Source organism: Balaenoptera ricei, chromosome X (assembly GCF_028023285.1).
Source record: "Balaenoptera ricei isolate mBalRic1 chromosome X, mBalRic1.hap2, whole genome shotgun sequence".
Classification (NCBI taxonomy): Eukaryota; Metazoa; Chordata; class Mammalia; order Artiodactyla; family Balaenopteridae; genus Balaenoptera; species Balaenoptera ricei.
Window position 1 is genome coordinate 92,745,020 of NC_082660.1, and position 144,179 is coordinate 92,889,198.

The 144,179-nt window shown below is 39.5% G+C and overlaps 6 protein-coding genes across 7 annotated transcripts; 5 read left to right on the forward strand and 1 right to left on the reverse strand.

The window, feature by feature from the left end:
* The first annotated feature begins 37,595 nt into the window (after positions 1-37,595).
* On the forward strand, positions 37,596-40,496 carry LOC132357137 (uncharacterized). Its single transcript, XM_059910431.1, has 6 exons — positions 37,596-37,681; positions 38,016-38,436; positions 39,598-39,665; positions 39,771-39,830; positions 40,011-40,087; positions 40,408-40,496. The coding sequence occupies exons 1-5, from the start codon at positions 37,596-37,598 to the stop codon at positions 40,036-40,038; spliced, it is 663 nt and encodes a 220-aa protein (XP_059766414.1). The 3' UTR covers positions 40,039-40,087; positions 40,408-40,496.
* GPRASP2 (G protein-coupled receptor associated sorting protein 2) lies at positions 40,417-43,637 on the forward strand. Its single transcript, XM_059911954.1, has one exon. The coding sequence runs from the start codon at positions 40,734-40,736 to the stop codon at positions 43,302-43,304; it is 2,571 nt and encodes an 856-aa protein (XP_059767937.1). The 5' UTR covers positions 40,417-40,733; the 3' UTR covers positions 43,305-43,637.
* A 574-nt stretch (positions 43,638-44,211) lies between these two features.
* LOC132358006 (2-iminobutanoate/2-iminopropanoate deaminase-like) lies at positions 44,212-44,936 on the forward strand. Its single transcript, XM_059911956.1, has one exon. It carries the CDS (start codon positions 44,273-44,275, stop codon positions 44,684-44,686), a length of 414 nt encoding a protein of 137 aa, XP_059767939.1. The 5' UTR covers positions 44,212-44,272; the 3' UTR covers positions 44,687-44,936.
* Positions 44,937-49,940: 5,004 nt separating this feature from the next.
* Positions 49,941-56,721, reverse strand: LOC132357138 (basic salivary proline-rich protein 1-like). Its single transcript, XM_059910432.1, has 2 exons — positions 55,817-56,721; positions 49,941-50,052 (listed from the first exon to the last, which is right to left on the reverse strand). The coding sequence occupies exons 1-2, from the start codon at positions 56,719-56,721 to the stop codon at positions 49,941-49,943; spliced, it is 1,017 nt and encodes a 338-aa protein (XP_059766415.1).
* Positions 56,722-57,801: 1,080 nt separating this feature from the next.
* GPRASP3 (G protein-coupled receptor associated sorting protein family member 3) lies at positions 57,802-90,100 on the forward strand. 2 transcript variants are annotated; one of them, XR_009500145.1, is made up of 4 exons: positions 57,802-57,894; positions 58,242-58,317; positions 88,440-88,592; positions 89,882-90,100. XR_009500145.1 is itself a non-coding variant. In XM_059910146.1 (3 exons), exon 3 carries the CDS (start codon positions 58,798-58,800, stop codon positions 60,493-60,495), a length of 1,698 nt encoding a protein of 565 aa, XP_059766129.1. In that variant the 5' UTR covers positions 57,802-57,894; positions 58,242-58,317; positions 58,648-58,797; the 3' UTR covers positions 60,496-62,315. The 2 variants fall into 2 exon arrangements, 1 of the variants encoding a protein (XP_059766129.1); XM_059910146.1 differs by lacking the exons at positions 88,440-88,592; positions 89,882-90,100 and adding an exon at positions 58,648-62,315.
* Positions 90,101-100,509: 10,409 nt separating this feature from the next.
* On the forward strand, positions 100,510-103,757 carry LOC132357139 (late histone H2B.L4-like). Its single transcript, XM_059910433.1, has 3 exons — positions 100,510-100,625; positions 103,309-103,431; positions 103,508-103,757. The coding sequence occupies exons 1-3, from the start codon at positions 100,510-100,512 to the stop codon at positions 103,755-103,757; spliced, it is 489 nt and encodes a 162-aa protein (XP_059766416.1).
* Positions 103,758-144,179: the final 40,422 nt, after the last annotated feature.

A 144,179-nucleotide genomic window follows, 5' to 3' on the forward strand; every position in this document is an offset into this window, starting at 1 on the left:
ATTTATGTTTGTTGGGAATTTTTTTTTTAATTACTGATTCAATTTCATTACTGGTAATCAGTCTGTTCATATTTTCTATTTCTTCCTGGTTCAGTCTTGGAAGATTATATGTTTCTAGGAATTTGTCTATTTCTCTTATGTTGTCCATTTTATCGGCATATAGTTGTTCATAGTAGTCTCTGTAACTTATTGCAGAGCTGTCTATTTCTACCTTCAATTTGGTCAATTTTTGCTTCATATATTCTGGAGTTCTGTTGTTAGGTGTATTTGTGTTTATTTTTTTTTAAATCTTTTGATGGATTAAAACTTTTACCAATATATAATGTCTTCATTGTCTCTGGTAACAATTTTTGTCTTAAAGCCTATATTGTCTGATATTAGCATAGCCACCTCAGGTCTCTTTTAATAACTTTGTATGAAATAACTTTTTTCTGTTCTCTCACTTTCAACCTATTTATGTCTTTGGATCTAAGAAAGTCTCTTGTAGACAACATATAGTTGGATCATGTTTCCTTTTTTTAAAATCCATTTTGCCACGTCTGCCTTTTGATTGGAGAGTTTAATCTATTTGTATTGAATGCAATTACAAATGAAGGACTTAACTTCTACTACTTTGCTATTTGTTTTCAGTATGTCATATGTTTCTTGTTCTTCACTTCCACCATTACTGCCTTCTTTATATTTGAACTTTTCCTTGTCTACCATTTTGATTCCTCTCTTATTTACTTTTCTATATATATTTTAGTTATTGTCTTATTGGTTAACTTGGGGATTACAATTAATGTCCTAAATTTATAACAGTCTAGTTTGAATTAATGCTCAGTTTCGATAATATACAAAGTTTCTATTCCTATACAGCTGCAACCCCCCTTATGTTGTCATTGTTACAAATTATATCTGTATACCTCATGAGTCCATTAACATATTTTTATGATTATTTATTTTCTGTATTTTAAATCAAAATAGGATTTACAAACCAAAAATATTGTAATACTGCCTTTCATGTTTACCTGTATACTTACTTCCTAGTGTTATTTCATTTCAGCATGAAGTGTTCTCTTTAGCATTTCCTGTAGGGCAGATCTACTAACAACAAAAGCTTTTAGTTTTTGTTTATCTGGAAATATCTTAATATCTCCTTCTCTTTGAAGTATAGTTTGACACCTTTATAACTTTTGACAGTATTTTCTTTCAGCACTTTAAATATGACTGCCTTCTGGCCTCCATATTTCTTATGAGAAATTGAGTGTTTTTCTCATTGAGAATCCCTTCTACTTTGCTGCTACATTTAAGATTTTCTTTGTCTTTGCCTTTTGGCAGTTTAATTATAATATGTTTAGGTGAGGATATCTTTAGTTTTTCTACTTGGAGTTCATTGAGCTTCTTAAATGTGTAGATTGGTGTCAAGTGTCAAAATGTGGGAAATTTTCAGCCATTTTTTTCAAATATTATTTCTGTTCCTTTTTCTCTCTTGTTACCTGTGACTCCCATTCTGTGTATGTTGGTGTGCTTCATGGTCTCCTACAGGCATCTTAGGTTGTGTTCATTTTTTAAAATTCTGTTTACTTTCTCCTCAGACTGAATAATCTCAGTTGAACTATCTTCAAGTTTGCTGATTTTTTTCTTCTGCCTGCTCAAATTTGCTCTTAAAACCTTCTTATGAACGTTTAATTCTGAGTATTGTTCTTTATTTTCCAGAATTTTTATGTTTCCTTCTTATAATTTCTATCTCTTTCTTGATATTCTCTATTTGTTGAGACATTGTTCTCTCGATTTCCTTTAGTTCTTTTCTCATAGTTTCCTTTAGCTCTTTGAGCATATTTAAAATAGTTGCTTTAAAGTTTTTGTTTAGTGTGCTGAATTGGGTGATTGGGATTGACATGTATACACTGATGTGTATAAAATTGATGACTGATAAGAACCTGCAGTATAAAAAAACAAACAAAAAACAACTAATACTAAACTTTCTTTGGGTTATTTGTATGGAAATATCTTAATATAAATGTTTCAGACATTAAAAAAAAAAGTCTTTGTTTAGTAAGTCCAATGTCTTGGCTTACTCAGAGACTGTTTATATTATATTATTTCTTTGCATTCCTAATTTTCTGTTGAAAACTAGATATTTGGTATATCATTATGTGGTAACTCTATACATCAGGTTCTTTCCCCTCTCCAGAGTTTGTCGGTGCACTTTGTTGTGTGTTGTAAGTTTTGTTTGTTTAGTGACTCTTCAAAACTATTTTTAGAGACTGTAGTTTTTAAAAATTTTTGGTCACTAACATCTCTGTTCTGTAATCTTAGTGGCCAACTAGTGATTTTCCAGATACTTTCTTAAATATCTGGGGCCAAAACAAATTTAAAAGACACTCATCAAGTCCTTGTAGATTGGCTGTATTGGGGCACTCTTTCAGTGCTTAGGTCTGCAATTTACATTTTTGCTTCATCCTTCATTTCCTGCTTGCCTGAACCAAAAGATCAGCTGGAGATGAAATCTTAGAATCTTCTCAGTATTTCCTGAGCAAGCATCTCTCCCTGAACATGTGTGTGGCTTTATAGATTCTCTATTATATGTGGGTGCTTTTAAAAGTACTTATTCTCCCATGTTTCTCCTTCCCAGGCTTTTTGGTCTGTCTGTTGCTTACCCCTTTCTGTTATCTGTGTCCCAGGAGACTGCAGCAGTAGGTCTACCTATAAATGATTTCAACAAGTGTTGCCTGATAGGCCACTTCTTCCTTGAGAAAGTTCCACATCAGGCAAAAAAAGGCAACTCCTTAGACAGCCCCTCTGGAAACCTCCAGATGGGTCAAATCACAAAAATACATTTCTTTGAAAATAAGTTCTGTATTGCCCTCTGGCTCCAGAAAGTTTCACCAGAAACACAGGCAGCCATCCATATGGCATCCATAGTGTAGGATGGTAGGTGGTAAGTTAAAATGCCACAACAGGCCTCCCATGGAGACCCGGACTGAGGAGCAGGGGCGGGAGCTTCGAGACTAGGGCAGTGCGAAAAAGAAGATGGCAGAAGAGTAAGATGTGGAGATCACCTTCCTCCCCACAGATACATCAGAAATACATCTACACGTGGAACTGCTCCTATAGAACACCCACTGAACGCTGGCAGAAGACCTCAGACTTCCCAAAAGCCTCTTTCTTTCTTTCTTTCTATTTTTTCTCCCTCTTATTCTAAGCCGTGTGGATAAAAGGCTCTTGGTGCTCCAGCCACGCATGAGGGCTGTGCCTCTGAGGTGGGAGAGCCAACTTCAGGACACAGGTCCACAAGAGACCTCCCAGCTCCACGTAATATCAAACGGCGAAAATCTCCCAGAGATCTCCATCTCAACACCAAGACCCAGCTTCACTCAATGACCAGCAAGCTACAGTGCTGGAGCAAGCTACACTGCTGGACACCCTATGCCAAACAACTAGCAAGACAGGAACACAGCCCCATCCATTAGCAGAGAGGCTGCCTAAAATCATAATAAGGCCACAGACACCCCAAAACACACCACCAGACGTGGACATGCCCACCAGAAAGACAAGATCCAGCCTCATCCACCAGAACACAGGCACTAGTCCCCTCCACCAGGAAGCTTACACAACCCACTGAACCAACCTTAGCCACTGGAGACAGACACCAAAAACAGAAAATACGAACCTGCAGCCTGCAAAAAGGAGACCCCAAACACAGTAAGATAAGCAAAATGAGAAGACAGAAAAACACACAGCAGATGAAGGAGCAAGGTAAAAACACACCAGACCTAACAAATGAAGAGGAAATAGGCAGTCTACCTGAAAAAGAATTCAGAATAATGATAGTAAAGATGATCCAAAATCTTGGAAATAGAATAGAGAAAATGCAAGAAACATTTAACAAGGACCTAGAAGAACTAAAGAGGAAACAAACAATGATGAACAACACAATAAATGAAATTAACAATACTCTAGATGGGATCAATAGCAGAATAACTGAGGCAGAAGAACGGATAAGTGACCTGGAAGATAAAATAGTGGAAATAACTACTGCAGAGCAGAATAAAGAAAAAAGAATGAAAAGAACTGAGGACAGTCTCAGAGACCTCTGGGACAACATGAAACGCACCAACACTCGAATTAAAGGGGTCCCAGAAGAAGAAGAGAAAAAGAAAGGGACTGAGAAAATATTTGAAGAGATTATAGTTGAAAACTTCCCTAATATGGGAAAGGAAATAGTTAATCAAGTCCAGGAAGCACAGAGAGTGCAATACAGGATAAATCCAAGGAGAAACACGCCAAGACACATATTAATCAAACTATCAAAAATTAAATATAAAGAAAACATACTAGGCTTCCCTGGTGGCGCAGTGGTTGAGAATGTGTCTGCCAATGCAGGGGACACGGGTTCGAGCCCTGGTCTGGGAAGATCCCACATGCCGCGGAGTGACTAGGCCTGTGAGCCACAACTACTGAGCCTGCGCGTCTGGAGCCTGTGCTCCACAACAAGAGAGGCCGCGACACTGAGAGGCCGGAGCACCGCAATGAAGAGTGGTCCCCGCTCACCACAACTAGACAGGGCCCTCGCACAGAAACGAAGACCCAACACAGCCAAAAATAAATTAATTAATTAATTAATTTTTTAAAAAACATACTAACAGCAGCAAGGGAAAAACAACAAATAACACACAAGGGAATCCCCATAAGGTTAACAGCTGATCTTTCAGCAGAAACTCTGCAAGCCAGAAGGGAGTGGCAGGACATATTTAAAGTGATGAAGGAGAAAAACCTACAACCAAGATTACACTACCCAGCAAGGATCTCATTCAGATTTGATGAAGAAATTAAAACCTTTACAGACAAGCAAAAGCTGAGAGGGTTCAGCACCACCAAACCAGCTTTACAACAAATGCTAAAGGAACTTCTCTAGGCAAGAAACACAAGAGAAGGAAAACACCTACAAAAACAAACCCAAAACATTTAAGAAAATGGGAATAGGAACATACATATCGATAATTACCTTAAATGTAAATGGATTAAATGCTCCAACCAAAAGACACAGACTGGCTTAATGGATACAAAAACAGGACCCATATACATGCTGTCTACAAGAGACCCACTTCAGACCTAGGGACACATACAGACTGAAAGTGAGGGGATGGAAAAAGATATTCCATGCAAATGGAAATCAAAAGAAAGCTGCAGTAACAATTCCCATATCAGACAAAATAGACTTTAACATAAAGACTATTACAAGAGACAAAGAAGGACACTACATAATGATCAAGGGAACGATCCAAGAAGAAGATATAACAATTGTAAATATTTATGCACCCAACATAGGAGCACCTCAATACATAAGGCAAATACTAACAGCCATAAAAGGGGAAATCGACAGTAACACAATCATAGTAGGGGACTTTAACACCCCACTTTCACCAATGGACAGATCATCCAAAATGAAAATAAATAAGGAAAAACAAGCTTTAAATGATACATTAAACAAGATGGACTTAATTGATTTTTATAGGACATTCCACCCAAAAACAACAGAATACACATTTTTCTCAAGTGCTCATGGAACACTCTCCAGGATAGATCATATCTTGGGTCACAAATCAAGCCTTGGTAAATTTAAGAAAATGGAAATCATATCAAGTATCTTTTCCAACCACAACGCTATGAGACTAGATATCAATTACAGGAAAAGATCTGTAAAAAAATACAAACACATGGAGGCTACACAATACACTACTTAACGAAGTGATCACTGAAGAAATCAAAGGGGAAGTCAAAAAATACCTAGAAACAAATGACAATGGAGAGACAACGACCCAAAACATATGGGATGCAGCAAAAGCAGTTGTAAGAGGGAAGTTTATAGCAATACAATCCTACCTTAAGAAACAGGAAACATCTCAAATAAACAACCTAACCTTGCACCTAAAGCAATTAGAGAAAGAAGAACAAAAACCCCCAAAGTTAGCAAAAGGAAAGAAATCATAAAGATCAGATCAGAAATAAATGAAAAGAAAGGAAGGAAATGATAGCAAAGATCAGTAAAACTAAAAGCTGGTTCTTTGAGAAGATAAACAAAATTGATAAACCATTAGCCAGACTCATCAAGAAAAAAAGGGAGAAGACTCAAATCAGTAGAATTAGAAATGAAAAAGGAGAAGTAACAACTGACACTGCAGAAATACAAACGATCATGAGAGATTACTACAAGCAACTCTATGCCAATAAAATGAACAACCTGGAAGAAATGGACAAATTCTTAGAAATGCGCAACCTGCCGAGACTGAACGAGGAAGAAATAGAAAATATGAACAGACCAATCACAAGCACTGAAATTGAAACTGTGATTAAAAATCTTCCAACAAACAAAAGCCCAGGACCAGATGGCTTCACAGGTGAATTCTAGCAAACATTTAGAGAAGAGCTAACACCTATCCTTCTCAAACTCTTCCAAAATATTGCAGAGGGAGGAACACTCCCCAACTCATTCTACGAGGCCACCATCACCCTGATACCAAAACCAGACAAAGATGTCACAAAGAAAGAAAACTACAGGCCAATATCACTAATGAACAGAGATGCAAAAATCCTCAACAAAATACTAGCAAACAGAATCCAACAGCATATTAAAAGGATCATACACCATGATTAAGTGGGGTTTATCCCAGCAATGCAAGGATTCTTCAATATACGCAAATCAATCAACGTGATACACCATATTAACAAATTGAAGGAGAAAAACCATATGATCATCTCAATAGATGCAGAGAAAGCTTTCGACAAAATTCAACACCCATTTATGATAAAAGCCCTGCAGAAAGTAGGCATAGAGGGAACTTTCCTCAACATAATAAAGGCCATATATGACAAACCCACAGCCAACATCGTCCTCAATGGTGAAAAACTGAAAACATTTCCACTAAGATCAGGAACAAGACAAGGTTGCCCACTCTCACCACTATTATTCAACATAGTTTTGGAAGTTTAGCCACAGCAATCAGAGAAGAAAAAGAAATAAAAGGAATCCAAATCGGAAAAGAAGAAGTAAAGCTGTCATTATTTGCAGATGACATGATACTATACATAGAGAATCCTAAAGATGCTACCAGAAAACTACTAGAGCTAATCAATGAATTTGGTAAAGTAGCAGGATACAAAATGAATGCACAGAAATCTCTTGCATTCCTATACACTAATGATGAAAAATCTGAAAGTGAAATTAAGAAAACACTCCCATTTACCATTGCAACAAAAAGAATAAAATATCTAGGTATAAACCTACCTAAGGAGACAAAAGACCTGTATGCAGAAAATTATAAGACACTGATGAAAGAAATTAAAGACGATACAAATAGATGGAGCGATAGACCATGTTCTTCGATTGGAAGAATCAACATTGTGAAAATGAGTCTACTACCCAAAGCAATCTACAGATTCAATGCAATCCCTATCAAATTACCAATGGCATTTTTTACAGAACTAGAACAAAAAATTTCACAATTTGTATGGAAACACAAAAGACTCTGAATAGCGAAAGCAATCTTGGGAAAGAAAAATGGAGCTGGAGGAATCAGGCTCCCTGACTTCAGACTATACTATAAAGCTACAGTAATCAAGACAGTATGGTACTGGCACAAAAACAGAAATATAGATCAATGGAACAGGATAGAAAGCCCAGAGATAAACCCACACACATATGGTCACCTTATCTTTGATAAAGGAGGCAAGCATATACAGTGGAGAAAAGACAGGGTCTTCAATAAGTGGTGCTGCAAAAACTGGACAGGTACATGTAAAAGTATGAAATTAGGACACTGCCTAACACCATACACAAAAATAAACTCAAAATGGATTAAAGACATAAATATAAGGCCAGACACTATCAAACTCTTAGAGGAAAACATAGGCAGAACACTCTATGACATAAATCACAGCAAGATCCTTTTTGACCCAGCTCCTAGAGAAATGGAAATAAAAACAAAAATAAACAAGTGGGACCTAATGAAACTTCAAAGCTTTTGCACAGCAAAGGAAACCATAAACAAGACAAAAAGACAACCCTCAGAATGGGAGAAAATATTTGCAAATAAAGCAACTGACAAAGGATTAATCTCCAAAATTTACAAGCAGCTCATGAAGCTCAATATCAAAAAAACAAACAGCCCAATCCAAAAATGTGCAGAAGACCTAAATAGACATTTCTCCAAAGAAGATATACAGATTGCCAACAAACACATGAAAGAATGCTCAACATCATTAATCATTAGAGAAATGCAAATCAAAACTACAATGAGATATCATCTCACACCGGTCAGAATGGCCAACATCAAAAAATCTAGAAACAATAAATGCTGGAGAGGGTGTGAAGAAAAGGGAACCCTCTTGCACTGTTGGTGGGAATGTAAATTGATACAGCCACTATGGAGAACAGTATGAAGGTTCCTTAAAAAACTAAAAATAGAACTACCATACGACCCAGCAATCCCACTACTGGGCATATACCCTGAGAAAACCATAATTCAATAAGTGTCATGTACCAAAATGTTCATTGCAGCTTTATTTACAATAGCCAGGACATGGAAGCAACCTAAGTGTCCATCATCGGATGAATGGATAAAGAAGATGTGGCACATATATACAGTGGAATATTACTCAGCCATAAAAAGAAATGAAATGGCTGTATTTGTAATGAGGTGGATGGAGTTAGAGTCTGTCATACAGAGTGAAGTAAGTCAGAAAGAGAAAAACAAATACAGTATGCTAACACATATATATGGAATCTAAGGGAAAAAAAAATTCATGAAGAACCTAGTGGCAAGACAGGAATAAAGACACAGACCTACTAGAGAATGGACTTGAGGATATGGGGAGGGGTAAGGGTAAGCTGGGACAAAGTTAGAGAGTGGCATGGACATATATACACTACCAAACGTAAAATAGATAGCTAGTGGGAAGCAACCGCATAGCACAGGGATATCAGCTTGGTGCTTTGTGACCACCTAGAGGGGTGGGATAGGAAGGGTAGGAGGGAGGGAGATGCAAGAGGGAGGAGATATGGGAACATATGTATATGTATAACTGATTCACTTTGTTATAAAGCAGAAACTAACACACCATTGTAAAGCCATTATACTCCAATAAAGATGTTAAACTAAATAAATAAATAAATAAATAAATAAAATGTGAAAAAAAATTTAAAAAATAAAAAGTAATATGCCATAACAATTTCTTCCTGAAAGCAACTTTTTTCCTCATTAAATGTTCCCTTGGTTATTGTAAGTTTTTTTTATTAGAATACAGTGTTCTAAAACATTTGATTCTGACAATTTTTGCCATCTTAATTCTTCCTTTGATGGAGGGATAAAGTTTTGAAGTTTCCTGCTCCACCATTTTCAGTGACATCACTACCATGAGAATTTTTACTCTTAAGCCAACTCACACAGCGATTTGAAGTTCTATGTCACAGTATTTGGGTGGTCTAATAAATATCATGTATACAATTCTGAGGTCCCCAAAACAGAGTGAACCCAGGTACATTGCTCAAACAAGTCCCTGGGGAAACCTACATTTTCCTTAGGTCTTAAAGTATTTCCACAGATGAAGCTTCAAAGAAAATATGAACCTCACAGTGAGAAATCATCAAACACACATGAGGAAATTATGTTCAAGGACCAAGTGTTCTAACTTGTCAAAACTCCCATGAACTTCAGATTTTGGAATTTTAGGATTGTTTTGACAATCAATATGGATACATTTCAAAAACAGAATATATATATAAATTAAAAGTAATGCTATATATTTATAAATACATATGTATGTAGTAATGTATAAACATGCAAATGAGTAATATACACACACTCGGTATAGTGTTTACCTCTGAGGAAGGAGGAAGTAAGAAAGGGGGAAGGATGGGGGTGAGTTTCTGATTGTATCCATAAATGTTATTACCTTAAAAAAAGAGATATGAAAGAATTATTACATATGTGGCATAGCAAATATATGGTACACATGGTATTTGGTATATAATTTTATAACTTTTCTCTACTTTTTTGTAAATTTAACTTTTTCACAATTTATTTTAAGATAATCTTCAGGTGAATTTTCTGATTGATCTTGTTTTAATATCACTATTTTAAAATTTTAAAATAAATGTATACCCCTTTTCCCCATTTTTCCCACTCCCCACCCTCAGCCTTTGGCAACCACCAAACTGATCTGCATATCAGTGAGCTTGGGGTTTTTTTTTCCCTTTTAGATTCCACATATAAGAGAGATCATACAGTATTTGTCTTTATCTTTCTGACTTATTTCACTTAGCATAATGCCCGAGGTCCATCCATTTTATTGTAAACGGCAATATTTCATCATTTTTATGGCTGAATAATAGTCCATTGTGTATATATATTTACCATAATTTTTATTCATTCATCTACTAATGGACACAGGTTGTTTCCATATCTTGTCTATTATAAATAATGCTTCACTGAACATGGGTGGGCATATATCTTTTTGAGTTAGCGTTTTCATTTTCTTCAGATAAATACCCAGATGTGGAATTGCTAGATCATATGGTAGTGCTATTTGTAGTAATTTGAGGAATATCCATACTATTTTCCATACTGGCTGCACCAACTTACAATTCTACCAACAGTGCACAAGTCTTCCTTTTTCTCCACATCCTCGGCAACATTTCTTATCTCTTGTCTTTTTGAGAAAAGCCATTCTAACAGGTGTGAGTTGATGTCTATTGTGGTTTTCATTTACATTTCCCTGATGATTAACGATGTTGAGCATCTTTTCATGTACCTTTTGGCCATCTGTATGTTTGCTTTGGAAAAATGTCTACTCAGATCTTTAAATCAGATTGTTTCTTTTTTTGGTATTGAATTGTATGTGTTCTTTATGTATCTTGTGTATTAACTCCTTTGGATATATGATTTGCAAATATTTTCTCTCATTCTGTAGGCTGCCTTTTAATTTTGTTGATGGTTTAATTTGCTGTCTAGAAGCTTTTTAGTTTGATGCAGTCCTATTTGCTTATTTTTGCTTTTGTCTCCCTTACCTGAGGAGACATATCCAGAAAAATATTGCTAGGATTGATGTCAAAGACCATACTGCCTATGGCTTTTTCTAGGAGTTTTATGGTTTCAGGTCTTCAATTTGTCTTTAATCCATTTTGAGTTCCTTTTTGTGTATGGTGTAAAATAGTGGTTGTGTTTTATTCTTTTGCATGTGACTGTCCAGTTTTCCCAACACCTTTAACCATTGCATAGTCTTGGCTTGTTTGTCATAAATTAATTGACCATATATGCATGGGTTTATTTTGGGGCTCTCTATTCTGTTCCATTGATCTATGTGTCTTGTTTTTATGCCAATACCATACTGTTTAAACTACTATAGCTTTGTAATATAGTTTGAAGTCAGGGAGTGTGATGCCTCCAGCTTTGCCCTTCTTTCTCAAGATTCCTTTGGCTATTTGGTTTTTGAGGTTCCATACAAATTTTAGGATTATTTGTTTTATTTCTCTGAAAAATGCCATGGGAATTTTGACAGAGCTTTGATTGAATTTGTAGGTTGCTTTGGGTAGTATAGACATTTTAACAATATTCATTCTTCCAATTCATGAGTATGGAATGTCTTTCCATTTGTTTGTATCTTCTTCAGTTTCTTTCATTAATGTCTTGTAGTTTCCAATATACAGGTCTTTCATCTACTGGATTAAATTTCATCCTAGGTACTTTGTTCTTTTTGATGCAGTTGTAACTGGGATTGTTTTTTTTTTTTTAATTTCTCTTCCTGATAGTTCATTATTAGTGTGTAGAAATGCAATAGATTTTTGTGTGTTGATTTTTTATCCTGCCACTTTACTGAATTTATTAGTTCTAACAGTTTTTTGATTGAGTCTTTAGGGTTTTCTATATATAATATTATGTTAAATTCAAATAGTGATAACTTTACTTCTTCCTTTCCAATTTGGATGCCTTTTATTTCTTTTTCTTGCCTAATTGCTCTGGCTAGGACTTCCAATACTGTGTTGAATAGAAGTGGTGAGAGTGGGCATCCTTGTCTTGTTCTTGATCTTAGAGGAAAGGTTTTCAGCTTTTTACCATTATGATGTTAGCTGTGGGCTTGTCATATATGGTGTTTATTACGTTGCTGTACATTCCCTCTATACTGACTTTGTTGAGAGTTTTTACAATAAACGGATGTTGAATTTTGTCAAGTGCTCTCTCTGTGTCTATTAAGGTGATGATATAATTTTTATCCTTCACTTTGTTAATGTGGTGTATCACAGTGACTGATTTGCAAATGTTGAACCACTCTGTCATTCCTGGAATAAATCCCTCTTGATCATGGTGTATGATCCTTTTAATGTATTGTTGAATCTGGTTTGCTAATATTTTGGTGAGGATTTTTGCATCTATGGTCATCAGGGATATTGGCCTCTAATTTTCTTTTCTTGCGGTGCCCCATCAGGTTTTGTTATCAGGAGAATACTGGCCTCAGAACATGAGCTTGGAAGAGTCCCTCCTCTTGTATTTTTTGGAAATGTTTGAGAAGGACTAGTATTAATTCTTCTTTGAATGTTTGGTAGAATTCACCAGTGAAGCTGTCTGGTCCTAGACTTTTATTTGTTGGGAGGTTTTTGAATAAATTTTTCTACAGTTAGCATTAAGAGACAGAACATGCCATATAGAAGGGAAAGAAGGAATGAAACAGAAGCAAAATTTGAAGAGACAGTGACTCAGAATTTTTCAGAATTGATGAAAAATAGAAACCACATCTTCAGAAACCCCAGTAAATTTAAAGCAACTTAAGAGAAAGATATACATACTAAACACATTATAGTAAAGTTGTATACGTTAAACTCATACAGAAAATATTAATAGGAGCTACATAAAAATAAATTGCCTTCAAAGAAATACCAATTATACACGCAGCTAATTCTCAATAGCAATAATGAAAGAAACAAAGCTGTCAATCTAGAGTGCTACCCCTAGAGAATTAGAGGAAAAAGTTACATGACGTTAGGCATTGGAGCTAACTCATAGGTAACAGGAAATATAGGGCATAGAAAACAAGTGAAACAATGTCATAAATATTCAGTGAGACAAATTCTGAATGTAGGACATTATTTAAAACAATCAGCCCAGTCTCTTCAAAAGGTCAGTGTCATGAAAAAAGTTCGACAGGACAAACTGTTGTAGATAAATGAGATTTAAGAAATGTAACAGCAACTAATAGAGTATGTGATCCTTGATTGGAACCTAGTTTGTAAAACTGCTGTATATCACATTTTGGAACAACTGGGAAAATTTAAATATGGAGGGAATCAGATATGGGGAACTATAGTTAATCTTATTATAGCAATGATGGTATTTTGATTATGTAGGAAAATGTTCTTATACTATGAAGATGCATGGTAAATTATTTAGGCTGACATGGTATAATTTACTTTGAAAGGTTTAGACAAAACTATGTAAAAGAAGATATTTATTTATTGAACCCAGGTCTGTATATAGGTGTTTATTTTCTTATTCTATCTTTATGTATGTTCTAAATGTTCATTAAAAAATTAATGAAAAGAATGAGGTTGAAATAAAGGCATTTCAGATAAATAGTAATAGAGATATTTTCCAAAAGTAAGTTCACAAAAAGAAATTTTAAAATTGTATTTTGGGCAGAAAGGATGATGTTTTGAGATGATGCAGTAAGAATGAAAAGCAGCAGAAGTGGTAAATATGTGTAAATCTAAAGAAACATTGGCTTAAAAAGAATATCTTGCAAGATGAGAACATAGTAAAGAATTAAGTAAATGACAATACAAGATTGTGAGTTGGGAGGAGGTGATTAGAGTTTAAAATGTTTTGAGTTTGGGAGGAACATTAAGAGTTCTTCATTTTATTTTATTTTTTTATAAAAATGTGTAGGGTAACCACTAACATAATAGAAATAGAGTAGGTAACTTCGGAAGTAGCAGATTCTTAAAACATGGAATGAGGAAAAATACTCAAGTCAATTCATAAGACAGAGAGTAGAGAAAAGTAGATGAGGTTAGAAAGGTAGAAAGCACAAAATAAAATGGAAGATACATTTAAATAGGTCATTTGTTACAAAAATGTAACAAGATTAACACTCAAAGGACAAAGATTTTCAGACTGGATACAAAAAGAATTAATCATATCCTGTTTGCAAGAAACATATCTAAAACTAGGATACAGAATGATTGAAACTAAGAGTATAAAAAATTACATGTCGTGCTAGCTAAACAAAAATTTCTGGTGTAGCTTTATTAAACTCTGAAAAATAGAAATTGATCAAAATGGTAACTTCATAATGATAAAATATCTAATTCATCAGTAATGCATAACAATTACATTCTGTAATCACTTAATAACAATTTCAAAATATATAAATAAATATTCAGTGAATTACATGGAGAAATAGATACGTCCATCACCATGATGGAAGATTTAAAGATTATAAGTGTTAGATTATGGAACAAAAAAAAAAAGTGACACAGAAGTTTCAACAATACAATAAGCTTAATTTAAAGCATGCATATAAAACACTGCACCTAACAATTGCCAGAATATACATTATTTAGAACAAAACTAGAACATTTACTGAAACTGACCACACAAAAGTTTATAAATCAAATCTCAACAAATTTCAAAGAGTTGTTCTATAGATTATATTCTTTGACCATAATACAAAAAAGTTAGAAATCAATAGCAAAATGACAACTAGAAACAACAACAAAAAGTGTTTTGAAATTTAGGCACACTTCAAAATAATCTATGGATTAAAGAAGTCAATGTGGAGGTTATAAAATATTTACAACCGAACAGTAATAAACATATTTTACCACAACTTCATTAACATCTTGGGATCAAATTTGCATTGGGTTGACCCTAACAAACACATTATGTCATTACATCTTCAGGAAAATGTTATGAGATTTTCCATTTTGTAGACAAGGAAACTGTCTTCAGGAGGGTGAGAACTAGCCTTGTCAATATACATCACAATATTATCCATATTTTCAGGTTTTTAACTCAATCACTTCTTTCTGGCTACAAAAGTGTTAAACATTTGTTGTAAATTAATTCCAGCAACACAGATGCATACATCCCCTGTGTCTTCTCTCCTTCTACCTCCCTATACAAAATATCTTGGGCTGATTTTTGGATTAGCAATACATCTAGTCTATCTTTACATGCTTTTTCACTTAATATATCATGCCGGTCTATTGCAGTTACAAATCTAATCTCTTCTTTTTAAAGATTGCCTAGTTTTCCATTTGTTCCTGGGTGAGGGACATTGTGCTTCTTTCCCATTTTTACAAACTAGCTACAGTAATCAACCTTCCCCATACAATTTGCACTTGAGGAGGGAATATATCTACATGATGTCCTAGACCTAAAACTTTTACCAAAAAGCCTGAACATTGTATATTTTATTATTTATTTCAAATAAATCTTCCAAACATTGTAAATATATTCCTGCCAAAAATGTATTAGTGTCTAGTTCCCCACACCTTTGCAAGCATGGGCTGTTCTTTGTATTTTTAATTTTTGTGTAGTTTGATAGAAAAAATTTTCAGTTAGCAATATAACATTTTATATTTTACATTTTAATAATATAACTAATTTTAATGCTCACGTAGCATTCTATCCTATGACTGTGACATGATTGAACCAATTCATATTGTTGACCATCTAGGATGGTTATCATTTTCCCTATAACAACATATACAACAATGAACATTGTGGTAGGCTAAAAGTTGCCCCCTGAAAGTTATCCATGTCTTAATTCCTGGAACCTGTGAATGTTATCTTATATGGCAAAAAAAAAAAAAGGTTATTTTGGGATTTGAATATGGAAATTGAGATGGGGAGATTATCCTGGATTAGTAGAGATGGCTCTAAATGCAATCAGAATGTCTTTTTAAGAGAGATGCAGAGGGATATTTCACACAAAAGAGGAGAAGACAGGCACAGAAGAGAAGGCAATGTGACTACAGAGGCAGAGATTGGGGCATGCCAAGGAATGCTGGCAGCCACCAGATGCTGGAAGAGGCAAGAAAGGGATTGTTCCTGAGAGCTTCTGGCACAGTTCTGCCAACACCTTGATTTTAGCTTGGTTATACTGATTTTGGATTTCTGCCCTCCAGAATTGTGAGAGAATAAATATCTGTTGTTCTCAGCCACCCAGTCTGTGGCAATTTGTTACATGAGCAATAGAAAACTAATACTAACATCCTTTTAGTTATTTTTATTTCTTAAAGTATATTTTTCATATATATCATTTGACTCAACTTACCAAAGAATGAACGAATTTGCCATCTTTCTTCTGTCCCCAAATTTATGATTTTAACAACAGAACCTATAGAACTGTGTATATATGTGTGTATGCATGATTGTGTGTGTGTGTGTGTGCGTGCATGCGCATGCGTGCACACATTGCATATCTGGTGACGTCTAAAGAATTTCTCTTTCCCCTTGCAACTTTATTGCTGCCCTACCCCTGCCATTTCTAAATTCTGGGCTATTACAGATGAATTAAGCTGGTGATTTTCAAAGATGACAATTTTAATTAATTTTGAACATCCTTTACTCTTTCATTAGGATACATTTTTATAACTGGAAATGCTGACTTAAATAGAATGCCCCAATTTAATTCAATTTCATAAGTGGCACCAAGAAAACTGTACCAATTTACAGGACATAAATTGCAATTGAATAATAAGGCACGGGGGAGGGAGGAATGTAGCCATCCTGACATTATTTCACAAAGGATGGGCACTAGTTTCTGTCAAGGACCATCTTTCAGGCTTCAGCCACAGTTAGTTGACTTACTAGTGATTAGTAATTGACAAGAGCTTATGCACAAGTGCCTCCTGAAGCAGCTTTGCAGTAACTCATGAGAAGACCACAATGCTTGGATTTAACCAACCTAGGTATCCATCTCAGCACCAGGAGGGGGAAGCACAAATCTTAAGGAACGTATGAGGATATTTAAAGCAAAATTGAGGCAAGAGGTAGATGGGTCCCCCCAGGGTAAGCAACTGGACATTCATTCCCTGTGGGCCGATACTCCAAGATGAGAATAGCAGGACAATCGAGAGAGGAGGCTGGGCCCTGCCCAGATAGAAGATAAGAGACCACATATTTCTCATTCTCGAAGTCAATGAGACCTTCCTGACTAGAAAGCTCCTCGGAGGTCAAAAGGCAAGTGATGCTAAGCTACCCATAGGCCTCTTTGGTGGAATCCATCTTGGCTGAGAGATGCATGCACACACATGGGAGCATCCTGAGATATACCAAATACGTACTCTGAACCAGGCAAATCAAAATGATTGACCAAAGAAAACCTGGAAGAAATGCCCCATATAAGTGATTTAAACTACCACGAGGGCATGAGTCTCTCTCTGCGTCTGCCCATGTGTCTATCCACGCATACTGTATGATTTTTCCTCCTAATAAATGCTTTACTTATGTCACTACTTTCCGTCTTTGTGGGAATTCTTTTCTGCAAAGCCGAAGGGCCAGGGCCTTGTAACTGACCAGTGGTCTAGTGGTTAGGGTTTGGCACTTCCACCGCTGCGGCCTGGCTTCGATTCCCGGTGTGGGAACCAAAACCCTGCTTCAAGCCACTGAAGGCCGAGGCCACCCGAGATCATATTTGGTGCCGAAACCCGGGACTTCAAGGTAAACTGCAGGCTTCGCCCAGCTGCGGCTTGAGTCCTCTGACTTTTGCTCTTGCTTTCTTTCTTTCACTCTCCGCTTTGCTTTCTTTTCAAGACCCACAGGGCATAACCACTAGTCGGTTGTTCCCTAAGAGGGCATAATTTCCCTGATCCTGGGTGATAGGAAGCTCCACTGCCAGTTACCCCAGAGGGACTAGTCTCTCTTTCTTTGGGTTACAGAGAGTATGGAGGGATATAGGGAGGTGGATTTGGGGATCAGTCAGAGGGACCGAGAGAAGTAGGTGGCTCCGGAGAAGTAGGGAAACTGTCAGGCTTAGGAGGAGCTAGGTTTCCCCCCGAGAGATGGGAGAGCTTAGAAGGGGATCGTCTAAAATGTCTGGAGAGTTTTCTGGTTCCCCAGGTTTTGAATTACAAGAGCTGTATAGGGCGGGATTTTGGTAAAGGACCGTGAAAGCCTGAATATAGGGAACCTCAGTCCACTTTCCCATCCTGTGGCAATAATGACCTAATTGTAGAACAGTATTATAATTTAGAGGCCCATTTTCAGGCCATTTTTCTCCATTCCCCAACTTATACAAAGGCCAGGCACTGTTACAGTAGAACTTAAGTTTTTCCTTTCTTAGCCCTCTATTTTAAAAAATTTCCAATTCTAGGACTTCCCTGGTGGTGCAGTAGTTAGGAGTCTGCCTGCCAATGCAGGGGACACAGGTTCAATACCTGGTCCAGGAAGATCCCACATGCCATGGAGCAACTAAGCCCGTGCGCCACAACTATTGAGCCTGAGCTCTAGAGCCCATGAGCCACAACTAATGAGCCTGCATGCCACAACTACTGAAGCCTGCATGCCCTAGAACCCATGCACAGCAACTACTGAGCCCACGTGCCACAACTACCGAAGCCTGCGCGTTCTAGGGCCCGTGTGCTGCAACTACTGAGCTGACATGCTACAACTGCTGAAGCCCGCGCACCTAGAGCCCATGCTCCACAAGGGAAGCCACTGAATGAGAAGCCCACACACCACAACAAAGAGTAGCCCACGCACAGCAACAAAGACCCAATGCAGCCCCCCCCAAAAAAATTCCAATTCTTAAGGATACACTCCAGAGGTGTTTCTTCTGGCTTGGAGGGGGATCCTGCCCTGTTGAGTAACCTGCAACTGAGAACAAGAGAGCGCTCCTAGAAATGGAATCTGGCGTCCCAGAAACATTTACCAGGAGACTTTAACCTGAAGGGGTTCAGGGCATCCCCCAAATTCCCTTTGAAACTGATGGGGTTTCAAGCATCCTCTACTCCCTCATCGATTTCTGACTAGACGTCTCTGGTCTTCCGTGGTACCTTGCCCAAGGTGTCTCCCCACATAACCAGGGGAGGACATTTGAACTAGTGCAGACTGGTTGCCAGGACTTTCCTTAGGAGGGATCCCATGGCTATAGAGCTTATGTCCTATGATGTCTTCCTATGCTGGGGTGTATTCCTCATGACTGAGCATCTACAAAATTTATAATTCGGGCTTCTGGGTAGCGGCCAGCCCAATAGGCTGTCCGTAGCAGTGTGTATGCTGCCAAGGCCTGGACTAAAGGGGGTCTGATAGATGCGAAGAAGAACCCTTGGAGAAATTGGAGTTGAGCGCTATGGAAGGTGGCATGGGGTTCAAGGCTCGAAGGGCAGGAGATGGAGAAATTCTCATAGTAAATTTCCGGGTGTTGAGTGAGGTGAGAGACTAGACAGCAGAAGAACCCAAAATCCTTTGTCCTGTCTGGCAGCTAAGATAGAATTGGGAATTGTCTTGACAATTTTGTCTGACAACAAGCAGCACTGGGTTTGGCAGTGGTAGGGCCCAGGAATCATTTAAGAATGATATCCAGGAAATCCTTCCCTAAAAGGGCACGGAGATATGAAGTGAGAAAGAGACCTTCTTGTGTGAGTAAGGTGGGAAGGAAAAGCGTAGTGGAGTGTTCCATACGGGGCAGTGAGAGAGGGAGAGCGAGAGAAAGAGAGAGAGACCCCTGAGGCTCCTGCACGGTCGGAAATCACATTTCCACCAGGTCCCAAAGGACAGCGTCAGCTGTCACCCAAGCGTTATTTTAATCTGCACGGCCTGGGGAATCCCACTGCCACCCCCAATGTTGGAGGGAGCCATAACACTGTAGGTGGACAGAGGTTATGCCCTGCAGGTCTTGAAAAGAATGCAAAGCGGAGAGTGAAAGAAAGAAAGCAAGAGCAAAAGTCAGAGGACTCAAGCCGCAGCTGGGCGAAGCTCGCGGTTTACCTTGAAGTCCCGGGTTTCGGCACCAAATATGATCTCGGGTGGCCTCGGCCTTCAGTGGCTTGAAGCAGGGTTTTGGTTCCCACACCGGGAATCGAAGCCAGGCCGCAGCGGTGGAAGTGCCAAACCCTAACCACTAGACCACTGGTCAGTTACAAGGCCCTGGCCCTTCGGCTTTGCAGAAAAGAATTCCCACAAAGACGGAAAGTAGTGACATAAGTAAAGCATTTATTAGGAGGAAAAAGCATACAGTATGCGTGGATAGACACATGGGCAGACGCAGAGAGAGACTCATGCCCTCGTGGTAGTTTAAATCACTTATATGGGGCATTTCTTCCAGGTTTCCTTTGGCCAATCATTTTGATTTGCCTGGTTCAGAGTACGTATTTGGTATATCTCAGGATCCTCCCATATGTGTGCATGCATCTCTCAGCCAAGATGGATTCCACCAAAGAGGCCTATGGGTAGCTTAGCATCACTTGCCTTTTGACCTCCAAGGAGCTTTCTAGTCGGGAAGGTCTCCTTGACTTCAAGGATGAGAAATATGTGGTCTCTTATCTTCTAGCCTCCTCTCTCGATTGTCCTGCTATACTCATCTTGGAGTATCGGTCCACAGGGAACGAATCTCCAATTCCTTACCCTGGGGGGACCCATCTACCTCCTGTCTCAAAATGAGTAAAGACCATGAAGAGATTTGTCACAAAACAAGAAATAAAGATTGCCAACTAAAGTATTAAAAGTATCTTTAAATTCACATGTAATGAAAGAAACATACTGATTTTCATCTATTGGTGAGGTTCACAGTGGTGAGGTTTTTCATTTAAATTATTGAGTACATAAAATTAGAGGAATTTTAATTTTACAGGCATGCCAATACCTTGCTGTAAGGACTGTAATATGGTATTAATTTTAAGCAGGAGTAATTTGTGGTAAGTATCAATGAACAGAGGAGGCCCAAACTTTTGGCTTCAGCACTTTCACTTTTAGAAATACCTCATTAGGAAATTAGGTAGACAAGTGTGACAAGATAAAATATGTCTATGGGGATGGTTATCACAGCTTAATACATTAGCCTCTGTTTATTATTTCATATTAATATTTTAAAAGTGAGTGACAGTTTAGCTTTCTGGTAGCACTAATAAGTGCTATAGGCAGCATCTAAACCACCAATAATGGGGAGCTCTGGGAGCTTTTAAAGGGAAATGCAGATGCTGATGAGAAGGGAGTGTGTCCACCTAATAAGGCTCATATCCAAATGTTAAATATCAATTGCTTTCCTCCTTTCTGGATAATTTTATAAATGTCACAAGAATTGCCTCACATTCTCTAAACCTAGACTGCATCATACCAAGAAGGCAAAGGGTTAGGTTCTCCTATCAGCTGCTGTCATTAGACTCTGAAAGGGAAGGCAAAAACTGTTAACAAGAAAGTGTACTCAGAGTGTGTACCCTTCTAGCCAACTGAGGACATTACTTCCATGCATGAAGAACTGCTATCTGAGAGATTCTACCCAGGAATTCTCATCTTCTATCAAGTAGTGACACTGTGACTAGCACCATGCAAGGCACTAGGTTAAAGTGACAAAATGCACAGACATAATTTGGTAGTGATCATGAAAACTAGAGTGTACCATGAATTTCACTAGTATCTTTTATTATTTCATTCCTCTTCTAGTGTAACACTACCTTAAACAGACCTTAAATTCAAAATGTGAAATTGAATTTAAAATAGGTAAGTGTTTATCATGAAACTGCAATAATTAGATGATTTCGTGATAAGTTAAAAATAGAACTATAAAGCAAACCACATGATCATATCAATCGATGCAGAAAAAGAATTTTAAAATATTCAACTCCTTTTCATGACAAAAACACTCGATAAGCTAAAAATAGAAGGAAACTTCCTCAACATAATAAAGGTCATATGTGAAAAGCCTACAACTATCATTGCACTCAGTGGTGAAAGCCTGACAGCTTTTCCTCTAAAATCAGCAACAAGGCAAGGATGCCCACTCTCACCACTTCTATTCAACATAGTATTGGAAGTCCTAGCCAGAGGAATTAGGCAAGAAAAAGAAATAAAAGGCATTCAATTTGGAAAGCAAGAAGTAAAATTCTCTCTGTAGATTGCTTGATCTTATATGTAGAAAATGCTAAAAATTACATACACACAAACACTGATAGAACCAATGAACGAATTCAGCACTATTCACTATAACCAAGAGGTGGAAGCAACCAAAATGTCCACTGAAGGATGAGTGGATAAACAAAATATGTATATGCATACAATGGAATTTTATTCAGCACTAAAAAGGAAGGAAATCCTGTCACATGCTTCAATATGGAAATAGCCTTAATGACATTATGCTAAGTGAAATTAGCCAGTCACATAAAGACAAATACTATATGATTCCACTTATATGAGGTCTCTAAAGTAGTCAAATCATAGCTGCAGAAAATAGAATAATGGTTTCCATGGGCCAGGGGAAGGGGAAAAGAGGAATTGTTTAATGGGTAGAGTTTCAGGTTTGAAAGATGAAAAAGTTCTGGAGATCTTTTGTACTATAATGTGAATATACTTAACCCTATTCAACTGTACACTGAAAAATTGTTAAGATGTTAAATTTTATGTTATGTGGTTTTTACCATAATAAAAAAACTCAATATACCTAAAACAAATAAAGAGATTGAATCAGTAGTCAAAAACCTCCCCCAAATAAAAGTCCTGGACCAGATACTTTCACCAGTGAATTCTATTATGTATTTAATGAAGAATTAACACCAGTCCTTCACAAATTCTTCCAAAATAACTGAAGAGAAGGGAACACTTCCTAAAACTCTTTCTGTGAGGCCAGCATTACCCTGATACCACAGCCAGATAAAGATACCACAAGAAAATAAAATTACAAACTAATATCCTTTATAACTATAATACCAATATTCTCAACAAAATATTAGCAGAGCAAATCCAACAGCATATTAAAAGGATTATTCAGCATAACCAAATGGGATTTATCCCAGGAATTCAAGGGTGTTTCAACATAAGAAAATCAACCAATGTAATACATCACACTAATATAAATGAAAGAAGACAAAATGATCATCTCAGTTGATACAGAAAAAGCATTTGACAAAATCCAATACCCTTTCATAATAAAGACACTCAGAAAACTAGGAATAGAGGGAAATTTTCTCAACATGATAACAAGTATTTATGAAAATTCCACAGCTAACATCATACTCAATGGTGAAAGTCTAAAGGATTTTCCCCTAAAATCAAGAATAAGACATGATTGCCCACTTTCATTGCTGCAAGTCAACATTGTACTAGAAATTCTAGCCAGAGCTATTAGACAAGAAAAAGAAAAGACATACAAATTGGAAAGGAAGAGGTAAAACTATCACTATTCACTGCTGATATGATCTGTTATACAGAAAATCCCAATTAATCCACAAGAAAGCTATTAGAGCTAACAATCCCAACTCAGCAAAGTTGCAGGGTACAAAACACACTCAAAAAAATCACTTGTGTTTCTATACAGAAGCAATGAACTATCCAAAAAGGAAATTAAGAAAGCAATTCCTTTTACAATAGCATATAAAATAATTAAATACTTTGTAATAATTTAACCAAGGAGCTGAAAGATTTGCTTGCTGAAAGCTACAAAACATTCCTGAAAGAATTAAAGAAGACCTAAACAAATGGATAGACATTCTGTGTTCATGATAGGAAGACATAATATTGTTAAGATGTCAATGCTTTCCAAAGTGATCTACAGATTCAATGCAATAAAAATTCAAAGAGCCTTTTTTTGCAGAAATGTGAAAGCTGATCTTCAGATTCATATGGAATTGGAAGGGGCCTTGAATAGCCATGACTGTCTTGAAAAATAAAAATAAATTGAGGACTCATACTTCCCAACTTCGAAACTTACTACAAAGCTATGGTAATTAAAACAGTATGGAAAGCCCACGTGCAGCAATGAAGACCCAATGCAGCCAAAAATAAATAAATAAATAAATAAACAAACAAACAAAACAAAAAACAGTATGGTAGTTGCATAAGGACAGACACATAGACCAATGGAATAGATACCCCAGATATAAACAGAAAATCAATAGTCAATTGGTTTTCCACAAGGGATGCCAAGACCCTTCCATTGAGAAGGGACAGTCTTTTGAATAAATGGTGCAGGGAAACTGGACATCCACATGCAGAACAATTAAGTTGGACCCTTACCTTACACCATATACAAAAAATAACTCAAAATGAATCCATGACCTAAACTTAAGAGCTAAACCTGTAAAACTCTCAGAAGAAAACATTCGAGAAAATTTCATGATACTAGGTTTGAGAACAGTTTCATGGATATGACACCAAGCAGCACAGGCAACAGCAACAACAAAATACATACATTGGACTTCATCAACATTAAGAACTTTTGTACATCAAAAGATACTATCAAGAAAGTGGATAGACAACCTACTGAATGGGAGAAAATATTTGGAAATGATATATCTTAAAAGTGATTAATATCCATAATACATAAAGAACTCCTAAAACTAAACAACAAAAAAGCAAACAACCCAATTTAAAAATGGGCAAAGGACTTAAAACATGTCCCAGAGAACATAACAAATGGCCAATAAGCATGTGAAAAAATGTTCAGCATCATTAGTCATGAGTGAAATGCAAATCAAAACCACGAGATACCAGTTTACACCTACTAGGATACCTATAATTTTTTTAAACTAAAGTAGCAAGCATTGGCAAGGATGTGGAGAAACTAGAACTCTTGTGCATTGCTGGTGGGAATGTAAAATAGCATGGCTGAAGTGGAAAACAGTTTGTCAGCTTCTCACAAGGTTAAACATAGAACTATCATATGACCCAGCAATCCCACACCTGGCTATATACCCAAAATAATTGAAAGCAGTAACTTGAAATATGTATACACCAGTGTTCTAGCATTATTATTCACAATAGCCAAAAGGTGGAAACAACCTAAGAGCCCATTGGTGGATGAATGGGTACACAAAATATGGTATATACATAAAATGGAATTTTATTTAACCATAGGAAGGAATGAAATTTTGGTATGTACTAAACCATGGATTGGCCTTGAAGACATTATACTTAGTGAAATATGGCAGACACAGAAGCACAAATATTATAGTATTCCACTTGTATAAGGTACCTAGAATAGGCATATTTATGGAGACATAAAGTAGAATAGTGTTTACCAGGAGCTTAGGGGAGGAGAAAAAGAGGAGTTATTTTTTATTGGGTATAGTGTTTCTGTTGGGAATGATGAAAATGTTTTGGTATAAATAGTAGTGATGATTATACAACATTGTGAATGTATTTAATGCCATTGAATTATACACTTACAAATGACTAAAGTAATAAATATTATGTCATGTATATTTTACCACAATTTGGAAGAGTGGCAACCTATTTGGAGATAAATAACATAAAATACATTCCACCACAATAAACTGCAATTAGTTCAAAGATTTAAATGCAAATATTGAAACATAAAAGTACCAGGAGAATTTTTTTTACTTATATTCTTGGTGAGAGAAAATGCCATGGCTGGTTAGATAGAAATCAATGGGGGCATTAAAAAAAAAGATTGATAAAGTTAACTGATAATGTTGACATGATTCATAATACCGAAACATTTGCAGGTGAATTAATCTTATATTTAGAAAATCCTAGGAAATCCACTAAGAAACTATTAAAACCAATAAGTTGAGCAAATTTGCATGATAAAATATCAATATACAAAACACAGTTGTATTTTTATACAGTAGTAATGAGCAAACCAATAAAATTTTGAAAACAACTACAATACCATTAAAAAGAATAAAAAACTTAGAAATAAATTTAACCAAAAAAGTGTAAGGTTTGTACACTGAAAACCTACAAACCATTGTTGAAAGAAATTAGAGAACTAAACAAATGGAAGGACATCCTGTGTTCATGGATTGGAAAACTTAGTATTGTTAAGGTACCAATACTGGCCAAATTGATCTATGGATTAAGTGCAATCCTTACCACATTACAGCTCCGTTTTTTTTCAGGCATTCACAAGCTGTTCCTAAAACTTATATGTAAGTGCAAGGGATCCAGAATAGCCAAAATAATCTTTAAAAAGAACAAAGTTGGAGGATTTACACTGTGAGATTTCAATACTTATTACAAAGCTACAATAATCAGGACTGTGCAGTACTGACATAGAGTATATATATATATACACACACACACACACACACACACATACATATACACACACACACATATATCAGTGGAATAGAATTGAGAGTCCAGAAATAAATCTTTATATTTATTGAGTTTTGACAAGGATGCGAGGACCATACAATGGGGTAAGAATTGTCTTTTCAACAGATGGTGCTGGCACAACTGGATAAGCACATGCAAAAGAATGAATTTGGATCCCTACCTCACACCATATTTTAAAACTCAAAATTGATCAACGTCCTAAATGTAAGACCTAAAACTATAAAATATAGGTATAAATTTATGTGACCTTGGATTAAGTAGTAGTTTCAAACATATGACATGAAAAGCACAAGCAACAGAAGGAAAAATAGACAAACTGGACATCATCAAAATTAAAAACTTTTGTGCTTCAAAAGGCACAATCAAGTAAATGAAATGCCAACCCACAAAATTGGAGAGAATTTTGCAAATCATTTGGTAAGGGACTTGGATCTAAAATGTATAAAAAACGGTTCCAACTCAATAATAAAGGTACAAATCAATAATAAAAAGATAAATAATCCAATTTTTAAATGGTCAAAGGACCTGGATAGACGTTTATCCAAAGAAGATATAAAAGTGGCCAATAAGCACATGCAAAGATGCTCAACATCATCAGCCATTAGGAAAATCAAAACCACAATTAGGTACCATTTCACACCCACTAGGATGACTATAATACTAAAGACAGATAATAAAAGCTGCTAGAAAGTATAGGGAGATATTGGAATCCTCATACCCTGCTGGTGGGAATGTAAAGTGGTGTGGTTGTTTTGGGAAACAGTAACTTCAAAAGGTGACCATATGTTCCATCAATTCTACTCCTGGGTATACATCTAAGAGAAATGAAAAGATATGTCCAAACAAAATGTTGAACACAAGTGTTCATAACAGCATTATTCATAATAGTCAATAAGTGGAAACAACCCAAATATCCATCGCTGATAAATGGATAAATAAAATGTGGCCTGTTTATATCATGGGATAATTTTCAGCAATAAAACAATGACGTACTGATACATGTTACAAGTGATAAGTGAAAGAAGCTAGTAAGGACCACATATCACATGATTCCATTTATATGAAATGTCCAGAAAAGGCCAATTTACAGAGACAGAAAGCAGATTCGTTGTTGTCTCTGGTTTAGGAATAGGGGCAAGTAGTCTGATAGCTAAGGGCTACAGGGTATATTCTTGGGCTAATGAAAATGTTCCAAAATTGATTTTGATGATGCATTCACAATTCTGAATCTATTAAATGCCATTGAATCACTGTATCTCAATAAAGCTGTTGTAAATTACCATAAACAAGTGAAAAGATAGCATATACTAGAAACACTAGTTAGAACATATATGGCAATCTAACCAAGATTTCCTTCTGTGTAATTTTCAGACACTTAGTCTTGCACTTCCCCATTCCTTTTGAACACAGCTATGGCCATATAACTTGCTTTAATTAGTGGAACATAACAGAAAAATTTTTGTCAGTTTGGGGGGTAAAATTTTAATAGCCACTGTGTGACTTGTCATGATCTGTCTTTTCCTATTCCATGGTAACCAGCAATGTTCCATATAGTGACTGTTCCATCACTTTAATCTTAGTAAGTGTAGCCCCAACCAACCTGTGTTGGGTATGTAGTATGAACAAGAAATACATTTTTGTTGCTTTAAGTTACTGAGATTTGAGGGTCATTTGTTACTGCTACTTTAATGTAGTATGCCCTGATATGCTCCTGCACAATTGTAGAAATACAAATCAAAATAATAGTATTCAATTTTTTACCCAGCATATTGACAAAAATAAAAGTTGGATAAAGCCCAATGCTGACAAGGTGTTTCTGAAACAGACACTTCCATTTATTGTTGGCATAGAATCCCATCTACCGAGCTTGCCATAATTAACAAATTTCCTATACTCATATATTTAGGTTATCTCTATTTTTTCCTATTAAAAACAATTCTGTGATGAACATTCCCGTAGTAAATTTCTGTCACTAAATGGTACATTTCACCTGTGTGTTTTTATTTATTTCAGTCAAGTTATTGTTTTTGCCCTTTTCTACCCCACATGATCACCTGGGTGAATTCCAGAATACTGAGAACAGATCTTGAAAAACAGATCTGTGGATCGTGTAGGTGTTTGTGTTTGCTGCTGTCTAGACCACTTGTCTCAGTTTTTCTGTTTCCATCTATGCCTTCAGTGCACTCCCTCTGTGATATTTTTCTTCTCTACAGTCATCCCATCGTTGAAGGGATAGCAGAGGACTGATACACTTGTAGCTAAACTGGCTTGCACATCCTTAACTATTTCCTTAGGGCATACTCCTAGAAGTAGAATTCCTGGTTCAAATAATTTCTGTTAAATAACTCTTAGTTGTAAAAAAAGAAAAATTACAATCACCTTCTGTCACTTCCTTTATGGTGGCGTAGTAACACGTATTCAGTGGTCAATTTGAGTAAGTACTTGAATAAGGAAGAGGAATGAGTTAAAGGGTAAACAGAGACTTGAGGGGAAATAGCTGTCAACACATCTTCAAACAGCATAAATTAAGTCTTCCATCCAAAATTTTGGTTTCAGTTACAATATATAAAGAGCCTGGAAGTCGTGACTCCCAAAGTCACAACAAGAAAAATCTGAAAATACCTGGCTTTTCTTGGACCCATCAGATAACTAAGATCATAGGCCAAATCACCACTACAAAATCTGGAGAAACAGACAAATTCAGAATCACAGTTGAGATCTGCTTACCTGGAGTAGAATCCACTGGAGCCAAAACTGGTAGGAACACTTGAATGGTAATTTTGATAAATTGCTGGAGGCTGAGTGTGGACCATCAAGGGAGTGAGAAATTCTGTGTGTCACAGTCTTACAGGAGCTTTTGTGGATTTGACCTCCAGGAAAACCACTCAGTTCTCATGGTGAAGAGCCAAGAAGTATTCCCTCATGGATACAGCAGAGGGATGGGAAGAGCAAACATTTTGAAATACACTCAGAGCATTCTCCATGACAACTGCCTGCTCTGAATGGGAAAAAACTACTAGAGCCTTATCCCACCAGGGGAAAGGCTTTTTTTTCAATTCCAGCCCCATCTAGCATTTCTTGCCTTGGGAGGAAAAAAAAGGTAAGAAACATTTGTGAGTTCACAGACTAGAGGAAAATACACAACTCTAGCCCCCTATAGACCTCCTGTCTCACCTAAAAAAGAAAAAAAACTGAGAAGCACTTGTGAATGTCACAAACCAGGGACAAAGGCTCACTGAAACACTGAGACCAAATAATAGAACCATAGAATGTTTCCCATTCCCCCCACACCTTCCAACCACATCAATAAGGCTCATGTATAATAAGAGCAGATTAAAGCTGAAGGAAGTGTACATCTCAGACCTTCTTTAAGAAAACGTCTCTACCCCGCATCCTAGGACCTACAGGACTAGGGCCATGGAATTCTGGAGTGAGAAAGAAATTCAGAATTACCTTCCTGGCAGCTTCAGGCAGCAAGACACATAAATCATCCTTAAATGGTTTTTTGCCTTTCCTATCATGTGTCCAGAGTTGAAGATGATATGCTCTCTTACAATAATACGTTAATATTTTTCTCTCACACCCTCACTATGCAGTCCATTTCTAACCCATCTCTCTCTTGCTGCAGTATGTCAACTTCTGACTTTATGGAGATAAGGCAGCTGTGGTATATCTAGCTTATAATAACCCTCCAACTACTTACATCTCCCCTCAGCTTTATTTTACTCCTAAAAAATCTCTTCTCTTTTAAACTCTACTCATAGGTCTTTCACATCATTTTAATCAAAATATTTCAGGGTCTTCTATAAAAACATTTCCCAGTTTCATTAGACCACGTTAAAAAATGGAATGCCCCTTAACATCCTGATGGCCTCATGTTCAATGGAATAATATTTGGGAAACATGGTTCTGTGATGTTTGCACATTCCTTTCTAAATATTAAGATAAAAGCTAGATGTGATATCCTTGTAAGGGCATCATTTGTATCACGTACAGTACCAAGATGCCTTCCCAGCCTCAGCAAGGTCACATTTCTGTTTTTAAAAGTCTCTAGGGAAACCCAAAGACAACAGGAGAAACTAAAACAAGGACAACAGAATATTTAGCCTCTGACACATAGAGCTATAGCAAACAGTGTACACAGCCTAACTCCTAGCCAGATAAACATAAAACCTCACGCTAACAGCCTATTTACCTCAGTTTCTTTAACCCATATTGTCTACCTTTTAACAAAAAATTACAAGGCATACTAAAAGCCAAAAAAACTCACAAAAACAAAACAAATGAACAAACAAAAAACCCCAGCACACCAGTATCAAGAGACAGAGCAAGCATCAGAAACAGATCCAGATATGGCAGAAATTTTGGAATTAGACCAGGAATTTAAAACAACTATGGTTAATATGCTAGGTGCTCTAATGGAAAAAGTGGACAACATGCAAAAACAGATGGTAATATAAACACAGAGCTGTAAACCCTAAGAAAGAATCAAAAAGTGAATGCTAGAAATCAAAAACAGTGTAAAGGAAATGAAGAATGTTTTTGATGGACTCCTCAATAGACTGAACATGGCTGAGAATAAATCAATGAGCTTGAAGAAATGTCAGTAGAAACTTCTGAAAGAGAATACAAACAGATAAAAAGTGAAAAAGACTGAACAAAATATCCACAAACTGTGGGACAGTTACAAAAGGTGTAACATACATGTAATAGAAATACCACAAAGACAGAAAAGAGAGAAACAGATGAAATATTTGAGTAATGATGGCTGAGAAGTTTCCAAAATTAATGACACACTTCAAACCATAGATCTAGGATGCTCAGAGAACATGAAGCAGGATAAAAACCAGAATATCTATACCTAGGCTATTATATTCAGATGGGAGAACATCAAAGACAAAGAGAAAATATTGAAAAAAGCCAGAGAAACCTACCACATTACCTATAGAGGAGCAGGAGTAAGAATTACATCAGATTTCTCTTCAGAGACCATACAAGCAGAAGAGAGTGGAGAGAAATGTTTAAAGTGTTGAAGGAAAAAAATTACCAATCTAGAATTCTGTATTCAGTAAAATTATTCTTTGAAAGTGAAGGAGAAATAAAGACATTCTCAGACAAACAAATATTGAGAGAATTTGTCCCCAGTAGACTTGTCCTGCAGGGGATGTTAAACAAAATTCTTCAGAGAGAAGGAAAATTATATAGATCAAAAATTCATATCTATTGAAAAAAGGAAGAGTGTTAGAGAAGGAATAAATGAAGGTGAAATGAAGTCTTTTTATTCTTAGTTGATTTAACAGATTACAGTTTGTTCAAAATAAGCATATCAACAGTGTATGTGGTGATTACAGCTTATAGATAAGTGAAATGAATGACAGCAATGTTATCACGGATAAGAGGGAGGAATTGGAAATACTCTGTTGTAAAGTACTTGCACTACCTGTGAAACAGTATGGTGTTATTTGAAAGTGGCCTTGAATATTGCAAACTCTAGGGCAACCACTAGAAAAGTAAAATTAGAAGTATCGTTTATATGCTAAGAGAAGAGAGAAATGATATCATATAAAATGTACAATTTAAAACAGAGAAGGCAGAAAAAGATAAGACAAAAAAAGAAAAAGGGCAACATATGGAAAACAGTAACAAATATGGTAGGTATTTATCCAGCTGTATCAATGATCATAGATGTCAGTGGTCTAACACCAATCAAAAAAGATAGACTGTCAGAGTGGATTAAATAAATAAGATCCAGCTACATGTAGTCTAAAAGAAACCTACTTTAAAGACACCAATAGATTAAAAATAAAGGGATGGAGAAAGAAATACCATCATTAAACAAATTTACATTAAACAAGTGAAAGCCAGAGTAGCTCTATTAATTTCAGATAAAGCAGGATGCAGAGCGTGGAACATTACCAGGAGAAAGGGGGAATTACATACTGATAAGTGGCCCAGTTCTCAAAGAAGACATAACAATCCTTAATGTGTACGCACCTGACAAAAAAGTACAGAAATACATAGGGCAAAAACTGACAGAATTGAAGGAAAAAAGACAAATCCACTATTATAGTGGGAGACTTCAACACCACTCTATCAGTAATTGACAGACTCAGAAGGTAGAAAAATCAGTAAAAACAAACTTGAATTGAACAGCACCATCAATCAACAGTACCTAGTTAATACTTATAAATTTTTGTGTATTCTGTTTTGTTCATCCAAAACAGCAGAATACAGATTCTTCTCAAGCTCACATGGAACATTCAGCAAGATAGACCACATCCTGGGATATAAAATATACCTTAAAATTTTTTAAAGAATAGACATCATTCAAACCGTGCTCTCAGATCACAATGAAATTAAACTAAACACTAATTACAGAAAAATAACTGGAAACCCTAAAACACTTGGAGATTAACCAACACACTTCTAAATAGCACGTGGGTCAAAGAACTCTCAAGAGAAATTTTTTAAATATTCTAAAAAAAATTGTGAAAATTTATCAAAGTTGTGGGATGTTTAGAGGGAAATTTATAGCACTGAATGAATGTATTAGAAAGGAAAAACAATCTAAAATTAATAACTGAAGTTTCCACCTTAGCCACTAGAGAAAGAAGAGCAAATTAAATCCAAAGTAAGCAGAAGAAAAGAGATTTTAAAAATTAGAGCAGAAATAAGTGCTATTAAAAACAGGAAATCAATAGAGAAATTCAATAAAACCAAAAGTTGGTTCTTCGAAAGATTAATAAAATTTATATGCCTCTAGCCAAGTTAACTAAGAAAAGGGAGAAAAGACACAAATTGCTAACACCAGAAATGTTCCCATGGACCTTAAAAGGATAATAAAGGAATATTATGAACAACTTTGTCCCAAAACATTGACAACCTAGAAGAATTACAATTTCTTGAAAGACACAATCTACCAAAATTGACACAAGGATAAATAGGTACTCTGCATATACCTATAACTATTAAAGAAATTGAATCAATGATTAACCTTACAAAAGAGAAAACACCAGACTCAGGTTCACTGGTGAATTATATCAAACACTCAATGAAGAAATTATACCAATTTTACACAATCACTTAAAGAAAATAGAAGTTGAGGGAATAATCCCCCCCCAAATTCTATGAGAACAGCATTAACCTAGGACCCAAACCAAGCACATACATTACAAAAAGGAAAAATTGCAGGCCAGTATCTTTCATGCACATAGGTATAAAAATCCTCACAAAATGTTAGCCAATAAAACCCAACAATGTATAGAAAGAATTATACACCACAACCTAGTGGAATTTATTCCAAGTATACAATACTGGTTCAACTTTTGAAAATCAATTAATGTAATCCATCACATCAAAGGCTAAAGAAGAAAAATATGATCATTTAGAGTGGAAAAAGCATTTGGCAAAATTGAACACCCATTCATGATAAAAAGTGAGAAAACTAGGAATAGAGGAAACTCCTTAAACTTAATGAAGAACATCTACAAAAAAACCTACAGCTAACATCACAAGGCTGAGCAACTAGATGCTTTTCTGCTAAGATTAGGAACAAGGAGAGGATGTCCCCACTCATCATTCCTGTTTAATATCACACAGGACATCCTAGCTATTGCAATAAGAGAAGAAAAAGAAATTAAAATATACAGATGGGGAAGGAAGAATTAAAACTGTACTTGTTCACAGATGACATGATCATATCTGTAGGAATCTCAAAGAATCAACAAAAAACCCCTGGAACTAATAAGCAATTATAGCACTGTTGCCAGATACGAGGTTAATATACAGAATTCAAATTTTCTTATATACCAGCATTGAAAAAATGGAATTTGACATTAAAAACAATACCATTTATATTAGCACCAAAAATGAAATATTTAGGCATAATCTAACAAAGTATGTACAATACTTATATGAGGAAAACTACAAAACACTGATGAAAGAAATCAAAGATCTAAATAAATGTGGAGCTATTTCATGTGCAAGGATAGGAAAACTCAATATTGTCAAGATGTCAGTTCTTCCCAACTTACAGGTTCCATGCAATCCCAATCAAGATCCCTGCAAGTTATCTTATGGATATCAGCAAACAGATTATAAAGTTTATATTGAAAGGCAAAAGGCCAAGAATAGCAAATATTGAAGGAGAAGAACATCAGAGGACTGACATTACCCAAATTCAATATTTTCCATAAAGCCACAGTAATCCAGACAGTGTGGTATTGGCAAAAGAAAAGACAAATAGATCAATGCAACAGAAGAGAGAGACCAGAAATAGACCCACACAAATATATTCAACCAGTTGTTGATAGATGAGCAAAGGTAATTCAATGCAGAAAGGATAATCATTTCAACAGATGATGCTAGAACGACTGGTCATCTACATGCAAAGAAAATCTAGACTCATACATTACATCTTTCAGTAATATTAACTTAAAATGGATCATAGACTTACATGTAAAAGGCAAAACTATAAAACTCCTAGAAGACAACATAGTAAAAGATCTAGGTAATTTTGTGTTTGGCAAGGACTTTGTAGATACAACATCAAAAGTGTGAACCATGAAAGAAAATATTGGTAAGATGGACTTCATTAAAAATAAACCTTCTCTGCAAAATACTCTATTAATAGAATGAAAAGACAAGTGGAGATTGAGAAGAAAACTTTGCAAAACATCTGATAGAAGACTGGTATCCAAAATATACAAAGAACCCTTAAAATTTAACAATAAGAAAACAGTCAATCTCATTTAAAAAAAAGGTCAATGATCTGAACAGATAATTGACCAAAAAAGATCTACAGATGGCAAATAAGCATATGAAAATATGCTCAACATCCTATGTCATTATGGAATTGCAAATTAAAACAACAGAATATAGCCAAGTTAAGCTTAATAGACAAAAACATGTCCATGGTGATTAAGAGGGAAGAGGAGTAGATCATGTGTGTTGCATAGGCAAGGAATATGCTAGTGTGAAAGTTCACGTGCATAAGTATGTAGGAGGTGGGGTGGGGTCAGGGGCAGAGCTGTAGGTATGATATAGCACAGCTGCATCTGTATCCTGGGCTTAATGCTTGGAGGTTATTTGGTTCTGAGATTTAGATTTCAGGGGTAAGTAAGGGTTACACAGGTCTGGTGGAGGCACAGGAGAGCGGAACCTTGGCCATCAGAATCTATTAGACTGGAATCCATTTTAGGATGAAGTAAATAGTGCCTACCAGTCAGACAGACATAGGTCAGCATCCTTTTAATATTTTAATCTTTTATTTTTCCCTCTGACTTTAAAGATGAAACAACTCATCCGAGCTGGTTTCCTTCCCTGTTACATGAAGGTAATAGATTATTTTGATAGTAGTCCATAATGTCAAATAGTTTTGTGAGCTAATACACATAAAGAGCTTAAAATAGGAATTTTCTCAGTTCAATAAATGTTAATGAGTCGTAGTGTCTGTTCTGTAAATGAATTAACAATAAATTGTCCAACAGGTATTTCAAAATCTCACAGTATAATCTGTCAGCTAGTGGTAGATTCACTCCTCTGTCAGAAAGTATCTTGGAATCAAGATTTCACAATATCCAGAATTATCAGATAAGATTGCTGGTATGACTTTGGATAAATCTGTAAATTTTTAGACAAGAAATTAATAAGAATGAAATTACAAATAAATGTCACCTCCAGGAGAACAGAGATTTCTTTCTTTTTTGTTTGTGCCTAGGGCAAAGCAGATACTCATATATATTTGTTGAATGAATAAAAGGCACCAGACACTTTCAGAAGGGGAAGGAACAGTTCAGAGAGGCAAAGAGATTCATGCACACGCACAGATCCCAGAAGAGCTCAGACTCCCTTCTTCCACCCTGGCATTCACCCAAGAGAGTATACTTTGGAACAAAGAAAATCCACAGTTCAGCTGAGGCCATTGAAAGAGCACAGTGAAAGACTTTCCTCTGAAAACTGACATCTGTTGTCTCTAGATATAGTATAGAATCATCTCTAGATTTTTTCTCTATCACCTACATATTGTACAGTTATAATAAATATCTAATAACAAAAGCTGATATGAAAATCCATGGTAAGAATAAGGTTCCCTTTTCATCCTGGTAAGCATCCATGATATTCAGTAAATAGGGACTTTCTCCAAGACGAACCTCAAAGATGATTGCAAAATCTCTCTTCTTTAGAAAAGAGAGAAGGCGCTTAAGAGGGTGGTTATAGTGGTGAGAGATGAGCGCCCAAATTGATCCTCCCAGGGGCTGAAGCCCAATTCAAGAAAGTGAAGGGGAATGGACTTTATCAGGATGGTGAGTGAATTCGGTTCCCACTGCTGCTGTAACAAATTACCACAATCTTGCTGGCTTAAAAAAACAAAAACAATAAAATATTATCTTACAGTCCTGAAGGTTGGAAATAGGAAAAGGGTCTCTCTGGTCTGAAATAAAGGTGATAGGAGGACTTCATTCTTCCAAGGGGTTCTAGGAAGAATCTGTCTCCTTGCCTTTTCCAACTTCTGGGTCTGCCTGCAGTCCTTGGCCTCTGGCTTCCTTCCATCTTCAAAACTAGTGATATCCCGTCCACTTGTGGCGTCTTTCTCATGCAACTTCACTGTGACACTGACTCTTCTGCCTGCCTCTTCCACATTTAAAGTAGCCTTGCCATGGCATTGGCCAAGATACAGCAGTGTAATCTTACTTTACATTCAGCTGATTGGCAATCTTAATTCCATCTGCAACCTTAATTCTCCTTTGCCATGTAACATCACATATTTACAGGTTCTGGAGAACAGGACGTGAACATCTTTGGGGGACCTTTATTCAGCTTACCACAGCGAGCGTGCCATTTAGGTGGGTTTTAAAACGGGCAACAGTGCCAGCAGGTTTGTGCTCAACCACAGGTGTGCTTAACCAGGGTTGCTGTTTGCCCCATAGAGCACAGAAAGGAGGGGCTGGAGACTACAGGAAGGATACAGGAGTGCAGGAATCAGAGGATTCAAGGGTCAGCAGGTTTCTGTCTTGGGGAAGTGGGTGCCTGGTGGGGCCTTCTCCAAAGAATGGCTGGGGAAAGTAGACTGGTGTGTATGGCAAGTGTGTGAGATCCCAGTTGGTTCTAATCCCTGCCACATTCCCACCCTGCCAAAGATGATGAGCGCTTGGAGGCAACTGCAAGAGAAGACCTGACAGAACCCGGGGAGAGAAGCCAGGACCGGCCCTACCTGGTGCCTGACACGTGGCTATGGGATGAGAGACAGGGAGGACTGTCTGAGCCGGTGCGGGTCCTGAGAGAGAAAGGCCCTCTTTCCTGGGCAACTGCGGGGGCGGCGAAATGGCAAAGTGTGCTACCGTGCTACCACTGCGACTGAGAAAATGGCAGTGTGGCAGAGAGGATGACGACACTGGCGCAGACAGGTGGTTTGTTTCCTCAGGCCAGAGGCCTATCTAGGGCTGCCTTCCCTTTAGAAGAGGGGCAGTGGCTCGGCCTCCACGGGCGCCGCCTCCCACCTTCCTCCCGCCCGCGGCCCCAGAAGGTGGAAAGCAGACCCAGAAGGTGGAAAGCAGACCCAGGGAGGGCCGTCCTCACAGCTCCTCTGCCACTGGCGCCCAGGGAGGATGGCGGGCGCGATGGGGGAAGGTAGGGGGGCGGACTCCGAGCAGTCCTGTACACACACACACACACACACACACACACACACACACACACACCCTCCCCCCGGGACGATCTGTATCCATCCGCTGCTCCCTCCAGCGCGGCCCCTCCCTACCCTCCCAACCCCGGCCCCCACCGCCCGCCGGCCCCACACGCTGCGGTGCCAGAAGTGTACGGGGCGGGGAGGGTGGTCGCCCGACGGGGGGCGGTGGAGGGCCGGCGTGGCCCCGCCCCTGAGGCCGGGACTCCTCCCGGCCCCGCCCCTTTCTGGGTCGGAACTACGGTGGGCCTGGGAGGGGGCGTCGAGCCCATTCGTGCCGTATCCCTCCGCCCCCTTCCCGACACCCTCGCCGCGAGCTGTTGGTGCCGCAGCCTTCGCGGCCCCTGCCCGGTTTGGCGCAGCCGCGCGGGGGGCGGGACGCCTCTTTGCCGTTCTGCCCGCACGGCGAGCGGTGGGAATCCGAGTGAGGAGCTGCGACAGGAGGGGGAGGCCGACCATCGGGACCCTGCGCCTGCGAAGGCAAGTGGGGGTGTCTCGGGGGCGACGACCGGCTCACACCCTGCCCCGCGGACCCTGGCAGCCTGACGAGGGGGAGGCAACCGGGTCGGAGCGGGTCCCTGAGAGAGGTGCGCAGCGCCGGGGGACCCCTGGCGCTGAGGAGGCGGCGACCGGCGCGGACCGGGTCCGGGGCGCGAGGTCTTGGCCGCAGGGCTTCCCTCGGATCCTGGGGAGGCGAACGGCGCGGCCGCTCCCCGGCGGGCTTTCTGGACTCCCGCGCCCCGCCGTCGACGGTGCCTGTGCCAGGAGAGGGCTGTGGGGGAGGCTGCTGCGGGCGAAATGGCGGAGGGGAGCCGGGGTGGGGGCGTCGGGGAGGCCGCCGGGGGTGGCGGTCGGAGCCGGGTGCCGAGCGGGCGGGCGCGGGGGGCCGCCCGCCCGGTCCCTGATCCTGGAAAGGGGTTTGTCGGACCCCGCGTGCCGGGTGCTGTCCCTTCCCACAGGCGCCTCTTTGATGCCGGGGTGTCCTGTGTGCGCGGTAGGTCTGGCGATTTCAGGCCACGGCGTGCATCTGTAGAGGAGAGGCTTGAGAAAAACTAGGGACGGGAAAACGGCCTGTATTTCTGACGTTGTGTGGGGATGGGGGGTGAGGGTGGGCAGCAGCCATTGACTGGACACCCGAATCGGGATGGGGTGACTGCGACCAGAGCAGGTCAGGCATCCAGGAATACCTCCTAAAAGTCTCCTCTCTACCTTGTTTCTCCACACTTCCTGGCCTTCCTCCCTCACCTCCATCCAAAATTGGGGGTGGAAAAGATGGACTGGGAGGTGAGGGTGGGACAAATTATAAATACAAGTACCACCGCACAACCTGTTTTCTAGAATATGCGGGCGCCCTTCCCCCAATTTATGCTGCGCAAGGCAAAGGGATGTGGTGCACCTAGTGGTGAATCCTCAGAATTGGAGAAGGGAGCAATGCGAAAAATATGACGTCAAGAGGAGATGTTTGTTATCTGGAATCCTGAAATAGAGGGCCAAGATAAAATGAGAATATTCTACTAAGAGGACTCTGAATATTGAAAGGCAGTATATGGATTCCTATCCTTGATGTTGGTCTGTCCATCACGCGGTTAGTTGCTACCATGGTCTTCTGATTGTCTTAATCTTTTTATCTTTGGTCCATAGGTCTGCTTTAAGGCTGGTTACTTTTGCAAAAAAGGAAAGAAGGAAAAGACTGCCTTAAATCTCTGGAGGTTTGTGCAAAGTGGGGCAATGCAAGGGGCAGCTACAGAGGAAGATTGACAGGTGTTTTTGATCCAGTTGGGTGTCTTTGATTCACATGTCTTACTCTCTTTCAGAGTTGCACACTGCTGCAGAACCCGTTGCTCATTTCCTGCAGGAGTATTAGGACTATTGGGGTAGGTGTGGATTGGGCTGTGAATGGGCAGAGAAGACCTGAGAGCAGGAATCAAGCGACAGGAAACATCAGACAAATTAGATACTTAAACAGAAAGAGATATTTGCATCAGGGATCAGGGTGTCTGCCTGTCAACCAAGCACTCAGACTTCATTTCTCCTGTATGTTTACTTATCCATAGGATGGCCTGCTGTTTGCTTAAGGCTTAATACCACTGGAACAAAGCAAGGAGAGGAAAATTGCACGACAACAGTGCAGGTATGAGAATGGGTACAATTTTTGGGTGGGGTAGAGAAGACCAGCACAGGTCCAAGGGTGATTAGGGTCTGGTCTGAGGGCCTCAGCCTCTCCCATTGCCGAGATACTTTCCCACCATTTTCGCACCTGTGTTGTAGCAAGCAAAGCAATGTGACAGCTCTGGGGGTAAAGGGTGTGGGGTGAAATGAGGATAACAGGAGATTTTCTGAGAGCCTAACTCTCCCACGAAGCATTCAAGGTCCAGTCTCTGTGTGTGGGTCTTTGCATGGAGTGACACAGTTGGAAGAGACTCAAAGCCGCATGTCGTTCTCGATTCCTAGATTGATCTCCAGTGGCATCTCTGGTGGTGGTGGAATTGCTGCTAACCACCACCCTCAACAGGTGTGCACCCACCCTGGAACCATCCATCCTCTCCCAGCTTGGTTGTGCTTCTTCTGCACTCTGTCTGTAATATTGGCTGAGACTGGGATTGGAAAGGAGGCTGATTGACTGCTGGACTGGTGATTGACTCTAACTTTTGTTTCCAACTGTATCACCTGAATCATCGAAAGATTAGAGTGTGAAGATAGAAAACTGTGACAGATCTGTGGTAGAGGCTGAGACTGGGATAGTGGTATTTAATCAGGACTCCTCTGTAACTTGTACTATGACTGGGGCTGAGATTGAGCCTGGTGTCCAGGCCAAGCCTGAAAAGAAGCCTGGAGAAGAGGTTGGGGGTGGGGCTGAGAGAGAGAATGAAGTCCCAATGGTGGTCAGACCCAAGGTTAGGACCCAGGCCACACCTGGGGCAAGGCCTAAAACTGAGTCCAAGGCTATGGCTGGGGCAAGGCCCAAAACCGAGTCTAAGGCAGTGGCTGGGGCAAGGCCTAAAACTGAGTCCCAGGCAATGGCTGGGGCAAGACCCAAAGCTGAGTCCCAGACAATGGCCGGGGCAAGGCCCAAAACTGAATCCCAGGCAATGGCAGGGACAAGACCCAAAACTGAAGCCAGGGCAGTAGGTGGGGCACGTCCTAAGACTGAAGCCAAGGCAATCCCTGGGGCAAGGCCCAAGGATGAAGCCCAGGCTTGGGCCCAGACTGAGTTTGGGGCTGAGGCAATGTCACAAGCAGAGGGCGTGTCTCAGACCAATGCAGTAACCTGGCCACTGGTCAATACTGAGTCTGGGTCAGCTGCTAAACCTATGGCCCTATCTGTGGATAGGGAACTGGTCAGTGTAGACACTGAGACCTTTCCTGGCTCCCAGGTTCAGACAGGAATCCAACCCTGGTTTGGATCAGGGGAGGAAACTAATATGGGGTCTTGGTGCTATCCCAGGTCCAGGGCCAGAGAGGAGGCCTCTAATGAGTCTGGATTCTGGTCAGCAGATGAGACCTCTACAATGTCCTCTTTCTGGGCTGGAGAAGAGGCCAGTATCAGATCATGGCCTAGGGAAGAGGCCAATACCAGGTCCAGGCACAGGGCCAAACATCAGCCTAATCCCAGATCCAGGCCCAGATTCAAGCAAGAACCCTATATTGATTCCTGGTCTGGGTCTGAGGAAGAGTCTGGCAACCCATTCTGCTTGTGGGCTGGAGAAAATACCAATAATTTGTTCAGGCCCAGAGTCAGGGATGAGGCAAATATGAGGTCCAAGCTCAGGACAAAGAGAGAGGACTTTTTTGAATCTGAGTCTGAAGACGAGTACTATAAAGAGTCTTGGTTTTTGCCTGGAGAAGAGGCCAATAGTAGATTCAGGCCCAGAGACAAGGAAGAGTCTAATACTGTCTTGAAGCCCAGGGCCCAGAAAGATGTTAATAACAGTGACAGGGTCAAACAAGAGCCCAGGTTTGAGGAGGAAGTCATTATTGGGTCCTGGTTCTGGGCAGAGAAAGAGGTCAGTATGGAGGCTGGGGCTTCAGCCATTTGTGAATCTGAGCCAGGGGCTGAGGAGGGGGCCATTGGTGGATCCTTGTTCTGGGCGGAGGAGAAGTCCAGTTTGGGTGCTGTGGCCAGAGAAGAGACCAGGCCAGAGTCTGAAGAAGATGCCATATTTGGGTCCTGGTTCTGGGACAGGGATGAGGCCTGCTTTGACTTAAATCCCCATCCTGTGTACAAGGCTAGCCCCAGGTTCAGAGATACAGCTGAGGAGGAAGTTAATGTATCATCCAGGCCCCAAACCTGGGAAGAGGTCACTGTTGAATTCAAACCTGGTCCTTGTCATGGGATTGGCTTCCCATCCCCAAGCCCCTTTAGAATTCCTGAAGAAGCAGCATCCGTATACTCTGAAATGTTTGAGGGAAAGCCCAAGAATGTGGAAGTTACCCCAGGAGGGGAAGAGCAGGAATCTTTGCTTCAGCCTGATCAGCCTGACCCTGAGTTCCCATTTCAATATGATCCATCCTACCGGTCAGTCAGGGAAATTCGAGAGCATCTTAGGACCAGGGAGAGTGCAGAGCCTGAGAGTTGGTCCTGCAGCTGCATACAGTGTGAGCTTAAAATTGGTCCTGAAGAGTTTGAAGAACTCCTTCTATTAATGGACAAAATTCGAGATCCTTTCATTCATGAAATATCTAAGATTGCAATGGGTATGAGGACTGCTTCTCAGTTTACCCGTGATTTCATTCGCGATTCAGGAGTTGTCTCACTTATTGAAACTTTGCTCAATTATCCCTCCTCCCGAGTTAGGACAAGTTTTTTGGAAAATATGATTCATATGGCTCCACCTTACCCAAATCTAAACATGATTGAGACATTCATATGTCAAGTGTGTGAGGAAACCCTTGCTCATAGCGTGGGTTCCCCTGAGCAGCTGCTTGGATTAAGGATGCTTAGACACCTCACTACAACTACAGACTATCACACACTGGTTGCCAATTATATGTCTGGGTTTCTCTCCTTATTAACCACAGGCAATGCAAGAACAAAGTTTCACGTTCTGAAAATGTTATTGAATTTGTCTGAAAATCCTATGGTGGCAAAAAAACTATTCAGTGCCAAGGCTCTATCGATATTTGTGGGTCTCTTTAACATAGAAGAGACAAATGATAACATTCAAATTGTTATTAAAATGTTTCAGAATATCAGTAGTATTATAAAAAATGGAACAATGTCCTTAATTGATGATGATTTCAGTCTTGAGCCGCTTATTTCTGCATTCCATGAATTTGAGAAGTTAGCTGAGGAACTGCAAGTCCAAATAGACAATCAGAATGATCCTGAGGTGGGACAGCAAAGCTAATATGATTAACCACCTGCCTCTGATCAGCCTTATGTTCCCAAAGAACCCTGAGTAGTGCTTTGGTTTTCAGTCTGGTTTTATTTTGTAACTTATATTTTAATGCTGATGTTAACTTTGTCCAATTCTTGGTTTGAGCTGGATCATTTTGTGGATGCCAAATGACTGTTAGTGCTGAAAAAAATTTGTTGATATTTGTCTTGCTGTCCGTTGCTGTATTTTTCAGTATTGAGCTTCCAATGAACTGAGCCGCCTGTGTAACCTACCCTGCTATTCATTGTTTAAACATATGGTTCTCTATTCAAGTCTGTGTTTTCAATAAAGTTCTGTGTGAAAAGTGGCAGAAGTGACCCTTCTTCAGTTTAAAATCCAGGTGTAGATACATTGTGCACAGTTACAAACATAGACAATGAGTAGTATGACATACATACCCTCATTGGAAAATCCCATTCCTGGAGCTTAAGAAGGAAGAGATTACTGTGGGCTGTGGTACTTGAGGAATGCTTCAGAGAAGAGGCACGCACTTAAATTTGGTCACTGAAAAGTAGGATAAGACAACCCATTAGGTCATTCTTGGAAGTGAGCAGTGGCGGTATAAAGAAAAGTGTGTAATTGGAAAATCTGTTCCAGTAGTATGGATATAATCTGTCTGCCTGGAATAGGTGAGACAAGTTTAGTGAGGGATGCAGTTGGAATGAGGCCACTTGGGAGAACTAAGTTGGCCAAATCTGCACATTTTGCAACACAAAGTACAGGTGTTGCTCAGTGCCACCTGAAGAGTGAAAGAGTAGAACAGCACACCAATTAAATGGAGTCAGGAATAAGCTTTCCTTTGTGATCCTAATCCAAGGAAAGTATTAAGGAAATACCACGCAGCTATTAAAAATGATCTATTGAGACCCGTGAGACGCGAGTAGGAGCCGCATACGGGGTAGTTGTCTCCGAGGGGTGGCAAGGGAAAAGGATTAGCCATGTCGTCTTTGATCAGAAAGGTGATCAGCACCGCGAAAGCCCCAGCGGCCATTGGTCCCTACAGTCAGGCTGTGTTAGTCGACAGGACCATTTACATTTCAGGACAGCTAGGCATGGATCCTGCAAGTGGACAGCTTGTGCCAGGAGGGGTGGCAGAAGAGGCTAAACAAGCTCTTACAAACATGGATGAAATTCTGAAAGCAGCGAGCTGTGACTTCACGAATGTGGTAAAAACAACTGTTTTGCTGGCTGACATAAACGACTTCAATACTGTCAATGACATCTACAAACAATATTTCCAGAGTAATTTTCCTGCAAGAGCTGCTTACCAGGTTGCTGCTTTGCCCAAAGGAGGCCGTGTTGAGATTGAAGCAGTAGCTGTCCAAGGACCTCTCGTGACAGCATCATTCTAAGTGGGCCCAGTGTTATTTAGCCTGGAATTTTAATAATGTTTTTAAATTAATGTCTTAATTTTTACAGTATTTGTTGGAAAGTGTAAGGTTGACTGAAATATCTGAAGTTATTATGGAAATACCATATAATAAGGGGAATTGAACATGAGTTGAAGATTAATGATGAATCTAGTTACTGATGTTATAAATTACACTTCTGTAGCACTCATATTACTGGATGTGGGAAAAGAGACACACATTACATAGTTACTCAGAAAAATAAAAGTAAAGGAAAATAGCATGTAGGAAAGATGAGTTACTATTCCTGAGAAATAATAAAGAGCACACCTAATTCAATTAAACTCTATTAATTTAATGATGTGAACTATTTAGCTCTCATGTCAGATACATGATTCTGCTTTTACTTGAGTAAAATTAGAGCATTTAAGTTTGAATGGTAGAGGTAAAGGAGAAGAAACTGGACCAAATTTTATATGGATAATATTTTTCTAATGGAAATAAAATAGCATGCAGATTGAAAAAAATGATCTATTTATTGGCATGAAATGACACTGATGCTTTTATATCTGGTGTAATAGAGAAGACTGTGACATCTGTGGAAAATTAGATCCCATTTTAAAAACCTGTGTGTAAATAGACACAATTTCTGTGCAATTTCAATATGACTTTCTAAGAAACTTCATATATTCCATAATCTGGAAGAAAATACACTATGCTAAAAAAGTTTTCAGTGACAGACATTGGGGAGATACAAAAATTACTTAGACAAGGATTTTTTCTTTTAATATGCTTACATCTAGTGCCTCAAGTTGTAGGTGGACATGTTGGAAAGGATACAGTTATATAAATGAATATATGTTAAAAAGAATTTTTTAGAGATAAACTCATTTAGAAAAGTTGAAAAGGAATGAGACTTCAGAAAGATTAGCTTATGAAGTGTTTTAAAGAAAAGTAAAATTACCAAGGTTGCTAAGTTTATACTAGTCTCTTGTACAAAGATGGCAGCCTTTTTACATGACTGTTGCATTTGAAAGATCATCACGTTTCCTTTTGGAGTGACAACAAAGTTCCAGAAATAGATAGTGGCAATGATTGCACAGCATTGTGCATGTACTTAATGCCACTGAATTGTACACTTTAAAATGGTTAAAATGGTAAGCTTTGTATTATGTGTGTTTTCCACAGTAATAAGTAAAAACATCGTACCATACCTTCAGACAAGAATTGCGGAAGTCAGGGATAGAGTTGGTTTGGAGAGGGAATACAGGCTTATGGGAAATATATGTTTTATTATTTTTAGACATGGTGAAATGTTATTTCTGTTTTGTCTGAGGATGCTGTTAATTTTTGAAAAGGTAAAATTATGATTTGTAAATTAGAAATGAACACATGGAAGTTTTTTTTCAACACAATTAACAACTGCTAAGATTATGAGAATGGTTGAAGGACATGTGTATATACAATATACACAATATAATAATATAAACAAAACATGTATATTAAATTTCATACACACATAGAAAATTAATAAATGTTAGTATAACATTGCTGGATCAAGTACAAAACTGATTGATATCTTAAGGGCGATAACTTGAAACCATTTATGTTATCTGTTCCACTGGACATAAATCATTTCCATAGCTATTGGACAAAATACCTACAAGTTAACATAAGTCTCTCAGGGTTGAAAACTTGCTCTATCAACAGAAAGTGAAGCCCAGCACTGCACTGAATTAGTATCCAGTAACCTATGTTGTCTTTACCCAATTTTTGTATAATTTTTCTGACAGTGCAACCTGCTTTCCCCTCCCCCCCACCCGATTCTAGGCTGCAAGGTTTATGGAAGTAGGGCAAAGTGGCAGTTTTGCCTCCATTCACAAACCACAAGTGCTAACAGAGATCGTCCTGGTGGTGGAAATTGGAGATTGGATGTTTGTTTTGGCTATCAATATTTTCCAAGACAGATCCTGTGTGTGTTTTAATATGTCGCCCGAGTTTTGCACAGAATATTAAAAGTCAGTTGGTCTCCAAACTCCTCATGGGGTGTTCCTCGCCAGCCCTGTGCTCCTACAGAGCAAGGCCCAGGCTTAGGGCTGGAAGCTTTGGCTCCGAATCCAGCCTTCCTTTCAGCTCTCTATCTTCACCCCCATCGGGAGGTTCAGATTGTTCTAGCAAGCAGCTCACCCCCAGAGGCAGAGGACTGTGCCTTGCGTGCTGCAGGGCTGCGCAGACTTCCAGAGTGCGCGGTCACGTGGGACTAACTGTGGGTCACGTGACCGCACTCTCACTTGGACCGGCGTAGAGGTTTGTCGCGCTGGAAAGGGACGGGAAAGACTTGCACCTGACGCTTGACAGACGGCCGTGAGAGGAGTGGTAGGACGTGATGGTGGGTGCGTGGGTGGGTGTCTCTCCATGCTGCACTAGCCTGAAAGCTAATCCCTCAAGCGCCCAGAATTATGGCCTTTGTTGGCGGAGGACACAATCCCTCAGCCAATCGTGAGCGTCTTAGCCGGGGTCTGTTTTTGCCCGGGAGCTCAAGAGGCAGGAAGTCATCCTGCGGGAGGCATAAGTGGAGAGAAGCATCGGCCGCTGCTAGAGGAGGTGGGCTCGAGGCCATATATTGGCATCCGTGGGAGGTGGTGGTGGAGACTAGATCCGGGCAGAGGAAGTGTCTCGGAGCCTCGCGCTCCCTCCTGCCTTCTGAAAGCCCCTACCCCACCCCCGTCTCCCCGCCCAGCGCTGCGTGACTCTGTTTCTCTGTGTGGGTGGGAGAGGTGGACACGTGGAAGCAGTTGGCTTCAGGGGAGCCCAGAGAGAGGAAACGGTGAAGTGACAATTTGTGAACACCGGTGGCCCTGGATCAGGAAACGCAGGTGTGAGGATAGGAACTGTGAGCTACACTCCCTTCCTCCCACCTAGTTGGCACTCACTCTCTACTGTTTGTCTTTTCCAGACTGTGAGACCAGCTCATAATTGGGGGAGGGGGGGAGATCCAAGGCTCCAGCTGCCTGGAGATTCAAGAGAGGAATGAACCCCAATCTGGGCAGCTCTGGGGAAGGGGAGCTAACAGACTCAGGAGGAGGGAATCTGGATGCTTTGGGCCCTTCACTTAGGATTTCTCTTTGGGATACTGCCAAGCTTCTCAACTCCCAAGATGATTCCTGGACCTGAGCTCCAGGCAGCAGCTCCCTCCCATCTAGGAACTCAAAAGCTGATACTCCATTGAGGCTCCCTCCTGCTACTGTGCTGGACCTCAGAATAGGGTTTTTCTGGGAATCACCTATGGAAACTTTTATGGATGGTCTCATGTGTCCGCTCTGCAGACACTTCGCTCTCTTCCTTGTGTTTTGCTCTCTGTCCACTTCTTAGGGCTTGTTCCTTTGGTCTTATCCTAGGTAGCAGCCTTTGGTAAGTCCTTGTCCTCTTTCTAACTGAATTATCCCCACTCCCCCTACCCACCTCTCTCCCCCGACCCTGGCATCCACTGGATACCAAGGCAGTTCAAGAAAGTGCCACTAGGAAGTAATGAATTGTCCTAAGCCCACTCATATCCTTATTTTTATACTCACTATAGAGTTGAAACTATGCAGTAATACTACTTCAGGCCCTCCTGTTTATATTTAAAATCTGGAATTGAGCAGTGGGCATGTGGGTAAAATTAGAGATTGAGGCCTTAGGACTACCTCCTCCTCTCTTACCTCCTGCCTCCTTTGTATTATCCTCCTCCCTCCACTCTTCAGAATTCTGGTAATATAAGTATCGGGACCAATGTTTAGGTTGTGGCCTTTCCCCTCAAGCTTTGTTGTCTTGTCTGTGTCGTTTTAGAGTTTGACAAACACCTCAAACATCATGTGGTATAAGAAAGAATATATCTAACCTTTGTCCCTGGTTCCTGGCATAGGGCCTGAAAAACCTTGGAATTTCTTGAGCCCTGGGGGTATCTTTGTTATGCTAATGAACGGGCTGTGGTGGGTCCCTAGTTAGCTTTGGTTGTGAGGATGTGGGCTGGTCGCTAGAAGGACCAACCACGTTATTAGAGTTGGAGCTTTAGGCCAGCAGGAACTCCAGAGAAGGAAGGAGGGCTGGATTTGGGGTTCGATCACGTGAACAGTCGTGCCTATGTAATGAAACCCCAGTGTAAACTCTTCCTGGTTGGTGAGCATACTGATATCCAGGGAGGGTGATATTGCCCTGAATCCATGTGAAGAGGACGTGGAATCTGTATGTCTCAGACCCTTCAAGATCTGTCCTATGTGTATCCTTTCTAATAAAACTATAATTCTACATATAGCACTTTTAGTGTGTTCTAGTAAATTATCAAACCTGAGGGGGTCGTGGGAACCCCTGAATTTATAACTGGTCAGTCAGAAGTATGGGTGGTCCCCCAAGTCTTGTAACTGACATCTGATCTCAAGTGGGGGCAGTATTATTGGGGACTGCACCCTTAAACCTGTGGAGTCTGATGCTAACTCCAGGTAGTTGGTGTCAAAGAACTGATGTCAGAATAATAGTGTCACACATCCTTATTTTTAGCAGCCACCCTTAGATTAATATCTGTAAACTGACCTTTGATCCTATGCATCATGCATAAGCAAGTTAAAATAAAGGAGGCAGAGCCTACCAGTGTATTATGGGTGAAAAAAGCAGCATATGTTTTTGTGTCATGCGTCTACAATTTAGATGATTTTTAAAGTTCTCTCTATATTCTTTCCTTATCAGAGCTCCCTCAGCCTGTTTTTCCTGTTGGGGGTACTGCATTTATGTTTGGGGAACTTCACACTGCGGTCTGGAGAGATACCTCTAAGTCTCACATGCATTGCAGGGCAGATACTTAACTAACTCACGCCTGTGGGTTTTTTCAGTCTCAGCCAAAGGACTGGGTAAGTGTGGGGTGTGTGTGTCCATGCATGAAGATGATTATCTCTGTTCTGATCACTCCTTGAGTAGCAGCACTTGTAAGGGCCAAGATCATCCCTCAATTTTTTCCTGGGAGTGTAGTTGAAGTAAATACCTCAACACTCATATGGCCCTTTTGTTTCTGCCCCCTTTCTGGATAAATATTATGGGCTATCTCATGTAATAAATATCAGGGCCCGTTCAGATGTCATTTGACCTACAATGTTGCTGCCTGGGGATAAAATTAGAGTGAATTTGTCTTCTGTCCAATCATGAATGAAAGAAGGGTATCTTACAGCACAGCTGACCCTCTACTCTGCCCCCAATTTCAAAAAAGCAGCCTTCAGTGGGATCTCGTCTATAAAATACTACCAGGTCCCCAATGGAAGGTTTCAAGGCCCTGTACTTTCCCATACAATTCTACCTTTCCATCTCCATTTGCAAGACATTCTTCCAAGTCAGGGCCAGGACTAGAATGAGATAAAGATACAATTTAAGGAGGCACTCACTCGTGCCTCACCCAGTCCAAGCCTTGCTCCACTTTGCCTGCACTTAAGCCACATGGGACTATCTGCTATTTCCCAACCCAACTATACTCTGTGCTTTACTACTTTTGTGCATTTCCCCAGGCTGTTCCCTCAATCTTCAATGCCCTCATGCCCTTTCTCTGCCTATAGGAAACACAGTCATCCTTTTAGGCTCAGCTCAAATGCTAGGGCCTGTTTGAAGTCTTTCTGATACTCTCACCCTTACTCTTTGCCCCTTGGTAGGAAGTAATGCCTCCATCCTATGTACTTACACAGTATTTTATTCACCCCTATTTTAGCATTTGTTTCTTTGTATCATGCACTGGGGCCTTTTTTATGAATAAGACAGAACTAGTGTTGAGGGCCAGGTAGCATAGAGGAAGAAACTTGGATTCTGAAAGTGTGAATCAGACCCCAGTCAGTCTGACCTCAATGCCTGAGCCTTTTACTACTTTTCATAGTACAGTCATCCTTCTGTATCCAGGGGGGATTGGTTCCAGGACCATCCAGAGATACAAAAATCCACAGATGCTCAAGCCCCTTATATAAAATGGCATATTATTTGCACATAACTTGTGCGCATCTCCCCATATACTTTATTTTATTATTATTATTTTTTTAAACATCTTTATTTTATTTATTTATTTTTTTGGCTGCACTGGGTCTTCCTTGCAGCACACAGGCTCTTCGTTGTGGCACATGGGCTTCTCTCTGGTTGTGACGCGTGGGCTTAGTTGCCTGGTAACATGTGGGATCTTAGTTCCCCGACCAGGGATCGAACCCGCGTCCCCTGCATTGGAAGGCGGACCCTTAACCACTGGACCACCAGGGAAGTCCCCTCCCCATATACTTTAAGTCATCTCTAGATTACTTACAATACCTAATACAATGTAAATTCTGCGTAAATGTTGTAAATACAATGCCAATGCTACATAAATAGTTGCCAGTGTGTGTCAAGTTAAAGTTTTGATTTCTGGAACTTTCTGGAGTTCTTTGATTCAAATATTTTTGATCCCTGGTTGGTTGAATCTGTGGATGCGGAACCCAGGATATGGAAGGGTGACTGTACTTATTGTTAATATCAAGATTTAATGAGTGCTTTATGAGTGCCAGACACTCTTCTAAGGGTTCTAAATATATTAACTTATTTAATCCTCAAAACAACTGTATAGAGTAGATGCTGTTATTGTCTCTGTTCTACACATGAGGAAGCTGAGGCACAGACTGGTAACTTGGCAAGCTCAGTTAGCAGAGCTTGATTTGATTAGCAGAGGAGTTGAGATTCAAACCTTTGTAGTTTGAATCTGGAGCTGGCATGTGTTGCCACTACACTACATCTATTGGGTTGGCCAAAAAGTTCGTTCAAACTTTTTGGCCAGCCCAATATATCCCTCTAGTGCTAAGTATCACTAAAAGCTGCCATCATCACCAGGACTATCTTCATCATCAGATTTTCTCCTCCTTACAGCTTGTAGCAAAGTACTTTATTCATCATAAAGAAACTTGAACCTGAGTGTTGCTAGACTCCCTGTCCCTTATCCCCTTCTACCTGTGAATCAGCATACTCCAGATTTTCCTTCCTTCCCAACTTAATGGTCCATCATGGGCCATCATTTTTACTACTCGCCTACCTCATCCTCTAGCGCCTGGCTCCACTGTCCTGGCAAAATCTCAGCTCTTGATAAATCCCAAATATCCACCTCTTTCTATACCTGTGTTGCTTAGTACAGTGCACCTGGGGAAAGTTAACCAAAACTTTCTGCCTGTTGACACTATGAATTTATCTTTCTCAACCTCAGTACAGTCCTCTGGATAGAAAGCAGATAACCTTTGATATCCTTACACTATGGATATTTCACATGGGTGCACTTCCGCACAATGACTCTCTGAATTGAAACTAGGCTTTTCTATAAGCTCATGTATTTAATGTACCTCTGAACCCCCTAGATAAGTAAGGTTTAGGTTTTCTGCCTGAAGCCTTCCTTTTCAGTCTAAAACAGAAGCCAGTCACAGTTGTCAGACCTCTAGCAATCATTAGGCAAGATGTTCAGAATCTACAGTTTTCCTTTCACATGGAAACATGAGTTCTGCCACTGGTTTTAAGAGGTAGGGCTTACTGACAGACAGAAGTCAGGAACTATTACTCACTGAAGCATTGTTTTGTGCCTGAGCATACATAACATTTAGGATTGTTCCATATAACAAGGAATTCAACTAAAACTAACTTAATAAGTAAATGTATTATCCACAGATCAGAAGTACTGAGGCAGAGAAGTCTTGGTGATTGTTTGATTCAGCTAAGGACTCAGCTTTTTTCCATCTCTTTCTTCTGCCATTCATAATATCAACTTCCATCTTAAGGCTGGAAACTTGATGGCTGCAAGGAGTCAAGCAACTTTCCAAGGAGGAAAAGGAGATACCTTTACTGATGGCCTTGTCTTATGAGTGAGGACACTTTCCTCAGAAATCCTTCTGCAATCTTCTCTTCATGTCTCATTGAGCAGAGTTACATCACCACCCATTCCTGAACTGGAGTACCAAGGGGATGGATTATCCTTAGACCAAGCAAACTCACCTCTGGAATTTGGATCAGCCTCCCTGTGGCACATCACTATAAGGAGGAGGGAGGCATACTTATGTAAAAGTGATGTTCTTTTAGTAAAGGGTTATGTTAAGCAACACAGAATATACAAAGCACCAAGGTTACAGTAAGAAAGAGCACAGTGGCGATGTCTTAGCAATCATGACCTCTAAAAGCCACCGTGGAGATCGCATCTACTCTTTTTTTTTTTTTTTTTTAACATCTTTATTGGAGTATAATTGCTTTACAATGGTGTGTGAGTTTCTGCATTATAACAAAGTGAATCAGTTATACATACACATATGTTCCCATATCTCTTCCCTCTTGTGTCTCCCTCCCTCCCACCCTCCCTGTCCCACCCCTCCAGGTGGTCACAAAGCACCGAGCTGATCTCCCTGTGCTATGTGGCTGCTTCCCACTAGCTATCTATTTTACATTTGGTAGTGTATATATGTCCATGCCACTCTCTCACTTCATCACCTCTTACCCTTCCCCCTCCCCATATCCTCACGTCCATTCTCTAGTAGGTCTGCGTCTTTATTCCCGTCTTGCCCCTAGGTTCTTCATGACCATTTCTTTTTTTAGATTCCATATATATGTGTTAGCATACGGTATTTGTTTTTCTCTTTCTGACTTACTTCATCTACTCTTACTGCTTTCCCCAGCCCACCCCATAATATGACTAGATTACAATTTTAAAAGGAACTAGAAAGACCTGATACTTGCAGGTATTTCAGAATATCAGATAGTTTCTCAGTTAGTGTGTACAAGAATCCTGTGAAGTAGTTATTACCAATCCCCTTTGAGGGATGACTTAACTGAGTTATAAAAACATTAAGTAACTTTTCCAAAGTGACACAAATAGTTAGTGGTAAAAATCTCCATTTAAACTTTGGACTGCCTGTCTCTGAAGTCTGGCTAAGTCCCAGAGTAGAGCCCAGGGGAGAGAGTCTGTACTCTACCATGCAGCCTCCTTTTAGAAAGTGCTTCCAGGGATCAGAAACTGGTAACTCTAGTCTAAGCAAGCACCTAGTAGTATAGTGCACTGCCTCTTCATGGTGGTGGTGGTGGTAACAGAGATGACTTTTCTACTGGGGTTAAGTCACAGTTGCTCAGACCTCACCACCAGGAACTTTGATTCAGGAAGTCTGAATTCTAATCTGCACTCCACGTTAAGAACTTGGGGGCTGAGATGCCAGGTTCGGGGAGTCATGTAAATTTTCTATACCTGGGAGGGAAAAGAACAGATATTTATGGAGCAGCTAGGTTTTCAAGGGCAACTTTATTCCCAGATCTGAAGTTCAGCTGAAAAGAAGAGGATGAAAGCTGTGTTCACTGGTCTTTAGTTATCCTGTTAAAATCCATAGGACACACTTCCAGTTTCAGTTCTGACATGTAAAGAGCTTGGAAGTCATTGTTCCTGTACTTACAAGAAAAAAAGCTGAACAAACTGAGAATCAATGACTTATCTTAGACCCATCAGAGAACTGAGGTCACAGGGCAAATGACCACCCCAAATTCTGGAGAAAAGACATCCAGAGAGTCACAGCCTATATCTCTTTACATAGAGCAGAAACTGCTAGAGACATAAACAGGTAAGAACACTTAAGTGGGAATTTTGACAAATTGATGGAGACTGAGGGTGGAATAGTAGGAGAGTGAGAAACCCCTAGGGACCTGCAGTCTTAGCAGTGTTGTGGGCTTTACCTCCAGGATCTCCAGCAGGTTCTCATAGTGAAGATCCCAGAAAGATCTCCTCAGGGCTCTGGCAGTGGGAGGGGAAGTGTACACTCAAGAAATACACCCCCGAGTCTTCTCCATAACAAAGGCCTACTCTCCAGCAGAAAAGACTTTCCCAGAGCCTTATCCCAGCTGAGGGAAAGGCATTCCTCCTATCCAGCCCACTCTAGCCTTCCATTCTCCTGTAAGGGGGAGAAAGATGCTAAAGAAACACTTGTGAAGGTGAAGGTCACCGTCTACAGACAGGCCCACAAAAGACTGGAATTTAACCAGAAGATTATATAACACTTCCTCTCCTCCACATGCTAACAGGCCTCCAGTGTAGTAACAGTGGAGTGCAGCTGAAAGAGTTGCAAGATGCAGACTCTCTCTGCAAGATGTAATTAGGGAAACACAAAGTTAAGAGGAGAGACAAAAATAAAGACGCTAGAGGAATTTGAAGACTGACACCTGCAGCTACAGCAAACATTACACACAGCCCAACTGCTAACCAGCTTAACATAAAGCTTCTCACTAAAGGTCTTTTTCCTCAGTTCCTATTACCCAACACATCATATCCAGCTTTCAACACAAAATTATAACACATAATAAAGGCAAGAAAAAGCATTGTTGAAGGACACAAAGCATCAGAACCAGGCTCAGATATAATGCAGATTTTGTAATTTAAAGTATGATATATTTGTTAACAGCCCTAATAGATAAACTAGACTGGTGTGTATGGCAAGTGTGTGAGATCCCAGTTGGTTCTAATCCCTGCCACATTCCCACCCTGCCAAAGATGATGAGCGCTTGGAGGCAACTGCAAGAGAAGACCTGACAGAACCCGGGGAGAGAAGCCAGGACCGGCCCTACCTGGTGCCTGACACGTGGCTATGGGATGAGAGACAGGGAGGACTGTCTGAGCCGGTGCGGGTCCTGAGAGGGAAAGGCCCTCTTTCCTGGGCAACTGCGGGGGCGGCGAAATGGCAAAGTGTGCTACCGTGCTACCACTGCGACTGAGAAAATGGCAGTGTGGCAGAGAGGATGACGACACTGGCGCAGACAGGTGGTTTGTTTCCTCAGGCCAGAGGCCTATCTAGGGCTGCCTTCCCTTAGAAGACGGGCAGTGGCTCGGCCTCCACGGGCGCCGCCTCCCACCTTCCTCCCGCCCGCGGCCCCAGAAGGTGGAAAGCAGACCCAGAAGGTGGAAAGCAGACCCAGGGAGGGCCGTCCTCACAGCTCCTCTGCCACTGGCGCCCAGGGAGGATGGCGGGCGCGATGGGGGAGGGTAGGGGGGCGGACTCCGAGCAGTCCTGTACACACACACACACACACACACACACACACACACACACACACACACCCTCCCCCCGGGACGATCTGTATCCATCCGCTGCTCCCTCCCACCGGCCCCACACGCTGCGGTGCCAGAAGTGTACGGGGCGGGGAGGGTGGTCGCCCGACGGGGGGCGGTGGAGGGCCGGCGTGGCCCCGCCCCTGAGGCCGGGACTCCTCCCGGCCCCGCCCCTTTCTGGGTCGGAACTACGGTGGGCCTGGGAGGGGGCGTCGAGCCCATTCGTGCCGTATCCCTCCGCCCCCTTCCCGACACCCTCGCCGCGAGCTGTTGGTGCCGCAGCCTTCGCGGCCCCTGCCCGGTTTGGCGCAGCCGCGCGGGGGGGCGGGACGCCTCTTTGCCGTTCTGCCCGCACGGCGAGCGGTGGGAATCCGAGTGAGGAGCTGCGACAGGAGGGGGAGGCCGACCATCGGGACCCTGCACCTGCGAAGGCAAGTGGGGGTGTCTCGGGGGCGACGACCGTCTCACACCCTGCCCCGCGGACCCTGGCAGCCTGACGAGGGGGAGGCAACCGGGTCGGAGCGGGTCCCTGAGAGGTGCGCAGCGCCGGGGGACCCCTGGCGCTGAGGAGGCGGCGACCGGCGCGGACCGGGCCCGGGGCGCGAGGTCTTGGCCGCAGGGCTTCCCTCGGATCCTGGGGAGGCGAACGGCGCGGCCGCTCCCCGGCGGGCTTTCTGGACTCCCGCGCCCCGCCGTCGACGGTGCCTGTGCCAGGAGAGGGCTGTGGGGGAGGCTGCTGCGGGCGAAATGGCGGAGGGGAGCCGGGGTGGGGGCGTCGGGGAGGCCGCCGGGGGTGGCGGTCGGAGCCGGGTGCCGAGCGGGCGGGCGCGGGGGGCCGCCCGCCCGGTCCCTGATTCTGGAAAGGGGTTTGTCGGACCCCGCGTGCCGGGTGCTGCCCCTTCCCACAGGCGCCTCTTTGATGCCGGGGTGTCCTGTGTGCGCGGTAGGTCTGGCACATTCAGTGAAAGGGGAACTGAGCGAGTAGATTATGAAGACACCAAAATGAAAAGTTTATGCGCCTCTTAATACAGCAGTTTTGTGGCCTTCCATATTTAGGTCTTGGACCCAATTAAATGCAAGCAAATGACAGGTTGAGGAGTCAATAGGCTTTCATAGGAAGGATCCGTGTAAATAAATAATGTATTAATCCATCTTTCGCATTTGGGATCTGTTTTCTCAACATCTTAGCCCACTTTAATATGTTGAGGTGTGGGAATGGTGCTGCAGAATAGAGAGGAAATTTTTCTGAAGGGTCAATTTAGAACGCGTGAAGTCAGTTTGCTTCTTCATTTTCTGGTTTTGGAAACCCAAACCCCATCTACCCTTCACAGCCCCCTCTCATTTTGGTGCAGAAGCAGTCCCACAGAAGATTTTGTGGAGTTCCTGGGAAATTCTGAGACATGAGAGACATTTATTTACTTCTTCCTTGATTCTTCAAAAGGAGGTTTTAGGACCTGAATTCTGGGGATCTGTTCATTAACCTGATACTTTTCTACCATTGTAAATATACTCTCTTGGTGTTTTGCTGAATGCCCCTTCTCTTTCCATAGGGCGTGACTCTTCTCCAGCTAGTGGACTGTTCTGTAGTGGTAAGGGTAGCATCTCCTGAGGACACCTGCTATGTGGGCTGGCTGGCATAGGTGGTGAATGAGATAGGAACTATGTTTGTGTGGGGAAGGGGAAAAGGCAGGGGCATGCAAGATGGTATTGAAATAGTAGTCCCCATTATGTTCACTGCTTGTCTTCTAAATACAGTTGCCTGTGTTCCACTACCCATTCTTGCACCTCATCTTTTTGTTCAAGGAAGGAGGTGTGGCCTCTGCTAGGAACATGACTGACTTTAGTGTTGGGAGGTGTGATTAGACAAGCTGCAGGTCTTTGGGGAGTGGATGGGGGATCATTTGGGAGGAGCAGACAGGTGGGAGATATTTAACATGGCCTTGAATGTACAGAAGCATATGTTGTAACACTTGTCATGGGTGTTGGGCCATCTCAGTCTCTTTTGTTTTCTTTCCTCTTTTTGTCTATCCATAGGTTTGTTCCCTTATAGAGTACTGTAGAAATCTGCAGGTAGCTGTTCACTTTGAATTTGATAAAGAAAGAGGACAAAAGCTATTCATTTGGATCCAAGGTGAGTGTGAGCATGAGCACCCCTATTGATTGGGAATGGGAATTGGCTGTTGGCAAGTAAGACCAGATCATATCTTGGAGCCATTGTCTTCCAACTTCCCACACACCTCTGCCCTCACATTTATGTATAGGAAATGGGGCTAGGGTGAGCTAGGATTGTGCCTATAGGGTAATTGATAGATACCTAGGAAGTGGGGAAGGAAGCCATGAGGAGGACCAAGGAGGCCAGAAACATTATATTCACAAAGCCTTAGATTTGGAAAGGCAGGTATTGGGTTTAGAAGCCAGAATCCATGTCTGTCTACCAAATACTTAAAATTCCAATCCCTCCTGTGTTTTTGTCCATAGGTCTGCCTGTGAGTCGACTATAGGGCTTATCAACACTGGAAGCAAGAAAGGAGAAAATTGCACCAGATCAGTGCAGGTTGGTGTGAGGCCTACCAGATAGACCTATAGAGTATAGTGGTATATACCAAAGGGGCTGGACACTCCTTAGCCTCTCTCACTTTCACCAGGCTTTCCCGTCGTCTCCGTTCCTATTTGATGCAGAGAAAAGAGTATGGAAGTGCCTGGGCAGGGCATTGTTGGGCATTAGTGGGACTGTGGAAGGGATAAAATGAGGTAACAGAGTTTTCTACTATTCTACTTCTCCTACTACACAATCTATCTCTACTTTCTCATGTCTTGTGTGGCTGTCTGCATAGAAAAGCACAGTTGGAAGAGACTCAAAGCCCATTTTCTTCTTCCACCTCAGGCCTATCTCCAGTGGTGGCTGTGGTGGCCTTGAAGTGACAGAAGATCATCACCTTCAACCCAGTAAAAGAATATTAAGACACTGACCTGGGACATATTGAGAACCAAAACCAAGACTGTATAGAACTATCTATATAACTGGGCTTCAACCATGGCTGGGGTTAAGAATGCAAGTAGAAAGAATAGGAGTAGAAAGAATGAGAGTAAAAAGAAGGCCAAAACTGAAAAAAGGGCTGGTGTAGAAGCTGAAGCCAAGAGGGAGGCTACTGCCGTAGTCAGATCTGTAGCCAAGACCCAGGCCAAAGCAATAGCCAAGGCAGGGACTCAGGAAGATGCAGTGGCAGAGGTGAAGGCAGCGTCTAAGAACAAGATTGTTACTGAGATGAAGGAAAGAGCTCTGGCAGATTTCAGTCCCAAAGCTGAAGATGAGGCCACTAGAGCATCTCGGTTTTGTTCAGTGGCTGAGGCTAGTGCTGAGTCCAGTGCTGAGTCCAGGTCTACATGTAAAGATAAGACTGGTATTGATACCTGGTTTTGGGCTGGGGAAGAATCCAGTGTTGGTTCCTGGTTCTGGAATGGAGAAGAGGCTGGGAATCGTTTCAGTGCTAAGGATGAAGGTAAAGCTGATATTTGTCCCCCATCCTGTGCTAAGAAGTTGGAGCCTGTGGCTGGGGCCAACTGCAAGGCTAGGCCAGGGGCTGAGGAGGAGGAGGAGGAGAACGTTATTGGGAGCTGGTTTTGGGATGGAGATGAAACTAGTTTTGACCCTAACCCTAGACCTGTGAGCAGGATAATTAAGCCCCAACCTGTGGATGAAATTAATGAAAAAGATAGGCCCAAGGACTGGTCTGAGGTAACTATCTGGCCCAAAGCTCCTGCTGTAACTCCAGCAGTGTTAGGCTTTAGATCCCAAGTCCCATTTGAGAAAAAGCCTCCTTCATATGTTGTCCTGGCCTCCGCTGAGGAAAATACCCGTTCTTTGCCTGTGGCAACAGCGGCGTGCCCTTCTAGGAGCACTCCCTCAAGCTCACAGCCTGTCTCTGAGTACCCATTTGGTTCTGACCCTTGTATCCAGACCATAGAGGAGATCAGGCGCCAAATCAGGATCAGGGAGGTGAATGGGATTAAGCCATTTGCTTGCCCTTGCAAAATGGAATGCTACATGGATTCTGAGGAGTTTGAAAAACTTGTTACCTTACTTAAATCAACTACTGATCCTCTCATTCATAAAATAGCTCAAATTGCAATGGGGATCATTAATGTTCATCCATTTGCCCAAGAGTTCATTAATGAGGTGGGTGTAGTGACACTTATTGAAAGCTTGCTTAGTTTTCCTTCCTCTGAAATGAGAAAAAAGGCTGTAATTACTCTGAATCCCCCCTCTGGGGATGAAAGACAACGCAAGGTTGAATTACATGTTAAGCATATGTGTAAGGAAACCATGTCTTTTCCCTTGAACTCACCTGGACAGCAATCCGGATTAAAGATACTAGGACAACTGACTACTGATTCTAACCATCACCACATTGTTGCCAATTACTTTTCAGAGCTTTTTCATTTGCTCTCCCTGGGAAATCGTAAAACCAGAAATCTTGTTTTGAAAGTACTTTTGAATATGTCTGAAAATCCAGCTGCAGCCAGAGACATGATCAATACAAAAGCATTAGCAGCATTAAAACTCATCTTTAACCAAAAAGAGGCAAAAGCCAATCTCGTTAGTGCTGTGGCCATATTTATTAACATAAAGGAGCATATCAGAAAGGGCTCAATTGTAGTCGTTGATCATTTGAGTTATAATACACTCATGGCTATTTTCCGTGAAGTTAAAGTGATCATCGAAACAATGTAAAATGAGCTAGAAATAAAAGAGAACCCTTTGAACAATCTCCAAACTCTTAACAGGCTGTGTGTTCCCAAAGAGCCATGCATAATGTTTTGGTTATTACAGTGTGCATGTTATAAATTACATCTTTAACACAATATTACCTGTGACAGTCTAGGTCTGAGCTAGACCATTTTGGGGTATCAATTAATATTTCATTGTGAGTTGAAAACATCTGTTGATTATTCTCTTGTGTAGATGGGGAGCTTTTTAACATTTAAGATAGCAAATTGGTGCATCATAAGTAAGCTAACTTTTCATTAGTATCTGCTTAGATCCATTTGCAGCTTCAAATGATTTAAAAAGATAATATTCTTGAATTTATAATCTAGTTGTAGAAACAAAGCATATACACACAAAAAGATATCTAACAGTACACACACACGCACGTATATGTATACACACACACTCATTGCCAAATGTGCACTCTCAATACGTAAAGAAAGCAGGGTTGCTACCAGCTGTTTAATGTAAAAGGAATTACTGTTTTTCCCCTATTCTACCTGCATCAGATAACTCATTCTACAACACACAAATGGCCCTGAATCTCAGATAAAATGTAATATTCATCTTTTATTTTGCTATGACATTTATAACTCTTAAATTGTTAGGCTATTTCATTTATGTCAAGTCATCTTGCAGAAGAGAAAGGAGGTAGATGTAGGGAGGAAACATTTCCTGAGTACCTACTCATGTCAGATACTGTGTTGGCATTATATTTTACAGGTTTCTTCTTCTCAACAATGGTTCTCTGAGCTATGTACTGGTATTTTTTTTTATGATTATAACTCGTTATTCTGGATTGCCTCCAGTGGCAGTTAAGGAGGTTGAATACTTATTCCTAGATTCCCACAGCAGGAAAGTGTGGCATAGCTGTTTTGTCTGATACCAAAACCCGCTCTTATTGCACTACCTTATAGTCCTCTTCCACTTTTTTGTGTGGCGGCCTTCAAGGCTCACAGACTGGTTTTAATGATTCAGTTTTGCTGTAGATAATGTCCCTGCCAGTCTTGAAATTCTTAACTTCCTCTAAATGCACATGTCCATTAGGCATTTGGCTAAACCTTGCTGGAGTCAGAAGAAAAGTCTGGGATGAGTGTATGGATTTGAACTGGCAGTGTCTGGGAAACAGGAGGTGCCCAAAACTGGTGAATGAATGAGATGTAGATTTGGAGTCAAACAACTGAAATTTGCTATGTGTCCTTCCTATCTTCTTCAATAAAGAACTGGAATCATTCTGTACATTGTTTCATACCTTACAGTTTAAAAGATAATTGCTTTTTTCCTCCTTGCAAAATTATACCTTAATTTGTTTACCATTTATAATTTATCCTCCTGTGTGTCATATGAAAAGATAAACGGTTCTATCTTTTACTAGTAGGCAAGCCTACTCTGCATTTGTACCAGCTAAAACTGTACAGGATAAACTTAATTGGAGAAATTTAGGCCCAGGCCCAGAACTGCAGCTTCATCAACACAAAACAGGAAAGCTAGGAGAGGAGCTGCTGCCTCAATCTACATGATAGTGGTTCCTGGAAGTCTATGGTCCAGAAAGCATTCCCAGGACTTGGGCTATAGCTGTGTTTTCTAAGACTCAGGGTAGGAATTACAACCCCTGGTCTGAGCTGAAGAGAATGTTTCAGTGTGTAAAAATATTGGGAGATTTTTAAACAGTTAAGAAATTAAAACAAGATCATACTGTAAATACTGTTTGTAACTTGCCTTTCCTCCCACTAACTGTATATTGTGACCATCTTTCCATATCAATAAATAGGCTTCTACAAATATTTTTGAATCTCTTAATGTTTTTCCTGTGTTAACATTTGGTGCATAGTGCCCTAATCTTTCATTGCATATCATCTTAATAAAGAATATACATAAATTTATTCTCTTGCAGAAATAGAACTACAGTATTCTGCAACTTGCCTTTTTGTCTTTTCAGTTATCTTTCCAATTTAGTATTATACAGATCTACCACATGCTTTTATTTAATAGCTTTATTGAGATATAATTGACATACCTCAAACCATACATATTTAAAGTATACAGTTTGGTAAGTTTTAACATATGTATACAGACATGAAACCATCACCACAATCAAGATAGCAAACATACCCATCACCCCGAAAAGTTTCTTCATGCCCCTTTGTAATGCCTCCTTCCCACCTCTCCCTATTTTGTCCCCAAACAACCACTGATCTGCTTTCTGACAATATAGAATCATTTTCATTTTCTGTAGTTTTACATAAAAGGAATCATACAGCATATATTCTTTTGGAGGGAAGGGGATCTCGCTTCTTTCACTCAGCATAATTATTTGAGATCCATCTATGTTGTTTTGTGTATCAATAGTTCATTGCTTTTTATTGCCAACTAGTATTCTACTATATGTCTATACCACAGTTTGCACAGTTTATCCATTCATCTGTTGATGGGCATTTGGGTTTTTTCCAGATTTGAGCTACTGCAAATAAAGCTGCTACAACTGTTTCTTGTAGAACTGTTTGTATGGACATTTGCTTTTCTCTTGGATAACTACCTAGGAGTGGGATGGCTGGGTCATATGGGAGGTATACATTTAACTTTTACGTTTTCCAAAATGGTTGTACCATATTACATTCCCACAGCAGTGCATGAGAGTTCTGATTCCTCCATATCCTTGCTAACGCTTGGTGTGGCTGGTCTTTTAATTTTAGCCATATCTCATTGTGGTTCTCATTTGCACTTCGCTAATCACTAATGATGTTGAACATCTTTTCATATGCATATTTGCCATCCATATATATTGGGTGAAGTAGGTATAAATATTTTGCCCCATTTTTTTAAATTGAGTGGTTCCTTTTTATTGTCAATTTTTTTTTTAACTTTTGAGTTTATTTATTTATTTATTTATGGCTGTGTTGGGTCTTCGTTTCTGTGCGAGGGCTTTCTCTAGTTGTGGCAAGTGGGAGCCACTCCTCATCGCCGTGCGCGGGCCTCTCACCATCGTGGCCTCTCTTGTTGCGGAGCACAGGCTCCAGACGCGCAGGCTCAGCAACTGTGGCTCACGGGCCCAGTTGCTCCGCGTCACGTGGGATCTTCCCAGACCAGGGCTCGAACCCGCGTCCCCTGCATTGGCAGGCAGACTCTCAACCACTGCGCCACCAGGGAAGCCCTTTATTGTCAATTTTAAAGAGTTCTTTATATATACTTGATATAAGTGTATTATTAGATATATGTTTTACAAATATTTTCTCCCAGTCTGTGGATTGTCTTTTTATTCTCTTAAAAATGTCTTTTGGAAAGAAGAACTTTTTAATTTTAATGAAGGACAATTCTTTTACCAATTGTGTTTTTGTGTTAAATATAAGAAATTGTTGCCTAACCAAGGTCATAAAGATTGTATCCTATATTCTAAACGTTTTACAGTTTTAGGTTTCATATTTAGGTCTATGATCCATTTTGAGTTTTTTATATATGGTACACCTTATATATAGGTTGAAGTTCAATTTTGACATAGTGATATCCAGTTGGTACAGTATCACTTGCTTAAAAGACTCTTCTTTCTCCACTGAGTTGCCTTTGCAACTTTGTCAAAAATCAGTTGTCTCTGTATGTAATGGGTCTGTTTCTGGACTCTTTATTCTGTTCCATTGATCTACTTGTGTATCTTCATTACAGTGCTACATTGTCTTGATTACTGTAGCTTTATAATGTCTTGAAATCAGGCAGCGTGAGTCCTCTATTATTTTTCAGTTATTTGGGTTATTCTTACTCGTGCTTTTCCATTTGAATTTTAGAGTCAGCTTGTCCATTTCTACAAAAACTCCAGCCGGGATTTTGATTGGGATAGCTTTGAATCAGTAGATAAATTTGGGGAGAACTGACATCTTAACAATATTGAATCTTCTGTTTATTTAGGTCTCCTTTAATTTCTCTCAGCAGCATTTTATAGTTTTTATGCAACATACTTATTATTCTTTCATATTCTTATTCTTTAGCATACTCTTATATTCTTTCTTCTGTGAAAAGTGATGCATCATTGTTTATGTCTTCACGCCTGTTTGAATATTTCTGTATGACAAATTCCTTGAAATAGAACCACTTTGTCAAAGATCATGAATGGCAATGCCCTCCAGCCAAAACCACCAATATTTGAACAAGTTAGGTTGTAGAGAGGAAGAACACACACCATGGGGAATCATGGGGTGCTTCAATAAGGGGGTTTTAGAAACAACTTGTTTTAGGATTAGGACTTGTGTTAGGTGATTTGGAGGAGGGTTTAAGGAAGTGAGGCTTTGCTGTAGATTGAAAGCTGTCAGGAAATATGAGTACAGTAGACCCTTGAAGAACATGGGTTTGAACTGAGTGGATTTTTTTCAATAAATAGTGCTACAGTACTACATGATTATGGTTGGTTGAATCCGTGGATGTAGAGTCACATATAGGGAGGGCCGACTGTAAAGTTATACACAGATTTTCAACTGCATGGAGGGTCAGCACCGCTAACCCCCATGTTTTTCAGGGGTCAACTGTAATTCTATGATTTGGTATCTAAATAAATCTTGTTCTACAAATGGGGAAGACTAGGTCAAGGCTGAAGTTGTGATAGGTAAAGAAGCAGCAGCCACTTATGTTAGCCAGAATAGGAGGATATTTGGCCATTTTTGTGATTGGGACAATGTTTCTCTGTGTTCATACATGATTACAGAGTAAGCTTGTTTTTGTCTTGGTATATCACAGTCGCAGAGTGGCCTTATCGGATGTTAATGTTCTGTGAAATTGTTTATATTTGACAAGAGAACACCAAGGCTTAGCTGTGAATGCTGGGCCAGCTCCTGGATGTCAAGGGCTGCTTTTCTTCTTCTCATGGATATTTTCAAATTTTTACATATATTTGCTTACTGACCTTCAAAATATATCCCCTCAACCCATGGTGCATGAATGTCTATTTCTTCATATTCTTGTCAGCATTCAGTATCAATATTTTCAATCGTTGCTATCCTCAGAGGCAGAAAAATCATCTCTGTTGTATTTATAACATTTTAAAGGTTACATAATATTCTGTATATGAATGTGACAATTGAATCACACCTCTATATTCCATTGGGTTAATTCTAGGGATGTAAGGATGGGCCCTGTCACCTAGTGGGAGAAGGAGTGGAGTATATACATGCATGCATCACTTTGCCTATTTTACTCATGCCCCCTCATTGCTGCCCCTCCCATATGATCTCCAGATTCAAGCCCCGACAAGTACCACCAACTGACCACCAGAAAAGTTGTACCACTTTACACTTTGTGAACTAAATTTAAAACAGAAGAGTGAAGAGTTTAGCTTGCTGACATTGTATTACAGAGTTTAGGTCCTGAACTCTCTTACGGACCCACCCTTAGGCAACAACCACAGTCAGTAGACTGGAAACTGATATGTACATGCAAGTACAACTCAAGACAATGGGGGTTATTATTATTGAGACAAGCACAAGCTTTGCAGTGAGCAAAACTGCTTTCCAGTTATAGCCTTATAAAGATTATATAAATATTTTAAGTTCTTCAGATTAAAGAGCTTGGTCATTATTTTATAAAATAAGCTTCAAAACAGCATCATAATCATGAGTTGATAAAAAGTCTTCAGTAAACCAACGTGCAGATTTTGCCTTAAGAGTTCATAGGACCCTCTTAGCTTATCTCTGGACACCTACTCTCAGCTGGACAGTGTTATGTACCCTGTCAGCAAATCTGAAAGAAGCTCTGGCTACCTCTTTCCTAGAGGTGCCACATCCCTCTCAATAGTCATTGCCAAGGTTTCCCTGAAGGAGAGGAGAACTCCAGAAACTTGCAAAATGTTTGTTGTGCATGTTGAACATTTAGCAAACTAAACTTGGCTGTTCTCAGGTTGTAGTATTCAAAATAAAGCACAGTATAAAAGCGTGGGGTAGAAATTTTTTTCTCCAGAAGTTGTTAATCCTCCATCTGGGCAGGGGAGACTTGCTATTCTACTCCCCACAGCCCAGTTAGGTACTTTGCGAAAACTCTAAAATATGTCAAGAATAGACAAAATGCCTAGTATGTTAGCAATGGTTGGGAGGAATAGTAATGCAGAATGAAATGTGTTTCCAGGTGCATTCTTTGAATCAAGAAAGTGCTAATCCCTTTCCTTGATGATGGAATGTCATTTTAACATGACAATGGAAAGTGAATGTTGCATTGGAGAGAGTACAGTACACTCCTCTAGGCCCATGAAATATTATGTAACTTTCATGTATAGCTATGCTATTGTGTTTTAAGAATATGAAGCATTAATCTTTTATCAGAACTATCTTGATTCTATACAATATGACAATATGATATTAGATTGACTGTACTCCTTAACAAACATCAAAATGTAAGCGCCCATGAATATTATTCTTTACAGTGGCCCCCATGGAAAGCCCTACACTTATGCTGTAATTGTTTGAAACATTGAAACTACTTTCAGAACCAGTTTCTGAGTCACACAAGAACACCAGAACCATTATTTTATATCCATGGCTATATACTGAATAGTTCTGTTCTCTAGATCAGTGCCCCCCAATCTTTATCATGTAATGGCACACATAGAAAATGATCATATTTGTACATTTGCTCTCCATTAAACGCATCAGCCCCAGTGACTCTAGCTGGAGCCACTGTTGCATTCCCTGCTGCAACTACTCCGAGCATTGAGGGAAGCAGTATCTCTGACACACCTATAACCCATTTCTAGTATACCAGTGGGATGCTGAACCCCAGGACAGGGGTTTTCAATCTGTGTTTCCTTGACTTCTAGGATTATCTGAAAATGCTTCAGAAGGCACCGCAGAGGATCAGGGGAGGGTGCATGGGTTGGTTCTGTGTGTTCCACAGCACCTTCAATCAAAGCAGCTTCACTTTGCGGTTATGCCACATATATATATATATATATATATATATTTTTTTTTTTTCCCCAAGCTGTGCGGCTTGTGGAATCTTAGTTCCCCAGCCAGGGGTCAAACCCGCACCCTCAGCAGTGACAGCACAGAGTCCTAACCACTGGACCACCAGGGAATTCCACTTTGCGATTATGAGTAAGAGTGTGTTTGGGAAAAGGTTTCCCCAGTTAGAAATTTTTGTGACCACTTCTATAGATATCCGTCCGTCTTTTAAAAGAATCTGCATCTAATGGTTGAATTGCCTTTCTGCATATTTGTAAGACTGACATTATTAGTGTCTACTAAGTTTTTTCAGTTGAAGGAAATCATTTATGTTTCCCAAAAGATTCCCCTGTGTTCAGGCTTTACATTCTTTATTGAAGGCTCTGTACAATGCTTTCAAATATATAGTCTGAGAACTTACACAAATTCCATTTTTGAAGGAAGATGTCACACACATGGCAGACCAGAGTAAGTAGTAGTTTTGAATACAAGCCCCAAATTCATTATTTTCTGCTATTTTAATATCAGGGTCCTTAACTCCCTTGCCTTATTTTCTTTCTGCCAAAAGTAGAGCCCTGGACTGTACACACACTCATTTGCCCAAGTGTTCTTCTAGAAAAATTTCTAGAAATAGAATTTCTAGGTCAGAGTAAAACATTTTTCACTGTTGGTGAAAGCGTAGCAGTGATTCTCAATCCTGGTTGCATTATAATCACCTGGAGAACATTTAGAAAATACGGACGCCCAGGATTCTTCTCCCAGAGATGTTGATTTAATTGGTCTGGAGAGGAACTTGGGTGCTGATAATTTTTTTTAAAACTCCCTACGTGATTCTAAATTAGTGCAGTCAAATTTGAAAACCACTGTTGCAAAGAATCAGGCAATTTCATATACTATTGGAGGTAGAGGCGGATAATTTGATATAGCCATTTTAATGGTCATTTCCCAATATCTATTAAAATATAAATGTTCATACTTTTGAATGATAAATTAGTAGATATATGTCCTACAGAAAAATTCATAAAAACAAGCAAAATTTATGTATAAATATGTTAATTGCAGCATTGTTCGTAATTTAACAACTAGAAATATTCCAGATATCCATGAATAGGAGATGAGGTAAATAATTTACAATATTTCCATAACATGAGATATTATGCATCAGTTAAAAATAATCAAAGACATCTATATGTACTAAAGCATGATCTTTTTGAAAAATAATAGTTATATGCAAAAAGAGAAACTGGAATGACATACCAAAAATCCAACTGGTTATAGCTGGAGAGACATGAGTGTTTTATTATTATTTTATTTAGCTTATTTTTAATTTTTCTTAGGTAAACAAATACTACTTCTGTAATAAAATTATAACATAAGGAGAAGATCTGATAAGGAAGGATTTGTTATACAAACTGATGAGCATATACCCATAAAGAAAATATCAGTTAAGTAGTAATTCTTTAGGGGTGAATTATTGGAGCAAGATACAAAGTCAAGTTTCAAGTACCCATATTAGTCTAGGAATTACAAAAATATAAAAAAGAAGGCATAAATATGAGCTAAAACCTATAGTAATCCCCAAAGTAAATCAGATGTTTAATTAAGCAAGCCAGAATCTTCCTTCATCAAGATGATTAAGGGGGATTATCTCCCAAGATGCTGGGAGACTTACAGGAATTCGTAAGTTTTGTAAACAGCTAGAACTCAAGAAACCTGATTAACATAAACACTGAAAGTGTATAATGGGAAGAGAAAAGCTGCTTTGTTCCCTGGAGGAATTGATCAAGGGAAGTGGAAATTCACAGATAGGCATTGCATACATTATTGGCAATGCAAAGAGTTATTTTACATTCAGATATCAGACTTCCTTTTTTAAAAAAATGACTATCAAGTCTTGTCAAAAGCAAAGAATAATAAAATTATTATGTTTTTATCTTTCACCAGCCACACAGAAATTGTTAAATGGTTGTGGCTTTATGTTGAGTCGTACCTCCCAGACAGTTAGGATTATTCTGTGATTGGAACAAAAAGCAACTAACGAAGATGTTTCTTCTTCTCCCTTGAAACTGACATTCTGTACACTCTTACCCTTTGGTTAAGGTAATATGGTTCCAGTATCAGGGAACACAATTGACTAATAATTGCCATAATACCCTCACTACCATCTAAAATCCTACAATGTAAAAAACAGCACTTAGTCACTACTGAGGGTTCCTTTTTTTACATGAATAAAGGAATGAATGAATGAGGTACAAGGCCCTAGATACTGAAAAAACAATTCCTCATCTGTAAAGTGTAAGTTGAGAAATAAATATTAGTTCCTTGGATAGCCTTTGCCACCAGGAATTTTATTCACACAAAAATCTCTTGAATGGAATGGACATCTTCGAGATATTTCAAACTGTGATAGAAACAATGCACTGAATTTGAGTAGGTCCCTTCTTCAGTCATCATTCACACACCCCATCATCAGGTAAGCTTCATGATTCAAATGAACCAATTCAAACTGCATATGTGAACTTTTTCCCAAATGTTCTGTACGTATAGGCATAATTGAGGGTTTGTTTTCTTTTTTTTTTAATTAAATATTGGTATATTAATGAACATATGATTTTAAATAATACTTTTATCATTTGACATTATATCCTATATAATACGCTGTGATGAAGGCAATCTAACTTTATTTTCTTTTGAATATTTAATGAAAGTATTTTTAAAGTTGTTTTCTTTACCCAGCGACTTGAAAATGCCACTTTATCATAATATACATTTATAAATACTTTGGTCTCTTTCTGGGCTTTCTATTCTATTTCATTAAATTATATATACTTTCATTGGTTTTAATTATTCTAGACTTGTAATTATTTTAGTATAAAACTGAGCAAGTTTCTCTTCATTATGCTTCTTCTGGATGGCCATCAGGTCTAAGTGGTATTATTACTGTTTTGATGGAAGTAAGGAAGGGTGGAATGACTTAATGTCATAATGTGAGAATGTGGTGAATATAGCCCTGGGACCCAGATTTCCTGCCTCTCATTATAGTGTACTGTTTGGCAGAATCATTATTTTGCTTTGTTCTTTTGTGGGATCCTGTTTCTCTGTAACTTGAAGGATACAACCAACAGAAAAGAAAACAGGAAGCAGGAATGTACATACACCGTTTACATAGAAATGGGTGATATTTTCATCCCTATCCCAATTATATCACCCTAATCATTTTACAACACAAAAATGGTGCTGAAGGTCATATATAATGTAAATGTGTTCTTATTTCCCTTCCTGACTCTACAAAATCTCCGATGTATATACCATTGTCCTTATTTGATAGATGGAGAAACTAAGGCTGAACAAAGTTAAGAAACCTTTCAAAGGTTATTGCTAAGTAGTGGCAGAGCCAGAATTCCCATATAGTTTTGTTTAATTTCAGTGACTGTGCTCTTAACGCTCAATGAATCCTCCCTTATACATAGCAGTTTTTTTATGGTCCAGGGACTGGCTGGTTTAAACCTTAACTGGTATGCTGCCTATGCTCTGTCATTAACATATAGATACTCACGCAACACCCCAGAGGTAATGTGCTTTTCCTGGGGTGTTGTGTAACTATATGTTAATGACAATACTGTAATGTGCTTATTCTCTTCACAATAAAACTCAATCTAGGAGACGTATTTTACGTTCCTCAAGTACCAAGAGGTGTAGCAATTAGAGCAAAAAAGCAGGGTTGAGGGGAGGGCAGGATTTTTAAATTATCTTCCATGTGCCAGGCACCGTGCTAAGCACTTTATGGCATCTCATTTCACCATTTTCAATCATATTCCCTAAAGGAAACTATTTCAGAGATAAAGTCATTTGCTCAAGGTTGCACAGCTGTAAAGTGGCAGCCTACCTGGTACATCATTATTTTCATCACCCTGAAACACTTTGTGTTACATTTATCATGTTATCTTTTACTGCCCTTTTGTCACTGGTGGGTGCTCAGTAAATATCTACTGGTTAATGAGTGGACAAATATGAGGAAATTCATTTGTTGAGTGCAAAGAATGGGCTAGAAATTAGATGCTGCCATTCAAAAACAAAATAGGATCAGATTCTTTTCTCTTGATTTTCCTGCAGTTCTCCAAAATAGGCACAAAAATCCAAATGAGGGTATATTTGCCAGTTATATCCATATTAACTCTTCCTAATAACTTCAAAACAACTCCTATATGGGCAGTGACTAAAAATAGCCTAAAGGCAAAGGAAAGGATTAAAAACCCAAATTACTTCCAAAAGAATGAGAACAGTCAGAACACAATTTACCTCTCAAAACCTAGTGATAATAAAGTAGAAAACTCATAGAAAGCACACAGAAGACACTGGATGCTAGTGATTTTCCCTAGTTCCCTAGAAGACAGGAGACTCGTTATTTTAGGTGACCTTAGTATTCTACCTGCATCAATGGACTTCAATAAATAACATTAATAATAAGAGCTAATGATGACTTGCACTCAACAGAGCTCCTTCTTTTCTTTCTATCAATACATCAGAGTAAGCAACAGAATGCAACTTTCTTTTTGTTTTGTTAAACTTTTCCATCCATACTTAAAATAATTCCTTGGCTTTAACAGAGTTCCTTCCTTCCTACCTACCCTGCTGAGAACCCAGAGTGTTTTCCCAGCTGGGATCTTGTGGGTCTCCACAATACTCCAGGACAGCTGGGCAGCTTCCCCAATTTCAACCTGGTGATCAGTTCGGGCCTGTAGAAGGGAATTGACTCACCCAATGTCCTATCATTGGTGATGCCTCTGGCCATGGGACCCAGGAAACTCTCCTGACCCTTACCCCAGCATCTTGGCCAGCAGATCTGTCATTGTGCTTCGTCTAATATATTGTCTTTCTGGATCTCCAAGAATATCACAGACACCTAGCTTATGTGTACACTATAATCAGCAGTAGCTCAGACACCGGGACCCAGTTAGATCTCCTAATCTTCACTCCAGTTGCCGTCTGTGCAAACCCATGTCATAGATTTTGTCTGGTATCTTGTTTGTCTAGGGCTTAAAGGATATCACAGATACCCAGCTCATGTGTATGCTTGAGATTCACCTAGAGCAGCGGTTCTTAAACTTTTGGTCTCAGAAGACTTTTGCACTTTTAAAATTATTGAGGACTCCAAGGAACTTTAGTTTATATGTGGGTTATATTGATTGATATTTACCGTATTATTAAGTAAAACTGAGAAAAAATTAAATATTTTAAAATAACTTTGGGAATCATCAGCAAATATAACTTACTACTTATCCTAACAGTCTTGTCCTATACGTATGTATTATATTTTTCAAAAATAATCAGATTACCCTGCCTTACAAGAAATGCTAAAGGGAGCTCTTTAGGCAGGAATAAAAGGATGCTAATTAATAACATAAAAACATATGAATGTAAGTGTAAAACTCACTACTAAGGGTTAATATATAATCAAAGTCAAATTCTCTAATATTGTAATGGTGTTGTGTAATTCACTTACAATTGTAGTATAAAAGCAAATGTGTTAAAAATAATCATGACTACCATAATTCATTATTGGATACATAATATAAAATATAAGTAAATTGTTACATCAATAACCTAAAATGTCAAGAGGGGTCAGTAAAAGTGTAAAGTTTAGGAATGCTATCAAAGTTGAGTTGTTATCAGCTTAAAATAGGGTGTTGTTATAAGATATTTTAAGGAAGCATCATGGTAATCACACACAAGAAAACTCTGTAGTATTTACACAAAAGATAATGATAAAGGAGTCAAAGCACAAAGCTAAAAAAAGTCATTAGATCACAAAGGAAGATAGCAAGATAAGAAGCAAGGAATGATGGACCTACAAAATGGTCATAAAACAATTAACAAAACGGTAATAGTAAGTCCTTAAACTAACAATCATTACTTAAAAGGTAAATAATTTAAATTATCCAATCAAAAAAATAGAATGGCTGAATACCAGATAACAAAACAGAATGCAACAACATGCTACCTATAAGAGACTCACTTTAGATTTAAAGACACACATAGACTGAGAGTAAAGGGATGGAAAAAGATTCAATCAAATGGTAATCAAAAGAATGAAGGGGTAACTTTACTTTTATCAGGCAAAATAGACTTTAAGCTAAAAATGGTGAAAAGAGACAAGGTAATTATATAATGATAAGGAGTCATTCAAGAAGATATAACAATTGTAAATATTTATGCACCCAATATCATAGCACCTAAATAAATAAAGCAAATGCTAACAAAACAGAAAAGAGAAATAAACATCAACGCAATGATAGTTAGGGACTTTAATACCCCACTCTCAACAATGGATAGATCATCCAGACAGAGAATCAATAAGGAAACAGCTGATTTGAACAACACTATAGACCAATTCTACCTTACAGACATATATAGAACATTTCGTCCAACAACTGTAGAATACACAGACTTATCAAGCACACATGGAACATTTGCTAGGTCATATGTTATCCCACAAAATAAGTCTTAGCAAATTTAAAAAGATTGAAATCATACCGAGAATATTTTCTGACCATAATGGTATGAAACTAGAAATCAATAACAGGAGGAGAACTGGGAAATTCACAAATACATGGAAATTGAACAACACACTCCTGAACAACCAATGGATTAACCAATTTAAAAAGAGCACCTAAATAATAAGCAAAATTATAAATGAAAACTCAGACATTACAACTGATACTACTAAAATACAAATGGTCATAAGAGACTACTATGAACAACTATACACCAACAAACTGGACAACCTAGAAGAAATGTATAAATTCCTAGAAGCATACAACCTACCAAGGCTGAATCAGGAAGAAAGAGAAAAACTGAACTGACCAATCATGAGTAAGAAGATTGAATCAGTAATCAAAAACTTCCAAAGCAAAGCCCTGGACCAGATATCTTCACTGGTGAATTCTACCAAACATTTAAAGAGGAATGAATGCCCATTAATCTCAAACTCTTCCAAAAAATTGAAGAGTAGAGAAGACTTCAAAACTCATGAGGCCAACATTGCCCTGATACCAAAGCCAGAGAAAGACATTACAAGAAAAGAATACTACATGCCAATATCCCTAAAGAATATAGATGCAAAAATTCTCAACAAAATACTAGCAAGCCAAATTCAGCAACACATTAAAAGGATCATACACCATGAAGTAGGATTCATCCCTGGGATGCAAGGAGGAGTCAACATATGTAAATCAATAAATGTGTTACGTGACATTGGTAGAATGAAAGATAATGGCCATATGATCATAATAGATACAGAAAAAGCACTTGGCAAAATTCAACATCCTTTCATGATAACAACTCTCAATAATTTAGGTATAGAAGAACCATATCTCAACATAAAAAGGGCATATATGACAAGCCCACAGTTAACATCATACTTAACAGTGAAGGGTTGAAAGTTTTTCTTCTAAGATCAGGAACAAGACAAGGGTGCTCACTCTCACCACTCCTATTCAGCATAGTACTGGAAGTCCTAGCCAGAGCAATCAGGCAAGAAAAAGAACTAAAAGATATCATAATTGTACAGGAAGAAGTAAAATTTCTCTATTTTCAGAGGACATGATTTTTTATATAGAAATTCCTAAAGATTCCACCAAAAAATTGTTAGATCTAATCAACGAATATCATATAGTTGCAAGATACAAAATCAACATACAAAAATCAGTAGCATTTCTATATACTAACAACAATTATCTGAAAAGAAAATAAAACAATCCCATTTCAATAGGATCAGAAACAATAAAATACTTAGAAATAATTTTAACTAAGGAGATGAAAGATCACTAAACTGAAAGCTATGACATTGATGAAAGAAATTGAAGAAGACACAAATAAGTGGAAAAATATCCCATGTTCAGGGATTGGAAGAATTAATATTGTGAAAATGTTCATACTACCCAAAGCCATCTATAGATTCAGTGTAATCCATAACAAGATTCCAATGACTTTTTTACAGAAATAGAAAAAAACAATCCTAAAATTTGTATGGAATGACAAAAGACCCCAAATAGCCAAAATAATATTGAGAAAGAATAAGAAAGCTGGAGGCATCACGCTTTCTGATTTCAAACTATATTAAAAAGCTATAGTTTATAGCTATAGACTATAGTTAATAATAGTGAATTGGATATTTGAAAGTTTTTCAGAGAGTAGATCTTAAACATTGTTATCACAAGAAAAAAAGTTTTTTGCAACCATATGATGAATGTTAACTAGATTTATTGTGGTCATAATTTCACAATGTATACAAATATCAAATCATTATGTTGTACACCTAAATGTTATATGTAAATTTATGCAATTTAAAAATATGTATATGTATATGCATTTATACAAAAACTATAGTAATTAAAACAGTATACTACTGGCTTAAAAACAAACAGATGGACCAATGGAACAGAATTGAGGGCCCATGCATATACAGTCAACTAATATTTGACAAGGGAGCCAAGCATACTCAATAGAGAAAAGATAGTCTCTTCAATAAATGGTGCTAGGAAAACTGGATATTCACATGCAAAAGAATGAAATGAAACCCCTATCTTACACCACTCTCAACAATTAACTCGAAATGGATTAAAGACATAAATGTAAGACCGGAAACCATAAAACTCCTGGAAGAAATCATAGGGGGAAAATCTTCTTAACAGGGGTTCTTGACAATGATGATTTTTTGGATATGTTACCTAAAGCACAAGCAAGAAAATAAAAAATAAACAAATGGGACTACATCAAACTAAAACACTTCTGCACAGCAAAAGAAATGATCAACAAAATGAAAAGGCAGTCTAAGAAATGGGAGAAAATCTTTGCAAATCATATATCTGATAAGAAGCTAATATCCAAACTATATAAGGAACTCATACAACTTAATAGCAAACAAACAAAAAACAATACTCCAATTAAAAAATGGGCAAAGGACCTGAATAGACATTTTTCCAAAGAAGATATTCATATGGCCAACAGGTACATGAAATGTGCTTAATATCACTAAAATACAAATCAAAACCACAATAAGATGTCACCTCACTGTTAAAATGGCTATCATCAAAAAGACAAGAGATAGAAAATGCTGACAAGAATGTGGAGAAATGTGAACACTTGTGCACTGTTGGTAGGAGTGTGAATTGTTATATCCACTATGGAGAACAGTATGGAGATTCCTCAAAAAATTAAAAACTAGAACTACCAGGGACTTCCCTGGTGGCACAGTAGATAAGACTCCATGCTCCCAATGCAGGGGCCCTGGGTTCGATCCCTGGTCAGGGAACTAGATCCCACATGTATGCCACAACTAAGATTTCACATGCCACAACTAAGGAGCCCATGAGCCGCAACTAAGACCCGGCGCAACCAAATAAATAAATAAATAAATAAAAATAAAAAAAGAACTACCATATGATACAGTAATTCCACTTCTGGACATATATACAAAGGAAATGAAATCACTATTCCAAATAGATATATCTGCACCCCTATGTTCATTGCAGCATTATTTACAATAGTCAAGACATGGAAACAACCTAAGTGTTCATCGATGGATGAATGGATAAAGAAAGTGTGATATATATATGTGTGTATATACATGTGTGTGTGTATATATATGTGTGTGTGTGTATATATGTGTGTGTGTATATATATATATATATATATATATATATATATATATATATACCATTAGAATACTATTCAGCCATAAAAAAAGAAGGTAATTCTGCCATTTGCAACAACATGGATGGACTTTGAGGGCATTATGGTAAATAAGTCATACAAAGACAAATACTATATGATCTCACTTATATGTGAAATCTAAAAAAAAAAAAACTCATAGGAACAGAGAACAGGTTTGTGCTTGCCAGAGGCAAGGGGTCGGGGTGGGGGAATTGGATAAAGGTGATCAAAAGGTACAAACTTCTAGTTACAAAATAAATAAGTTCTGGGGATGTAATGTACAACTTGATGACTTTAGTTAATAATACTATAGTGCATATTTGAAATTACTAAGAGAGTAGATCTTAAAAATTCTCATCACAAGGAAAATATGTGTATGTGAGGTGATGGAATTAATATCTTAAACTTATTGTTGTAAACATTTGGTAGTATATACATATATCAAATCATGTTGTACACCTTTAATATATACAATGCTATATGTCAATTATATCTCAAACTGGGGAAAAAAGAATCATATTATACTGTACTTTCATAATCCACTTTCCAAAATTAACAATTATTTCTTGTATTCTTCTCTGCAAAAATAATACATATTCATTAAAGCAGATTTCTGAAAACTTATTTTACATACAAATCATCTGGGGATCTTATTAAAATGCAGATTCCGATTCAATAGATTAGCCTGTGACTCTGCTGTATTTATAACAAGCTCCCAGATGATTACAATCCATGGAACACACATCTTAAAAACAGCTTTAGTTATTTAATGGGTATAAAGTTTCAGTTACGCAAGGTGAATAAGTTCTAGAAATCTTTTGTGCAACATTGTGTCTTTAGTTAACAATACTGTATTGTACACTTAAAATATGTTAAGAGGGTAGATTTCATGTTAAGTGTCTAACCACAAGTTAAAAAACAGCTTTATTGAGGTATAATTTACTTACGATAAACTGTGCATATTTAAAGTATACAGTTTCATAAGCTTTGACATATGTAGACACACATGAAATTATCACCACAATAATGAACATATCCATCATCTCCAAGTTCCTTTCTGCCCCTTAGTAACCTTACCTCTCATCTCTCCATGTACCAACTTCCCCTCATCCAGGAAACCACTGATCTGCTTTCTGTCACTATGAATTAGTTTTCATTTTCTATAATTTTATGTAAGTGGAATCATACAGTATATACTCTTTTTATCTGGCTTCTTTCATTCAGCATAATATTTTGTTGCATGTGTTAATAGTTCATTCCTTTTTCATTGTGGTAAAATACACATAACATAAAATTTACCATTTTATCCATTTTTAAGTGTATAGTTCAATGACATTAAATACATTCACACTGTGGTGCAACCATCATCACCATCTATCTCCAGAACATTTTTTGTCTTCCCAAACTGAAACTCCATACCTGTTAAACAATAACTTCCCATTCCCCACTCCACCCAACCCCTGCAACCCCATTCTACTTTGTGTCTATAAATATTTGACTACTCTATGTACTTCATATAAGTAGAATCATAAAATAATTTTCCTTTTGTGTCTGGCTTATTTCACTTAGGACAATGTCTTCGCGGTTCACCCATGTTGTAGGATGTGTTAGAATTTCATTCCTTTTTAAGCTGAATAATATTCCAGTGTGTATGTGTGTGTAAAATATATATATATACCTATACATACATACATATATATGTAATTTATCAATTCATCTGTCAGTGGACACTTGGATTGCTTCTACCTCTTGGCTCTGTGACTCTGTGAATAATACTGCTATAAATATAGTATCCGGAATGGAGTCACTGGGTTTTATGTTTAACTTTTTGATGAACTGCCGTACTGTTTTCCAAAGCCAGTGCACAATTTTAAATTCCCACCAGCAAAGCACAAGTTTTCCAATTTCTCCACATCCTCTCCAAAACTTATTTCCTGGGTTTTTTTCCCTTAACAATGGCCATCCTAATGAGTGTGAAGTGATATCTCATTGTGGTTTCAATTTGCATTTTCCTAAAAATTAGTGATGTTGAGCATCTTTTCAGGTGCTTATTGGCCATTGATGTATCCCTTTCGGAGAAATGTGTATTCAAGTCCTTTACCAAGTTTTAAATCAAGTTGTTTATTTTTTGTTATTGAGTTGTAAGAGTTCCTTATATTCTTGATGTTAATCTCTTATCAGATATATGATTTGTAAATATTTTCTCCATTCCATAGGTTGCTTTTTCACTCTGTTTATAGTGTTCTTTCATGCACAAAAGTTTTAATTTTGATGAAGTCCAATTTATCAATTTTTTTCTTGTGTTTTTGGTGTCATACTCAAGAAATCAGTGCCAAGTCCAATGTCATAAAACTTTTCCCTTTTGTTTTCTTCTGACAGTTTTATAGTTTTAACTCTTACATTTAAGTCTGATGCACCGTGAGTTAATTTTTGTGTATGGTGTAAAGTAAAGGTGGAACTTCATTCTTTCGCATATGGATATCCGGTTCTTCCAAAACCATTTGCAGAAAAGACTATCTGTTCTTTACTGAATGGTACTGGCACTACTGTTGAAACTCATTTGACCATATATGTAAGGGTTTATATCTGGATTCTGTGCTCGATTCCATTGGTTTATATGTCTGTCTTTATGCCAGTATCACACTGTTTTGATTACTGTCGCTTTGTAGTAACTTTTGAAATCAGTAAGTCTGAGTCCCCCAACTTTCTTCTTCTCTTTCAAGATTATTTTGGCCATTTGGTGTCCTTTGAGATTCCATATGAATTTTAGGGTGGATTTTTCTATTTCTGCAAAAATGTTGTTTGGATTTTTATAATGATTCATTGACTCTGTAGATTGCTTTGGGTAGTATTGACATCTTAACAATACTAAGTCTTCCAATCCAGGAATGTGGGCTGCTTTCCAATTACTATGTCTTCTTAAAAATTTTTTTAGCAATGTTTTGCAGTTTTCAGTGTACAAATCTTTTGCCTCCTTGGTTAAGTTTATTCTCAAGTATTTTATTATTTTTCATGCTACTGTGTGTGAAATTATTTTCTTAATTTCCTTTTCAAATTGTCAATTGTTAATGTATAGAAATGAAACTGATTTTTGCATGGTTTATTTGTATCCTGTAACTTTGATGAATTCATTTATTAGTTTTAACAGTTTGTGGAATCTTTAGGGTTTTCTACATACAAGATCATGTCATCTATAAACAATGATGATTTTATCTTTTTCTTTCCAATTTGGATGCCCTTTATTTCTTTTCCTTGCTTAATTGCTCTGGCTAGAACTTCCAGCACTATGTTGAATAGAAGTGGCAAAAGTGGGCATCATTATCGTGCTTCAGATATTAGCAGAAAACCTTATTGTTTTAACCATGGAGTATGCTTTTAACTGTGGGTTTTTCATACATGGCCATTATTATGTTAGGTAGATTCTGTCTATTCCTAGTTTTTTGAAGTTTTTATCATGCAAATATGTTGAATTTTGTCAAACAATTTTTCTACATCGAGATGATTGTGGTTTTTTTCCCCTTCATTCTGTTAATGTGGTGTACTACATTGATTGACTTTCATATATTAAACCAGCCTTGCATTATAGGAATAAATCTTATTGGTTATGGTATATAATCTATTTAATATGCAGATGAATTCGGTTTGCTAGTATCTAGTTGAAGATTTTTGCACCAATATTCATAGAGATACTTCCCTGTAGTTTTCATTTCTTGTAGTGTCTTTGTCTGGCTTTGGTATAAGGGTAATGCTGGTCTCACAGAATAAGTTAGGAAGTGTTCCCTACACTTCAATTTTTTTGGAAGAGTTTGAGAAGGATTGGTGTTAATTCTTCTTTAAATGTTTGGTAGAATTCACCTGTAAAAGCAATCTGGTCTTGGGCTTTTCTTTATTGAGAAGTTTTAAAAATTATTTTTACTGATTCAATCTGCTAAATATTTTGATCTCTTCAGACATTTTATTTCTTCATATTCAGTTTTGGTAGGTTATGTGTTTCTAGAAATTGTTCATTTCATTTACGTCATACAATTCATTGACATATAATTTCCATAGTACTGTGTTATCTTTTTTATTCTGTGAAACTGGTTGTAAATATCCCCAATTTCATTTATGATTTTAGTTGTTAGAGTCTTCTATCTCTTTTTTATTAGTCAGTTAGCTAAAAGTTTGTCCATTTTGTTTATCTTTTTGAAGAAATTAGCTCTTAGTATCATTGTTATTTTTCTATTATTATTTTTTCCGTTAAATTTTCTATTCTCTATTTTATTTATCTCAGCTCTAATTTTTATTATTTTCTTTTTCCTACTAGCTTTGAGTTTAGTTTGTTCTTCTTTTTCTAGTTCTTTAAGGTGTAAAGTTAGGTTGCTCATTTGACATCTTTCTTCCTTTTTAAATATAATAGCCATACATATCCCTCTTAGCACTGGTTCTATTGCATCCTATAAGTTTTGGTGTGTTGTGTTTTCATTTCATTTGTCTCAAGACATTTTCTATTTTCCTTTGTGACTTCTTCTTTGACCCATTGGTTTTTCAGACTGTGTTGTTTAATTTCTATATATTTGTAAATTTCCCTATTTTCCTTCTGTTACCGATTCATTCCATTGTGGTTGGAGAACATACTTTATACAACAGCTATCTTTTCAAGTCTAGTGAGACATGTTTTGTGACATAACATATGGTCTATCGTGGAGAATACTCCACTTGCAATTAAAAAATTGTATTCTGCTCTTCCTTGGTGGATGTTCTGTATATGTCTGTTAGATCCAATTGGTCTGTAGTGTTGTTCAGGTCCTCTATTTCTTTATTACTCTTCTCTCTGGTTGTTCTATCCATTAATAAACGTGAGATACTGAAGTTTCCTACTGTTATTGTAAAGATACCTATTTGTCTCTTCAGTTATATCAATGTTTGCTTTATATATTTTTGGGCTGTGATGTTTGATGCATCTATGTTTAAAACTGTTATATCTTCTTTCTGAATTGAACCTTTTATCATTATATAATGTCCTTCTTTGCTTCTTACCACTTCTTGTATTAAAATCCATTTCGTCTGTTATTAGAGTAGCCACCCCTGCTCTCCTTTGGTTACTATTTGCATGGAATATCTTTCTCCATCCATTCACTTTCAACCTATGCATGTCCGTAATTCTAAAATGGTCTCTTGGACACAATGTAGAGTTGGATACTGCTTTTATAAAAATCCATTCTGGCTATCTATGTCTTTTGATTGGGGCATTTAATCATATATTTAGACTCATTACTGATAGGGAAGGACTTACTTTGCTATTTTATTGTTTCTGTATAGCTTATAGCTTTTTTGTCCTTCATCTCCTTCATTGCTGCCTTCATTTGTATTTACTTGATATTTTTGTCACTACACATTTTTATTCCCTTCTCTTTTCTTTTTGTGTATATTCTATAAATATTTTCTTTGTGGTTTTGATGGGCATTACATATACTATCCTGAAGTTATAATGATGTAATATAAATTGAAACCAACTTCACTTCAATCACACACAAAAACTCTACTCTTTACCGTTCTGTACCTCACCCCCCAACTTTATGTTACTGATGTCACTAATTTCATTGTTATATATTGAGTACCCATTAAAATAGATTTGTAATTAATTTTTGTGCATTCGTCTTTTTTTAAACATCTTTATTGGAGTATAATTGCTTTACAATGGTGTGTTAGTTTCTGCTGTATAACGAAGTGAATCAGCTATACATATACATATATCCCCATATCTCTTCCCTCTTGTGTCTTCCTCCCACCCTCCCTATCCCACCCCTCTAGGTGGACACAAAGCACCGAGCTGATCTCCCTGTGCTATGTGCATTCGTCTTTTAATTCCTGTATAAAATAAAGAATTGAGTTACAAACCAAAATTATAATCATACTTGTTTTTATATTTGTCCATCTATTTACTTTTGCTGGAGATCTTTATATTTTCATATGACCTCAAGAAACTGTATGTCATCTTTTCTTTCCAATTTGAAGGATTCTCTTTAGCATTTCTCATGAGCAGGTCCAGTGGTAATAAACTCCCTCAGCTTTTGTTTGTCTGTGAATATCTTAATTTCATCCTCATTTTTTTCAGTCTTCAAAATATTTTATTACAAAATACAGTACAGTGTTGGTAGAATGTTTCCCAATGTTCTCTGATATATACATTGTTGAATGAAGCACTTCAATACCTGACAGTGGCCTACATGAATCTAAGAATTTCTATAATAATTTCAATCCCCTTAGAGTTACAGACAAAATCTGTAACCAGCAATGGAATGGGGAGACAATTTCACCCTCATTTTTGAAGGACAGTTTTGCCAGATTTAGAATTATCAGTTGACTTCTTTTTTTTCCTATTTTATTTTATTTTATTTTGATAAGAACACTTAACATGAAATTTACCCTCTTAAAAATATTTAAGTGTGCAATACAGTATTGATAACTATTTATATAACATTGTACAGCAGACCCCTAGAACTTATTCATATTGCTTAACTGAAACGTTATGACCATTGATTAATAACTCTTCACTTCCCCATCCCCCAGCCCCTGGAAAACACCATTTTACTCTTTAATTCTATCAATTTGACTATTTTAGATATCTCAAATAAGTAGAATCATACAATGTTTGTCTTCCAGTGCCTGGCTTGTTTCACTTAGCATAATGCATTCAAGGTTTATCCATGTTGTTGTATATTGCAGAAATTCTTTCTTTTTTTTAAGGCTGAGTAATAATCTATTATATGTATATGTCACATTTTCTTTATTTACTTATCTGTTGTTTCTTTATCTTGGGTATTGTGAATAGCTTTAAAATAAACATCACAGTGCAAATATCTCTTTGAGATCCTGATTTTCAGTTCTTTTGGATAAATAACCAGAATTGGGATTGCTCAGTCATATAGTATTTCTATTTTCAAGTTTTAAAAGAACCTCCATACTCTTTCTGTTGAGCAGATTACTGTGCACTGGTTATCAATACCAAGGGTGTAGGGTACACTGCACTGGTTATAAATCCCAGGAGAGGACTATAAACATTCCTGCCACTGCATTTTGGTATCAGAGTTGCCAAGAAGAACACAAAATCTCATACACTCTGGGATTACCAAAGGGGAGAGGGAAGGGGGAGGGACAAGTTAGGGGTACGGGATTAGATACAAACTTCTATATATGAAACAGATAAGCAGCAAGGATATACTGTATAGCACAGGGAATTATACCTATTATCTTGTAATAACCTATAATGGAATGTAATCTGCAAAAATACTGAATCACTATGCTATACACCTGAAACTAACACAATATTTTAAATCAACTATACTTCAATAAAAATTAAAAAAATAAGATACAAGAATCTGTTGTACAACACAGGGAATATAGCCAATGTTTTATAATAACTTTAAATGGAGTATAATCTATAAAAATATTGAATCGTCCACACAAAAAAGAATATATCTGCCCCTCGATAAAGCAAATGTCATTTCCCCCCTATGTTTTAAAAGCCATTTGAAGACATACCTTATGGCAGCTTCTCTTAACAAGGAATGTGGTCACACATACTTTAAAAATTTTAGATTATTGTGCAGAACAACATTTAGTCCCAAACAAATTTGTGCAACAGAAAATACATATAAATTTGACATGTTTACTTCTTCTGCTTCCCTAAAGTTGTCTGATTAAAAAAAAAAAAAAGAAACATGCAAATCAGGAGGCATTCAGGGCCCTGGGAATGTGGGGACCCATAAGACCACTGTCTTGGGACCTTGGCCCCTTTTACTTCTAGCCTCAATGGGCCTGTGAAGACAGAAGCTGAGCAGTACATTTGGAGGGAAAAGGAAGAGGGACTCGCACTTTCTGAGAACGGATTTGCCGAGAGAGTCAGGAATCTGGTGGAGCTTTACCCCACTAGTAGTGGAGGGGGCAAGAGAGTGTGAACCACAGATGTGACTGTATTTGAAGGGCAGAATGATCTGGAGAGCATGTGGAGAGAAGAAGGAAAATACACACACATTTCTATCTTGACTATGATAGAATCAATGCCATTTCTATGTAGTGGAATGATGGGGCTGGGGAAGGGAAGAAGGTGATTATTACCATTTCCACTCAGTTGAGTCATGTAACCCATGAATAGAGTTTGGGGTAGGGAATGAAGTCACCACTTGCCCCATTCCCTGTGTTTTCCTGTGCTACATAGGACCAAAAGCTATTTCTGTGTATTTTGTACAAGATCCTACAGTACCAGCCAGGAGATCTCCCTGGGTCCCAGGGGCAGACCTCACCTCAAAACTCTAGGATGATCTTGGGTAAGTCACTGCCCAAAGAGGAGGTGGTCTCACCTGTCAAAGAAGATCACACCAGCCTCTTCTCCCAACCAGCTAGGTCTGGGCCAGAGAATAAAGTCATTTCCATTCAGAAAAACACTTTGAGTTTCTAGAAGGGAGATATTTTTCCATGTAAGTCCAAGAAATTATTTTAAGAGTCATGCTGCAGGCTCACCAGAATTCTACATTCAGTCACTATATCTAAGTTCAATTCAGTTCAAAATTCACTGAGTTCCAGACCCTGGGCGAGGCTCTAGAGATATTTGTTGATGCATGGTAGGGTAACTTCGTGGTTAGTATCAATGGGCTTTAATACCATATAGTCCTGGGAAGGGCCATTCCTCTGTCTCCTACTAACCATGTGACCTAGACCAGTTCCTTAACCTCTCCATGCCTTGAACTTCTGATCCATAAATGGTGATAAAACCTTAAAGGGCTGTTTGAAGATCAAATATGTTAGTATCATTAAAATACTTAACATTGGTCTGGCATAGAAATGCAGGCTACACTGGACCTTCACTCTTTTGTTCCGCCATCTTAATGTTGCGTTGTGGCTCTGGCTTTACCTGGTGGTAATATAACCCATTTCAACATGTTCTACCATTTCAAATACATTTCTTTTACACAGGGAAACAAAAGCTAAGCAATAAATGTTGGGTTGAAAATGCAGATTTTGATAAAGTTTATAAGAATGATCCTACTTCAGTTTGTAGAACTGGTATAAGGATAGAAAAAGACTTGATGACTCTCAATTTTATAAGTCATTTGCATGTATTTAACAAATATTTATGGGGCATCTATTACATGCCAGGCCCCATAAGCCTACAAATCATGTCTTCGTCTCAGAACGTTTTTCCAGGCTCCAGACCCATGTATCCAACTACCTGTCAGAAATGTATATCTAGAGCAGTAGTTCTCAAATGGTGGTGATTTTGCTCCCCAGCTCCAGGAGACACGTGGAAATGTCTGAAAACATTTTTGGTAGTCACAACTGGGGGTGCTACTGAAATCTTGTGGGTGGAGGCTAAATATCCCACAATACATAGAACAGCCTTCACAACAAGGAGTTCTCTGACCCATAGTATCAACAGTGCTAAGGTTGAGAAAACCTGCTCAAGAGCAAGGTAAACGTTACTACCCACCCTATGTGCACAGATTCAGAGTAGAACCCAACTTTGGAATCCAACAACCCTGGATTAGGATACACTCTTACCACGTGTGTCCTTGGATAATGTATTTAACCTCTCTGAGCCTTGGTAGAGTGTGCCTTGGGGGAGGAATGAGTTGTAACAGGGAATACTGATACTTAACTTACAGAACAGTTGTAAGAAGTTATAAAAACAGTATGTAGAGTTCCTAACACACTGGCCAGTAGTGGGCCCTTGAAGTGTTAGTTTCTTTCCCACCCTACTTTCTAACTTAGAAAAGCACATGTGAAATATACCATTTATATGGAAAAAGGGGAAAAAATGAAAAGTAATCTAACACTCCAACAATAGGGTTTCACATTAGCAAATATTAATAATGTTGTAAAACTCATTATTGCATAAATCTGGATAAACAAGTGCTCTCATCTTGTAGTTCGTTGAGATATATATTAGTAAAGAGACTTTAAATTTCACCTAGACAGTATTTAAAATGTTAAATATTCTTGTTCTTTGACAAAGCAGTCCCACGTGTGTGAATTCAATTTCCAGATACACCCTAGGGAGCCCCCTATCATCAATACTCATCTGTCTACACTGCTCAGGGCTGAGCTGACCTTTGCCCTAGCTGGCTCTGTGCCTTCACGCCCCAACCTCGCATGACTCATCCCTTGATCCAAATAGGATAATCTGTCTCATGGCTGGATGTGCAGCTTTTATGAGCCATCCAAAGAGCAACCCCAAGTGTTGATATGGACCCGTGCTCAGGTCCCTCCTCCTCCAGGAAGGGCCTATAGAACTCTTACCTCACCCCTGTCTGGGAGAAATTTCCCTTCCAGGCCTCCTCTGTGTCCTCAGATGTCCTCCCCTCCCTACCAGGTACAGGCAGCACATTCCATGGTGTAAAGTCAAGCTTTCACAAAGGACAGAAGAAACATTGGCTTCAGACAGCTTCTGCTTCCAGCCCCATCATAAACCTCCCATGTGGCAGAGGGAGTGAGTACCAACCTGGCTTCCTGCTGCAGGGAGGGTAAATACAGAGAGAACAGAGATTAACCACCTCAGCAGTACATGTCCTGATACCTTTGCTAGAGCACTGCCACCAGCAACTAAAGGTACCCAGGCTGCCAGGTCCCACCCCTGGCTCTAGCAGTTGGCATGGGGAGCAACCTCTTTGCCATTTGTCTCTGTGCTTAGAAGCACGTGCTTTGGAGTCACACACATCCATGAAGAGACGATAGCAATACCTCACCACCAGGGTAGTTATAAGGATTAAATCCAGCCACTAACTTGAAGAATGTAGTGCTGGGCCCCTCTAAATGATCTACTTCATAAATAGTAGCTGTCTTTCCTCCCCAGATCAGGCTACTCCTATTGCATTTTGACGTGTCTCCTCAGCCAGGGAGTCTTAACCAGGTGGCACATTAGAATCACCATGATGATCCCTGTCTAAACTTTCACCTGAAACTCCCTTATTGGTGGAAATATCAATAGTACCTCTGTATCAAAGGCCATTAATCCATTATAAGATGCCCGAACACCATCTGCTGCAGAATCCTTCTGCTTGTTAGAGGTCAATCTTTTGTTCTATTCAGGCCTTCATCTGCTTTACTCAATGTCCCCCTATTTAAATGTTAATATCATCCAAACATCACAGAAACAGCCGGAATAATGTTTGACCAGATATCTGGGCACCTTGGCCCAGTCTTGTTGACACATGAAATTAACCATCACACTTACTTACACTAAAAATCATTTCTTGGTTGTCTGGAATCCAGATTTAACTAAGTGTCCTCTGTTTTATCTGGCAGCCCTACATGTGGAGAGCTCTGTGGAGAAGACCCAAAGTGCTCCAGTCAACAGCCCCAGTGAGCTCCCAACATATGCCAACATTAACCCTCATGCATGTGAATGGGCTTTCTTGGATGTTCCAGATGAGAGGTGCCTCCAGACTGCAGCCTCAGGTAACAGACACCAAACGGAGCAGAAAAACACCCAGTCAACCCACAGAATCCTGAGAAATAATACATGGTTATTATTTTGTTTATTGCTAAGCAGAAATGGATATTCAAAACATTGTGATCTTGCTGAATGTTACTTCTTTTTTTCCTGTAGTCTGTTATCATTGGATAATATAGAGATTCTCTTATCCTTGAAGGCTTGGTAGGACTGTTATCATTTTGACTACAGTTTGTGTGTTGGTTTATGAGAGGGAGAACATTTCTGAGCATTCCATCAATTCCTTCTTGAGGGGATTTCCTAGGGAAATTTTCACGATATATGATACATTAGTCTTGGAAATTGGAAAATAATTCCATAATAATTATGGAATCACACTATAATCACAAAATTAATGTACTAAGAAAGTGTTGCCACAATGGCTCCATGGGAGGAGCCTCAGAAGGTGGTTTGGTGAGTATTCATTCAGAACAAAGGGTATTTCTTCACTTTGAGAAGTGTTTCTCAAAGAAGGTGTCCTGAAACAGTTTTTCTTGCTACAGAGACTGCCTATGGCAAGAAAGTCACTTTCTTTGAGTACACATAGACGAAACTCTTCTACCAGACAGCAGATAGATATACATTGCAGTCTTTGGCCTTAGAGACTGTCCCAATACAGCACTACTGAATGGACAAGTCTGTCCAATTCTGGACATCATTAATAGGAAGCCCATTTGCCAGCAAATCTAAGCCACTTTCTCCAATTTCACCTTCATAAGGAATCAAGTTGATGTATTGTTCTCCTTATTCTTTTTTTCATTTCTTGGTTGGTCTACATAAATCAGACATAGAGCAGAGGTGTATTTGAGGGGGCAGTAATGACACAAGCATTTTAAAGCAATAACATAAGAATAGCTGGTGAGCTAGAGAGACACAAAAAAGGGAGAATTGTAAGCTAATCGTAAGACACACCCCTAAGGGCAGGGCAGAACACATGCTACCTATGGGCAGCTTGCTATAAGAGTTTTGAAGAGAGAGGGTCTGGGCTGCGAAACCCCTGTTTCTCCTTCCAACCTCATGATTCAGGTAAGTCATTCCTGCTTAGCATGGCCTATAATTTTATATGCTCACCCTCTCATCTCCAAGAACCCTAGGATACCTCCCTGGGTCTCTGTATACTGACAATATTCTCCTACTGCCTCTTTAAAGCAAAAAATTTCTGACTGTAGGAACGTGCTTTGTTCCAACAACATGTGTAGAGTTCTGCCAACTACCCGGTCCCAGTCTAGTGCCTTTAATTATTATGCTTTCTCAGGTGGTAGCCTGAAGAGCAAAGGTGATTTTATTTCAACGAAAGACCATTGGTATAGCAGGGTGAGGAGACATTTCCGGTGTGGAGGCCAAGCCTACGCATTGTGGTTGCCATAGAAACCAGACGTCACTATGGCGACCGTGAAGACTTTTCTACCGAGGCATACGTGGCCTGACGAGAAGATCCGGTCATGCCTTCAGGTGTTTGGGACTCAGCTGAGGGTGCGGGTCCCCGGTGGGGGCTGGACCACGCTGGGGTGTGGGGAGACAAAGGGATCCACATCCAAGTCACCTCTTTCCCGCTTTGGGGCTCGGTGCCTCCGCTGTTTCATAGGTAAAGCCATTGTGGTCCCTCCTGGCCCCAGTGAGTGCGGTGTCCTGCTCCAAGGGTGTCCTGGAGCCACTTTCCTTCTAAAGGCAGGGTTGCGGGAGGTGAGACAAGTAACTACTCTCTCTGAGCCTCAGCTTTCCCCTCTGTAAAGTGGAGATAAGAATGCCCTCCCCACAGGGTCGCTGTGAACATTCAGTGATAACACATGAATAAGCCAGCGGCCCTGTGGTTGTTGCGGGATCATGAGTGCCTGTATGAATTCAGGCCACTTCTTATTCCTTTTTAACATTTTTTGTTTTTTGTTTTTAAGTAGTAGATAGAGGAATAACTGAGAAAAAAAAGAAAAGCCCTGATGAGAAGCCCATTGTAACATTGGGTTGTTACAATCACTACCCAATTGTTTCAGTGTCATTGTCACTAACCCAGTGCCTACCACGGTGCGGGGCACATAGTTACCCCAGTAAAGCATGGTGATTGCTGGATTTGTCTCTCCCTTTGCAGATCCTCATGCTGGTGGCCTTGCTCATATCAGGTGTCTGAAAGAGGCAGGTTCTGAGCATCTGTGTCCTGATGGCTGCTGGAGCTTCTACTCCAGGTTCAAGGGCAGCAGTCCTCAGGAAACCACAACACTTCACATCTTTAGTTGGATATGACACCTGACTCAAGTGAGTTCATAGATCTGAACAAAAGCATGTTGTAGAATAGCTCCTGTGAGGTTCACAAACTAGCCTAAAAGTAAGGAAACTACTTTGATCTCATCTTGGAAGAAGAGGTTTAGCAGGTGGCATTTAATTCCATCAGCAGCTACATGCTTTGCAGTAGCCCTGATGCCCATCTTAGAGATGCTTTCTTTGAAAGCAATTAATTGTCTAGCTTGAGGAAGGCTCTTTATGTTTAACATGCATGTGCATAAATGTATATATATTTTTCTGACTGTATAAATAATAATCAGTGATTCCTATATATCTCTCAGATGGTTGTTGAAATATGCCATTGGTTCAAAGGTCTTCCTAGCAATTTAATATTGTAATATGGATTCTTCCATGGACACCATGTTTTTATCCATTGTATAATGAAATTTTTAAGATGCCAGGAATTTTTCAACTGTTAGTTAAAATGTCAGTTACAAGAATGTTTGTATTTTCAAAAATATTAATTACCCTATAGTTTGCCCTATTATGATGATACCAAACCATGTCCCCTAAAATAACCATATAGGTTTAAATGTCATTAGTATTATTTTTTCCAGCACATAACATTTTTAGTTCTGTACTACATGGCCTCCCTAGCCCTCCCACTGCCCTGTCCCTAGGCAAAAACAGTTATCTGCCACTATGGATTAGTTTTCATGTCCCAGAAATGTATTTAAATAGAACCAAAGAAGTTTTATTATTTTTTTTTTGGTCTGGGTTTGTTCATTCATTGTAATTATTTTTAGATTTGTTCATTTTGTTGCATATATCAATAGTTCATTCTTTTGTATTGCTTAGTAGTATTCCAGTATATGAATATACCACAATTTCTTTTATCCATTTACCTGTTAATGGATGTTTGGGTGGTTTCCAATTTAGGGGTCTTTTAAATAAAGCTTTTATAAGCATTTGCGTATTAGTCTTTGTAGAGACATAGACTTTCTTCTTCTAGAATAAATACTTAGGAGTGCAATGGCTGGATCATGTGATAGATGTGAGATTAACATTACAATAAAGTGACAAACTGTTTTCCAAAGTGGTCATACCATTTTTCATTTCCACTAGCAGTTGTATGAGAGTTCCATCCCCTATAGTCTTGCCAAGACTTGGTGTGTTCAGTCTTTTTAATTTTTGTCATTCTCACAGGGATGTAGTAGTATTTCATTGAAGTTTTCGTTTGCATTTCCCTAATGATTAATGATGTTGAGCATTGTTCCATGTAGTACTTATTTGATATTTGATTTTTGGTGTGTGAGCAATGTCTATTCATAATTTTTGCCCATTTATTTGAGTGTCTTTTTCCATCTTATTGGCTTTTGTGAGATTTTCTATATTCTGGATACAAGTCCTTTATCAGTTATATGATTTTCAAACACTTTCCCAGTCATTGGCTTGTCTTTTCATTCTCTCAATGGTGTCTTTGGAAGAGCAGAAATTTTTACCTTACAGGAAGTACAATTTATCGATTTGTTCATTTACAGATTGTGGTACTGATTTATCATCTATGAAATTTTTACCTAATCTAGTGTCACAAGGACTTTCTCTTGTGTTTTCTGGTACAATTTTACAGTTTTTGCTATTATATTTAGGTTTATGATATATTTTGAGTTGAGTTTTGTATATGGTACTATATATGGATCACAGTTTATGTTTGTGCATGTGGATATCCACTTCTCCAAGCACCATTTGTTGAAAAGACTATTTTTTGTCCACCAAATTGCCTTTGTAGCTTTGTTGTAAATCAGTTGTTCACATATGTGTGGGTCTATTTTTTGACTCTTCATTTTGTTCCTTTGATATACATTTTCACCTTCACCACAAACCACACTGTTTTTATTCTTGCAGAATTAAAATGAGTCCTGAAATCAGGTAGTGTTTATCTTCCCACCCTGTTATTGTCAGAGTGATTTTTCATGGTCTAGGTCCTTTTTATTTCCATACGAAATTAGAAATCATCCTGTCAGTTTCTTTAAAAAAGTGTCTGCTGGGATTTTTATTGTGATTTCATTGAATCTGTAAATCAGTTTGAGAATAGACATCTTAACAATCCTGTGTCTTCCAAACCACGAAGATGGCATGTCTCTCTATTTATTCAGGTGTTGTTTAATTTTTATGAGCAATGTTTTGTAGTGCTCAAAGTATAGGCATTGCACATCTGTGGACAAATTATTCCTAAGTATCTCGTACTTCTTGTTACTATTATAAATGGCAGTATTTTTAATTAAAATGTTAAAATTTTCATGTATTTTATTTTTGTTGAATTGTCAGTAGCCAAATATTCAACAGAAAGTGTTGGGGAAGCTTTTTGAGTGAAAGCACAGGCTACTGTAGAATGGAAAGTGTATTTGATGCATAACTTGCGTTTCCTGTATTTCCACATCAGCTTTTACCCATTATTGGCAATCTACTGAAATTATGGAGAAAAATGTCCCAGAGACAATTCTACAAGTCATCTCCAGAAAAATCCATCACTAAAATAGTCCAGTAGCTTTGAAATTTTTGTGTGATCAGAAATGAATCTGTTGAATTGTGGGGATTTTCTTCTTTATACACCAGTGAATCCATTCAGTGAATTCCTGGGATATTGGGTGGTGAGAGAGAATGGGGGGGTGGGGGGGAGGAGAAGGAGGGAGAGGGAAAGAGAGAGCATGTGTGTATGTGGGTATGTATGTATGTATGTACGTATACACTTATGTGTATATTGCTAAAGCTTCCAGGAACCTTTATTGTGCAGAATACTTGAGGTTAATTACTGTGTGTTATGTCAGTTCTATTTAATTCCTATCACATATTGGAATGTAATCAGGGTGGATATTGTTTGTTTTTTCCCAGTTTTACTAGGCCAGCATAGTTACCATGGTGACTCTGTGACTGCAGTGAGATTTGACGCAGTCTGAGCATCTATTTATGATTCTTACCTGAATCACTTGTTGCTATGGTTTCTTTTAAGTATTGCTTTTCCAATTTTGTCATTTCTTCTAGAATTATTACTTAGCATTTGAGTGTAGGGTCAAGCTTTCCCTTTTCCCCATCATTAATTAATTATTAAATAATTGTTTTCGTTTGTATAAGTATGACCCCTAAAGTCCTATTTTTCTCAAAGGGTTTATTATCATTAAGTATTTTGATGCTCAAATTGTCCCAGAATTGGCCAGTGTTAGCCCTTCAAGTTGACCTCTGTGTCCATTTGACACCTCCCTCTAATTCTTTGCACATGTACGTTCTCCTCTATAGAAAAAACAAATCTAAAAAAGTCAATGCACCAAGAAGAGAACACAACAGATGTTAAATTAAATAAATATTATCATAAGCATTAACACTCAAATGACTTGAGGTAGGAGAAGGAGTCATCTTACTTCTCTTAACTGCTGAACATCCTCCTCTTATTTTGATGCAAGGAGCTGGAGACATGTCCCACTACCAAATCTGGATGCCTGTACTTAAATCACCATGGTGCAAAGCAAGTACTTGAACAGAAAAACAACAGGGAAGCTATCACACCTCCTTCCTACTCTATCTCGGGGTTGAGTATCACAGGAAGGCTGTTATTGGTTCAGGCCTGGTCACTCCACCACTCTTTGGACCAATAGCTGTGGCTCACGGGCTGCCAGTCCCTCCTCGGCTGCATCAGTGGAGGGTGGGGCCTGAGCTCCTCTCACTGGATACTCTCATCATCCAGTGATGCAAAATTGCAGGTCCTGAAGGTCTGAAGGTTCCTGCAAGGTCCTGAAGGTTCTAAAAATCAAAAAATTCTCGATTGGGAAACAATAAATTGTATGAATCTGAATGAATTCCAGTAGTAATTTCAGAAACCAGTGACTTAAAAAAGTGAATTGTTTCTTGGAAGTTGCAGGTAGCTATTTTGTAATATGTTTGAGTACTCATGTGTGCATTTAAATGACTTAATATTATGGGACATGTCGAAAAAGGTTGAAGAGGGATGTATTGGTGGGCTTATTTGCTTCCTCACTTTATCTCTGGCTATATCACACATAAAGTATCTCTAGTAAATTCCACAACATCCTCCCAGGGAATGAGAATTAAAATGTAAAATAAAATTAATACAAAAATAATTTAGACCTTAAGGAACTCTATAAAGGCTGACCTAGAACTAAAATGACTGTTCAGGTAAGTTATGAAATGCAGTATGGTTAAGGAATAGTCACAATTTTTGTTGGAACAAACTGCACTACAGACATATATTCAAGTAGAACTGATAATGTTTGATGTTTGCTTCAACTTAAAAATGTTTTAGTGATGGGCACTAGTATGGCACAGGTCGAAAAACTAGAGTCAATCTGACCCTTCAGTGCTACAGGTCTTTTCCTGACAAGTGAGTGGCTCTGAAAAGACCCTTTGGTTTGCGAGGCTCAGGTGGTTCTGAAGCAGCTCATTTGAGGATGGTGTACCTGATGACTGCCTTGGTGGCCTAGGACATGGCGTGCTTGCCAATCTCCCTGGGCAGCAGCAGGGGCACGGAGGTCTGGATCTCTCTGAAGGTGATGGTGGAGCGCTTGGTGGAGCTGGCCAGGGGTGCAGCCTCCTCGGCGATGGGCTCGAAGATGTCCAGGCCCTCGTGAAAACCTGCTTCAGCACCCTGGGGAAACAGGTGATGAAACTGTCTGGGCAGCAGCGGCGACAACGCCTTGGCATCTTCTGCTTTGGGCTCTTTGGTTCGGCCTCTGTGGGCTCTTTGGTGCCCAGGCTTTCCTCAGAAGAAGTCTCACGGCAAGGCTCGGCCATGTCGGAGCCACCTTCCCCACAGCTCAGAGGGAAGGACAATGAGGCTGCTGAGGGCCAGTGGCCGGGTTTATAATCCCTGCGTTCTCTGATGTCACAGGCAACGTCCATATCTGACTGGACAAAATGCAAGGCAGGGAGGCCTGTCACTAAGGCACCCCACGTCACGTGTCATTGGATGCCACCCTGCTTGGCCTCCCGTCAACCAATCCCAGTGGAAATCTGGTGACCTTTAAACTTTCCGTGACCTCCACTAGAAAAATCTTTGAACTATGCCCCATGTAGGAAAAGGTCATCCGTTCACTTCAGCTGATTTATGCCTACTATTTATGCAGGAGAACTTTGAAAAGATGTCACCGAAGTCACCTACATTGAAGAAAAATCAGTTTGAGTTCCCTGAGAGAGTCTCTATAACTCAAACCTTTGCCACCATCAAAATGACTCTGGCCACTTGGGGGCCATTTTTCTCAACACAGAATCTTCTCTTTCCATGGTTGAGCCACCGTGGCTTGAGCAGGAACTCTCTGACTTGGTCAGCAGAGTGCGCCTCAAAATCAGTCATAGGACATAACTGACCAGCCCTTACCTCCAATTCTTATCAAACTTACAGGGAATCAGAAAGAACAGTAAAACCACATTCTCCAAAGACAGGCCACAAACAGAAATCGGATACTTGTACATAAATACTAAAAATATTTAACATTTAGCAAATTTTAATTTTTTTTAACATTACTTAGGTACCCCAAATACCACACATACTGGAATTGATGAAAAAATATGTGTTAGTTGAAAGAAATTATTTTTCTAATTCCCTAGAAACCTTCCGAGTGAGAAGAAACTAATCAGTAAAGGGGAAATATTTAAAAATTAGAAACACATTCCTTTCAAAAACCTACGTAACTCAAGCAAAGTATATCTTTAATGTATTTATGTAAAAATAAATTACAGACATTGAACCAAGAAGGACTTAGGAAGACTTGAAGAAATGGAGGTCTTCAATGAGCTAAGATCCTAATGGTCAGGTTTCCAAGTGTGTTTCCTGTGAGGGCTTCAAGGAGCGGCTAATTCTACTGCTAACAAAATAGTTCCAATCATGAAAGGATAAATGCTATTTTTTATTACTGGTAAATACAATATGATGATCAAACCATGGAAGAAAGTTTACAACAGGGAATTCTTTGGACCATAATGATAGTGTTAACATGAACCCCAAAGCTACAGGAGGACACCTTTGTGATTACAAATTCTCAAGGAGACTTTTCCTGACCCCAAATCTAGGGCATGGTGTAGAATTCTTTTTTTCTGGCATCTTCCCTTTCCATTAGAAAAAGTCCAGTTTTTCATTAAGGGTGCAGCCATTCAAGCAACCACAATTATTAAAGATCTCAATGAAGTATTAATTTCTGTCACTTTTCACACAGAGGTGAGCATTTTCAATAATGTATATAAATAATTTTGTCAAGTTATTTTTCATGTCTTGAATGGAAATTTCCCCCATTTTCTATTCCATTTATTGACCAAAACAGAAGTGTAACTGACCCTTTAAACTACTCTGCAGCGTAAAAGACAACTAACACTCATACTGGTGCCATGGAGGTACCTCTCCAAGGGGTTGTCCAGCAGGATAGGCAGATTTTTACTTGTCGGCTCAGAACTCTCAAACAGCAAAGCAGAAGCTATGTGTCCTCTTAAAGATTAGCTCTGTAATGGGCATAACATCACTTCTTTCATACTCCATTGGTCAGAGCAATTATAGGCCTGCCAGAGTCAAGAGGCAGGGGAACAGACATGCTTAATCCATCCGAGAAGTGTCTGGGAATGAGCAGCTTTCACAAATCTAACAAATAGTGCCACACAACACATGCTTTTTGAGATGCTGCTGGGTGCCACACACATGATATGTCCGTAGCACAAGGTCCTGGGTTCCTTGGGCCACAGTGTTGTTAAACTATGGAATACTTTCCCACTTGACTCACTCTTATCTGGGTGAACTCCTGCATGCAGTGAATCCCTATAATCCAGGGCAAACCTTTCCCTCTGGTGGCATGAAGTTTCTGACCATTGTAGACATACCATCCCCCTACTCCTGGGCCCCTGGACATAGAGATACAGACACACAGATTGACAGAAAGGAGAATGTTTCGAGTGAGTACATGCTTCAAAGAACTCTACCAGAATCTGGTCTGGATATCAGATTTTAATTTGATTGCCTCATTCATGACCCTAACTCCAAGTAAGATTACATTTGAGGTACTGGGGTTTAGGACTTCAATATAAGAATTTCAGGGGACGCAATTCAAAGTATATGTGATATGAAACCTGAGCTGTAGATTGGCACATGTGCTGACTCTTCCATCATATTGATTATTTAGTTTCCCATTAAGAGAAAAAAGGTGACTTCATTCATCCTCTTTTCACTCCGACTATTCATTGCTTAGTTTAATTTTTTTTATTTTTAGCTTCTTACTTCTGTGAAGGGAGAAGATACTCAGGGATTTCAACCCTTAGGAATTGTTTATGACTTTCTTTAAACTCCATTATTAGTTCAATATTTTAAAGGACTGTATTTGTACTTTTAAAATAATTTGTAATTTCTTCTGTGAAGAATATCACTTTGAGCCAAACAAAGAGGCAAAATCTGGATAATCTGCAAAAATCAAAACTTTCCTTGATGACTAATAAGAACCTGCAGTATAAACAAACAAACAAGCAAAACAACGAATACTAAACTTTCATTGGGTTACTTGTATGGAAATATGTTAATATAAATGTTTCAGACATTACATGAAATTCCTAAAAACCTTATATGTTCTGGTATAATGTTATAGGTCATAATCCTAGTTATTACTTTAAAATGTATATCTCAGAAATAACTAATTTTCTTGTCAACTGCATTATTATGAACTTTCATCAAATCTTTAACCGTGGTCATTTTTAAGTCTTTTGTCATTTACAGACAGTTCTGGGTGTACTCTGATGCTTTTGCAAATATGTTCCTATAAAAGGGTTTCATCTTCAAGAAATTCATGGAAAAGACTGTGACAAGTACAGGTTTCTGGTAACTGACTGTACTGCTGAACTGAATGAATAAGCATTTTCAGAACTCTAATGAATAACTGATGAACTCATAAAAGTGCTAACAAAAGATCAAGATGAAAAAAAAATTAATTACATGGGACTGAGTGAACTGATGAGGATGAGTATAATTTTTGTGACTTTCTGTTTGAATTAAAAAAAAAAATCCCACAAGGACTCAGAGGCAAAGAATATACAAATCAGTTTTCACTGCAAAGTAAAGCAGCTGTTACAGTGGAGGATTACTGGACTGAATGTCAATATTATGACATAGTATGAGTGTGTTTCATGTTTGGTAATTGCAATCATTGTTGCTTTTGTTGTGGTCAGCCATGTACAATGCTTGGTGTCAGTCTATTTATCTCTTGTAAAAATAAAATACAGTGTGTGTGTGTGAAAAAAAAAAAACTTTCCTTGAACCCATAAGAAGAGGGACAGGAACCTCCAGGAGAGACAAATCTATGTAGCTTTAGCAGAACTGTATGAACTCAAGAGAAAGGTTGTGGGCAGGGCAAGAAACTAGAAATTGTTTTCCTAAGTAGTGCAGCAGGAAGGGAGGAAACGCCTGATCCAGGACTGGGTACAAATTTCTTTGTTTGTTTTTCAGCCCATTGTGGAAGATCTCTGATGAGCCATTATACTTCCAGAGTTCTCCTTGGGAAATTAGAGTAAGGATTTAGGATAACTGGACCCCCTTCATGAGGGTCATTAGTTAAAATTATTCGGGAATATTAGAAAAATCTCATTAAGGAACTTGAAAAAAAAAAGAATTTTCTTTCCAAGGTGATGAGGAAAATTGTCAGGAGATCAACTACAAGTAAATCCCTCTGAATAGTGCCTTGAGATCGTCATACACATAGGGGACAAAACTTTGGGAGCCAAAGCCTCTTTTGAAACCGTGCTCATTTCAAAGATAGAACTGTAAACCAGTTGGAATGCACAGCGTAAGTCATTTTATTTCCATCATGCTCACTACCGCTGCTTCAAAATCCTAGTGTTTGTCCATATGACATACAAATGTTTTGCCAATCTTGATCTTGCATACTAGTCTCATACATATTGTATTATGTGAGAAGTTATTTTAAGAAAATGAATCTGTTGAGACATTTTTATAGCTCTTTGGGTGTTTTGCACCTAAAATTTCAGAAATAGAATAGAAGGATTAGTGAAATGCCATTTAAAATATACCATATAGACAGTGAAGACTGGGAGTGCAAAGGTGAATGACAGATATGAAATCTAGGATAGAGAGAGGAAAAATGGGTTTTGATGTTGAAGACTGGAAGATAAAATGAGTACATCTGATCATTCACTTCAGAAGGTGATTGAAGAAAAGGGGCAATTATGATCTAATGGTATGGTTAACAGTAAAGATTGAAGTAAGGTCCAAACTTCCAGTTATAATTAAATAATTCGCAGACATGTAATATACAGCATGGTGGCTATAGTTGAATACTGTATTGTATATTTGAATGTTGCTAAGAAAGTAGACCTTAAAAGTTCTTATCACAAGAAAAAAAATTTGTAACTGTGTGTGGTGGTGGCTGTTAACTAGAATTATTGGGGTGATCATTTCATAATATATACATATATCGAATCATTATGAAACTAATGTTTTATGTCCATTATATCTCAATAAAAAAGACTAATTGAGGGAAACAGGTTTACTACTTCAATAAGTAATTATAAGCAACCCTGGAAAATAGTATTAATATAGCAAACATATCCCAATCAAACTTATTCAACATTATCTTTGTTACAGAATTCATTGAAAACATAAGAGAAAAGCCAAACATGGTACAGAAATATCAAAATCAAAAAGTTCAAGAAAAAAAACCTATTCCCCGTTCCCTAATATCTGGAGATGCTACTCTAAGTCATTCAGATGAATCTGATTCTATTCCTTCCAAGTTTGTAATGTATTCTTTGTGAAAATGCAAACATTCATTATATGAACAAAAGATTAAAGAAATTTTACATAACCAATGAGATATAGCTGGACAGAGGATTGGTGAACTAGACGACAGATAAAATAATAGAAATAATATAGAATACTTCACAGAAAGTAAAAGGAAAAAAAAGGATAAAGGTGAGGCAAAGAGACTCAAGGAATGGAGTAAGTAGGTGATAAGTATCACATAGGCATTCCAGAAGCATAAAACTGGGTGAATATTGGAAAAATACTATTCAAAGGAAAATGGCTGGTAATTCCCAGAGTTAGGGGGAGCCATAAGTTCCTCCATTCAGGAAGCAGACCTGACAAATCATAGTAAACCTTCAAGGTAACCCTAGAGATCAAAATAGCAGACAAAAAGACGCAGTGCCTAAAAAAGGAATACCAAACAGTGTGACTGCAGACCTCTTTGTCTTAATAAATTGAAGCCAAAAGCAAGTGCTGAGAGAAAGTAACTGTCATCCTGGAGTTGCATATCTAGCCAAGGTATCATTTAATAGTGAAGCTATGCTACACATGAAGATGGACCTCCCCAAACCACACTCAAATGTAGACTTGCTCCACCGGCTGCTGAGAGTACAGTCAGGTGCTAATCCTCAGCCATTGACCCTTTCAGATATTTCCTCAGCTTCAGAGAGCTAATTTGCCCAAAGTTAGGGACTTCCTGAGACGGTCACATCCAATGTCTGAACAAGGGGAGGGTATAAATATATGTCTCATCCCATCCTCAGATGGTAATCCTGATTAACATTCCCACATAATTAACCCCATCTCAGTGCTGGCTTCCTTCTAGAGCTTAACTGAGAAATAAAGACTTTTGAGAAAAATGAAATCTTATCGTGTTTACATCAACTGACACCATGTTAAAGGAACTTCTAAAGAATGTAATTTAGGAAGATGGAAAAAGATCACAGCAGATGATCTGAGATGCAGGTAGGAATGTTAATAGAATAAATTAGCAAGTAGAGGTAAATGTAAAACAATGACTGTACACAAAAGTTGCAATAATGATTACAGTTCCTTTGAAGAATCAAGTAAACAAGACATAGCTAAATACTGCAGTTATGCAACACTTGGATGATAAGAGTGTCCAACGAGAGCAGCTCACGTCCTGTTCACTGGTTCGGCCAGTGATGGACTGGAAGCTTGTGAGCCACAGCCTTTGGCCCAGTGTGGGAAAGTGGCCAGGGAAAAACAAATAAAAGCATTCTTGGGAGGTTCAGACTTGGAGATTGTGGAGGAAACTGGAGGGGTTCCTTCCCTGTTGTTTGCTTGCTAGCTTGTTTTTAATCACTGTAAGTTAATGATTTGAATTCAGAGATTGTACTGTATGTGTCTCTTGTCCCTTGTATACAAGTAAGGGAAGGATTTGACTACTAACACATCAAGTGGGATTTTTGTATTTTCATTGGTAAATGGGATTCTTTAGAAATAAGGAACGGCAAGCTTCCTTCACTGGTTTTATCACCATATTACATTTTCTGGTAATAAAGATTAGCTTTCTGCTTTCATAATTGGAAACATTTCATGAGCAGTAGAAATAGCAGTTCTTTAAAAGTGCAAATGGACACAGCTTTGGAATCTTGACCATTTCAGATGAAACCACATTGATGAACCCCCCCCCCTTTTTTCAGTTCTTCTTAAGTCATTTTTTGATTCCAATTCTGCAATTTATTGGTAAGGAAACACATTAAAGAAATGCCTTTGTCTGTATTGTCATGTATTCTTGCAAGAAATACGCTTTTATTTTAAAGAACTTCCCATTTATTCCTTCCATTCTTCCTATGGTGTTTTCTTAGAGAATTAATCATTGTTTTCAATCAACAACTCTTACGTTTGTTCACAAATTCAAGCATGTGGGGTATTTTGAGGACCTAAGGAATGTTAAGAAAATTTTATATTTGAGAAATGTTTAAGTATTTTTACTAATTTTAAAAGTATTCCCATTTCTGTTTGTGTTCCAACTTTGGACAATGTGGCTTTGAGATTTCAATTTTTTCTCATTCACTGGGGGTTTTGATCATAATTGGAGGCAGTAGATGGTCAATTATGTCCCATGATTTCGAGGAGCGCTCTGCAGACCATGTCAGAGACTTCCGGCTCAAGCCACGGAGGCTCAGCCATGGAAAGACAAGATACTATGTGGGAGTAAAATGGCCCGCCAAGTGGCTAAAGCCATTCTGATGGCGGCAACGACTTGAGTTAGGGAGGTCAGACTCGCTCAGGAAGCTCAAACTGATTTTTCTTCAGTGTAGGTGACTTGGGTGACATCTTTTCAGAGTTCTCATGCATAAATAGTAGGCATAAATCAGCTGAGGTGAACTTTGCCTACATGGGGCATAGTTCAAAGATTTTCTGGTAGAGGTCACGGAAAGTTTAAAGTCACCAGATTTCCACTGTGATTGGCTGACTGGAGGCCAAGCAGGGGGCCATCCAATCACAGGTGACATGGGGTCCCTTAGTGACAGACCTCCCTGCTTTGCATTTTATCCAATCAGATGTGAGCATTGCCCGTGACATCATAGAAGGCAGGGAGTAGAAACCGGGCCAAGGGACCTCGACGGCCGCACTGTCCTTCCCTCTGAGCTGCGGGGAAGACGATTCCGACATGCTTGAGCCTTCGTCTGAGACGTCTGAAGAAAGCCCGGGCACCAAGGAAGCCGAGCCGAAGAAGCCGAAGCGCCGCTGCAGCCGCCGTCGCCGCTGCAGCCGCCGCCGCCGCTGCAGCCGCCGTCGCCGCTGCAGCCTCCGCCGCCGCCGCTGCAGCCTCCGCCGCCGCCGCTGCAGCCGCCGCCGCCTCTCTGACGGCTTCGACAGCTTTGCCACCTATTTCGGAAGGGTGCTGCAGCGGGTCCAGGAGGGCCTGAGCCTCTCGCAGGAGGCCGTGAACGTCATGGATTCGTTCGTGAAGGACATCTTTGAGCGAATCACCGATGAGGCGGCGCGCCTGGTCCGCTCCAGCAAGCGCTCCATCCTCACCTCCAGAGACATGCAGACCTCCGTGCGCCTGCTGCTGCCTGGGAAGAGGGGCAAGCACGCCATATCCAGCGCCACCAAGGCAGTCATTCGGTACCTAACCGGCAAATGAGCTGCCTCCGGACCACCTGAGCATCGCAAACCAAAGGATCTATTCAGAGTCACCTCAGTTTTCTTAATAAGAACTGTATTCTGATAAACTTTGATCGACTTTATTTTTTAAAGTGTGTCATCCTGCTAATTTTTAAACATCTTTTTTACAAAGAACTAAATATTATCAACTACATTTTAATATATCTATGGTCTAATTTGCTCAAAATGAAATAGTGAGTTTTGTTCAATAATGTTGCATTATACCACTTTACTAAAGAGTGAGTTCTTTTATCTTTCTAGGTCAACCTTTCACAGGGTCTGTAAGATAAAGTTATTTACCTTTTTCACTCTCATTTTCTCATGAATGTATGGCAAAATTTTCCAGAGATTCATTATGTACCGTAATGACAACAAATTAAGTGCAGGAACATGTATAAGAATTCAACAGACATATTAGAAGAGATATTAAGGAGGTTTTCTTTTTCTTTCTTTTAAATTGAAGTATAGTTGATTTACAACGTTGTATTAGTTTCTGGTGTACAGCAAAGTGATTCAGTTATACATATATATAATCTTTTTCATATTCTTTTTCATTACAGGTTATTACAAGATATTGAATATAGTTCCCTGTGCTATATTGTAGGACCTTGTTGTTTATCTGTTCTATATATAGTAGTTTGTGTCTGCTAATCCCAAACTCTTAATTTACTCCTCCCCCCTCCTTTCCCCTTTGGTAACCATAAGTGTGTTTTCTATGTTTGTGAGTCTGTTTGTTTTGTAAATAAGTTCATTTGTATCATATTTTAGATACCACATGTAAGTGATATCATATGGTATTTGTCTTTCTTTGACTTACTTCACTTAGTATGATGATCTCTAGGTCCATCCATGTTGCTGTAAATGGCATTATTTTATTCTTTTCCATGGCTGAGTAGTATTCCATTGTATATATTCCACATCTTTATCCATTCGTGTCAATGGACATTTAGGTTGCTTCCATGTCTTGGCTATTGTAACTAGTGCTGCTATGAACATTGGGGTGCAAGTATCTTTTCACATTAGAGTTTTCTCCAGTTATGTGCCAAGGAGTGGGATTGCTGGATCACATGGTAACTTTATTTTTATTTTTTTAAGGAACTTCCATACTGTTTTCCATAGTGCACCAATTTACATTCCCACCAACAGTGTAGGAGGGTTCCCTTTTCTCCACACCCTTTCCAGCATTTATTATTTGTAGACTTTTTGATAATAGCCATTCTGACTGGTGTGAGGTGATACCTCATTGTAGTTTTTGAAACCGTGCACCTCAGATTGGGACTTGAACCTAATCTCACCTCAGATGAGACTCGAACCCACCTGACTTGCACCTCAGATGGGACTTGAACCCACAATCTCTGGCTTAGGAAGGTACTCAAATCCACAATCTCCCAGGTAAAACTGCACACCTGGTCTCAGGACTTAATGAAGTTCAGGTTCTTTATGTCTCACTGCAGAAGGAATTCAGTGAGAGGAAAAGTGATAGGTAAGAAGTAGATTTATTGAGAGAGATACACACTCCACAGACAGAGTGTGGGCCATCTCAGATGGTGAGAACGGGGCCCCACATATGGAGTGGTTAGTTTTTTATGGGCTGGGTAATTTCATAGGCTAATAAGTAGGAGGATTATTCCAACTATTTTGGAGAAGGGGTGGGGATTCCAGGACTTGGGCCACTGCCCACTTTTTGGCCTTTTATGGCCTGGGAACTGTCATGGTGCAGGTGGCTGTGTCATTTGGCGTATGCTAATATATTACAATGAGCATATAATGAGGCTTGGGCCTAGCCTAGTAGGTTCTAACTGGGCCTATCTTGGGCCTAGCCTAGTAGGTTCTAACTGAGACAGGATCTTAGTTCCCGGACCAGAGATTGAACCCACGCCCTTGGCAGTGGAAGCATGGAGTCCTAACCACTGGACTGCCAGGGAATTCCCCACACTGTTTTGATTATTGTAGTTTTGTAGTAAGCTTTGAAATCAGGGAGTAGGGCCTAGCCTAGTAGGTTCTAACTGAGACAGGAAGGAAGGAGGCAGGGCACAACCATTAAAAGAATGACAGCCATTGGGAAGAACAGGATACCAAAAGAAAGCGGTTAGAACCTACCTGGAAATTGTTCATGACAAGAGGTCCATATTCCCCTATAACATTTTCCCTATTATAATCATACCCAGTCACAGTTCCTGATCATTTGATGTTCTTAAAAGATACCATTATTATTCACCAAGGGCATAACATCTTCCCTTAATGAACTATAATTCTGCAGGAACATAGTTCACATTTATTTAAATTTTTAGCTGTATCCACTGAACTTGATTTTATTTTTTGCATTTTTAGATCATAAACCATATGGAGTTAATTATCATTCCTGAATTAATTTTAGTGGAAGGGAGAGTTAGACAAATGTGTTTTAAGTATATAATGAATATTATTTTTATTCTCCTCAGTACCCTCACTGTCTATCAGAATATCTCCCATATATATTGTTTCATAATGGGTTATAAATATAAATAATTTATGTGTGGTTTAAAATGCCTCACAGCCGGACAAAGTGAAAGTCTCTTTTCTAATCAATATTCCTGCATCCCAGTCCCCAAAGGTAACCACTGCTATTGTTTGATTTGTATTTGGCATGCATTTTTCTGTGCATATTGAAATACACATACGTAAATAGATACAATGGTTTACACATTAACTGATTTGTTTGTTAGATATGAAATTGGAATCACAGAATAACACTGATCTACTACTTATGTTCTTCATTTAACAAGATGTGTGCTTTTTAAATTGTTTTCATTAAGGTATGATTTAGAGAAAATTCACTCCTTTCAGTGTCCAGTTCTATGTCTTGAAAAGTACATACACTTGTATATGTACACTTGTATACAGTTGTATAACCACACCACAATCAGGATATACGAGTTCCATTATGCCAAAAAATTCTCCTGTGCCTTTTTGTAGTCAACCCATTCTCCCCGCCTCAACCCTGACAACGACCTATTTGTTTTCTGACTCCCAAATTTTGATAGCTGTAGGTTTTCACTTTTATTTTCATTTTAATTCTGTTCTATGTATTTTTAATTGAAGTATAGTTGATTTCTGTTCTACGTATTTTTGATTTCCCTTGAGACTTCCTCTTTGACCCATGAATTAACTTGATATGTGTTGCTCAGTTTCCAAGTTCTTAGAGATTTTCCTGTTATCTTTCTATTATTAATTTCTAGAGTTTTATTCCATTATTGTCAGATAACACATTCTGTTTGGTTTCAATTTTTTTAAGCTGTTAAGGTTTGTTTTATGACTCAGGATATAGTCTATCTTGCTGAATGTTCCATGTGCATTTGAAAAGAGTGTGTATTCTGCTGTTTTTGGGTGGACTGTTGTATAAATGTCAGTTAGATCTAGTTGGTTGATGGTGGTGTTCAGTTCATCTATAACCTTGCTAATTTTTTGTCTACTAATTCTATTACTGAGAGAGGAGTATTGAAGACCCAAATTATACTTGTGGATTTGTCTATTCCCCTTTCAGTTCTGTCAGTTTTGCCTCTTGTATTTTAAGACTCCGTTGTTAGATATAATACATATTTAAAATTGTTGTATCTTCCGGGTGAATTGACTGACTCTATTTATCCCTGGTAACTGTGTTTGCTTTCAAGTCGACATTGTCTGATAATGTAAAGAATCTATAGATTCTCCTGCTTTCTTCTGATCAGTGTTTGCATGGTGTATTTTTATTCATTGTTTTACTCTTAAGCTACCTATATCATTATATTTGAAGGGAGTTTCTTGCAGACAACATATAGTTGGGCCATTTTTGTTTTTTGTTGTTTTATAAATCCATTCTGACGATCTAAGTCATTTAGTTATGTATTTAGACCGTTGACAATTAATTATTGATATGTTTCTATTTAGATCTACCACTTTATTTTGCATGTTTTGTTTGTCCTCTCTGTTTTTCATTACCCTGTTTCCCCTTTCTTTGGCTTATCTGAATGCCTTTTAGTATTTCATTTTAATTTTCTATTCTGAATTTGAATATATCTCTTTGCATAATATTTTTGTGGTTGCTCTGTGGATTACAAACTCCCTACTTAACTTTCCACAGTCTATTGAGAATCAATACTCAGAATCATTATGTTACCACTTCAGTTGATATGTAGAAACCTCACCTTAATAGATCCCTTTACCCTCCCCCCTTTACATTACATTTGCCTTATGTATTATAACTGCACTGAAATCTACATAGATACCTACTATAGCTACTTTATTGAAAACTCCATCTGTTAATGTTATATTTTGCTGTGATTTTCCACTATTTACCATGATTTTGGAAACCCATTCAGCTGCATCTTCATATTCACTTTCTCCCTAGATCTCCATGAATTCTAAATTGGTGGAAATGTAAATTGGTACAGCCACTATGAAAAACAGTACGGAGGTTCCTTAAAAAACTAAAAATAGAGTTGCCATATGATCTAGCAATCCCACTCTCTGAGCATATATCCAGAGAAAACTCTAATTCAAGATACATGCACCCCACTGTTCATGACAGCATTCTTTACAATAGCCAAGACATGGAAACAATCTAAATGTCCATCGACAGATGAGTGGATAAAGAAGAGGTGGTATGTATATACAATGGAATACTACTCAGCCACAGAAAAGAATGAAATAATGCCATTTGCAGCAACATGGATGGACCTAGAGATTATCATACTACGTGAAGTCAGAAAGAGAAAGACAAATGCCATATGATATCACGTATATGTGGAACCTGAAATATGATACAAATGAACTTATTTACAAAACAGAAACAGACTCACAGATATAGAAAACAAACTTATGGTAACCAAAGGGGAAGCGGGGGAGGGAGTGATAAATTAGGAGTTTGGGATTAACATATACACACTACCATATGTAAAATAAACAACAAGAACCTACTGTATAGCACAGGGAACTGTATTCAATATCCTGTAATAAACTATAATGGAAAAGAATATATGTATATATATCTATAACTGAATCACTTTGCTGTACGCCAGAAATTAATACAACATTGGAAATCAACTATACTTCAGTAAAAAAAAAAAGTAATATAGGTCATTGTTAATAAATTAAGCAATACCTTGGACAGCATTGAATGCCAGTGTCCAGAGAAATTAGAGCATTTAGAGCCCTGGTGGCTTCAGGATACAACGGGAAAAGCTTTAGAGTAATTTCAAGCTCACGTACTGAGCAGGTACCCATAGCAGTTCCCCTGATTTACTTCACCTCTCCTAACTTCTTACCCTTATCTAAATTATAGGATTAAATAGGGACTTCCCTGGTGGTGCAGTGGTTAGGAATCCGCCTGATAGTGCAGTGGACATGGGTTCGAGCCCTGGCCCAGGAAGATTCCCACATGCCTTGGAGCAGCTAAGCCCATGAGCCACAACTACTGAGCCTGCACTCTAGAGCCCATGAGCCACAACTACTGAGCCTGCATGCCACAACTACTGAAGCCCACATGCTTAGAGCCAGTGGTCCACAATAAGAGAAGCCACTGCAATGAGAAGCCTACACACCACAACGAAGAGTAGCCCCCACTCTCTGCAACTAGAGAAAGCCCACGCGCAGCAACGAAGACCCAATACAGCCAAAAATGAAATAAATAAATACATACATAAATAAATTAAAAGAAATGTTTAAATTATAGGATTAAATAGGTAACTGAATAAGTGTTAAGAGTAAAGGAGATACAATTTAGAGTACCATTTGTTTACATTCATTTCCTACCCTCCATATCATCTTTCTCAGAGGAGACGTCTGTTCTGACTGATCCCTTTCTACCCACCATCTTAGAAAGCAGTCATTCACATAATCCCCATACTTAATTCTCATCATCATCAATCATCATCACCAACACCAACATCTGCATAAGAGGTCACTGTGTATATGAAGCGTTTGTCAGTCTTCTTTCATTATCACCCTCCAGGAGCCCTTTCAGACATTTTTTGCCTAATTACCCCCAGCCCCACTCCCCAGCGGAATGTGAAATTGTTAATACTCCAGATGTAGTTTATCTGTTTATGTACTGTGGTCCTTTGGAAGCTCACAGACCGCTGTAATATCTATGAAAACCCTAACCTCAAGAACCAATCTTTGACCTCTTGGGGGTGATGTCATCTGTTGAGAATGCATGGTATGTTGCGATTAGGGCAAAAGCTGGAATCCCATTCCTGCTCCATACATCCCTCGATCCACACGAGAACATCTGTCATGATTAGATGCCCAGCCTCGATAGACCATCCATGGAGCCACCCTCATCCCTCTCTGGGAGAAATTTCACTTTCCTCTCTGTGTCCTCAGATGCCCTTTCCTCCCTAGCAGGTACAAGCAGCCTAATCATTTCCATAAGTTTTCACAAAGGACAGAAGAAACACTGGCTTCAGACAGCTTCTGCTTCCAGCCTGGTCACAAACTTCCCACGCGGCAGGGGGAAGGAACACCAGGCTTGGCTTCCTGCTGCTGGGAGGGTTAACACAGGGAGAACAGAGATTAACCACCTCAGCAGTACATGTCCTGATACCTTTGCTAAAGATCTGCCACCAGCGACTAAAGGTGACCAGGCTGCCAGGTCCCACCCCTGGCTCTGGCTGTTGGCGTGGGGAACAACCTCTTTGCCATTTGTCTCTGTGCTCAAGAGCACTTGCTTTGTAGTCACACACATCCAGGAAGAGAGGATAGTGATACATCACTAGTGGGGCTGTTGTGAGATTAAATCCAGTCACTAACATGAAGAACCTAGAGCTGGGCCCCTCTAAACAACCTGCTTCATAAATAGTAGCCCTTTCCTCCGTCAATCAGAGAGCTCATGTGGTCCTCACCCGCCCCTTCAGTTGGGGCCCCTTAACCAGACTGCAGGTCAGAATCACCTTGGGGATCTTTTTCTAAGCCCTCCTATGAATTTCCCTCGTTGGCGGAAAGAGGGCTTCTGTATCAAAAGCCACTCAAGTTATTCAGCCATGATAATATGGGCCTTAAAAAACAGATATGCCCATTTGGCACCCGTAGTGCGTGGCAGTGTCCATTTCCCCTTCATTCCACCAGCATCAGTTATGAACAGCTTTTGTCTTTATTGCTAAATATGATCTCTTCTTTTTTCCAGACCAGTCCCAGTGGAAGAGTCACCTCAGCAGGTCTGTCCTTAATGTTATAAATTCACAGGCTCCTCCCCTAGGGTTGCCAGATTTAGCAAATAGACATACTGGATGCCCAGCTGAACTTGAATTTCAGATGAACAAAGTAATACTGCATGTGACAAATTTAGACAAAAAAGGATTTTTTGTTTATTTTAAATTCAAATGTAAATGGTTTAAATATAACCTGGTAACCCTACACATGGAGGGATCTGGAGGGGAACCAAGGTGCTCCAGTCAACAACCACAGCTGAGCCCCTAGCAGAAGCCAGAACCCATGCTCATCCATGTGAGTGAGCTCTCTCAGATGTACCAGCCTAATGGAGCCTCCAGCTGATGGCAGCCCCAGGTGAGACACCACATGGAGCAGAAAACTATCCAGCTGAACCCAGTCAACCCACATTATGCTGAGAAATTTAAAAATGGCTATTGTTTTGGTGGTGTTTGTTAAACAGAAATGGACATCTGAACCGTGTAGTTTTGGTGAACTCTCTTTTTCTATAGTCTGTAATCTTTGGATAAGATAGGGACTTGCTGCTCTTTGAAGGTTCGATAGGACGTCGTGATAATTTTGGCTATAGTCTCTGTGTGGGTTTATACGTGGGTATAGTTTTTGAAATTTCCTCAATTCCTCCTGGGATTCCCAAGATAAATGTTCACGATGTATGATTTTCATCATACTCTTGGAATTTTAGGAATTTATTCCTGAATTCCCTTCCACAGACGAGGCTCCACTGCACTCATGCTTGTGAAGGGAAGGAGAGGTATTGCTACAAACTGCTCCCGGAGGCACATGGAAAGCCGTATCCTCAGAAGGTGCCTTGGTGACTACGTTGTCAGAACAAGGGGTGTTTACTCATTTCAAGAAGGGTTTCTCAAAGAAGGTGTCCTGAAACACTTTCTCCTGCTACAGGGATAGCCTTGCAAGGAAGCCACTCTTCTTGAGTACACATAGGATGCCTTCCCCAGACCTCAGAGACATATGCATTGCAGTCCTGGTCCTTTCTGACTGTCCCAGTGCAGCACTGCTGGGTGGATACGTCTGTGCAGTTCTGGGGTTCATCAATACGAAGACCACTACCCTTGTGGAAATCTGAGCCACATTCTACAATATCACCTTTATAAGGAATAAAGTTGATGTATTTTCACCTTATTTTTCATATTTCTTAGTTGGTTTAGAGTCAAGATATGGAGAAGGGGTGTATTTTCAAGGCCCCTTAAAGACTCAGTCATTTTAGAGCAAGACCATAGGAATAGTTTGGGACCCGGCGAGACACAGAAAAGGGAAAGGAGCTGTGGATCTATTTGTAGACCCACTCCTGAGGGCAGAGTAAACATGTGCTCCATAAGGGCAGGTTGGTTCAAGAACTTTGAAGGGAGAGGGCCTGGGCTGTGCAACCTGTTTGTTCATCCAGCCTCACTAATCAGGTAAGTGATTCTCTAGATAGAGGAGTGAGCGTATAGAGAGGTTACATGGGTTTGGCCGTGGCTGTCCCTCCACGTGGAAGAAAATATTGGGAATGGAGGCTAGGAATTCCCCAGGAAAAAACAATGTATCGTTCAATTGACCCAGGTTTCTGCCTATTAAATGACTATGATGTTTTAGGCCTGCCTCCCTGGAATAACTCTGAGATTTGTAAATGACATTTTTGCATATGTATCAAGATCATTGGGTTACATGATTATAGAGAGTTCGTAGTTCTCTGCCACAGATGGCTAACTGCTTAGCATGGGCTGTGACAGTACACGTTCACCCTCAGAGGGAGGGCTAACTCATCTGCAGGAACCCTACATACTTCCCTGGGTCTCTGTGTTCTGATAATACACCCCTACTGTCTCTTTAAAGCAAACACAATTCCTGACGACAAGCACATGTTTTGTCCCACGAAACTGGACAGATTTTTTTGCCAGTTGCTGGGGTCCCAGTCTAGTGCTTCAAATTAGTATGTTTTCCAAGTGGCAGCCTGAAGAGCTATGGTGTTTTGCTTTAAGCTAAAGACAAGGGGGTGGAGGAGGGTGGGGAGGTATTTAAGGTGGTGGAGGACCTGCCTGAGCCAGGCGGTTACTATACTATAGAAACGTGACGTCAATAAGGCGACCTTGAGGACTTTTTAATGGAGACAGAAGCGGCCTGCCAAGGAGAGCAGGTTTCTCCTTTAGGTGTTTGGAACTGAGTTGGGAGAGTGGGTACCCGCGACGGGGGCTGGACCACCCTGCAGTGTGGGGAGACAAAGGGATCCACATCCAGGTCACTTCTTTCCCGCTTTGGGGGCTCGGTGCCCGGGCTGTCTCGTAGGCAAAGCCATTGGGGTCCTGCCCGGCCCCAGTGGGTGTGGTGTCATGCTCCAGGGGTGTCCTCGAGCCACTTTCCTTCTAAAGGCAGGGGCGTGGGAGGTGAGACAGGTAACGACTCTCTCTGAGCCTCAGCTTTCCCCTCTGTAAAATGGGGATAAGAACGCTTTCCCTAAAGGGTCTCTGTGAACATTTAGCGATAACACGTGAATAAGCCGATGGTCCTGTGGTTATCGCAGGATCATGGATGTTTGTATGAATTCAGGCCACTTCTTATTCCTTTTCCACTTTGTTCTCAGGGGACATATGAGGAAAGGAGAAGAAAAAGGCCCTGGTGGGAAGCTCATTGTACCTTCTGGTGGTTAGGATCACTACCCAGTTGTTTCAGTGTCCTTGTCTCTAACGCAGTGCCTAGCACGGTGCGGGGCACACAGTTACACCAGTAAAGCGTGGTGATTGCTGGATTTGTCTCTCCCTGTGCAGCTCCTCATGCTGGTGGCCTTGCTCATATCAGGTGTCTGAAGGAGGCAGGTTCTGAGCATCTGTGTCCTGATGGCTGCTGGAGCTTCTACTCCAGGTTCAAGGGCAGGAGAGCCCAACACTTCACATCTTTCTTTGGATATGCCGCCTGGCTCAAGTGAGTTCATAGATCTGATAAAAGCATGTTGTGGAATAGCTCCTGTGAGGTTCACAAAATGTACAGAAGCTACTTTGATTTAATCATGGGAAAGAGGTTCAGCACTTGGGATTTCCATCAGCAGCTACATGCTTTGTAGTAACCCTTGAGGCCCGTCTGATAGAAGTCTTTTTTTCCCCTTCCTTCCTTCCTTCCTTCCTTCCTTTCTTCCTCCCTCCCTCCCTCCCTCCTTCTCTCTCTCTCTCTCTCTCTCTCTTTCTGTCTTTCTTTCTTTTTTGGTGCTGAAAAGCAATGGATTGTCCATTTGGGAAGGAAGTTGGCCTTTAACATTCATTAGTAATAAATATACCTAAATTATTCTCACCTTTTACATAATAATCAGTGATTCCCTTGTATCTCTCAGATGAGTATGGAAATATGCAGTAGTTAGATCTTCCTAACAATTTGACATTGTAATGTAGATTCTTCCCTGGTGACTATGGTTGTTTTTCCTTTTATAATGACATTTTTAAAAGAACCAGACAATTTCCAAGTGTTAGTTGAAAATGTCAGTGATAGAATTTATTTTTAAAAAAGCATTTGTTACTTTAGAGTTTGCCCTAACAGAATGATACTCAGCTACATTCCCTGAAATAACCAGTTCCTCCTTAATATCATTATGATTTTCCTGAGATATAATGTTTTTATTTCTGTACTTCAGAAGGAAATGAACATCAACTTTCCCTAAATATTTGGGCATACTTTATTGCATATGATTATTTTGGTTATTTGATGACATAGTGTGGATCTGTTAATGTACAAGAGCATAATTGTAAGAATTTTTCACCTGATTAACTTAATTGCATCAGAGAATTATGAATATATAAATATATTTCAAATATTATGTTGAGGTATGGTTAACATACAAGATACTGAGCATATTTAAAGTATATGCTCTAAGGACGTCCCTGGTGGTCCAGTGGCTAAGACACCACACTCCCAATGCAGGGGGCCTGGGTTTGACCCCTGGTTGGGGAACTAGATCCCACATGCCGTAACTAAGAGTTCGCATGCCACGACTAAAGATCCCACACGCCACAGCGAAGATTCCACACACTGCAGCAAAGATTCCGCACGCGGCAACGAAAATCCTGTGTGCTGCAACTAAGACCCGGCACAGCCAAATAAATAAAATAAAAAATAAATAAAGTATATGCTCTAAGTTTTGATATATGTATGCACCTGTGAATCTAATACTACACTCAAGATAATGAACATATCCATCACCTCAAAAAGCTTCCTTGTGCTCCTTGGTAATCTGCCCACCTAGCTCTCTCCTGCCTCTGTCTCTACTTCAACCTACCTCATTCTCATACAACTACTGACTTTTGTCACTTTAGATTAGTTTTCCTTTCCTGTAATGTGGAAATATTCCATTATATGGATATACCACAATTTGTTCTATCCATTCACCTGTTAATGGATATTTGGGTTGTTTCCAACTTGGAGCTCTTGTAAATAAACTTTCTATGAACATTTGTATATAATTCTTTGCTGGGACATACGTTTTCTCTTTCTAAGTAAATACTTAGAAGAGCAACGGCTGGGTCATATGGTAGTTGTAAAATTAACTTTGTTAGAAACTGCTAAATTTTTTTCCTAAGTAGTCAAATCATTTTTCATTGCCACTAGCAGTGTATGAGATACGAGAGTTTCATCCTCCACAGCCTTGCCAATACTTAGTATGGTCAGTCTTTTTAATTTTGGACTTTCTCAGAGGGGTGTAGTGTTTTCTCATCGTTTTCATTTACATTTTCGTAGTGACTAATGATGATGAACATCTTTTCATGTGTTTATTTGACATTTGTATATCTCAGGTGAAGTATCTGTTCAAATCTTTTGTCCACTTATTTATTGGAGTATCTGTTTTCCTCTTACTGACCTTTGTGAGATTTTTAATTCTGGATAGCAGATCTATGAATTGCAAACATTTTCTCTCCTTCATTCAATGGCTTGTCTTTTCTCTCAACAGTGTTTTTGGAAGAACAGTTTTAATTTTGTGGAAATTTAGTGCATCGATTTGTTCATTTATGGTTTAGATTTTGATTTCATATCTAAGAAATCTTCACCAAACCTAAGGTCACAAGAATTTTCTACTGTAATTTTTCTAGAATTTTTAAATAGTTTTAGCTTTTATGTTTACGTCAGTGATTCTTTTTGAGTTAACTTTTGTATGTGGTGCATTATATGGATCACAGTTTATGTTTGTGCATATGGCTCTCCACTTGTTCCAGTACTATTTGTTGAAAAGACTCCTTTTTCCACTGAATTGCCTTTGTAGCTTTGTTGAAAATCAGTTGTCCATATATGTGTGGGTCTATTTCTGGACTTTTAAATTTTGATATACATTTCTACCTTCATCCCAATACCACATTGCCTTGATTACTGTAGATTTATGAGTTTTGAAAAAGTGCTTAACCTCCAACTTTTTTCTTTTCAAAGTTGTTTTTCATAGACTAGGCCCTTCACATTTTCACATGAGTTTTTGAATAATTCTGTCAATTTTTTAAAAGAATATGCACACTAGGATTTTTTTTTTTTTTTGGCTGCGTTGGGTCTTCGTTGCTGCATGCGGGCTTTCTCTAGTTGCGGCGAGTGGGGGCTACTCTTCGTTGCGGTGCGCGGGCTTCTCATTGCATGGCTTCTCTTGTTGTGGAGCATGGGCTCTAGGCGCGTGAGCTTCAGTAGTTGCAGCACGCAGGCTCAGTAGTTGTGGTATGCAGTCCCTAGAGCACGTGGGCTCAGTAGTTGTGGCTCGTGGGCTCTAGAGCGCAGGCTGAGTAGTTGTAGCACACAGGCTTAGTTGCTCTGGAGCACATGGGATCTTCCCGGACCAGGGATCGAACCCGTGTCCCCTGCATTGGCAGGTGGATTCTTAACCACTGCACCACCAGGGAAGTCCCACAGTAGGATTTTTATTGGGATTGCAAGGAATCTATAGATCAGTTTGGGGAGAATAGACATCTTAACAATACTGAGTCTTCTGACCTAGGAGTATGGTATATCCCTTCATTTATTTAGTCCTGATTTAATTTTTCTCAGCAATGTTTTGCAGCATTCAGAGTTTAGGCCTTGCACATTTGTGGACATGGATGTGCAACATAGGTTATCTCTAGGTAGTTCATACTTTTTGATGTTATTGTCATGGGAATAATTTTATTACAGTTTCTAGGTATTATATTTTCACTGAACTGTCAGTAGCCAAATGTTGCTGGGGAATCTTTTTGGTTGAAAGCACAGGTTACTCTAAGATGGAAAAGATACTTGATTCTTAATACCTGTATTAGCCAGGGTTCTCAAAGAGAACCAGTAGGATGTTTATATACAGATAGTGATTTATTTTAAGGAATTGACTCATTAGTTTGTGGAGGCTTTGTGGAGTCTGATGGGGAAAGCCAGCAGGCTGGAGACTCAGGAAAGTGTTTTAGTTGTAGTCTGAAGGTAGTGTGCTGGTGAGTCACGAGGAGCTGATGTTGTAGATAAAGTCCAAAGGAGGGAATTCCCTGGTGGTCCAGTGGTTAGGGCTCTGCACTTTCACTGCCGAGGGCCTGGGTTCAGTCCCTGGTCGGGGGAACTAAGATCCCACAAGCCACATGGCACGGCCAAAAAAAAAGAAAAAAAAAAAGAAAAAAATCCAAAGGAGCTTAATTGTGATCCCCTGTGGGAAAGCAATGTGTGGTTGTAGGTGGGAGGGGAGGACCAGTGCACTTTTGAGTAAATTACATTAACAGAGACACACCAGCTATCACAGACCTCTGTATGGTAGACATTAAATTAATAGTACACCAACGTCAGATGTGTAGGTCAGGATTTTTCCAAGTGTGGTCGATGGACAACTTCATCCAAATTGTCCAGGGCTGCTTGTTGCAACAGCAGATTCCTGGGCTCATCCTAGGTCTGCTGTATCTAAAATAGGGAGGTGGTTTGGGAGGTGTGTACGTGTTGAGTAATTTCTCTTCTTGGTTGTGGTATCATCCAAGTTTGAAAAGCACTGCTGTGGATTTGCAAGAAGGTGGTGTTAAAATTGTGAATCCTTTAATGTGTAATTTTGGCGTCAACTTCTCCTGCAACTCAGCTTTAAGTACCTGCATTTGATCCAGTAGGTAAAAAAGGGAACAGTTCTTTCTTTTCAGTAATACTTATTCAGTGTTTTATATGGGAGGGACTACAGTAGTTTCCTAAGGCTGCCATGGCAAAGTACCACAAGCTGGGTGGCTTAAACAATAGAAATGTATTGTCTCACGGTTCTGGAGGCGAGAAACCTGAAATCAAGGTATTACCAGGGCCATGCTCCCTCTGAAACCAGTTGGGGAATCTATCTGTGCTTCTAGCTTCTGGTGGTTTGCTGGCAATCTTTGCATTTCTTGGCTTGGCCCTGCGTAACTCCAACCTCTGCCTGCATCATCACATGGTGTTATCCCTGTTCTTCTGTCTTCATGTGGCTGTCTTCTTATCAGGACACCAGTCACATTGGTTTAGGGGCCACCCTACTCCAGTATGACCTCATCTTAACTAACTACATCTGCAACACCCATAGTTCCAAGTAAGGTTATGTTCCGAGGTACTGGGGGTTAAGACTTCAACATACCTTTTTTGGGGTGACATATTTCAACCCATAACACTCACTGAGCTAGTCCCTGGGGATGCAACACAGTGAACAAGGCAGGGCAGTATCCCTGGAGCTTTTATTCTCGTTTGGGGAAACTGTCAATAAGCAGGGAAACAAATCAGTAAGCAGGGCCATTTTATATGGGAATAAATGCTTGCAACAAAATAAAATCCATTGAGTAGAAAATGACGAGGACAGGGATTATTGTAGACAGGGTTGTCAGTGAAGCTCTTTCTCAGGAAGTTTTATTTGAGCTGAGTCCCAAATGACAAACTTTATTAAAGACACATGAAAACTTTTTGTAAAACTATCAAAACTTGCATGTACTTTTGAAAATTCTAGCATTTATTGAGCTGATATTGTGTACCTCACATCGTTCAAAGTGTTTGCATGTATTAACTCAATTAATTCTCAAAACAACAACCCATGAGGTAAGGACAGTTGTTTTCCTCATCTTACAGAAGACGAAACTGAGGCGCATAGAGGTTCTTTCTTTCTCCTAGGGTTCAGAGAGAGCCAGCTATCCCAGTGTCTCTGCAGTAGAATTTTAAAAATTGTGTGATTCCTGACCATTTATCCTTGTAGAAACCAAAACACAAGGCAATATTTTTGCTTTGAACTTCTTTCTTCTATGGTCAGTACTGTATAATTGCTGTTTTGCAGATGAGGCAATTGAGTGACTATGAGGTGAAGTAAAAGTGCTCAAATTCATACCATTTATAAATGGTAGAACAATGGTTTGGACCTGGTCTGTCTCCATAGCCCACACTCCTAGCCAATATACTTAGGAAGAAGAAAGAGACATTTGTTGAACTATGTCAGCCTATGTTGGGTGATGTTAGGTGGAAACTATGCTTTAGTAGGCATTTTTGCATATACAGACCATATTTATTTAACAAAAATGTGAAGATACTAATTATAAAAGTTAAAAGATAATCATCACAGTTACTATGCATTAGACAATTTGATATTTTTCATCTTTCTCATTTTTGTTGTTCTTATATGCATGTGGTAGTATCTCATTGTGGTTTTAAGTTTAATTTCTCGGAAATCTTAGTCTCTTTTCATCCAAATGTCCTCTTTTTTTAATCTCCATTGATTTACTTAACAAACTGGATCTTTTTCCTGTGAAATTTGCATTCTGGATTATGCTGATTGTATCTCTATTATGCTGTTTGTTCTATTCCTCTGGCCCATCCTATTTCCTTTAAATTGGTAATTACTATATATAGAGAGGCTTGCTCAGATTCAGATTTGTGGAAAGAGTACCTGAGATGTGGAGTTGTACTTCCTGTAGCCCTACGTCAGGAGCCTCATCATATCTGGTTGTCTTTCCTACTGTGTCTTTGAGACTGACCACTGGGTCCAGGTGTTGTCAGTCTGATCCACGCATTATGAAATTTCCCATAGACCTTTTAACTCATGGTTTTTTAGCCTCTTAAACATTATGGCCTAGATCTATATTTCATTAATGGTTGCAAATGGTAATGTTTTAATTCTTTTTTTTTTTTTTTTTTGGCCGCACCACACGGCTTACAGGATCTTAGTTCCCTGACCGGGGATCAAACACATGCCCTCAGCAGTGAAAGTGTGGAGTCCTAACCACTGGACTGCCAGGGAATTCCCAGTAATGTTTTAATTCTATAATTTCTTTTGCATTTATTAGTTGGAATTCTTCTATAAAACAAACTTCTCCTTATCGGCTATGAGGTTACACTGAGGTCTGGTTGACACAGAAGAGAAGGATTAATGCTTAATTCTTTTGCAGTATTTCTACTTTTCAAAATAGTGAGTTGTTGGGAGTTCCCCGGTGGCCTAGTGGTTAGGATTCTGGGCTTTCACTGCCATGGCCCAGGTTCAATCCCTGGTCAGGGAACTGAGATCCTGTAAGCTGCACAGTGCAACCAAAAAAAAAAAAAAAAAAAAAACAATAGTTGTTTCCCTGGGCTCCTCCAAAGCTGGAGGTTTTGTTTGTTTGTTTTCTCTTTTAGAGGGTCATCATAGGCTCTAGACGTTTATATACTTGATGTTTTAATCCGTTGCAGTCATTCATATTTTTGATGTTCAAATTGTTCTATTATTGGACCGTGTGAGAGCCTTTGGGTTGGCCTCTGAGTCTTTGGGTTGGCTGTTGTGTCTTTGACATGTGTGCTTGTATGAGAGTTTGGTTCAGACTCATCTGCTACAATCCCTGCTTAGTCCCAGAATCAGCCTTTTCTCCAAGGAAGCCTGGTTCCTTTTAGTGGGAAATGTGTTTAGTTCAACCTGAGCAACTAGAGTTGCTCATTGCTACTGGATTGGTCATTGTTTCTTGTCCTTTTCAGTACCTGGAGTCAGTAATTATGTATTTCATATATATATATATATATATATATATATATATATTTTAACATCTTTATTGGAGTATAATTCTTTATAATGGTGTGTTAGTTTCTGCTTTATAACAAAGTGAATCAGTTATACATATACATATGTCCCCATATCTCCTCCCTCTTGCGTCTCCCTCCCGCCATCCCTATCCCACCCCTCTAGGTGGTCACAAAGCACCGAGCTGATCTCCCTGTGCTATGCGGCTGCTTCCCACTAGCTATCTATTTTACGTTTGGTAGTGTATATATGTCCATACCACTCTCTCACTTCGTCCCAGCTTACCCTTCCCCCTCCCTGTATCCTCAAGTCCATTCTCTAGTAGGTCTGTGTCTTTATTCCCGTCTTGCCCCTAGGTTATTCATGACCATTTTTTCTAAAAATAGAACTACCATACGACCCAGCAATCCCACTACTGGGCATAAACCCTGAGAAAACCATAATTCAAAAAGAGTCATGTACCAAAATGTTCATTGCAGCTCTATTTACAATAGCCAGGACATGGAAGCAACCTAAATGTCCATCATCGGATGAATGGATAAAGAAGATGTGGCACATATATACAATGGAATATTACTCAGCCACAAAAAGAAACGAAATTGAGTTATTTGTAGTGAGGTGGATGGACCTAGGGTCTGTCATAGAGAGTGAAGTAAGTCAGAAAGAGAAAAACAAATACTGTATGCTAACACATATATATGGAATCAAAGAAAAAAAAAGAAAAAATGTATTACATTTTTAATGAGAATATCTATCATCTTCCATCCTGAGCTGCTCCTCTGTCATCTTATAGGTAATCATTTTTGTTAGTCTGAGTTTTAACCTTCCATTTAAAAAAATATAATCAATTACAATACATATATTAGTTTTCTCCCCTGTTCATAGATAAAAGGTGGCATATTCTACACCAGTGCTGTGCAATAGAAGTTTCTGCAGAAATGAAAATGCTATGTATCTGTCTGTTCAGCATGGTAGCCACAGGTTACTTGCGGGTGTTGAGCGCCTAAAATGTGGCTGTTGTGACTAAGGAACCGAATTTTTAATTTCATTAATATAACTAATATAAATTTAAATAACCACGTGTGTCTAGTGGCTACTGTATTGGACAGAAGCTCTACACATTTCTCTGCATCAGGCTTTGTTAACTGAACAATATATCCTGGAGATGACTCCACAGAGTCACGTCACAGGGAGTCCTCATTGCTTCCACAGCTGCATAGTCTGCTAGAATGTAGATGGACCATTGGTGATCATCCAGCTCCCTGCTAGTGGACTCTTGTCTTGTTTCTAATTTTCTGCTGTTACAAATTTTTCTGAAAGGAATGACCTTGTGCTTATGCCTTTTTATCTTTTGCATTGTTTCTTTGGGATAGTTACTTAGAAGAGTGATTACCGGTTCCAAGGGGAAATACATTTTACCAGTAATTTTACTAGATAGCATTAAACCCTATCCATGGGGGTTGGACCATTTCACATAAGCTCCAGTAATGCCTGGGAAGCCTGTTTCCTCACAGACTATATATTTAGTGAGAAGAGGTAGTTATTTTTTTTCTTTGTATCTCTTATCATGAGTTAGATTGAACAATTTTTACATGTTTAAGGACCTTTTTTTTGGTGACATACCTGTTAGTATCTATTGCCCCTTTTCCTTTCTTGGTGTTTTTCATGTTTTTTGGTTCCCCCCCCCTCACTTTTTCATGAGTTCTCTACGTATTACGGATATAACCCTTTGTTGTATGCAAGTTCTAAATATTTTTCCCAATTTTTAATTTTTCATTTTGCTTTGCTTATGTGCTTTTCTTTTGCAATGTATTTTTTAAAATGAATATATCATCTTTTCCCTAATTCCTTCTGGATATTTAGTCATAGTTGGAAATGGTTTCTCACCAGCAAGTTTATAGAGGAACTTCACTGCGGGTGTACTTCTGCGGACAGGAGGGGGAAGAGAGAACGGTGGATCATAAGGGGTGTTGGGAATTACAGGAACCCTGAGGGGAGGTCTCATCTTGGGAGAAAGCTGTGAACACTATCCACTAAATCAGGAGACGTAGATGTTCAGATCAGGGTCCCGATCTGGGCTTGTCTTTGAGAACTTGGTCTCTGTGCTTTCTGTCTCCTGTGGATCTGGGTCCAGGCCCCCACCACTGGGAGACAAGGCCCTAAATGAAGCAGAAACTCCATGTCACCTCTGATGGACCCCTCAGATAACTAAATGGTAGGGACCACCCTCCTAGGGATAAGACAGACACAAAATCACTCTCGAAATCTATCACACAACCCAGCCAAGAACTAAGAGAAAGTAATGCCCTAGCTCGCACCCATGAGAGAACCAAGACTGAAACCACACAGTGTTATAACCTTGACACTCACTGTCCTTCTGGGAGGGAAGTCTCGTCAGGAGAAAGTAGTAGCCTCTTAGGGCTCTTCAAGAGAACATAGGTGTGGGTTACGAGCTGCCTCGGTTTCCCAAGTACAACCTCTCCCCTCTCAACTGCATTATTTCCTGTTTAGATACCAGGTTTCCTGGACTCAGGGTGAAGCTTGGACTAAACTTGTTTGGAATGGAGTCCCTTTGAGGTCATACCTCACCACCCCATGGTGTGCGCACTAACATCCACCTTGCTGCCTGTGGACATCTCCAGTTACCCAGGTCTACTGATCAGGGGAGGGAAGGTGTGGGATGCAGATGTGGAATTGGACTGACCGTGCCTGGTACACAGTAGACACCTAATTCACATTTAATAAAGAAATGAGATGCAGATGCAGGAGTAAGCAGGAAATGAAAGCTACCTATATGTCCTTTCATGCTTTTTATACACATGAATTCTTTAACGGGCATTGGGATCATGCAACAGTTAATTTTTGTAATCTGCTTTAAAGGAAACTTTTTGTTTCTATTCCTAAAAATTATATCTTTTCATTGGGAAAAAAATAACCCGTGGAAAATGAAGAAAGATTCCTCTAAGTAGATGTGTGTGACAGTATAGTGGGTCATCTATGAAATGGCATGTTGATACCTACCTCAGATCTGTTGTGAGGAAAAATGAACAAACCGAGAGAAGATATCTGATCTATAATATCATAAAACTTCAATAAACATATGTATGGTTTCTCCTCTGTTCTCCCCTAAGAAAACAGATGACTTAAATAAAAAGAGCTCATAGAGATCATTTGGATTTGAAGGAGCAGAAAGGAAATGTATATGTTATGAATGTTATGCCATATATATTCTCTTTCAGAGCTTCTAAAATGGACACACCTGTTTTCTCAGTTTCTTTGCTAATGGAATCAGCAGACACTATTTTTAGTCGCTTTTTATCTGCTGTGTTCAAAGTCTTAGAGTTGCCATGTCTCAGCTAGCTCTAAACAGTGTCTCAGTGCCTCCTGAATATGACACTTCTTCCCTTTGTCCAGGCCTAATTTTTCTGTCTTTCATTCACACTGTTGCTCAGCTAGGCCTGTACATCCGAAACCTAATCTGGGTCATCCTGGTGAAAGAAGATGTGACTGCAGGCAGTTAGTTTTCCTGTGTTCAGACTAACACCCAAATCGTTCAGTTGGTTTGGGCATGTATCCCATTTTGAACTTGAGCTGATATTGTATTGCAAGTGATGGGCATGTGTGTATTTTCCTTTTCTTATTTTTAGTTGCATAAGGAAGGTACTTTAAAGTTGATTTCATTCTCACATGATGATTGTTCCCGGGGACTTTGTCTGATTTATCCTGTGACTAAACTTTTCCCCTGAATCCTGCTGTTTAAGCATTCTCCCCTCTGGATGCTGTAGGGCCGGGTGCTAGGTGATCTCATGCAGACCCTCACCCTTTCCCTTCCCTGTGGAGTTCACTGCTTGGCTAACTGGTGGTTAAATACATGGCTTGCTCTTAGCTCAAGGGGCTTTACTTGGGAGAGAACAGAAAGAAGCATGTTGTGAAACTACTTTCATCTCATGACCTTCACTAAAATCCTGGGAAGTGGAGATGTCATCTGACTGCTGAATGTAAGGTTTATTAGAGAGAAATGCTTGCTGGCATCTCTGATTTTCTCCTAGCCCAACTAGGAGTGTCATGTGGTAGATTCATGAATTAGTTCTGAGACCACCCATTACTTAATTCCCGTGGCTTAAGGATTCCCCATGTTGACGCTGACCTACTTTCCTATGGGATGGGCTAGGGACATTTATTCTTATTATATTTTGCACTTCCAAAACCAAGACACTTTTGTTGTAGATAAAAATGGATAGACAATGCATGAAAGGAAAAAAAATCATTAAAAGTCTTAAAAGTCTATTTCCCGTGGATAAGAACGGTCCACATATTTTTTTTCAGAAATTGTACTATGCAAGTATAATTATGCATTTTTAGGAATAGCAATGAGGTGAAATCCTACTTACAGTTTTTTTTTTTTACATCAGTCTTCAATTTTATACACGTCAGTGTATACGTGTCAATCCCAATCTCCCAATTCAGCACACCACCATCCCCACCCCACCGCGGTTTTCCCCCCTTGGTGTCCATACTTTTGTTCTCTACATCTGTGTCTCAACTTCTGCCCTGCAAACCGGTTCATCTGTACCATTTTTCTAGGTTCCACATACATGCGTTAATATACGATATTTGTTTTTCTCTACTTACAGTTTTATAAACTACTTTTTTATGATAAACACCATATTTTGAAAGTCAAGCCAGTCAATATAAGCTCACATAATAATAAAAATGATCCTATAATTTCTAATGATCCATTTAGGTATGATAATAATAAGAATCATTAATATTTGTTCGTGACCTCTTCACTGCCCAGCACTGATGTAGGCGTTAACCCTATGCTTACTCATTTTATCCTCCCCACAGCCTATGAGGAGGAGCTCCTGTTGCCCCACTTTAACCATCAGGGAACTGGGGCACCGTGAGGGCAGGGCTAGCCAGTCACAAGACTAAGATGTGAACAGACAGTGTGTGGCTGCCGAGCCCCACAGCTATCCTGTGTACACTAACTAGTGCTTCGCATATGATAAGACCCTCAGCCTCACTGTTCATTAGGGCACAATAAAACAGATCAAACCGAGGTACAACATTTTCCCCCAGTTTAATAACAGGGAATTTAAAATATTGATAGCAAGCAATATGGTTTGGAGTTGGGGGAATTGTGTCCTGTTATACTGTGGAATGGGCTCCCCAACATCTTGTTCTCCCTTCCTGTGCCTCAGGGATGTTCCTCTTCTAAATTTATGGCTCTCCTGTAGGTGGAGCAGAGATTGCTTATGTTTCCCAGTGATTTTATTATTTTGTGTATTTACAAGAGTAATACATATTTGTTATAGGTAAAAATAAAACACATAGAAAAGGAAATAATACAACAATACCCTAAACACAGCACTCAAAGGTAATCCCTGCTAATGTTTTCATCTGGGTTATGTTTTCCCCGAAGTTTTCTTATATGGGAATTTGGGTATTTATGCATGAACGGATGCATTCCTATGCTTCTGTACAAAAGGTAAGATCTCATTTTAGTTTTTTAACCGGCTTATATCACTATAGTGGGTTGAATTATATCCCCCAACAAGGTATGTCCAAGCCTTAACCCATACCTGTGAATGCGACCTTATTTAGAAGTACGGTCTGAGCACATGTAATTAATCTTGAGATGAGTTCATATTGAATTTAAGGTGGCCCCTAAGCCCAATGACTGGTGTCCTTATAAGAGAAAGGAAAGGGGGATTTCACACACACAAGGAAGGAGGCCACGTAAAGATGGAGGCAGAGACTGGAGTTTGCTGCTCTAGTATGGCCCTGCCAACACCCTACTTTTGGACTTTGGTCTCCAGAAGTGAGAGAGAGAAAAAAAAATTCTGTTGTTTTAAGCCATGAATTCCATGGTTTTTTGTTTTTTTGTTTTTTATGGCAACCTTAGGAAACTGATACACTCAGTAAAAACATCCCCCAAACGTCACTGACTGTGAATAAGCATCAAAGTCCTATTTTTTCATAACTGCTGGGATAGTAATATCAATAAAGATACAGGGAAAACGAAATAAAAAATAGGCTAAAGTGTATTATGTACCAAGTGCCTTTTATGTATGAGTTTATCAGTGCTTCCGGCACCTCTATGAGGTAGATACTGTTGCTAATCCTCATTTTATAGATGAAAAACTGTGCAACAGGGAGAATAAGGACTTGGCCCAGGACTGCACAGTTGGGGAGCAGGACAGCTTGGGTTTATACCTGGCACCTCATGCTCCAGAGCCAGGGAAACTGTCAAAGATTTGATATTAAGTGACAGGAGCAGTCTGCACAAAGATGCGTATTTTAAGTGGTTATTAAAAGTAACACTCAGTATGTTAACATATTTATACAAAATATCTGAACCTAGTGACAAAAAGGAGGCTTGTGACCTTGGTGGGAGCACGTTCATTGCAATTATGGGGACAGAAGCTACAGTGCAGTGAGATAAGGAGACAGTGGGAAGTGAAGAGTGTTAAAAGGGAATGCAGAAAATGCTTTCTGGAACTTTGATTTTGAAGGGTGGGGGAGAAAGGGGAAAAGAGAGACAGAGGCCTGTGACTGTATGGGGATGAGAGGTACAAAGAGGGATTAAAAAAAAAATCTTCAGTTCCTTGGAAGTATAAAAGTTAATGTGCAGGAGCCATGTCATCTCAGATTTAACCATTGACTTTTCCCATATTTTCCTCTTCCCTCCACATTAGAGGCAAAGAGACAACTCTAATGGAATACTATGGGTTTTGAGCTCAATATATATTTAGTTATTAGTGAATGAAAGAGTGAAACAAAGAAATGTTAGTAACCCTCGGAATTTTGCCTCTCAGGGTGACAGCAGATGGCTGCAGTCCTGGTGTGATGTGGCTGGATGATGCATGATCTGAGGACCCCTGCACTGGTGAATGTGGGGTGAGTCCCAAATTTTCCTAGAAACATATTAACGTACAGAGCAGTCCAGGAGCAGCAGTTAGGCAAACACCGCAGCGCGCTGCCCTGGTGCCACCTCTCACTGAGCTCATCAGGTGAGTCAAAGGCAAGCCTGTCTTCCCAGCGTGGGGAACCGGATTAGGATCAGCACCCAGGAATGATATGGAGCAGCTCTTAGGAGCTTCTGTAACACCAGAGAATGAAGAGAACCGACTATCTCAAACCCTTCAAGTCAACACTTGTCAGAGAGATATTTGCTCCCTTCCTCTAGATGTATGTAATCTCTGTAGGAGAAACCGTGAGAAATGACTTTTCATAATTCCTGCCTTAGTCCCGAGGCTCAGACAGCCCCTACTGTTGGATCCCAACGTTTAAAAGGCACTGAAGTCCCACCACGTGCCATATACTCTGGGCAGGTTTCCTCATTCACCCCTCAGGACAGCTCTGTGACACAGGTATCGTGAGTCCCACATCACAGATGCCCAAGCTCAGGCTGACAGAGCCTAGGTCACCTCTCCAGGTAGGTGGTGGGATAGGATGAGTTTCCATCCCTCACCTTCTCTAGAGGACACAGAGCAGCCTCCCTTTCAGAAGATGGGCTTCCAGGGCTGGAGAAGTGGTCGATCACACTCCCTGCTATTGTGGCCCCATGGGTACTCACTCACCAAACCCTCTGGGTGAGGAAGATGACAGAGGAGATGAAATCCCGCCCCTTGTGTCAAGAGACCTGGGTGTTGGCCATATCCATTGGCTCATCCCTGAAGTGCTGAATTGGACTGGTGCAGAAGCATAGATGGGACAGGTGACCCAGAGGGAAGGAAAGTGATATGTACAGAGCTACTTTAAGCAAATGCATTTTATATTTCATCTCCTTTGATCATAACCAGCTATTCTCTCTCTCTCTCTCTCTCTCTCTCTCTCTCTCTCTCTAATTCAAATCAGGATACTGACTTTAAGGGAGTTTAAATAAATCAGGGCAACACCTTTATTTTCTCAGGATCAACAGCTAACTGGGATTATTCTACAGTTTTTCATTTTTCGTCTTGACTCTTCTTGGGCTCTGAATGGCTTAAACTCTAGGGGCTGCCTTATTTGCTCTTGGAGTGTTGTTCACTGTATTTTTAGAATTGTGAACTACATAATTTTTAAGTTGCAATATTACTGAGATTTAAAACACATTCTAAATGGAGAATATACTAAGAATTGTTTGAAAACAGGGGAGAAAGCATATGCAAACTACTACTCAGCTACTGGGTTAGTATCCCTGGTTTGTGATACATGCTTAGTAACAAACAAAGAGATTGGCTCATAATTTAAACAGCAAATTCGTGTAAAATTATAAATGAACAATAAACATGTCAAAATCTGCCCAAACCACAAGCATTAATAAGATGCAGATATAAATCCTGAGAATTCATATTGAGTGGAAAAGACAAGATGCAAAAGATGAGTAATGTGACTCTTATTTTGGAAAAGACCCGGTGGGTGTGCAGGGTGTCATGTGCCTTCACCACAGGCACACGTCTGGAAGGGAGGCATCATTCAATGATTACAGGCCCCTTTGGGTCAGGGGGTAGGGTCACGCTACTGAGAGATACCGGATAATTTCATTTTATAGATGTACTTTCATATATTGTTTGAAATATTGTATTCAGGGAAAAAGTATTTTGACAAAAATTTGAAAGCAGAACATACTTGCAAACAGATTCAGAGAAGTAATGTACACAGGCATTCATTACTGTGGAAAAGCCTTTATTTTTTCAGTTACATGGAAAAACAAAGCAGGAAAAAATAGAGTGGCAAGTGTCTCTGTCTGCACAGGTGTGTGTTTCGATGTCTCCTCCAGCTCTATCACCCTAAGTACTCACACTCTCACAGCTGCAGCTTTATCTTCAGTTCAAACCAAAGCTGGACTTCCCATTTCAGGTTTAGATTTCCTAGAAAATGATGGAAACAGGTAGATGGCTGCCAGTAGATTTTAAAATTCCATAAAACTCTAGCTGAAACCATTAGACCAATATCTGAACCTCCATCACTCCCTCCCTCCCTCTTGCTGAGCCTCTGAGTCTGAGACTCTCAGAGCTAGCATCCTGGATCCAGCTACCTGCAGACCGCCATCTCCATTTTTATTTTTATTTTTATTTTTTAAGGAAAATGAGTACACGTAGCAAAATGGAATAAATGTCATTGAACAGTTTGTTTCCTGAGATACCAGTTCTGTTTGGAAAATTCATATGTCTCTTAAAGCAGTTCCATTCGCTGTTGATCACAAATCGACATCGTGTTCATTGATTTCTCTCTTGTCAGTTGATGGGTCCACACTGTAGAGGGGTCCCTTTCAGAGAGCGGGGCGTTCATCCTCCATTACCCCACCCTTGTACAGGCTGCCCAGTCCTTCTCATACCCCCTGTCTGCCCTGTCGGTCATCCTCTGTCCAGGACACTGGACACAGCTGTTCAGATCCCACTTGGATGCCCCATCCTCTCTCCCCCCACGCCCCCCCCCCCCCGCACCCAGTGCTGCCCTTCGCCCACCCACCACCCACTGCCAAGGCGCTACTGTCACCTGGTGTTTCATCATGGGCAGCCCCCAGCGTATATGTTTTTACAGTCTTATTTTATACCTATCTTTTTTTTTTTAGACAGACTTAGAATCATTTTGTACATAGATTCAAAAGCTGTGTTTTGAAGGAGGGTATTTGTGGGGTTATTTTTTTTTCCCCTCCAAGCTGACCCATTTTCGTCAGGAAGTTTGATGATGGCGGTACATTGATGCCACCTCGTGACAGAAACCTGAACTGCAGTTTGAACATCGTGAAGCAGAAAGGTGGGAGGGACGGGCTGTGACCCACACCCAGCTGGCAGAGCTTTCTGGAAGTCTGCCTGGAAAGGGGGGCATTCCCAGGATACAGGGACATTGAGATATCCAGACAGAAAGTGCAGCCTCCTTGTACGGTGAAGAAAAAGTTTTATGTGAGTGGAAATAAAAGATCATTTAAACATTTTACTCTTTGAGATCTCTGGATGAATAGCTAGAAATCTTATTAGCCAAAATGGATCAAGGCCACTTAAAATCTTTGTGATTTTCTTTTGTACTTTTATGGCCATCTTTTCACATAAATACGTTTCTATGATATATTTTAAATATTTTTATAATTTCAATTTTTAATATTGATTGAGCATTGCATCACATGATGCTCCAAACTATTTCACCAGTACCCAAGTAGTGAAAATTTAGTGCCCTTACCGTATTTCCTGTTACAAACAACAGTATACGTAACACCCTTGCTCATATATACATATGTACCTTTGAAGTGTTTCTTTATATAATTTCTTGAAAATGTTCTTTATAAACAAGGAAATATGTAATGTTTTATATTTACACAACATTGGAAATAATATTACTAATTTATATTCCTAACATCCTTGTAAGAAAGTGCCTGTTTCTCCACACATTAGAAATAATGTGACTCTTTGCTTTTCCTATAGGCAGCAAATCATCTCTCCTCATTGTTTCGATTATCACTTGTTTTTGCTGCTTTTCTGGAATTCCGTCATAATGTCGATGGAAAATACACAATTAACAATCTATCTATAATAGGAATAGAAAAGAGTTTTATTTGAGCCAAACTGCAGACTGTAGCCCAGAAGCCAGCCTCTCAGATAGCTCTGAGGAACTGCTCCAGAGAAGCATGGTTTTTAGCAGTTTTATATCTTGTCAGAACAAAGAACATTAAACAAGTCAGGGACACATTTCTCCAATGTTTCAAAAAAACAGACCAGCACATACGCGTACAGCACAGCACGTGCAGTATGGCCTTGGCAGCTAGGAAGGGAGTCTTATCCTCAAAGGAGTACCAGCATTAGCATCCCAGAAAGAGGGGCGTTTCATCTTGACTTTTAACATGGACATTCTTTACTTCTGGTCAGTGTGCCCTTTTCTTTAGTAATTAAAGCAGATGTACAATGTATGCTTGAAAGGCCACAAAGAGGCCGTTTTAGTTAGCACAAAATTCAAGTTAACTCACGTATAAGCTAGAGTGACTTCCCCATACCTCAATATGTGAACATTTCTTTTATCACTATGGATGTGACATAATTAATTCTCACAACCTTGTGTTACAGAGTGTTTCTGATATTCCCTACTAACACTGTGGATGGCATCTGAAAGTGTCTGTATACTGCTAAAGGACACATTCCTCATGGCTATTTGCTATTGAGCTGACTGTGTCCTCTTCGAGTCTAGAAAACTGTCTTGGGGGAGTTCTAGTGTTACGATAACAGAATCTGTTTGGTGGATGAGTGTGTGTGTGTGTGTGTGTGTGTGTGTGCACGCGTGCGCGTGAGCGCGCGTGCACGCACTGACAGCCACATTTCCTTCTGCTTCCTTCTGTGCCTTCATGGCGTTGCTTGCCATTTGGTCTCCCTTCCTAAATTCAGACCCAGAAGTGAAGCTAGGGAATTACCAGGATGGCCGTCTTTATAACCAAATCCTAATCACCACCCTTAACTGCATCCTGAATGTAAACCTCTAAAAGGGAAATTGTTGGTACAAAGGGTGTGCAACTCTATGGCCCTTTGAGAAGTCCTGCCATACTGACACCCAGAAAGATAGTTCCAGTGTAATCTCCCCAAAGTGGAGTCACGTGAGAAAGGCCACAGTGGAGTGAACGAAGTCGTGAGGCTGATACTGTGTCACACAGGCCAGGCCCTGGATTCTATCGTAGACCCACCCTCAAGTCACCACCACAGTGGGAAGATGTGGACGTGATCACACATAAATTAAACTCTGCACACAAGCACAACCTGCAGTAATATTTGTGGGGGGAAAGCATTGCTTGGAGGAGCAGAGGACACAGAGTCAGCGGGTCTGGGATACAGCCCCCATTTATATAAATTAACATTTATGTAAAACACGTGACATGTAAAACACGTGCATCTAGACCTTTGTATGGAAAAGATTGGTTGTTACTGTGGTGAAGCAAGACCAGGCCAGTATCATATTTCTAACAGCCTTCTTGCAATATAATTTACAATGTACAAAGTCCACACATTTTAAGAGTACAGTTTGATGATTTTTAGTAACTGTGTAGAGTTATACAACCATTATCATAATCAAGTTTTAGATGTTCCATCACCCCAAAAAGTCCCATTGTGCTTGAATGCAGTTAATGCCCACATTCACCCCTAACCCCAGGAACCCAGGGACTCACCTATTCTGGACATTTCATACAATGATTCCACTTATTTCTTCTGATATTTGGTTTCTTTCACTTGACATACTGTTTTCAGGGTCCATCCATATTGTAGCGTGTATCAGTACTTCATTTCTTTTTTATTGCCAAACAATATACCACATTTTATTTATTCATTAATTTGTAGACATTTGGGTTGTGTCCACTTTTGGCTATTATGAATAACGATGCTACGTACATTCACGTACAAGTTTTTATGTAGACAGACGTTGTCATTTCTCTTGGCTGTGTACCTAGCAGTGGAACTGCTGGGTCGTATGGTAACTCTCTGTTTAACTGTTTGAGGAGCTGCCAGACTGTTTTCCTGACCTTGATAATCTTGAAGAATACAGGCATAGTCTCTTATTTTTCTTGTGATTAGCCTGTGGTTGTGGGTTTTGAGAAAGAATACCACAGAGTTGAAGTGCCCTTCTCATCACATCATATCTGCGAGGACATGGTACTCACATGACATCACTGAGTCACTGGAGATGTTGACCTTCATCAGTGGGTTAAGGTGCCGTTTGCCCAGTTTCTCCAGTGTACAGTAACTGTTTTCCATTTGCCTCCTCTGTTCTGCAGAAGTGAGTCACTAAGTCTGCCCTACCCTCAGAGGTGGAAGGCAGATTTCAGGTTCCCTTCACAGAAGCAGGGTATCAACATATATTATTTAGAATTATTCAATAAAAACAATTTGTCTCCTCTCATTCATTATTAATTCAAATATATATATATATATATATATATATATATATATATATATAATTATCTGTTTATATCAATGTGGCTTCATTTTTTTAAGTCTGTATTTTATTTCATTTAGTATCATTCTATTCTTTTATTTTCCACCCTAGAATCTTTCATTTTTTACCAGAAACCTTTATTACCTGCCTTTATGTGTCATTTGACTAACGGGAACCTCCAGTGAGAGCAGCCCCCTCCCACCCTACTGTTCTCTGGCCCCAGACAATCAGGAATTGCAGCCCCTGGGCTTCAGCCTTTGCCTCCAAGTGTGGGAAAGTCATTCAGGCTGAGTCAGTAAGAGTCTTTCTGGGATGTTCAGAATTTGTGTGATACTTGTCTCTTGTTTGTTTGCTTGCTTTTTAAAAAAATTTATTTGGCCGTACTGTGCAGCATGTGGGATCTTAGTTCCCCAACCAGGGATCGAACCCAGGCCCCCTGCATTGGGAGCACGGAGTCTTAACCACTGGGACTGCCAGGGTAGTCCCTGCTTGCTTGCTTTTAATCATGGATGGACATGGACATGCATCTAGAGCTACCAGTGGGCATACCTCTCCTCTCTTGCAGCAAATTACAAAAAATTATGGTGACCAAGTAAGCTAACAGGGCGGTGCTCTTTCTTTTTCCTCAAAAGAGTTGAATGTTGAGTTTTTTTTTTTTTTTTCACTTTCAAGTACTTGTGTTTGACAAATGAAACCCACCATGTTAACTTGGCACAATGAAAAGTACATCCTAGTTCAATGCCCAGTAGAATGGAATTGGTCCTGATTCCATTCTTGACACTTCATTAAACTTTCTCTTTAATCATGTGCATTGATTATCCATATTCTAAGGAGCATTAAGTGTGTGTGTGTGTGTGTGTGTGTGTGTGTGTGTGTGTGTGTGTGTGGTCTAGCAAAAAGCAAAGGTAAAGGAAATTCTAGATACATGGGGAGGAAATCATTCTATTCCATCAGAACAATGCTAAGTGTGTTTAGAACTTAATGAAAATGGTCTTTGTAACCACCAAAACATAAGATAGGCAGCAGACATACAAAATTATGCTCAATTCTACTAGTGAGGCTGATTCTTGTCAGTTCATATTTTAGAAAAAGTCTGTGTGGTAAAATGTACATATAACAAAAGCCTAGGCAGATTTAATAATATAAAAATATTAACACAGTTAAAACTTGTTGATACAGGAAGTGCTACGGTCTGAATGTTCAACATATGGTCAAAATTCATATGTTGAAATCCTAAGCCCTAAAGTGATGAGATGGGGCCTTTGGGGTGATTAGGTCATGAGGCCAGAGCTCTCATGAATGGGCTTAGTGCTGTTATAAAAGAGACTTCATAGAGCTTCTTCCACCACATGGAGATACAGTGAGAAATCTGTGACCTGGAAGAGGGCCCTTTCCTGACCATGTTTATACCTTGATCTTGGACTTCCAGCTTCCAGAACTATGAGAAACACATTTCTGTTGTTTATAAGCCATGCAGTTTATGGTATTTTTGTTATAGCAGCCCGAATGGACTAAGACAGGAAGTAATGCCTCATACAAGAAATAAAATCTTTTCTGTTAAAAATGACAAACCAGAGATTAAGTTAGTTATTTACAAGCAAGGAAATCACAAAAAAGAACAAGCAAGGGGATGCCAAAATGAACAGAAACCCATTATTTGGCCACAACTCACTTTTTGTTTAGTGGCTTAAAACAACAGAAATCTAGGGAATTCCCTGGTGGTCCAGTGGATAGGACTCCGTGCTTTTGCTGCCAAGGGCCCGGGTTTGATCCCTGGTCAGGGAACTAAGATACCACAAGCAGCGTGACCAAAAAGCAATAAAAACAACAACAACAACAACAACAACAACAAAAATCTATCATCGTACAGTTCTGGAGTTCAGAAGTCCAAAATGGGTATTACTGGGGCTAAAATTAAGATATCAGCTGGACTGCATCCCTTCTGGAGGGTCTAGGGGAGGATGAATTTCCTTGCCTATTCCAGCTTCTAGTGCCTGACTGCATTCCTAGGCCTGTGGCCCTTCCTGGCTTATGGCTTGAGGCTTGTGGCCTCTATCTTCAAAGCCAGCACAGTAGCATCTTCCAATCTTTTTCTCACTACTACCCCTGTATCTGTTGTCACATCTCTTTCTCTGACTCTTCTGCCTCCCTCTTTCCCTTGAAAGGACTCTTTTTTAAAAATTGTGGTAAAATATACATAACAGAATTCACTGTTTTAACCAACTTCAAGTATACAGTTCAGTAGCATTACTTACATTCACAATGTTGTGCGACCATCACCACTATCTATTTCCAGAACTTTTTCATCATCTCAAATAGAAACTCTGCGCCCAGTAAACAATAACTCTCCATTCCCCTCTTCCCCGGTCCTTGGTAACCTCTATTATACTTTCTGTCTCTATGAATTTACCTATCCTCGGTACCTCACATAAGTTGAATCATACAATATTTGTCTTTTTGTGTCTGGATTATTTCACATAGCAGAATGTTTTCAAGGTTCATCCATGTTGTAGCACGTATCAGAATTTCCTTCTGATTTAAGGCTGAATAATATTCCATTGTATGTGTATATCACATTTTAAAAAATCCATTCATCTTGTTGATGGACACTTGGGTTGCTTCCACCTTTTGGCTATTGTGAATAGTGCTGCTATGAACATTGGTGTGTAAGTATCTGTTTGAGTCCCTGCTTTCAGTTCTCTTGGGGATATGCCTAGAGGTGGAATTGCTAGATAATATGGTAATTCTGTGTTTATTTTTTTTGAGGAACCAACATACTGCTTTCTGCACAGACTGCACCATTTTACATTCCCACCAACAGTGCACAAGTGTTGTAGTTTCTGCATAGTCTTGCCAACACTTCTTACTTTCCTTTGTTTGTTTGTTTGGTTTTTTTTGATAATAGCCATACCATTGGGTGTGAAGTGGTTTCTCATTGTGGTTTTGATTTGCATTTCCCTGCTGACTAGTGATGTTGAGCATCTTTTCATGTGCTTATTGGCCATTTGTATATCTTTTCTGGAGAAATTTGTATTCAAGTCCTTTGCCCATTTTTGCATTGTGTTGTTAGGTTTTTTTGTTCGTGAGTTATAAAAATTCTGTATATCCTGGATATTAATCCCTTATCAGATATATGATTTGCAAGTATCTTCTCCCATTCTGTGGATTGTCTTTTCACTCTCCTGATAGTGTGCTTTGATTCACTATCACTTTGATTCACACTAAAAGTTTTTAATTTTGATGAAGTCCAATTTATCTATGTTTTCTTTTGTTGCCTATGCTTTTGGTGTCATATCCAAGAAATCATTGCCAAATCCGGTGTCATGAAGGTTCCCCCCATGTCTTCTTCTAAGAGTTTTATAGTTTTAGCTCTTATGTTCAGGTCTTGGATCCATTTTGAGTTCATTTTAATATGTGGTATAAAGTAAGGGTGTAACTTCATTTTTATGCATATGGATATCCACTTTCCCCTGCACCGTTTGTTGAAAAGACTTTTCTTTCCCCCACTGAATAGGGTTGTCAGTGAAGCTCTTTAATTGAGTTAATGTATTGAATCATTATGTTGTACACCTGAAACTAATATTATGTTATATATCAATTTTTTTATCTGCTTAAAATCCATAAAACAAGAAAATATGCCTTAGTTGATGAATAGGATTCAGTTGCAAGATTATTAAACTTTACTAAAGACACATGAAAACTGTAAAACTATCAAAACCGTAAAAATGTCAACTTGCTCATATTTATACAAAATCTAACATTTATTGAGCTCTTACTGTGTGCGTAGCATTATTCAAAGGGATTTCATCTGTTAACTCAAATAAATCTCAAAGCAACAACCCATCAGGAACAAGACAAGGATGCCTGTTTTTGCCACTTCTATTCAATCTAGTATTGGAACTTCACTGCATGGTTGGCATCAAACTAATGGTACACAAGGCAAAAGCTTCACTGACAACGCCATCTATAGTATTCCCTGACCTGATGTTTTCTACTCAATTTATGTGTTTATTTTCTTCAAAGCACTCATCCCCATACAAAATTGCCCTGCTTATTGACTTGCCTGCTTATTGCCAGTTTTCTCAAACTAGAGTGAAACAGGAATCTTGCCATGAACCACACTTGGGAAAATTCTGACCAAACAGCTGACATTTGTGTAGCATTAATTTAATGCCTACCATGCAGAGTTCTATGATTTCTGGGATGTCATTGTTAATATAGTTACTCGAAAATGCATTGGTCCTTCCCTCCCAGCTCTGAGCACAGATTGCTTTCCCACATGGATCATACTTAAACTCCACAATAGTCCTGGGTAGTCAGGGGGATTGGGTATCGTTATCCTGTTGTATAGAAGATGATGGAGGAAAGGTTAGTGAGTTACCTAAAGTGTCCCAATGATGGGGCCCGATCTCTTCACTCTTGCTCCAGGAACGTGTCTAGCAGATTCATCATCACACTTGGTTCTCCTCTATCAGCTCCTGTTTCTGGGGCTCAGAGTCCACACCCTTCTCTGATGTTCCACTAGAAGGGAGAGTAAGGGATAAGACAGCACATGGAATAGAGAAGAAAGTGAGAGGAAGGGAAAGCACATGAAATACAAGAGACAGGAGTGAGGATGTGCTTGCCTGTCCCCTCTCAGTTCACTGGAAGCTGTGTGGTGATACTTTGCCTCTTCCCCAGCTCCATCACACGGCGCTCACGCCACACAGCTGTGAAACCGTACATTTTACAAAGAGTAGGAAATGTCTTTAAATGGTTTGTTTACTCTGATACCAGTTCTGTTTGGAAAATTCATATGTATTAAAAGCAGTTCCATCTGCTGTTGACCCCAAGTCTACATCATTTTTATTCAGTCATCTCTTCGCTCATAAGTGTAGGTTGACTTGTCTACACGGTAGTGGGGCCCCTCCCCAAGAGCTGGGTGTTCACCCTCCATTAGCCTAACCCGTACAGGCTTCTCAGACTTTCTCACACCCCCTGTCTGTCATCCTCTGTCCACGACACTGGACACAGCTGTTTAGATCCCGCTCCTATGCCCCATCCTCTCTGTCACCTCCCTCCTGCCCTGCGCTGCCCTTCACCCACCCACCGCCCACTGCCATGGTGCTGCTGCCACCTGGTGTTTCATCGTGTGCAGTCCTCAGAGTATATGTTTCTATGGTCTTCTTTTACACCTACAGTTCTTCTCAGATAGAATTAAGAATCATTCAACACAGACGTTCACAGGCTGCCTTTGAAGGGAGGGTATTGCTTTTTTTTTTTTGCTTCTAACTGACCCATTTTTGTAGAGAAGTTTGATGATGGCGGTACGTTGGTGCCACCTGTTGACAGAAGCGTGAACTGCAGCTTGAGCATCGCGGAGCAGGAAGGTGGGAGGGAGGGGCTGTGGCCCACATCCACCCGTCAGGGCTTTCTGAAAGCCTAGGGTGGGGTGGGGTGGGGTTCGCCATGGTACAGGGATGTTGATGACCTCCAGACAGAAAGTGCAGCCTCCTTCTAAGTGGAAGAGAAAGCTCTACGTGAGTAGAGGTAAAATATTTTAATTTTTATTTTACTGGTCCATAAATTGACTGAAAAATTATTGAAACAATAAAAAATAGTGATATAGCCCCAGTTATAATTAGAAATTTAGACTATGACAAAAGCAGCATTACAAATCAGGGGAGATGTGATGGAGGATTAAGAAGTGGTATTGAGATAGCTAGATAACCATAAGATTAAAAAGGTAAAAAGGGATCCCTTTCTCTGTCACACAGCAGGATAGATTCCAAATGGTACTGAATGAAGTATAAAAGAAATATCCATACAAGTGTTGTATTAGAACATATAGGTGAATTCTATAATCTGGAAGCAGAGGAAACTTTCCTAAGTATAAATCAATATGCAGGAGCATTAAGGAAGAAGATTGACATATTTGACAACATAAAAATAACAATGACAACTCTGCATGGCAAAAACACACTAGCCAATAAAGACACTGGGAAAAAACATTTGCGGCTAACGTCTTTGAAAAAGCATTCATATCCCTCCAATATAAACGCTTGTCAATATAGAGGCATGAAAAAACAAAGTCCTATTGAAGTTAACAGAAAAAAAATATATAAATTGTCTTTAGACGTATGGAAAAAGTCTCCAGCTTTCTTTAATTAAGAGAGATGCAGTTAGCACTACACTAAGGTACTGTTTCTTAAGTATTAGATTAGCAAAGATCCAGATTTTTGTCAACACAGTCAGTTGGTGAGGATGTGGAAAAACATGTCCTTTCACACCCTGCTCACAGGGATGCAAAATGGTATGATCACTGTAGTAGGCTTGATGGTCTCCATAAAGATAGTAGGTCCTAGCCCCTGGAACCTGTTAAATATTACCTTATATGGAAAAAGGGTGTTTGTAGATGTGATTAGATTAAGGATCGTAAAATGGGGAGATTATCCTAGATTTTCCAAATGGGCCCTAAATGCAAACCCAAGTGTCCTTATAAGAGAGGAGCAGAGGGAGAGTTGACACAGACAGAAGAGAAGGCAATGTGGCCAAGAACGCAGATGCTGGAGTGATAGAGCCACAAGCCAAGGAATGTTGGCAGCCAACAAAAGCTGGAAGAGGCAAGGAGGCTCCCCTATAGTCTCCGAAAGGAGTTAAGTTGGCTAACGCCTTGATTTTGGCCCACTGAAACTACTTTTGGACTTGTAGCCTCCAAAACTATGAAAGAATATGTCTGTTGTTTAATGACACCAAGTTTATTGTTATTTATTTACTTATTCATTTATTTTTGGCCATGCCGCATGCACGCACACAGCTTGCAGAATCTTAGTTCCCCTACCAAGGATTGAACCTGGGGCAACAGCAGTGAAAGCGCCGAACCCTAGCCACTGGACCGCCAGGGAACTCCCTGTGGTAATTTATTATAGTGGTCATTGGAAACTAATACAATTATTGTGGGGAATTTTATAATATGTAGCAATTTTTTATATGCCTTTACTTTTTGACTCACGAATCTTATTTCCAGGGATATCCTAAGGATATATTGGCAATGACACAAACGGTTTTAGATATAAATATAATAAAAATATAGATACAGATATTCATTCTGGCACTATGTGAATAGCAAAAGAATGAGAACAACCTAAATATTCATCGGTTGTGTGATGGAGGAATAAAGCATCAAACAATCACACAAAGGCGTACAGTACGTAAGGTGTAAAGAATGATGAAAATTTCCACATAGGGCTGTGGAGAGATCTCCAGAATATAATGTTTAGTGAAAAAGTCAATGTACATGAAGGTTTAAATGGCGTGGTACTATTTACTTATATTAAAAGTAGAAGGAAAGGACTTCTATTTTGGAGGCCAGAAGGAGTAGATACACTTCTCCCTATTACTCCTGCAAGGTGCAGCTAAAATCTCTGGATATTATATGTAAAACAAATATAGGACTCTGAAAGGTGGAGAGAACAAAGGCAGACTGGCTTGGGACTTTGGGACCCAAGGTATGACATGCAGTGAATTCCCTTGGCTTTATTTTTGCCTCATATATCCCAGACGGGGTGCTGGAAGAGCAAGTGACCAAAAATGCCAACAGGAAAAGACAAGAAGAGCTCCAAGAAAAGCCTGCTGTATCTAGACACAGGACCAGAAAAAGGGGGAACCTAGCAAGAAAGAAAGCTTTTAGACAACAACTGCCCTAACATCACAGAGTGAAACAGCTGCGCCCTCACCATGGCAGCAAAGACGGAGTGGGAAATGTGGACTCCATGCCCACTTGATTGTAAACAGGTACCCCTCTCCACTCTTTGGGGTGGTATCAGAGAAGACCCCATGGGAAAGTGGGACTTTCATCCCCACCTGGTGGAGACGAACACCCACCTCACTGCCCTCCAGAGTGTCGGGGGAGGCCACATGGAGAGCAGTAAGGAAGTGTCTTTCCCCACCTTCCAGGGTAGTGTCGGTGGAGGCCTGGTGGGGAGTGAAGTCCTACTTTAACCAAGCAGTACTAACAAGGCACCACTTCCCGTCCACTCCCATCCCTGCCCCATCCCCCATGTTAGTAAAGGCTAAGTGGGGAACCTGGATTTTTATCTTCTTTGCCATCTGTCTCTGTGCTTAGGAATGCATGCTTGGAGTCATTAACATCCATGGAGAGGATGCTGATACCTCACTAGCAAGTTTGTGGTGAGGACTAAATTCAGCCAACAATGTGAAGAACCTATTCATTGGCCCTGTTTTTAAAAAAGCTTCATAAATATTAGCTGTCCGTCCCCCACAAATCTGAGAACTCATGTAGCTCCTTTATCTGCCTCCCCTCAGCTAGGGCCCCTTAAGCTGGATGCAGATCATAATCACCTTGGGAATCCTTCCCAAAACTCTCCCTCACCCAAAACTCTCTTGTTGGTGGAAATAGGACTTCTGTATCAAAGGCCATTCAAGTTATTCAGCTCTAATAACATGGGCATCAGAAAATGGATATGCTCATTTGGCACCAACGGTGTATGCCAGTATCTATTGCCCCTTCATTCCTCCAACACCAGCTATTACCATCCTATGTCTTTATTGTGAATCTGATTGATTGCTCATTTCCCCAGACCTGCCCTATAGGAAGGGTCATCTCAGATAGCTGGTCTGAAGAGGGAAGGTGTTTTGTTTTTGGTGAAAGGGGACATAGTATAGTGCCGGGCACACAGTTACGCCAGTAAAGCATGGCGATTGCTGGATCTGTCTCTCCCTCTGCAGCTCCTCATGCCAGTGGCCTTGCTCACATCAGGTGTCTGAAGGACTCAGGTTCTGAGGATCTGTGTCCTGATGGCAGCTATAGCTTCTACTCCAGGTTCAAGGGCAGCAGTCCTCAGGAGACCCCAACGTTTCACATCTTTAGTTGGTTATGCTGCCTGACTCAAGTGAGTTCATAGATCTGATAAAAGCATGTTGTGGAATAGTTCCTATGAGGTTCACAAACTAGCCTAAAAGTAGAGAAGCTACTTTGATCTCATCATGGAAGAAGTTGTTTAGCAGGTGGAATTTCATTCCATCAGCAGCTACATGCTTTGCAGTAGCCCTCGAGGCCCATCTCAGAGAAGCCTTTTTTTTTTTTTTTTCTTTTTGGCTGAAAAACAATGAATTGTCCAGTTGAGGAAGGAACTTACTTGGTCTTAAACAAGCATTTGCAATAAATATACCAAATTGTTTTTACTGTACAAATAATAATCATCACTTCCCATGTATCTCTCAGATGAGTGTGGAAATATGCAGTTGTTAGCTCTTCTAGCAATTTGAGATTGTAATATAGATCGTTCTCTGCTGACCACGTTTTTTTTCCTATTATATAATGAAATATTTTAAAGAGGCAGAAAATTTCCAAGTGTTCGTTTATTTATTTATTTCTGGCGGCACCACGCGACACGCAGGATCTTAGTTCCCTGACTAGGGATCGAACCCATGCCCCCTGCAGTAGAGGCGCGGAGTCTTAACCACTGGAGTGCCAGGGAAGTCCAAGTGTTAGTTTAAAATCTCCGTTATTAGAACTTAATATTTAAAAAATAATTATTATCCTAGAGTTTATTATAATGATACTCGGCCTCATTCTCTAAAAGAACCAGTTACTCTTAAATATCATTATGATTATCTTTCTAGGATGTAATATTTTTATTTCTGTACTTCAGGTAGAAATGGACATCAGCTTTCCCTAAATATTTGGATATATTTCATTGCAAATGATTATTTCTATTTTGGTTGTCTGTAGTGTGGACCAATTTGATAATATAGAGTGTGGACCTGTTAATACTATGAGAGCATAATTGTGGGAATCTTTCAACTGATTAATTGCATCAGAGAATTATGAATATACAAATATATTTCAAATACTTTTTGAGGTATGGTTAACATACAATATACTGTACTTACTTAAAGTATATGCTTTAATGTTTTGATATATGTATGCACCTGTGAATCCAATACTACAGTCCAGATAATGAACATATCCATCAACTTAAAAAGCTTCCTAGTGCTCCTTTGTAATCTTCCCATCTAACTCTCTCTTGCCTCTCTCTCTACATCACCCTACCCCGTTCTCAGATAACTAGTGATCTTCTGTCATTATAGATTCGTTTTCTTTTCCTATAATTTTATATGAATGGAATCATACAATGTATTTTTTTTGTCTGTCTTCTTTCCTTCAACCTAATTATTTCTGGATTTATCCATTTGTTGCATGTACAAATAGTTCCTTCTTTTTAATGTTGACTAATATTCCATTATATGGATATACCACAATTTGTTTTATCCATTTATCTGTTAATGGGTATTTGGGTGGTTTCCAATTTGGGGCTCTTGTAAATAAAGCTGTTACGAACCTTTGTATACTAGTCTTTGCATAGACATAGACTTTCTTCCTCTAGG

Bases quoted from the DNA above. Each gene is read 5' to 3' on its own strand.
- GPRASP3 (XM_059910146.1), top strand. From the start codon at position 58,798: ATGGCTGGGGTTAAGAATGCAAGTAGAAAGAATAGGAGTAGAAAGAAT.
- LOC132357139 (XM_059910433.1), top strand. From the start codon at position 100,510: ATGGTACAGAAATATCAAAATCAAAAAGTTCAAGAAAAAAAACCTATT. The intron at 100,626-103,308 runs GTTTGTAATGTA...AGACGTCTGAAG, and splicing joins TCTGATTCTATTCCTTCCAA to AAAGCCCGGGCACCAAGGAA. The intron at 103,432-103,507 runs GCAGCCTCCGCC...CTATTTCGGAAG, and splicing joins CAGCCTCCGCCGCCGCCGCT to GGTGCTGCAGCGGGTCCAGG.
- GPRASP2 (XM_059911954.1), top strand. From the start codon at position 40,734: ATGACTGGGGCTGAGATTGAGCCTGGTGTCCAGGCCAAGCCTGAAAAG.
- LOC132357138 (XM_059910432.1), bottom strand. From the start codon at position 56,721: ATGTGCCAGACCTACCGCGCACACAGGACACCCCGGCATCAAAGAGGC. The intron at 50,053-55,816 runs GTGGGAGGGAGC...ATCTCATTCTAG, and splicing joins CACCGCAGCGTGTGGGGCCG to TCCTGGCCCTGACTTGGAAG.
- LOC132358006 (XM_059911956.1), top strand. From the start codon at position 44,273: ATGTCGTCTTTGATCAGAAAGGTGATCAGCACCGCGAAAGCCCCAGCG.
- LOC132357137 (XM_059910431.1), top strand. From the start codon at position 37,596: ATGGCAAAGTGTGCTACCGTGCTACCACTGCGACTGAGAAAATGGCAG. The intron at 37,682-38,015 runs GTTTGTTTCCTC...TGCTCCCTCCAG, and splicing joins GACACTGGCGCAGACAGGTG to CGCGGCCCCTCCCTACCCTC. The intron at 39,666-39,770 runs GTTTGTGCAAAG...ACTCTCTTTCAG, and splicing joins ACTGCCTTAAATCTCTGGAG to AGTTGCACACTGCTGCAGAA.